Here is a 118371-nt window from a genome sequence, read left to right on the forward strand (position 1 = left end):
TGCTACGTATGCTACGGTTTTGTTAAGTGTCAAACTGTGGGTTCAGAATTTGGCAGTTTTGAATATTTGCAAATTGTTTTAAAAATGTATGTAATTATGAATGCAGAAAAGAATTGTTAGATTTAAATCCACAATACAAAACTATCTGGAAAGCATATGGTTGATTCTGTTCATCTGAATGTAATGTTTTCAACAGTACAGTTTGGACTGTTTATAAGATTGGGGAAACCTGCAGTCAGCTGAGACTGAAGAAGTCACTTGGATGTTTCTCCCATTGAAAACGTTACATTACTACCTGGATGATTGAGCATGCATCAAAATATCTGGAGAGCATCTAACTGCTAATGGTTTGTTTTTCAGTGTGACAATGGTCCCAAACAACTGCCAAAGCCATAGAAACATACCTGAATAGAATAGTGTTTGTTGGGCAGCTTAGATAATGTCACTTCAGAAAAGAATATAGCCCATATGGTTTTCACTGCCCTATGCACAGCCAAGAAAACTGTCCTCATGAACTGGAAAAATAAAAATAATCTTAATTCTAACCAATATAGAAATTATCTATTAGATTACATTAGTCTTGATACAGCCTCTGCCACCACATCAGATCAATTGCTCTGGGCTCCTTTGATCAGCTCCATCACCTAGTGGGGGTGGGGGGTCATAGTTTGGTCCTGCCTTCACTGTTGTGATTGGTGTGGGGGTAGGGACAGGCTTAGGGTGTCGGGGGGTTCCCCGGAGGCATCTTTCTTGGGGGGCTCAACCCGGGGTAGCGGTCATGTCCAATTAGGGGCTCTGTTGGCTCTCAGGTGACGGTTTCCTCGTGGCTGCGTGCAGCGGGGCTAGGGGAGGGTCTGTGCTGACGGATGTGGGTTACTGACCTGGTAGCCTGGCTGCCCCTGGGTGGGTCCGGGATGGGCGTGAGGTTCTGGGGGCGCTCCGTCTCTGGGCTGGGGCCCTGGCCGGGCCTCGGGGGCTTGGGTCCTGGTTGGTGTGTTGCCGGGGTTGTGGGCAGGTGGGTGCATGGGGGCCCAGCCCTGGCGCAGGGTGCCGCCGGTGTGTCGAGCCACCTGAGGGGCTCTTCAACTGGTGAGGGAGGTTGTCACATCTTGCAGGAGCTTTCCTCTCTTCAGGAGCTCTCTCTGCAGGAGGGGGAGATACAGGAGAGGTGGAGGAAGATCTCAGCCTGGGTGTTTATTGTCTTATGTAGTCTGGAAGATGAGTGGATGGTGGGGTGGGTGCAGTTTTCTCTGTGGTGGGATTGGGTGGACTGTCCCGGGCTCTGTGGGGCCGGGAGGCGCTGCTGCACTGGGCCCCGGTCTGGATGGGCCTGGGCCCCCTTTCCCTGGCGGGTCGCGGAGTATGGGAGTGCCTACTGGGGTCAGCGGGGGAGCTGGCCCCAGGGAGGGGTCACTTGCCCCTCCCTTCCTTCCCTCCCCATCTCCATCTGCCTCCCTCTTCCCGCTCCACCAAAACCACCCACACATGCAGGACCTTGGAGTAGGGGTATGTCACCAGGGTGCAGAGGAGGCTACACCCCCCCTCTGTCCCCTTCTGGCTGCCTCTGCCTCAATTTTATCCCACAACTTAGACATTCACATTATTCACACTCTCATTACACATACATATAGGATCTTGGGGGTGGGCACGATACACGGATTCCAAAAGACCATCAGGGTGTACACCCCACCCCTGGCGTCGTTGCCCACCTCTCAATGTTAAATACACGTAGACATTGAGGGCTATCAGGAGGGACTATGCGCTTACCTGCTGCTCTCTGGCAGGTAGCTCCATGCCCTCCTGGGTTTTAAATGCACCTTAGAACACACATGCATCAACACTACAATGAGCGGGTGGAGGGAGGTTTGGAGTCTTCTCTCACCCCCGTTCTCTGCGGCCTGCTGGAGCGGGGGGGCTAGAAGGAGGAGTTGGCCGTCCAACTGCGGTCTGGAGTGTGGGGCCTCCCTGCTGCTGCGGAGTCAGGGCGGTCTGCCTCCCCCCACCGCAGGGAAAAGGGTAACACCACCTGGGTCTGGGTGCAGTTCCCCCCTCCAGGGGCAAGGGTACCTAGACCCGGTTCGTAGAGTAAGCTTGGGGAGTGTGATCGTGTGTACAGCGTCTCTTTATGTCTGTCTCCACGTTGGTTGAGTGTGGAGTAAGTGCATATGAGAGCATGAGGGTGGGAATGGATGTTTGTATCTGTGTGTGCCTGTATGTCTGTGTCTATATGTCAGGTTGGGTGTCAGGCGCCACCTCTCTGGGGACATCTCAGGCCCTCCAAGGTTTGGAGGTCTATCTCCCCCCACCACCACTTCCCCTGCCAGTGGCGGACTCCCTCAGACATCGGTGCGTTGGTGGTTCTTTGTGTCCGGGGATGGGCGTCCAGGTACACACCGGCTCACTCCTTGGCGGCCGCTTATCGGGGCCTGGAGCCTGGGGCTCACTCGGGCCACTTCGGAGGTGGGGTGCCCCCGGCCACTCGGCTTGGGGCTCGGTCACTCAGGCGCAGCTGGCTGCCGGCGGAGCTCACGGGCGCGTAACTGCAACTCCCCCTGGCTTCTGCTCCGCGGCTGCTGAGTGAGCCCTCATCTGGGACTCTCCTCAGATCTTTCTGGGACAGTGGCGCGGCTGCCCCTCTGTTGGTCTTCCTTGGTCTCTTGTGTTCTGGGGGCCTCTGGATGTCTGGAGTTTTGATCTCCTCCATACCTGCTTCATGCCCTGGAGGACGGGGCTGTGGCCCCCCCACACCCTCTAGCAGATCATTACATGAAGGAACCTTTTAAAAAAAAAAAAACAAGCACGTCCATGCTCACAGGTGTACACACGGGTGATCACACCCACAAACTACACCCTTTTTGGCTCCTACCTCAAAGCACACTGTGTTCTGTTGATCTTATGTGCTGCACAATAATGTTTAATATTTAGTATTTACTGTCATATTCCCATATATCATTGTGATGATGTTTATTCTATTACTCTTGTTCTCTTCTGCTTATTTTCTTTTTTCTTTCTCAACAGGTGATCCAGGTGATTGATATATGCATTTTTTATTTCTTTTTTTTTTCCTGCTCATTCTGTTGGTTTTTGTCTTTTGCCCTTCTCCCCCGTCCCTCTTCTCAGCTGTTTCTCTTTCCCTCTTTCTTTCTCCCCTTCTTTCCCCCAGTCAAGTCTGTCCCGTATTCAGCAAGTGAAAATAAAATAAACAATAAAAGGTGAATCAAATGGACCATTACGGCAAGGCTGGGATGGTCAATTTGGTAAAGTAAATCTGTTGGGCATCTTTCTTTGCCTTTAGACAACAATTCTGATGGCAAAAGAGCCAAACGGGACAGGCAAAAAAAAAGAAAAAAAAGAAAAGAAAAACCAATAATAGCCTCCCCATGTGATTTTCCTTTATTTTTTTGGCCTTCTTCTTAATGCATTCTGTTAAGGACTTATTGAACCTATTATTAAACCTATTGCATTAAACCTATGAGACACAAGCAGAGTGAAAAAAGGACTAATTCTGAGAAACAGCAAATGCAATAAAATTCACTAATTCAGAATACATGTAGCCTCTGCTTATGCACGCTATAAAGCAGTGACTCTGAATCTCAAACTTAACCTCACAGCACTGTTAATATCAGTACCATGGTTAATAATAATGGATTGGATTTCTATAGCAGTTTTTAAGGCACCCAAAGCGCTTTACAATGCCACTATTCATTCACTCTCACACACTGGTGGAGGCGAGCTACAGTTGTAGCCACAGCTGCCCTGGGGCAGACTGACAGAAGTGAGGCTGCCATATTGCGCCTCACACCAGTAGGCGGTAGGGTAAAGTGTCTTGCCCAAGAACACAACGACCAGGACACAGAGCCCAGGGATCCAACCGGCGACCTTCCGGTTAAGGATGCGCGTCCCAACCCCCTGAGCCACGGTCGCCCCTGGTTAAAACCAGTTATGAGGTTACTGAGGTCTGGACCTCACAATTAAAGTTTCTGCAGTAAAAACTGCCGTGAGGCGTTGACTTTGATGGAAAATATGACCTTATAGCTCATGAAAATCAGAAATACAATGTCTTAAATTATGAGAATAATTCCTTAAGATCATAAGACCAAAATGTCCAACATCAGAAATGTATATGCATTTATACAGGCAATACTTCGCTTGGGCTTCTTTTTCACAAATTATTTGTGGCAGTTCTGAGGTGTTACTGAACCTCAGGTTAAATTGATAAGGTACCAGCCTTCAGCTCGTCTACATTTATGAGTCAGGTGTTTTTCATCTTCCTTTTAACAATACCCCACAGAGAATCTGTCACGGCTGCACAGCAGTCGTGTGGTGAATTGAGAAAAGGATCCAAGATGCAGGTACCGGCTGGGGTGCGAGTGAAAATTTATTTGCAGAGGTGATAAAGTGACAAAACAGGAAGAGCAGAGCGGGGAGTAAACAAACCTAAACTGGGAAAACTAAAGAACAAAACTTAAACCAGACACTCACGGGAGGAGGAGCGAAATGCACAAAGAGAGATGGCAGAGAGACGCAGAATGAATACCAGGTAACAGAATAATGCAGACTGACATGGAGTTAAACAGACGACGCAACAGAGAGCACAGGAAAACACAGGGCTTAAATACACGGGGAGTAATCAGGGAATGGGCCACAGGAGGGAGACACAGCTGGGAGCAATAAGGCTAACGAGACAGGGGAGAGGTAAAACTGAACACACTGACATGAGACATGAACTTTCAGAATAAAACAGGAAACTAACAGACACAGAGAACCAGACCGGACACTGAACTTGACAGGCAGACTCATGAGCAGACACAATAACACCATGGACAGACAGAGGGAACACAGAGAAGTGGAAGCAGGCAGGCAAAGAACAGAAACCTAACAAATGGCAAAATCACAACAGAATACACACTCTGAATGAACAAAAGCATAAGGAACACAAAACACTGAGTCCTCAGACTCAGGACCATGACAGAATCGAAAGGGTTCAGGTCCTGCTACTTGGCTGGCCATGCACAAGCACAGTAATAACATGGTCAGCAATGGCTGGAAATGTCACACTGGACTTCAAACAGCTTAGATTCAGTGCCTTTTCCTCCAGACTCTAGGATTTCCAAATTTAATCAGCCTGCCCAAATTCTTGAATAGATTTTTCTTGACAATTCTCAAGGCTGCGGTCTTTCCTGTAGCTTTTGTACATTTTCCTACCAACGTTCCATTAATGTGTTTCAATACAGCACTCCACAAACAGCTAGCCTTTTCAGCAATGACCTTCTGTGGCTTACCCCCCGCCCCCACCCCTGCAGAGCGTGTCAGTGAGCATTAAATAATTAACTGAAAGATTCTAATGTTTACCTCTGCCGATCCATAGAAGCCTCACCCACCTTTTGTCCAAACTGTCTGTTTATTAGTAGCAGCCAGTCAGAGTAAGGCCTTAAAGGGGGGAGGAGCTAAAATGGCTCATTGCAGACAAACGTTGAACGGAAAGGCAGCATCAAACCCAAGAGTGCAAGAAGGAAAATGTGGAGTTGAAAATTAGCATCATATGTCCCCTTTAAGTTTGTTTTTATTTATGTTAGTTAATGGCGTAGCAGGAACTCACAAAATGTGTGGGATTGCACGTGTTGCCCACCCACCAGGCTCTAGCAGCAAATCACCACTGGAAGGTGGCAGTGACATTTTATTTAATATTTGGGAGATGCATTTTCCATGTTAATGTAAAATGTATTAATGCAAAATCCACATGTTAAACCCGGTTTTGATGCAGAGTCAAATAGAAATAATAATTTTTTTTTAAAAAGAGCTGCCTCTAACGCAAGGATGTCAAACTCTTTTTGCACAGTGGCCCACATACAGCTCACTTTGATCTTAGGTGGGCTGGACTTAAGATCAAAGGGAAACTCCCCTTTCTCTCGGTGTACGGAGGTTTAACTGCACTTTAATCTCTGAGACATCGCAATATAAGAAAAAGAAGTCAACAGAAGTGCAGTGTCAACTGTATGATAAAGAAATGCTGTTTTAGTTGATAAAATTAATCTGTCTGTGCAACTCTTTGGGCTTCAACTGAAATCAATGTGTAGAGAAAAGGTTCTGGTAGTTCATTTATTGAAGCAAATGATTTATGTAAATATTTATATATTTTATTTATTTATTTGTTTCAATTTGAATACACTGTAAACAATGTCTATTGTTTTTTGTTAATTGTTAATCTATTACTTTATTACTGTTGGTGTGTATAAATGGAAAGTGTTTGTCAGCAGAACAAGCTGTAAAATTTATGAAAATATTGTTAAAAATGTATGCCCTCCTTCACGTTTTCCAAAGATGTCCAGCGGGCATCTTGCCCAGGCTTTTTCTGGCCCCCAGGCCTTTACGTTTGACACCTCTTCTCAAAACTTTTCTTTTTCAACTGAAACACGTCTTTAAAAAACACCTTTGGATGTGCCCCTCGAAACCTGAAAAGGTGCCTCTCAGTTGGAAACACTGTTTATGCAGAACATTTATAGTTAATTAACACATTACATAATTAATTGCAGCATCATGAAAATGCCAGTATATGTATATATGCAGTGTATGCAGGCAGAATGTGAGAACTGATGAAAACCACCATCTTTCCTAATTAACATTTTACTTTACTGTCTGAGAATCCAGAGTATAGAATGTACTTGAAGTAAAAAAAAAAAAAAAAAAAAAATCACAGAATAGAAGCCTGATTATTATTCTCTGTTCTCTCCCCCACACTAAAGACTACAAGAACATTTACTACATTCTCATATGAAGGAACAAGATGTCCTAAACATTCGATTTTTGCACCTGAGCAGCAGAGTATGCGAGTTATGCTCTCTGTTTCCTGCATGATGATATGAATGCATACTCTGTGGCTTAAAAGTGTTAAAGCACCAGTGTTTCACTGAAATTCTTATTACATATAATGACATATAATGATGCAGAGTAGCCATATGGTGTCCGCTGTTGGCCAGTTTCACTGACCTTAACTCCCACAGACATGAAAGCATGGATAGATTTTACACATACACAGCTACTGAGATTTTTGTGCGGAACAGGTGATGTTGCACTCTCTTTTGATGATGTTCTTTTCCAAGGTTTAGGTATGTGAATCTCCCCACTGTTGAACAATGGAGGATAATGTAATATTTTACTGTCAAATATTTTAAAAAAGGAAATAGAAAAATAATGGGCTATGAAATATGTTACATTAATTTTGAGAACAAAATAAGAACATAATCACAAATCTTAAATACCCAAAATAGGAAAACTGAAACATGACAATATGGCCCCTCTACATCCCTACTGGCATTGCAAGAGTGTCTAGGTGCTTGGGCTTAATTGACAATTGTCCACAACTTGAATTGCCTATGGCAACTTAATATGGCCACCATGCCATGCCAGTCATGCTCTCTTGGTTGCAGTTGACACAAAGCCCCTGTTTTCCTCCGGGGTCAGCATCCATTTTATGTTGTGGCTTATGAGTCATAACACAAATTGCAGAAATGATCCAATTATGTATAATAACCCTGGGGGCAAATTTTGGTTTAACCATATCTCTTGAACATCAAGCATAGAGGGGCCCCTGAGCACAAAAAACAAAACAAACAAACAAACAAACAAACAAACAAACTCAACAGTTCTAATTTACTGTTTTAGAAGTTACATCCGATTTGAACATTTACACTTTTTTTTCTTATATTTTTATTTCCGTGTTTCTGATTTCAGTTTCAATTTATTTACTTTAAATGATTAATTACAGTATGCGCGTGCATGCCTGAGAGCAGCGCATAAGTCATTAATTTATCTTCCATCATTTGCTTGCTTGTTTGTGGTACACCTTCATAATTTCCTCTGCACCGTATTGCAGTTAAAACTTCAGATTCATTGAAATTCGTCTCTGATTGGAGTTAAACAGACACGAGACGCAAAATGTCATCAGCAAGTTGGCTCTTAAATACAAAGCACTAATAGGAACACTAAATGATTCTGCGCTTTACAACCCATCCACGCGTTTACCTTATATTTCCCTCTGCGGTTCTGTTTAATCCAAGAGATGCCAGAAAACTGGCATCGCATGCTTCCTGCTCTCACTGCGCTCTGGAGATTGCCTGATACATGTTGATTTACATCAATGTCATGTACCATCTATAAATCGGAAAATTCTATGAAACACTCATCAGTGATTTAAGAGTTTACATGCTCTTACCTCAGCCACCACATGTATCCATATTCGTAAGGGAAAAAGCTGTTGGGGTCAGCGCAGCAGTACTTCAAGTCACTGAACCCGCAGCAGTAGAGTGCCGTGGTGTCACCGTCCGCTTTCGGACACGTGAAGTTCTCCACGAGCACGTTTTCTTCGGTGTAGTAACTCTCGCAGTCCGAACTCATGTCAGACGTAAACTGCGCGCACTCGGAGAGCCAGATGCGCGGTGATTAAAACCCGGTTTCATTCCGTCCATTTCCCACTGCCGCAACTTCTCATCACCGTCAAACAGTGTGATCCAGAAGCTGTACCGCACTCACACTCCCTCTCTATCTCCCCCACCCTGTCGTCATGGTACACAGTACATTCGTATAATCCGATCCCCGATATCTTTAACTAATCTATGTTAATGATCAACTACATTACCTAAATGATACATTTGGAAAGATTTACCTAATTAAGTTGCAGTATGCATTCAGGAAGCAGGCAGCTGTTGACCACATATAAAGACAATTCAAAGCTGAGGGCTCTGCCCTCATGGCACAGGTGACAATCAAGTGCGCCAAGCACGTGCCAGATGCATGTCTCTTGTCATCTTGCGACCATAAGCACAGTGGTGGGCTAGGTGAATTGGAAACAATGCATTAATGTGGCAATCATGACCAATCTCCTTCTTACGGCTTTCCTGGTCTGGAAATGCCGTGTGAAAGCGTTTTACATCAAATTAAATCTATCGTTTAATCATTTTAACATGAAAGTAAAGCACGATAGCGCTACGATACCAAAACTCTTCTGTAAAAGTGCTAAAGAGACCAAGGTCACAGGGGCGCCTCCAGAATTTTGTTTATAGGCGTGCAGATATGGGGGCCCCTACAAATATTATGGTGGTTTAATAAAAATGGAATTTCCAGTTTTATTATGCTGCTGTCAAATATAGGTTACTTGAAAAATGTGGAAAAAAAGAGAAAAATAAAATAATTATCCATCTAGTTTATTTCCTGCTATTAAAATTGATATCATTATAAAAGTCACCTTTAATAATGCAAAATTGTATCGAACATTTAATATTTTAAAACTGAAGTGCTGACTTGTGTGACATGGTGTGTTACCCAGCTGGAAGCAGCCATTATGAGCTGGTAAACTGTGGTCATAATAGGATGCACATGGTTACAACAACACTGAGACTGTGCCCTTCAAACCATGATTAATTGCAATTAAGGGACGTCAAAGTGTGCAGAAAAAAAAAATTCCCCACATCACAATCAGCGGCCTGGATTGTTGACCCCGGGCGGGTCCATGGATTGATGCTGTTGTCTGTGTTGTCAAGCCTACTATCTGCAGCAGTCTTTAAAAGTCCATTTTTATTTAGCCTCTGCCCACTGCAGACTCAGGCTTCTGTTTGTGGCTGACATAGTCTTTTGTTTTTTAAGCCCATGCTTCACAAGACTGGATGGATTTTGCATGTGGAGAACCTTTTCTGTTCAGCACTTATGTAAAGTGGACTTACCTTTCTGTCAGCTCCAACCAGTCTGGGCATATCTCCAATGACCTCTGTCACCTTTTCTTTTCTTGACAATCCACAAAACTGATGATTTTAGGCATAACACACCATACAAAATTGTCACTGTTACGTCATTGCTTCCCAGTGGTCTCTTGTTTTACTATGTGTTATATTTGAACCTGCCTTTTGTCTCACTTTTTTTTGTCTCTTCAAATTTCAGCAGATCTGTATGAGCCATGACTAAAATGTTGGTTCATTCTGTCACACTGATGATCCCTTATAAAAATCTCCATGACTTGAAAAAAAATGGAAGGACTGCAGTCCCACTCTACATCTTGAGTTGATTTAAATGCTGTTACTATCTATCCTCTTCACTTCTTCACTCTGAATGGAGACATGAGAGACAGCAAGTGATTTCTTTCACAGCTACAAGCTTCTTTACCTGGCATTCAGAGGGCACTTGGTGCACTCATCCTAATCATCAAGCCCTCACATTGTTCTGAATTGACATGACAATCTTTTGGCCACTGAAAATTGAGAGCTTTATGCATAGATATGAGTATCCACACATCAGTCCATTTACTCCATTATTTATCTAATTCAGAGTCATGGGAGCCGTAATTGGACTTAAGACAGAAATGCTCTCACATACACATCTATGGTCAATTTAGAAAAATCACAAATTAGCGTAACAAGCATATCTTTGGAGAGTGGGAAGAAGCCGAAGACAGAGCACATGCAGGCACAGGGACAACATGCAAACTCAACACAGCAACGTCCAAGCTAGATTCAAACCCAAGACCTGCTGATGTAAGGCAACTGTCACATCTGCACTGAATAAAAAAGGAAAACCACTCCAATGCTCCAGCTCAGTCACTTTAGTCTGTTTTTCCTCCTCGTCGAGCAGAACAATCCTTTAGAAATCAAGTCAAACGCTTCACCTTTAAATACATTTGACTGATTAAATTAATCATTAATACACATTGTAAAGTTTATTTGTACAATTTCCTGAAGCCTGGTATCAGATCTAGGAAATAATATTTTATAGGTACACTTCTAGATGAGTTACCAGACCATTGGACAGTGTTTTGGAAAAATTATAGGAATAGAACTTTATGTAAGCTTCATATTTTTGTGATCAACATTTTTTGTTTGTTTTTTTAACATTAGTGACCAAATGCTAAATGAACACTCCTGTGATAAACCTTTAATACAGTAAAACTCACATTATCTTGAGGCGTTTGCCTTCAAAATGATTGGAAAGGCACGAACATGGTCAAGAGGTGCATTTATTTGTTTTACCCTCAGACTTTTATACAAGCCAACTGATTTTGGGAGAGGACTCATCCACTCTGCCATTAGAAAGACTGCAGTTTTATGAAACTTCTCCATTGGCTTTATTTTTAAACAGAATTTCTAAATCCATCTTTTGTGTTGAGTCTTTGCTATGAACCCAGCAGTTATTGAAGATCTCTGTAGGGAGAACCTGTTGTATGGGCGACCAACTCAGCTGCACTTATCAATTAATGGGCAGACAGAAGGTTGACAAGAAAAAGTATATAAAACCCACTCAAAGTCTGCCAAACATTATTTCAAGGACTCAAAACACAGACACACACACAAAGAACTATGCGCGTCAAGCACAGCATACTGGCAACATGTGTTATGGGGGCTTTTCTCTGTGGTAGGTACAGACAGATTGTTCAGAATTAAGAGACAAATACTGGAAGAAAACTAACTTTAAAAACATGCTCCAAAACAGCAAGGTTCACTCTTTATCACAACAGAGACAGGTCTCTGTTTCTACTTGTTAAGATGTGCATGGAATTAAATCCAGATATAAAACTAAAAAAGAAGAAGCAGGAGGACAGAAAAAGCACATCTTTTTAAGATTGATATGAAATCTACTATGAGGAGTCCGTAAGGATAAAGACAAACTAAATCCAACTAAGTTCTTAATCATTTAACAAACACAAAAGAGGGCTTAACAAAAAGCTAACAGGAGTGAGGAGAAGAACAGGATGATTTATACATATGAGAGTAATCAGGGAAATAGAGACAGCAGGGTAAGGAGACACAGCTGCATTTAATCAAGACCACTTGTTTGCAAAAGAGTGAGCCCCCTGGTGGGCTGCGAAGTTACTGTAGGTGGGCCACAGTACTAACAGGAATTCAGTTTAAAATGACTCACATGTACGTACAGTGAGATATTTATCTACTATTAATATATGTATTGATTGATATAAAACTTAAACAAAAACTGTTAAAATTTGTGATATTACTCATTACTCCGATTCTAAATTTGCTGCTGTTATATTGAGGTTTGTGTGTAGTAACAGATGGGTCACATAGTGGCCTGGGTAGCATTAGCAATTTATAGCCAACAGCCTGTGTTGTTTATGTTTTTTGAATAAAAAAGGCAAAACATCAGTTTCACTTGTCTTTTAATTAGAGTGAAGATTTAAGACTGGGTGGGCCGCTTGGGACTTTCTGGTTCTTGAGTGGCCCACAGCACTCTTGACTTTGGGGATGGCTGATCTAAACAATGGGACAGGAAGCAAAACACATAAAATTCAAAGAGAAATGATTGATAATACTGATTGCTTCTTTTATATCACATTTCTTCTCTGCTTGAGCACCCAAAGTGATTCATACTAAAAGCCATTTTCACTCATACAAATACTTTCTTCCATTCCCAAGTGCTTTCTATCTAACATTACCACTGTGATGAGAAACTAGGCATTCAGTGCTCGAGGATACTTGAGCAACACCTGTGGTAGGTACAGACTGGAACAGACTGGCATAGAACCACTAACCTTCTGATTAGTGACTCTACCTTCTGAGCCACGGCCACGCTGATACCAAATAAGGAAATGCTGAAACATCAAATTTACATACAGGATAATGCTCAAACTGAACAGAGGGCAAAGAATACTATAGAACTACTGAAAAAATCTGAACCTAACAAAAAGCAAAACTGTGAACAAAGAATTTTGAAGCATTTTGAACAGCTTGCAGGTGTCATATTAGATCACAGCCAACTTATAAAGACATGCAATAGTCTAAACGAGAGGAAATAAAAGTGTGTATTACTCTCAAAGTCATGTGGTAGGAGGAAGGCTCTGACCTTAGTGAGGAGCCTTAGTTGAAAGAAGTTTGTCTTAACTACAGAGCTAATCTGTTTATTAAATTTTAAAGCACGGTCAAAAATCACGATTCCTTACAACTGGATGACAGAAAGAGGCTAAGAGACTGTTTTGATGAGAGTTGTTATACAAATGTGTCTAGCCTACATTACAATAGAAGATCTCTTAAGATTTTTTGGACCTAAATAAAAGGAAAGATCCTGTCAAATTCAAGAGCACTGCATTCCTGAATATATGCTCCTCTGAAGTAACAATCTCAGTGAAACACTCATTAAATGACTTTTAACTCGATCAACTGGTCAAACTTTATGGATTTTTCTATATTTTCTTTTACTGACATAGTGTGATAATTAGCTTTAAGAGTTTTAAATAATGAGTCAGCACATGTACAAGTAATGCCTTTGAGCCAAAATGGGTTTGGTTTTTTTGCTACTCTTGGCACACAGCAGCCCAGTTTCCTAGCGTTTAAGTCTTTTGTTTTCAAGAGGCAGCCAATCAGAAGAAAGCTGAACTAAAAGGAGAGGTGTCATAAAGAAAAATGAGCTGAAGCTACTTGTTTCGAACAGGAGAAGTGTACAGCTTCCCAAAGGTCCATTATAGTACAAACAAGGGCTGCAACTAACTGCAAGAGAACCCCCACAAGACTAAAATATGTAAAGTAAAAAGGAACGGCATGAACTAAACTAACAACAATCAGTCATTATCAAAGACAATGGTTAATAAATAAAAAACAAAAATACATTTTAATTTGAATGATATCAGCACTTGCAGCTTGTGGACAGCTTGTACCTCTCAGAGGGTAAAAGCTACCTCAGCTTCTTGTTCTACACTTGTGAATGACTGCAAAGTTGATTTGAAACATGCCAGACAAGGTAATGAAAGACGGTGAAAGACTAGATCGTCTCAGGGTTCAAAAATAAGCGAAAGAACTTTAAAATCAATTGGCAGCCAACCAAGTAACAAAGGACATCGACTGTGTAAATAGTGCTCTCTAGTCTGTTGTGAACCTGTAAATAAAATTTTGCCGCTGTTCTGCTTTATCTGAGAATTTTACTACATCCAAGCTCTGATGTCTAAAATACGTTTGAAAGGGCATTGATTGGTCTTATGTCACGAGGACCCAGGCGCATAAAGCATTGGATCAAAATATGATGTACTGCCAGTGCTAATGGTAAAGGTTCAGAGAAAAGCCAAGGCTTTTAAGCAATGATGACATTTTCTTTATTTATTTTTGTTGTGCATTTGGCTTTATGTATGTAAACTAGTCAGCTACTCTGACCCTGCCACAGCACTCTGTGCAACAGTCTGCTAGTATTATACCATCATTTTGTTTCAAACTTGGTTTCAGTTTGCATTTTCATGCTTTAGCTCATGGAAAATTATTGTGTCAGAGTAGGCAAACAGCATAATTATAGTCTTTGACATAACATCACGTCCTCAGTCTTCAAATAACCTTTGTGAATAGATGAGACCTCAGTAGCGTATAAAAATATTCAGTTTCCTACACTGTTTAGTTCAAATCAGTAACGCTCACCTCAAAATCCTAAAACTGGTTATCATGCAGGAACGTTTACATAAGTCATGGAAATGTGAATAAAGTACTTAATGAATTAATAACGTTACCATATAGAGAGCAAATCAGTGAGAGGGTCGGATAACATTTTGTGGCAGTATTCATAACACTGATCATCCTGATGGGGGCACCATACCTAAAGGGCAAAATTTTGCATCCATGTGCTGACACAGTCGAAGTGGATAAGCTTGATGGTGTTTGGTGTTTTGATGTTAAAGAAATTCACTGTTATAAAAATAAAAGAAAGAGAATCACCGGTTTTGTTATAACGTAAATGAGGATACATGCTGCAGGCTTAGAGCATGTTTCACTTATTTTCAAGCATTCATAGAGTTCTTTTCCTTGCCTTTCTCTTCATGGCAGTCATTAGATGGGTTTGACTTTGAACTTCGAACTGGTTTATTGTGCGCAGTATCAAGCAATGAGGGACTACAAAACTCAGTGAGGGCTTTCTTTGAGAAAATGTTGCAATATTTACATTTTTCACCTTCAAAGGGGATTTTAATTTATTCTGACCTTCCTTCCACAAAGACTATGTTGTTACATTTAGATTTGATAAATTCTGAATTTTTTTTATTATTCTCCTCATAAAACAGTGTTCAAGACAAACTTTAGTTAATTAAGTTCACCAAATAACATCAGAAAACTCTTCTTTGTGTATTTCTCCCCTCAAAATCATGCTCACTCAACTTAGTTTCCCTTCATAGTATCCCCACGGTTGTTCACACCTGACCACCAGTGGTTTTGCTCTCATCAGTGGGATCATTGTTCATTTTAAAAGTGGACAATGACCTGAACCACTTCAACTATCAGTAGTTATCAGACCCATATACAGTTTCACCCCCCTCCTCATTCTAGCAGGTTCTATGGGCTGTAGTAATTCACTGTAATCAATAATTAGAAAAAGGAGCAGCACAGTGGCTGTGTGAAGGAGTGCAAGCGGAAGTTCACTTGTTCAGTGCTGTGAACAACTAGCAGATTGAGTTTCACAACATGTGCGAGCTATGGGGCGGGGAGACCTTGTTAAATTTCTTTCCCGATTTCAGAAAAACACATGACCGGCAGGACTACCAGAGCACCTTGCAGCGATATGCCATTCCATTTAAAGTTCGTGGGCCCTTCATCAGTGAGTCAAAGCACACCTGCAGGGTCTGTAAGGGCTGTTTGACAGAGAATCAGAGTGATGGAGCACTGCACTAGATTACCTGACATCCACAATCACTGAAATCCAACTGAGATGGCTCAGGATGATTTGTAACAGGATGTGAATGAAAACAACAAGAGGTCAGAAAATGTGGAAGTTCCTTTAGGACGGCTTGATAATGTTCATGTGATGCATTGTATTGTATTGAATGTATTTTGCATTGTACTATGCAAAATACAACACTTAAAGTGTGTGTATGTATGTATATATATATATATATATATATATATATATATATATATATATATATATATATATATATATATATATATATATATATATAAAACACCCAGCACGCCCCTGCGGGCGGTTTATCCTTCAAGCTCGGGTCCTCTACCAGAGGCCTGGGAGCTTGAGGGTCCTGCGCAGTATCTTAGCTGTTCCCAGGACTGCGCTCTTCTGGACAGAGATCTCCGATGTTATTCCCGGGATCTGCTGGAGCCACTCGCCTAGCTTGGGAGTCACCGCACCTAGTGCTCCGATTACCACAGGGACCACCGTTACCTTCACCCTCCACATCCTCTCCAGCTCTTCTCTGAGCCCTTGGTATTTCTCCAGCTTCTCGTGTTCCTTCTTCCTGATATCGCTGTCATTCGGAACCGCTACATCGATCACTACGGCCGTCTTCTTCTGTTTGTCTACCACCACTATGTCCGGTTGGTTAGCCACCACCATTTTGTCCGTCTGTATCTGGAAGTCCCACAGGATCTTAGCTCGGTCATTCTCCACCACCCTTGGGGGCATCTCCCATTTTGACCTCGGGACTTCCAGGTTATACTCGGCACAGATGTTCCTGTACACTATGCCGGCCACTTGGTTATGGCGTTCCATGTATGCCTTGCCTGCTAGCATCTTGCACCCTGCTGTTATGTGCTGGATTGTCTCTGGGGCATCTTTACACAGCCTGCACCTGGGGTCTTGCCTGGTGTGATAGACCCCAGCCTCTATGGATCTTGTGCTCAGAGCTTGTTCTTGTGCTGCCATGATTAGTGCCTCTGTGCTGTCTTTCAGTCCAGCTTTGTCCAGCCACTGGTAGGATTTCTGGATATCAGCCACCTCCTCTATCTGCCGGTGGTACATACCGTGCAGGGGCCTGTCCTTCCATGATGGTTCCTCGTCTCCCTCCTCTTTCTTGGGTTTCTGCTGCCTGAGGTATTCACTGAGCACTCGGTCAGTTGGGGCCATCTTCCCAATGTATTCTTGGATGTTCCTTGTCTCATCCTGGACTGTGGTGCTGACACTCACCAGTCCCCGGCCCCCTTCCTTCCGCTTAGCGTACAGCCTCAGGGTGCTGGACTTGGGGTGAAACCCTCCATGCATGGTCAGGAGCTTTCTTGTCTTTATGTCAGTGGCTTCTATCTCCTCCTTTGGCCAGCCTATTACCCCAGCAGGGTACCTGATCACGGGCAGGGCGTATGTGTTGATGGCCCGGATCTTGTTCTTACCATTCAGCTGACTCCTCAGGACTTGCCTGACCCTCTGCAGGTACTTGGTGGTTGCAGCCTTTCTAGCGGCCTCTTCATGGTTCCCATTTGCCTGCGGGATCCCCAGGTACTTGTAACTGTCCTCTATGTCTGCAATGTTGCCTTCTGGTAGTTCAATCCCCTCAGTTCTGACTACCTTCCCTCTCTTTGTTACCATCCGACTACACTTCTCCAGTCCGAACGACATTCCAATGTCATTGCTGTATAGCCTGGTAGTGTGGATCAGTGAATCGATGTCTCGTTCACTCTTGGCATACAGCTTGATGTCATCCATGTACAGGAGGTGGCTGACAACTGCTCCGTTCCGTAGTCGGTATCCATAGCCAGTCTTGTTAATGATCTCACTGAGGGGGTTCAGGCCTATGCAGAACAGCAGTGGGGACAGAGCATCTCCTTGGTAGATCCCGCACTTGATGGTAACTTGTGCTATGGGCTTGGAGTTGGCCTCTAGTGTTGTACGCCACATCCCCATTGAGTTCCTGATGAAGGCTCTTAGGGTCCCATTGATCTTGTACAATTCTAGGCATTCCAGTATCCAGCTGTGGGGCATTGAGTCATAGGCCTTCTTGTAATCAATCCAGGCAGTGCACAGGTTGGTCAGTCTGGTCTTGCAGTCTCGGCTGATTGTTCTGTCTACCAGTAGCTGGTGTTTTGCGCCTCTGGTATTCTTGCCAATTCCTTTCTGTGTCCCGCTCATGTATTGACCCATGTGCCTGTTCATCTTAGCCGATATGATGCCTGACAGGAGCTTCCATGTAGTACTGAGGCAGGTTATTGGTCGGTAGTTGGAGGGGACCGGTCCCTTCTTGGGGTCCTTGGGGATCAGGACCGTCCGGCCTTCAGTTAGCCATTCCGGGTGTCTCTCGTTAACTAGCAGCTGGTTCATTTGTGCTGCCAGACGCTCGTGGAGTGCAGTCAGCTTCTTCAGCCAGTAGGCGTGAACCATGTCGGGCCCTGGTGCTGTCCAACTCTTCATACTGGAGACCCTTTCTTGGATATCTGCCACTGTGATGGTTACTGGACCCTGTTCAGGGAGGTCGCTATGGTCTGCCCTCAGATCCACTAGCCACTGAGCATTGCCGTTATGGGTTGCATCCTTCTCCCATATGCTCTTCCAGTATTGCTCCGTCTCCAGCCTTGGTGGTGCTGTTCTCTTATTGTTCCCTTGCCACTGAGAGTACACCTTTGCTGGTTCTGTGGAGAACAGCTGGTTTATTCTCCTCAAGCGGCTGGCCAAGGCTGTGAGTCTTTGCTTGGCAGTTTCCAAGGCCTCAGGTATGGACAGCTTGCTGTATTTCTTAGGCACCTTATTCGTCGCACCTTTCTGCAACTCCGTTAGTTGGCTAACCTCCCTCCGTGCTACTTTGATCTTGCCCTCTAGCCTCCTTCTCCATGGAGAGTCAGCTTCTCCACTTGTAGCCAAGCATCTCACTGATCACTGCTGCCGTATTGTAGATCAGCTTGTTAGTGTCGGTAATCGTGGTTGTAGGTATTGCCCGTAGTGCTGCATTAACATCATCTAGCAGACCTTCTGAGGGTACTTCACGTAATCTTGGTAACCGGCTACGGGGGATCCAGGTTTCAAGCTTGGCCATGATCCTATTTTTCAGGTCAGTTCCTCTCGTTTGGAATTATTTTGGTTTTCATGTGACGTATGACCCTGAAGTTCTGCTGAGCCAAATAAGACAGGTCAGGGTGAAGAAGTGACAGCCAAAGAAAAGCTTACCACAAAACGGAGAAGTTATGACAAATCAGACTATAAGGCAAAAAGAAAGTGCAGCTTTATGGTTTCATGGACAAAAGAATTTCTGTGGCTGCAATATGACGAGCTAAATAACCAGGGCTGCACATAAGTGGTCCGCAGGTGCGCATTCGCTGTCAAAATAAAAAACACGCACAAGGGTTAGGGTTAAATTTAAAAACTGTACTTTTGAGTTAAAATATATATTTATAATTTTAATAAATGACAAATTAAAAAGGCATGAACATTTTTTTTGTATCGAAAAAATATCGAACCGTGACACCAAAGTATCGAACCGAACCGAACCGTGAATTTTGTGTATCGTTGCACCCCTAATATATATATATATATATTAGGGGTGCAACGATATTCGTATCGATATTGAACCGTTCGATACAGTGCTTTCGGTTCGGTACGCATATGTATCGAACAATACAACATTTGTAATTTATTTTATCAACTTTCCTTCTGACGATGCTGTCTGTGTGGAGCGCTCAGTGAATCTGCGTTCGACTACTCCGCCTAGGCTGCACTGTCGAGCGCAGATCCACTGAGCGCTCAACACAGACAGCATAGTCAGAAGGAAGAGCGCAGGGCAAGCTAGCAAGACAGAAGTTGCAACATGGACCTCCCCACCCTCATTCAGATCTGGCGTTTGGAATTATTTTGGTTTTCATGTGACGTATGACCCTGAAGGTAAGCGAGTCATGGACTAAAGTAAAACAGTATGTTGGATGTGCCATGCAATGCTCAATTACATGGGTGGGAACTAGTGTGTTAGCGCAGTTAGCTCGTTAACGTGTTGGCCGTCTAGCCCCATGCACGGGGCGATCGGCGGTAGCTCGTTAACGGAGATTTGCCGTGTTGTGGCGTTAAGGTCATTTCAACGAGATTAACCTGAAAGCACTAGTGGGAACACAACGAATATGACTGCACATTTACGCCGACATCATCCTAGTGCAAAGACAAAAACAACAAGCATGCTACTAACTTTAGCCGAGTCATTTAGACAGCTGTTAGCACATGATTCTCCTTATGCTGCTGAGAATATAGCCCAGAAGAAGCGGATAGTATAGCTTTTATTTTGGAAAGAGACATTTCTCTGTAATAAACTCTCTTTTCCAAAGATGAGTGATTCCTCAATCAGATACAGGGCTTGCAATATCGCTAGCCCGACGTCCTGGGGCTAGCGATTTTTTTCAGACGGGCTACTCTGCCCGTCGGGCTATTGTAGGAAGGAAAAATATATGTCAATGCTTTTGCATTCTTTCAGAAATGTAGCTGGGTAATTATGTCATTGGCATCGGTGAGCCACTGTCAATATGTGACATATTGAAATCGCGTTTGAATTTGCGCTTGTTTTTTTGCTTTCACTTTGCAATCTTGCGAACTGTGTATAGAGAGCGACAGCACTGATCTGTGAGTGATGATAATTTGTGCACCAATTCCTCTGACATCGTCTTATTAATCGTTAGCTTACTATGCAAACATGACAAGTGAAATCTCCCGCAGCAAGCTTAAACATGTGAGAGGTTGATCGCGCAGAGAATCGCTGAGCTTATGTGAGTGCGTGTGTAAAAGCAGCAGGATTTATATTTCAGTTCTGCTGAGCCAAATAAGACAGGTCAGGGTGAAGAAGTGACAGCCAAAGAAAAGCTTACCACAAAACGGAAAAGTTATGACAAATGAGACTATAAGGCAAAACGAAAGTGCAGCTTTATGGTTTCATGGACAAAATAATTTCTGTGGCTGCAATATGACGAGCTAAATAACCAGGGCTGCACATAAGTGGTCCGCAGGTGCGCATTTGCTGTCAAAATAAAAAACGCGCACAAGGGTTAGGGTTAAATTTAAAAACTGTACTTTTGAGTTAAAATATATATTTATAATTTTAATAAATGACAAATTAAAAAGGCATGAACATTTTTTTTGTATCGAAAAAATATCGAACCGTGACACCAAAGTATCGAACCGAACCGAACCGTGAATTTTGTGTATCGTTGCACCCCTAAAAAAAAAAAAAAAAAAAATATATATATATATATATATATATATATATATATATATATATATATATATATTCATTTTGGTGTCACGGTTCGATATTTTTTCGATACAAAAAAATGTTCATGCCTTTTTCATTTGTCATTTATTAAAATTGTAAATATATATTTTACAGTTTTTGCTCGTTGCTTGAACACTATAAACCCATGCTTAGACTAAAGTAACACAAGTTGAAGCTTTTGTTACCATACCCCAAACACATGTACCCATACCTTAAACAAAAGTGCTGCTTTGCACTCTGGTTGCAATTATGCAACACACTTACTCCTTTATGCAACACACATGGTCCTGCATACTACACTCTATTTCATACATAAGACACTTCGTTCAAAAATGAAATTTCAGGGTGCCATTTGGAAAACACATGTATCCAAAATACAAAACACATCGGGTAATTGCAACCACTCAAATATACACCTGAAGGCACTTACTTGCAAAACTGAACACCAGTAGCCAACCACAAAAAGCCCTCAGTTTAGCCATTTCAAGAACTTTGCAAGCATGGATGGAGGGAGAGCAAGAGGAAGAGGAGGAGGAGGTCAAAGAGGCCATGCACGGACCCATATTTCTGATGATATAAGAGCAACTTTGGTGGACCATGTCATCAACCACGGCCTGACTATGAGGGAAGCTGGGCAGAGAGTCCACCCACATCTAAGCCGCTTCACAGTGGCATCTGTAATACAGTTTTTGCCCGTTGCCTGAACACATTTTGCAAAACTTTGCTCATTGTGCCAAAACCCTAAACACAAGTAAACATGACACAACACTGGGAAATATACCATTCACATCTGCACCAAATTGAAACTCTACTCTCAAAACCTAAACTCTGCTATCAAAACCTAACATTCCTTTGTCAAAATGTAACTCTGTTGACAAAATGACACATACTTGCATCATATGCAAACACTTACAGAGCAGGAGGAACACACTAGTCTACTTTATATAAAGCACTGCAGTCTTTGATTTCCATTGTTCATTCAGAAGGCACATTTTCAGGAGACACATTTGCAAACAACCAAAAAAGCAAATAGACCTACTCAATATTGTACATTGCAGTACCATGAATTCAGATAAAGCAAAAAAAACAAAAACAAAAAAAAACCCATAATACAGTAATAGAAAAGACACTATACTGTAAACAAAAAATCATGACAATTGTGCATACGTGGGCTCATGGATCCCGCCGTCTGTTGGGGTCTGGCCACAGGACCTCATCAACATCGCAAGCAATGTCTTCTCCCGCTAGGCACCGGGGAAAATATCCTCTTGCATGTCGAAACCATCCATGGATTGCTGTCACCTGAATGTCGCCGCAGGCCTGTTCCATTGCCTGCAGAAGAGGCATGCAGGCATGTAGTTGGCGGTCATATACACGCCATCTCCAAGCCGAAAAAAATTCCTCTATAGGGTTTAAAAATGGTGAGTAAGGGGGCAAGCATACCACTTCAAGTTGATTGTGGTTGGAGAACCAGGCCTGGACCAGAGCAGCCCGATGGAAACTGACATTATCCCATATCACCACAAACCTGGGCTGATCTGGTCTGTTCTGTACAACTATATCATGGAGAGCATCTAGAAATGTGAGTATGTGTTGGCTATTGTATGGACCTAGTATTGCATGATGGTGCAGAAGCCCTCGAAGGCATATGGCGGCACATAATGTGATGTTTCCCCCGCGCTGCCCTGGGACGTGCACAATTGCCCTTTGGCCAATTACATTACGACCCCGTCGTCTTGTTTTGCTCAGGTCGAATCCAGCTTCATCAATGAAAATGTATTCATGAGGCTGTGCAGCTCCATCCATGGCCAAGATTCTCTGAAAAAAAGGGGAACATATCACTGTACTACAGTGCTACACATACAGCACCCTCACCCCATCACACAGGTACCTGTGTAGCTCTCAGAATAGATCCATGTGGTACTGATATGGTACATATTCAGCTGCTACTGGACTTCACCAATACTCTATTGTAAATGTAAGGGACAGTTACACGTACCCGTACATATTCAGCTCGAAGTCCTTTGACCCTGTCACTGTTCCTCTCGAATGGGACTCTGTAGAGCTGCTTCATGGTGATGCTGTGTTTACCCAAGATGCGTCTGATGGTGGTGATGCTCACATGGTCTATGTTGCTGAACACTCGCCTGTCTGCAAGTATTTTCCGTCGTAGCTGGTGGAGACGGATGGCATTGTCTGCCCTCACTAGGTCCACAACAGCAAGTTCCTGCCGTTGTGTGAACAGGCGTTGGCGTCCTCCCCCAGAAGGTCTTCGAGTCATTCTAGAGAAATACAACCACATATTGTCATCGGTTTGCTTATTTTTCTTACAGTACTTCACTGTATATACTGTATCATCCACTGTACAACACTGTACTTCAATATAAGTAATCATGGTATGTTTCACAGAAACTACCACTTTGGCTGCAAAAGGAGCATTAGCACCCTGCAATACCCTGTACACTTGATATGGTAACTGTAGAACAGTACTATGAAAACCATCTGAGTAGAGTAGAAGGCAGTGAGATTAAGACAGACCTGTTTTCTAGTCGGAATTTTCTTACAGTTTTTGCCCGTTGCTTGAACACCATGAACCCATGCCTAGACTAAAGTAACACAAGTTGAAGCTTTTGTTACCATACCTCAAACACATGTACCCCTACCTTAAACAAAAGCGCTGCTTTGCACCCCAGTTCCAATTATGCAACACACCTACTCCTTTATGCAACACACATGGTCCTGCATGCTACACTCCATTTCATACATAAGACACTTCGCTCACAAAATGAAATGTCAGGGTGCCATTCGGAAAACACATGTATCCAAAATACAAAACACATCGGGTAATTGCAACCACTCAAATACACACCTGAAGGCACGTACTTGCAAAACCGAACACCAATTAGCCAACTACAAAAAGCCCTCAGCGTAGCCATTTCAAGAACTTTGCAAGCATGGATGGAGGGAGAGCAAGAGGAAGAGGAAGAGGTAGAGGAGGAGGAGGAAGAGGAGGAGGAGGCCGAAGAGGACATGCACGGACCCATATTTCTGATGAAATAAGAGCAACTTTGGTGGACCATGTCATCAACCATGGCCTGACTATGAGGGAAGCTGGGCAGAGAGTCCACCCACATCCGAGCCGCTTCACAGTGGCATCTGTAATACAAACATTCCGACTAGAAAACAGGTATGTCTTCACCTCCATACCTTCTGCTCTACTCAGATGGTTCCATAGCACTGTTCTACAGTATATCACATTACCATATCAAGTGTACGGGGTGCTAATGCTCCTTTTGCAGCCAAAGTGGCTGATTCCTTATATTGAAGTACAGTGTTGTACAGTGGATGACACAGTACATACAGTAAAGTACTGTAAGAAAAATAAGCAAACCGATGACAATATGTGGTTGTATTTCTCCAGAATGACTCGAAGACCTTCTGGGGGAGGACGCCAACGCCTGTTCACACAACAGCAGGAACTTGCCGTTGTGGACCTAGTGAGGGCAGACAATGCCATCCGTCTCCACCAGCTATGACGGAAAATACTTGCAGACAGGCGAGTGTTCAGCAACATAGACCATGTGAGCATCACCACCATCAGACGCATCTTGGGTAAACACAGCATCACCATGAAGCAGCTCTACAGAGTCCCATTCGAGAGGAACAGTGACAGGGTCAAAGGACTTCGAGCTGAATATGTACGGGTACGTGTAACTGTCCCTTACATTTACAATAGAGTATTGGTGAAGTCCAGTAGCAGCTGAATATGTACCATATCAGTACCACATGGATCTATTCTGAGAGCTACACAGGTACCTGTGTGATGGGGTGAGGGTGCTGTATGTGTAGCACTGTAGTACAGGGATATGTTCCCCTTTTTTTCAGAGAATCTTGACCATGGATGGAGCTGCACAGCCTCATGAATACATTTTCATTGATGAAGCTGGATTCGACCTGAGCAAAACAAGACGACGGGGTCGTAATGTAATTGGCCAAAGGGCAATTGTGCACGTCCCAGGGCAGCGCGGGGGAAACATCACATTATGTGCCGCCATATGCCTTCGAGGGCTTCTGCACCATCATGCAATACTAGGTCCATACAATAGCCAACACATACTCACATTTCTAGATGCTCTCCATGATATAGTTGTACAGAACAGACCAGATCAGCCCAGGTTTGTGGTGATATGGGATCATGTCAGTTTCCATCGGGCTGCTCTGGTCCAGGCCTGGTTCTCCAACCACAATCAATTTGAAGTGGTATGCTTGCCCCCTTACTCACCATTTTTGAACCCTATAGAGGAATTTTTTTCGGCTTGGAGATGGCGAGTATATGACCGCCAACCACATGCCCGCATGCCTCTTCTGCAGGCAATGGAACAGGCCTGCGGCGACATTCAGGTGACAGCAATCCATGGATGGTTTCGACATGCAAGAGGATATTTTCCCCGGTGCCTAGCGGGAGAGGACATTGCTTGCGATGTCGATGAGGTCCTGTGGCCAGACCCCAACAGACGGCGGGATCCATGAGCCCACTTATGCACAATTGTCATGGTTTTTTGTGTTTACAGTATAGTGTTTTTTCTATTGCAGTATTATTTTGTTGTTGTTGTTGTTTTTTGCTTTATCTGAATTCATGGTACTGCAATGTACAATATTGAGTAGGTCTATTTGCGTTTTTGGTTGTTTGAAAATGTGTCTCCTGTAAATGTGCCTTCTGAATAAACAATGGAAATCAAGGACTGCAGTGTTTTATATAAAGAAGACTAGTGTGTTCCCCCTGATCTGTCAGTGTTTGCATATGATGCAAGTATGTGTCATTTTGTCAACAGAGTTACATTTTGACAAAGGAATGTTAGGTTTTGACAGCAGAGTTTAGGTTTTGGGAGTAGAGTTTCAATTTGGCACAGATGTGAATGGTATATTTCCCAGTGTTGTGTCATGTGTACTTGTGTGTACAGTTTTGGCACAGAGAGCGGAGTTTTGCAAAATGTGTTCAAGCAGTGGGCAAAAACTGTAAACATATCAGGTCCCCATAAGGAGAATCATGTGCTAATGGCTGTCTAAATGACTCGGGTAAAGTTTGTAGCATGCGTGCTTGTTGTTTTTGTCGGCTTCCACGTGTCTTTGCACTCGGAGGATGTCAGCGTAAATGTGCAGTCATATTCGTTGTGTTCCCACTAGTGCTGTCAGCGTTAATCTCGTTGAAATGACGTTAACGCCACAACACGGCAAATCTCCGTTAACGAGCTACCGCGGCTCGCCCAGTGCGTGGGGCTGGATGGCCAACACGTTAACGAGCTAACTGCGCTAACGCAGTAGTTCCCACCCATGTAATTGAGCATTGCATGGCACATCCGACATACTGTTTTACTTTTGTCCATGACGCGCTTACCTTCAGGGTCATACGTCACATGAAAACCAAACTAGTTCCAAATGCCAGATCTGAATGAGGGTGGGGGAGGTTCAATTTGCCATGTTGCAAGGAGAGCTTAACTTCTGTCTCCTAGCTTGCCCTGCGCTCAGTGAATGTGCGTTCGACTACTCCGCCTAGGCTGCACTGTCGAGCGCAGATCCACTGAGCGCTCAACACAGACAGCATCGTCAGAAGGAAAGTTGATAAAATAAATTAAAAATTTTGTATTGTTCGATAAATATGCGTACCGAACCGAAAGCACTGTATCGAATGGTTCAATATTGATATGAGTATCGTTGCACCCCTAATATATATATATATATATATATATATATATATATATATATATATATATATATAACAAAATAATGAACATTGGAATGTGCACCTACTTGTATAGTACACTACTGAGGAGTATACTATAGACTATAGTATATATACAAGTCTATACAACAGTTTCACATTTCACTCACTGACTGTTTGTTCTGTATGTTCACTCCACAGACTCTATGTACAAGATGGACATTTTAGCCATTATGAGGTAACTAACTGGTTCATGGACATTACCCTCTTTTTTGAGAGGCCAGAAGTGATCAGATTTGGATGTATGAATGGTAGCAAATGTGGAGATTGACTCACTTTTGGAGTCGGCCTTAAGTGGCTGAATAACCCCAAATTTTTTGGCATTTCATTTTTCAGCACCAGCAGTTGCTGCTTGCTTCACTTGTTATGTTACAACACTTAAAGTGGATTATCATGCTCTGCTACACACTTCACCAATGGATGGGAACAAATACAACTTCTTTTTATCTGTGTTTTATGACGACTAAATAACATCATACTTTATTATTTAAAAAAAAAAGCCACAGTACAGATGTCTTCCTGCTCCTCCTCATCATTCCGACAACATCTTGCTCACAAAGTGACTCACTTCTGGTTTCTTGTGGCTTGAGAAGTTCAAGGAATGACACAGTGACACACGAATGCCCCGCTGCTTATAATTATTTTGGAACTTTTGTCTGAATCACATTTTGTTTGTCTTTTTCTGACTTAGTGTTCTGCTTTTTGTGACCTGGCTGTAGCTGTGGTTCTTGTCACAGTCCTGGCTCAAATACTGTGATTAAGTAGTGGAGAGAACAATAAGTTATAAATAAGACAAAAACTAATTTATTTTCAAAGAGATATAATAAAATACACTGTAGTAATTCAGTTTGAGCTTGTATGGATATGTGGCAGTTTATATAAGGAACAGAAGAAACTGAAAATCTTGTTGCTGAGTGAAAAGGAGACTGCAGGAATACAGGAGTTTTTACAGCTGAGCATGCAGGTGCAAAGGTGTAGTTCATGTAACACTCTGATGAACAGCTGCAGAATAAAGCACAGCAATAGAAAGACATGGACGATAGCTATGGGGTGTTGTATTCTACATTGTAATTCATCTCTGATCCTCCTTTGTCTGCAACTAGAAGCTGTATTTAGCTGTCGTCTTTGAGTATTTCACATGATATTTTATGTGTCACAGTAATTGTTACATAATGTTTAATGTGCTGTAAAAATGTGGAGGAGGAACATATGTGTCATTCCTTTTTGACTGTATGTTAACATTTACATCACAGCTTCTTTCGTTTTAAAAAGCAGGTGCATTGAAACCTGCTGATTATATGACAGTGGCATTCACGAGGACATTGTGTCATTTAGTGGAAAAAATAAATTAATGCACTTGCAGTGGTATCAGATCTGTATGTGCACACACCTTATCTGAGCACACTGTTCTTCAGGCGTATTATCTTCTTTGTTCTCAGTGACCATTATTTGGTGCTTCTAAAGTGCTGTTCGTAATCATCCTGGCAAGCAGAAGGATGATGCACCATTTCTTGACAGATTAGTGTGGAAACTGTTTACAGCTACTGAAAAGCAAAGCCCATGTGTCCAGTGTTGGTCAAGTGACTTGAAAAAAGTAATCAGTAACTAATTACGATTACTCCTCCAAAAAAGTAATCCCATTACTTTACTGATTACTTATTTTTGAAAGTAATTAATTACTTAGTTACTTAGTTACTTTTTAAAAACACGATTTACAACCTGAATAGGTGATAAAGCGATAGATCTTTCAGCCCAATTCTACTTTTTCTACATAATCCATCATACAAAATGTAATCAAATGGAAAAGTCTCTTTTTAAAACTTGTTTTATTAGTTTTAACTTTATGCATCAAGCAAAAATGTAATTATATGCAACATTTTCTGACTTGAAGAAATTTGTTTAACATTTAAACTTATTTTCTGCACATTCCAGCAAAAAATATTTTTTTGTGTGTATTTACAATCACTCTTTCAAATAGATGCAAGTAAAACAGCAGAAAATAAATAACATCAAAGACTAGCGGTCCTGTTGCTCTATTTTCACCTGTAAAGCAGGAGTAGGGTAGGCGGAGGTGTGCTCTGGTGCAGGTGTGCCGCAGCGGTCAGTTGAAGAATCCGCGAGTTTCTCGGTGAGTTTCCCATTATGTGGTAGCGCACTCCCGGTGCTTGCTTGGAAGTTTAGGGGGTTTTTTCGCTTTAAAAAGAAGTTTTATTCCCACGCACAACAGACACTAATGTTTTTGTCACTTTTTATGGAATCAAACTCAAAGTAAGGTCAGTACTTCCAAGCTTTAAACGTTGCACGCTCATACTCTCTCCCGCACTCGATATATTATCCATTGTTGATCTGTACACAGCTGTTGTCACGAACGTCGCACTCGCTTACGTCATTGTCATGAGACATTCTCGCAAAAAAATCACGGTTTTAGTAACACAGTAACGCAGCGTTCCTACGGGAAAGTAACGGTAATCTAATTACCGTTTTTGCAATAGTAAAACTTGTTACCTGAAAAAAGTAATCAGATTACAGTAACGCGTTACTGCCCATCTCTGCATGTGTCTTAAAACTACATTTTTTCTAATGGCAAAAAGGAAGTTCAATTTTATAGTTTAGGTGAAAATGACCCTACTTCACGCTTGATTTAAGACTTTCCAGGTCAGTTCAAGCTCTCAGTCGCTACAGTAGGGCCGAGTTTTACTGGACACAACATGATGTAAATCATAGTCCCATTAGAGTCAGAGAACACAAAAAGCAGAGGACGATTTAGAATGGGGATACTTAGTGATTACCAAGTCACTAGTCTGGTTTCTGAGTCAGATTAACTCAGTAGTCAACACATCCCATTTCAAAACACTAAGGTGGAAACGACAGATGACAAACATGGTGTCAATTATTTGTATACAGTTCATGTTGGATGACAAACAAGAAGAGACAGCTAAAGAGGACGTTTTTGACTTACAGACTCTTAGAAAACAATAGAAGAAAAAGTGGAAAACTGAACTAAGCAACAAAAAAAGGGCTTTTCCCTTTCCCTGCGTACAATAAACCTATCTGTACGCAGCAATAACATTACAGAGGATTTTGAAGCAGGTTCAGGTGTTTTTACTGGTTTGGTTAGTATGAAATGGTAAATGGCCTGTATTTGTATAGCGCTTTACTAGTCCCTAAGGACCCCAAAGCGCTTTACACATTCAGTCATCCACCCATTCAAACACTGGTGATGGCAAGCTACATTGTAGGCACAGCCACCCTGGGGCACACTGACAGAGGCGAGGCTGCCGAACACTGGTGCCACCGGGCCCTCTGACCACCATCAGTAGGCAACAGATGAAGTGTCTTGCCCAAACCAAGGACACAACGACTGAGACTATCCCAGCCGGGGCTCGAACCGGCAACCTTCCGATTACAAGGCGAACTCCCAACTCTTAAGCCACGATGCAATACTGTATATACTAGTTAAAAAAAAAAACAACTCAAATTTTACCTTGTGCAATACATTTTCAGACTTTGCGTTAAATCCATTTCTCAGTACATCATTTTAATCTCTTCGAAAACTTCTATCAGATGCAAGAAGGGAACGGGAGATCGACAGATGGATTGGTGCTGCGACTGCAGTGATGCAGACGCTGTACGGGTCCATTGTGGTGAACAAAGAGCTGAGTGTAAAAGCGATCTATGTCCCTCACCTATGGTCACAAGCTGTGGGTAGTGACCGAAAGTACAAGATCATGGATACAAGTGGCAGAAAAGAACTTCCTCCAAAGGGTGGCTGTCTTCTCCCCCAGAGATAGGGTGAGGAGTTCTGCCATCTGGGAGGGGCTCAGAGTGGAGCCGCTGCTCCTCCACATCAAAAGAAGCCAGTTGAGGTGGTTCGGGCATCTGACAAGGATGCCTCCTGGGCGCCTCCTGGGTGAGGTGTTCTGGGCATGTCCCACCAGGAGGAGACCCTGAGGCAGACCCAGGACACGCTGGAGAGATTATATCTCTCAGCTGGCCTGAGAATGCCTTGGTGTTCCCCAAGACAAGCTGGAGGAGGTGGCCGGGGAGAGGGAGGTCTGGTCTTCTCAGCTTAGGCTGCTGCCCCTGTGACCTGGCCCCAAATAAGTGGAAAAGGATGGATATGTTTTCATTTGATTTAACTCATTGTTCATCTCAGAATTTTTGCTTTCTGTTTACTGCGTTCTCAAGCTAGTGGCTTCATCTACAAAAAGTGTATGCACAACACTCTCATCATTGCTACCTCCATCACAACTCCATCTCTGATCTGTTGTTGGTGATCATCTGACTGAAATGAAGAACTCCAGCCTGTATTTTTGCCATCCTTGCTGCAACACCCCGCCCTGTGACTGTTTCAGATCCAGAGACTTATGCAGTCCATGCACAAAGCTTTCAGAGAGGGCCATACCGTGTATTAAGCATCTTGTATAAACATATGTTATAGTGATGTTGTATAAAATCTCTTTGCAAACTTGGATTTCTCTATTTTTTTTTAAATGGTATTTGTCAAGAGCTTGGGTTCCGGACGTAGTGATGACTATTGAGTGAGCATGTCAGCAAGCCAGTGCCAGACTGAGGAGCTCTCAAGAGAAAAAAAAAGCACTCATCCAACACTTTTATTGAGGGTACGTAATATTTGTCATTGTGAAAGTTGCATTTAATAGCGTGCTGATAAATTATGGTCACATTTGAAAGCAGACGTGGACACCTTCTGATAGACAAGTTGCTACCATATAGGACTGCAGGGTCCTTGTTTGGTTTCAAGAGATGGCCGTGGGTTAAAAGGCTCAGCTCAAGCCTTCAAAACAGAGGTTAACAAATGTCTTAGTGGGCATTTTTATATACAGCCACTGGATACATTAAGCTGTTCATCAAAAAAGTCCCTTTGGCATTCAAGGAGAATCTGAAAGTTATCACTAATTTGAAGAAAATGGAAACAGACTGAGAAGGACTCTTTTAGTCTGCAAGCCTGTGAAATGGTGGGGAGGACAGAGCTGTCCATCATCTGGTGTGCAGATAACAGACGCCTAAATGACAGATGCCTAATGAGCCTCAGCAGAGCACAATGGGAGCCTGGCTTAATAAGAAAAAAATTAAAAAATCATGACTGAGCCCAGTTTGAATCCAAACTGTGTCACTCTGCCCCCGTCATCAAAATCAAAATGCTCATATAATTTTTGATTGGCTAGAAATGGGCATGCAATCAGAACATTTAAGATTAAAATGTCCTTTTACTGTTTATTGATCCTTGTAAAGCCATTCGGGCATCAAGCATAAATAAATTGTGACCTACAGTCAAAATCTGAGAGTGTCTTCCAGTCTCAGATTATTTCATCTGCACAGAGAAGAAGCCTGCCAGAGGGATAAAGCCCTGCACACTCATTGGCTGCAGCTCTGAGGTAAAGGGCAAGTGAAGGTAGCTAAACTACAACTTCAATACCACCCCCATTCTGGTGACATCATGCTGTCCTCACCGCTATGTTACGTAAACACAGAGCACATAACACAGCAATCCTGTCAAAGCAGCCACGTCATATAAATTATTTTACAGACATTTTTACAGCAATAAACGCCAGTGGTTGTGTTGTAATTGGTGCATTTTGGTTGAATTAGAGCTGAGTGAGCAATGCCATTTGGGTTTTTAATGAATGAATGCATGTCAGCTTCTGGGAGGTTGTCTAATCCTGTGTAATCCCTGCCTGATGAAACCAGATAGAGTGGAAATATTGGCAAAAAAGGGGGGATTAGTGACCATGGAGTCTGGCAAAACATGTGATTCCAGCATGAGCACATACTTTACTCACACATATGGAGCTCTTCCCTGGCACACACAGACAACACGCCAAAGCGCTCAAATTCATTCATGAGCCTTCATGTGTTCCACAAATAAGAAAGGAGGGGAAATGAGTCTAGTTATGCATAAACACTGCATCTCTTCTCATCTGCAACATTTTTTTCCCATAAGGTTCTTCATCACGGTGTACCCACGAGGAATGTACAGCAAAATAGGGAGAATTCAGCTGGCAGCTGATTCTGTGTGCCCTGACTACCGCACACATGGCCACGTCATGAGGACAGACTGTGACGGACAAAGCGACCTGAATCACTCAAGCTTTGGGCCAACAAAAAAAATTAAAACTCCTACCGGGGGGAAATAAATAAATTAAAACAAATCTCTGCAGCAGACAGAAGTTTGGGGCTGGAGTTGTGCAAACACACAGCGGGAGTGTGTCTTCAAAGCGAGAGCAAATTCCATTCAAAGCAATTCCATGCTGCCTTTTAGATACATAACCCAGAAACGGCAGCACTGAGGTCATCCTGAGGTGATTTTTAAAAGAAAGATGTCACATTTTGAAAAAAATATACCAAGACAGAGAAGAAGATACGTTGTTACTGCTCTGTTACGATTACTAAATTACATTTAGACTTTAATACTGTCTTTTTAAGGAATTATGTTTATATAGCATGCTTCTTACAGTGCAACTGATTAAGCAAAAAACAACAATTTGGTTAATTTAGTTGTAAAACAATTGAGACAACAATTATACAAAAATAAGCTAAAATGCTTCTTGTTCGATTACTGCCGGCAGCCTGGATTTCCAACAGCTTTGTAAGAATAATGTTACGAGAGTGGAGGACCTGGAGCCTCAGGTAAACCAACACTATATAACTATCTGAAAATCTATTCTAATAGCGGGCAATGTAATGAAGCCGCAATACATGTATTTTTGTTTTGACTGATGTAAGCAGAGAGGCAAACTAAGCCTTTTAGACTATCACATTATTTTAAATGACTGCACATTCAAAATCATTTATCTGTGAACACTGGCTTGATTTAACTTCTTCGTTTCTCAGTACAAGTATAGGTAAGAAAACTAAGTGGGCTCTTAGCTCAGCGAATAGTTCTGTTAAAAAGCTAATTTATCAGATTGTACCCTTTTCTGTATAAAATACACCAAACCTTGACCAAAGCACTGCACCGTAAAAAAAAAATCCTAAAAAAGCAGTAATATTCCAGCAGCCTGGGCGCCAAAATAATACCATAAAATAACAGAAAATAACTTTCTGAAATACGGTTATTTTCAGTAATGACAATACAGTTTGTTGCCCTAATTTTACATGGGATTTTAAATATTAAATTAGGTACATTTTAATGCGATTAAACAATGAAATTACCTATAATCAAGATCAATGAATGCAGCAATATGAATAATAATACTTAAATGTACAGAAATATACATTTAACAGTTGGTTTAAATAATAACGGATTGCATTCATATCGCGCTTTTTGAGACCCTCAAAGCGCTTTACAATTCCCCTCTGGCCATCGCCAGCAGGTGAAGAGTCTTGCCTAAAGACATAATGACCGAGAGTGTCCGAGCCGGGGCTCGACCCGGCAACCTTCTGATTGCAAGGCGAACTGCCAACACTTGAGCCACGATTGCCCTAAATAACAACAATAATAATAATTATTATTTGATGTAAAAAAAGTTTATAAGAATCATTTTATATATTTTTCCAAAGCATTACATTTGAATTTAACAGTTCAATCTTTCAAATAACGGACAAATATTTGTGAAATTATGATACATTTGTGAAAGTATTTTAACAATCTAAATATGCATATGTACAGACAGATGCATTTAAAAAACAAGAAAATTATGTTTTATTACATTTACAGTGATTTTATGTTAATTTACATTTGAAATGTAAAATCAGTCTATTTATGTGAATTTAATGATATTCTAGAAGAACAGTACAAAACTGTAAAATACACAGCACATTTTACAGTGTGTCGTGCTTGTACATTGTATGCATCATCTATCACTGTTCATGGCTGCCTTCTTATGTGTTTAAATTTTAGCTTTTATTATCACAAAGTTATCAGAGTTCTCCTCTTACTAGAAACGGATGGGTGTGTCACCAAAACCAATAAAAAATAAGGCTTACTGCTCTTCGTTACTTTCAAGTAACGAGACTGCTATTTCACACAGCTGCAGCTTTCTGGATCAACACCAGTTAACAGTAAAAATGTTCTTTACTGGACACCAGAACACTTTTAACATTTAACCTTACTGACAAACTGTCACAATACACCTTAGTCAACCACCTTCTATCTCTAAAAGTGCTTTGTTGTTTGAACAGGAAACAAATTATTTTCAAATTAATCACTTGCACTTCTGGACCAGACACCCAGTGGATTAGCTGTTGCCAGTTTCCCTCCCAAGTGACAAAATAATTAACTAACCAGTGGCCAAAACACTTAATCTCTGCACATACAGTAAACTACATGGAATGAGTTATTATTCCTGAGTGATTTTTGTCATATTCCTTAATCCCAACTCTGTGTTAAAGGTCAGGTGTATTGGGCAGGCATATAGCACCCACAGGTAATGGAAATGGGATACTTACCAAATGTGACAAATGTGACCAGTCCCATATCTTTTCCATACAACGTTCATTATTGGCTAAGATTCCTACCTTTACAGGGTCTTTTGTAAGCTGCAGTCCTCTGAGATAAAACATAATTTTATCACATAATTGAAATTACAGAATATTCTTTGAGAACAAAAGAAGTTTCCGCTCTGTCTGGAATCTGGTACAATTTTGTTTGATTCAGCCTGAGCAGACTACAGAAGGTGAACTGCAGTTTTTGATTATAGAAATAGTTGAATACAGCTTTATATTTTAAGAAAAGCTTGGCAAAAATTTAATATGGAAGAATTGTGCATGTGGCTACCCAGCTCCGTTAAACCTCCACAATAGAGAGTAACATCACTTTAGTGGTACCATACCTTTGTAGGGTAAAGTCCAAAATATCAAAAAATAAGCTTAAGCCCCAAAGCTCATTATCCATGGCCTCTTTGAATGCGCTTTGTTCTGTAGAATAAAATGAAAACACAAACAGGATGCTCGGAAATGAGTCATCCCAAATTATGGGACAGAAGTCAATAGCAATTAACCTGTCACCATAATGTTGTATAAATGCATTAATCCCATTTCATTTCCCACTGAATTATGCTTCCTGACTAGTAATTTTATGCAACTGGTGTTTGACCCACATCACTCACATACATCGATGGATTAACTGAAGTCGACTACATACCCAAAGTTATTTATAAATAGCTTCTTGAGTATGTGATAGACAAACAGAAAATCTATATTTTTATACCTATTTATTTAGAGCCAGATCGATATATATCTAGATCTATATGTAAATAGCAGCATGGTGGTGCAGCTCCATATGACGACATGTTTGACAAAAAAGCATATGACAAAACAATGTTGTAAATTTTGAAATTGTATGTTACAAAAATAAAATACACAGATCAGGCATGTTAACAGTTTATGTTTATTCAGACAAAGACCAAATAGGACAAATCCTGATGTTTATCCCAAACTGTGGAATCACACTTACAATAATTAAAAATGAGACAAACGACTCATTCTGTCATCATCAGTGCATCAAAACATTTCTGGAATCTGAAAAGACACTTTATTAATTGAATTTTATTCTAGTTCTCTCAAATCTGTCAGCTTTAACGCTGACAGGAAGGACTTCCTGCTGTCAGGTGTGTCACTACCAATCTTTAATGATCTCTTCCTGTCACTTAAAACTCAGATCGTTAATTGTGGCTGATACGAAGCATTCATAGTTTCCAACTTGTTTCTTGAAACTAATTAGTGCCTTGGCTGTATATGCTATACCTTCATTGCTATTAAAGAAAGATAGAATATTTTTTTTATTATGTCTGTGAAGGTTCTCAGTCATCCAGGTCATCGTAGTCAAAGGAGCTTGATTTTTTTAAATTAATTTCTATAATTTCTATTTCTATACATACAGTTACAGTGGTGATTTTATATATCAAACATGGCAGGATTTTAAATGTGAAGTAAAGTAAGTAAAATAATAATAATAACAACAACAACAACAGGTTTGAGGGTGCTCTTAATGCTTTGTTTCCAACAGTTTTTTCTCATGGCTCTGTGTGATGTAAAGAGACTGGAGATCCTTCAGCCAATTTCAACTTGAAAAGCCAGAGCAAGAGGCATCTGATAAACACCTGTCAAGGTTACTTTTATTCCCCATAACCTTAAAACACACTTAAATACAGAAGAAACACATGCATATAGTTGTGAATATGCAAAACATCAAAGACCTTTATATATTTCTTGACCTTCGTGCTCTCAGAGCAGAACTGGCTAACAAGCTCTTTTACCTTCAGCAAACTGTACTTGGCCTTTTTATGGTACAACAGTTCCACATTGTGTGTTTTTAATCTGCCACCTTGGAAACCTTCAGTCTAGCCTCTGCTACCCTGTACTCAGAAAAACAAAAACACTTCAGTTCTTTTTCCCACTGTAGCGGTGGTACTAAATCTCTAATGTGCTTGTAAATGAGGTTGTATTTGCAACACGAATGCATTCAGTTCCAACAGAGCATAGCAAAACTATTTCTCCTTTTTTGCGGCATGAAATCATGGTGCATTGAACAGACCTTTGTGCCGTGCAAGTGCTAGATCTAGGTGAGCGCCATCCTTTGTGTGCCACCTTTTTAATATGAGCTGACAAAGTAAGTCACATAACCAATGAGAGAAAATGTTCATTCAAAGTGTCATTCAAACCAACATTCGGCAGTAAAACTTTTTATTTTTTAACAAGCCACAGGTGAGCTAAGCTGCAGATTGATTTCCCCCAGCAAGCCTCTGATGAGTCGTTTAAATCCACCTGATTATCATCTCAATGCTGCTTCAGAGGAAATGTATAACTCGTGGAAATGCAGCTGTTAGTAAAATTGACTGAGACATGACCAGTGTCACACATCTGCTTATTGATGGCCTAGAAATGCAGCAGAGAATCAGAAATATTTCTCCTTCTTTTGTTTATGAATCTAAACTTTCTGATTATTTCCAGGTTTACGTAAAAATATGACAGACCTATTTAAATGACAGATATACCATACCATGAAGTACTTCATCTGCAAAGCACGGACACAGTTACATAAACTGCCCTTGGTTTGTCTGCCTGCTAGACCTATTCACCAGTTCTATAGTCATCCTAGTCACTTGTTTTTCTCATTGAATTTTGAATTTGAATGATGACCAGAGAAGCAAACCAACAACACAATAAGCAGCTCTTCAGATTATCACCTTCAGTGAAAGCAGACAGGGCCAAAGTCACAATAGTGTGACTTTTTCAATCAAGTTATCCCTTCAGAGAGGGTTGTATTAAATAGAAATAATCAAAAATATACCCCGATTTTAAAATAGGATAGAAGTGCTCCATGTACTTGCATGAGAAGAGTGAAGATGACAGCCAAGTCGGAAAACTTGAGGAGATAATAGCTGAACATGACCTCTGTATGAACTTGAATTATATGCCTCATTTAACTGTTTCTCAAAATTCATTCTGTGCTTCACCAGAAGTTGCCTGGCATGGCTCGAGAGATAAAAAAGAGGTTAGAAATTAATTTCACTTGAATTGTAATTTAATGAGGGGTATATAGTATATATTCAGAATGTATTATATATGAAAGAATGAGATGTGGATTTTAAACAAAATAGTTTCTCTTTGTTCTTAATCATGTCAAAGTAATTTTTTCTAAGAGAAGGTTAAGTAGCAAATCGCAGCTGTTATCCTGAGGATTAGACTATCACACCTGATCCTGCTCCCAAGGTCATCTTCTTCTTTGTTTCATTTCCTTTTTGCTTTCCTTTTACTTTTGTTTTGACTCACTCACCTCACTTGGTTTTGGTAAAGTCTTCACTTCCTGTCCTTGTGTGTTTCACTCCACTGTGATCGCCTGCTTTGCTTTAGGTATCTCTTCTTGGTACAACACCTTCTTTAGTGTGCACGCTTTGTCTATGTTAACATCTCGCTTCAATTTCTACACTTGCTTGCATCTTTTCTTTACTTCTTGTTTCCTTCCAACAGGCAGGTAATGAAGAAATGTCTTTTTATTTTCTTAAATATCCAAACACATATATAATATATAATATGTCAAACACAAGCAATGGTAGAAAAACAAATTAAGTATACCCTCTTTAGAGCTTAAGGTTTTACTTATCAGGACAAGAAAAAAAAATAAAATGAGGTAAATATAACCTCAGATAAGCTACAAAACATGACTTATCACATGATATAATTATTTATTTAACAAGAACTAAGCTAAAAGCAGTGCGTGAAAAACTAATTACACCCCTTCTGCTCTCAGGAAATTAAGTAACTAGCGACAAGAGCTGATAATCAAATGCACTTGATTAAATGCTCATCGGCATCTAAAGTGTGAAACCTCTATAAAAGCAGATGTTTTGGCAGTTTTCTGAGCTCCAGCATTCAGGTGTGCGTTAAAACAATGCCAAGGAGAAAAGAGATCAGTAGTGATTTTAAGAAGCAAGTGCTGCAGCCCATCAGTCTGTGAAGGCCTATAAGATCATTTCCAAACAATTTAGTCCACGATTCTCCAGTGAGAATGATTATTAATAAGTGGAAAACATTCAAGACAAATATGTCTCAACTCTACAGGCCTCATTTAGCATCTTAGAAGTAACATACAGTTAAGAGGAAACTGAATACGTATGATGTGGTATGTTTGGAAAGGTTGCCAGGAGAAAGCCTATTCTCTCTAAAAAGGAACGTGGCAGCATGGCTAAGAGTGGCAAAGCTGTATCTGAAGAAACCAGAAGACATCAGGACAGATGAGATTGGGTGGCTGTGGCTGAGGTGGTAGAGCAGATCAGCTACTGATCGCAAGGTCGGTGGTTCGATCCTTGGCTTCCCCAGTCTGCATGTCAAGTATCCTTGGGCAAGATACTAACCCAAATTGTCCTCCGATGCGTTCATCGGAGTGTGAATGCAGGTTAGTTTGCACTTGTGTATAGAAGTGGGTGTGAATGGGTGAATGAGGCATGTTGTATAGAGCACTTTGAGTACTCCAGGAGAGTAGAAAAGCGCTATATAAGAATCACTCCATTTACCATATGTCCTACCAGCTGCCAAGTAGGGTGTTGGAGGGCTGATGATTTGGGCAGTCGCTGAGTTGAACCATAAACTCCACTGTTTACAAAAGTATTCTAGAGCCGAATATGAGGCCATCTGTCGGTCTGCTAAAACTAGGCCAAAGCTGGGTCATGAAACAGGACAATAATCCAAAGCACAGCAGAACAGAATGACTGAAGAATCAAGATGTTCCAATGGACCAGTCAGACGTCCAGACCTAAACCTGACTGAGATGCTTAAGACCTTAAGAGAGTGGTATATAAATGGATGCCCACAAACCTCAGGGAACTGAAATAACATTGTTAGATGATATGAGAGATTAGTGTAGTTCATTTACTGACACAAATGGCACAAATGCCCAAATAGTGAAAATTGTTAATTAAAACATCTTCATTGAATTTGTTTAAGGTTGAGGAAGATCTTATTTGGGTATAGTAAAATGGTGACAAGGTTTGGAAGCAAATTGTCCAAAATCCTGTATGAGCATTGTTCTTGGTGATACTGGGTTGCAAACCCCAGGATCATCATGAATTCTGCTTTGCTGATTTAGCCAACATAAAGTTTTCAAAAAGCAGTTCTATGACCACTGTGTGTGAGACATATCCCCCTGTTTTCTCAGAGGGTCCGTAAGGTTACTCTGCTAACCTTTGTCAAATTGTTCATGGACTTTTAATCCAGCTTCAGACCTATTTAATACAGTTGCACTATAACAGGATTGGGAATCTTTAACCCCCTGTGACATGGTTGCCAGCTGTTCCCACCCACTCACAGTGGGTCAGCCCACACAGGGATGCTGATGGGTGGGGCAGGATGGGAGGACATGCCTGGAAAGTGAGAGGATCCTCTTAGCTTAGTGCAGATTGCTGCAGCGTAAAGACAAGAGGAATGCTGAGCCCAAAGGTGCTTTAAAACGTCGCAGAGGAGTGGATATTTTGCATAGTTTTTCTTCATTCATTTTATATTTTTCCTTCATTCTTACACCTGGAGTTTAAAGCTTTGGTTGGGCCATATTTATGGATTGCTGAGAGGACAGACGACAGGTGACTCACAATGGCCATGGCTTTGGATGCAGTGTGGGTGAGGGTGAAGAATGTTTGCAAGCAGAACGGGCTCCTCATCATGTCAGTGATGGCTGTGGTCATTGGATGTCTTTTGGGTTTCTTCCTGAGGACACGGCGTCTCACGGAGCAGGTCAGTGTGTCTCCTCCCCTTGACCCAGTGTGACATCATGCAGAGAGAACCCTGTATGTATACTCAGTACAAAGACATAAGGTTGCTGTTTTCATCAAATTGAGAAAATGATGCTTATATTAGCCATGTAAAGCATTATTATTCATACCAATATTTTCCCAGTTTTATTGAAGTTCAGCCTTTAACCCTAAACTGCATATTGGCTAAGTGATAAAGTGCTTACCCTTGTACTGTTTAATAAAGGCTGTCATCAAAAACTAAAAATCGTCTGAATTTTCAGAAAACAGACCTTATTTCCAGGAAACCTACTGCATTCATAACAATATCAAATAATAACAATTTGAAAGCGATCGCAATAATTCCCACAGGAGAATGAAAAACCCTCTGGTTGTATTTGATAAAATTGTACTACACTCTCTGCAATAATGAGGATTATAATGCATTGCAGGAAGTAGTTGTGTGTATTGCTAGAATGGTGAGGAAACAGGCAATAACAAAGCGAGTAAGACTGGCTAGCCAGGAGTTTAGTGTATAGCGAGATAATAACCTGAAACACTGGATGGAAAGACCAGCAGTCTCCATATTTAAATTCCTAAGTTTATTGGGGAAGAGCTGGAAAAACATTGTGGAAGCAAATCAGTCAGAGGCTTCAGCAAAAGTGTTATTGTAAAATTTTCAAAAGAAATGATGCGTTTGTTTTTCTGCTAAATGAGTGAAAAGTTATATTAGCACACTCTTGATGGTACTCCTGCTTTAATGTGTCTTTGCACTGATTTTACATTTGCTTCTGTCTGGATAGAGTGTAACTGTTTTGGGTAGAGATGTCTCCTAAACACATGCAGGAGCAATAAAGTTCCTTTTTGAAAAGAGCACAGCAAGAAGAATACACTCACCAAATGGATGTGTGATTGTTCCTGTTCAAAGTGGCTGTGCAAGTTGTGGGTCTTAGCTTTCCTAAGAACTGCTCATTCATACAACACGAGTGACTAAAGTAGTTTTTTTCCACCATAAATTAAAGGTAAAAACATGCATGAAACTGAATAAAAACAAGAAAGAAAAGCACTGTGTACTCATCTAGCTACCTTCCTAAGCAGTACTTTGAGATTTAGACCATTAGTGTTGAAATCTTTTGGATGAATGAATAAAAATTGAATTCTACTGAGCTGTGATTGATAAATTTGGGTGGAAACGCCTTGGGAATGCATTCATGTCTCTGGAGTGTGTGCGTGTGGGGGGGGGGGGGGGGGGGGGGAAGCTGCATCTACACTGGAAGTGATCCACTCCTTGCACACTGCTTTGAAGCTGAAAGTTACCTAATTAGTAGGCAATTGTCTATTCTATATTCAGCATACATGTCAGTCACTGGTACATGGTGATGTTATTGGTAGTCATTTCATTACTGCAGCTGACTCAGAGAGGAGAGACACACAAAACACAAAACACAAAACACAAAACGATGCACTTAGCTCTGCATCACTTCTACTGAAGGGGAAACTTTTAGCTGCCACTATAATAAAAGGAATAAGTATAGTAAGCAAAAGCTGTTTACTTGTTCATATATCAAACCATAGTCGTGTGCATTAAAATTTGCTGATTGCCAGTGACTCCCAAAAGCAAATATGAGCCCTCTGAATTTAACATTTAACAAGTAGCCATAAATGGATAAGAAGCTGCAGTCCAAATATTAGGTAGCAGAAGCTAACTCATAACATAGGGCCAGCTAGATGCCTACAAATAAAATACCAGAAATTCACTAACTGAAGTGCAGCCCTCCTGGTCTGTTGGCACAGTTAACTGCACAGCAGATCATATTATTTTCTCAGATATTTTACTCCTTTCAAGGCTCCAAAGCGCTCCAAAATGAACAAGGTCGAGAGATTTAGTTCAGTGGCTCATATCGCCTGAGGTAAAGCATAGCAGACAGAAAGTGATTGGCCTGCAGTCTCCTGTGTCAGCATCCACCTGCTACTCAAAGTACCATACATATGTATGATGTATAGCTTAAAGCCATATCAAAATTTAACCTGGTTATATTAATATTCATCTTCGCTCTCAGGAGCTTAGTGCATTCCAGCACGGTACTCTGGTAGGATGCTACTTGTGCAACTTGTGCTCACTACAGACTGCTGACTATTCTATAGTCATCTGTTAGTGTTGAAGCGATTGGGAGCGATCGCAACTCAGCCAAGAAGTGGCAGGCCACGTAAAATCACAGGGCGACCTTCAAACTTCACGTGACCTTCCGATCAGCTCGAGAAGAGTGCGTAGAGAGCTTCATGGAGTGGGCCAAGCAGTTGCATCTAAACCAAACGTCAGTTGCAGTGGTGCGCTCTCAGAGATGTGCTCTCTGAAATGACGAATCACACTTTTCTGTCTGGCAATCCATTGGATTAGTCTGGATTTGGCAGTTGCCAGGAGAATGGTATTTGTCTGACTGCATTGTGCCAAGTCTAAAGTTTGATGGTGGAGGCATTACAGCATTGGCTTGTTTTTCACGAGCTGCCCTCAGTCACCTTAGTTCCAGTAAAAGAAACTCTTAATGCTTCAGCATAACAAGACATTTTTGGCAATTTCATGCTCCCAACTTTGTGGGACCAGTTTGGGGATGGACCCTTCCTGTTCCAACATGACTGCACACCAGTGCACAAAATAATGTCCATAAAGACATGGATGATTATCCAACATCGGTGTCTGACCTCACAAATGTCATTCTGGAAAAATGGACAAAAATTTCAACGCGCTCCTAAACTTGCTGGAAATCCTTTCCCAGAAGAGTTGAAGCTGTTATAGCTGCAAAGGGTGAGCTGACATCATATTAAACCCCATGGATTAAGAATGTGATGTCACTCAAGTTCATATGCATGTGAAGGCAGATAAGCAAATACTTGGCAAAGGCAATACAGTGTCTCTCGCTTACTCTAAATTTCTAAATAACACCACATACTACATAAACACTGGCCATTTGAACCCCTTTACAGTTGTTTTTCTGGTGATGCTGTGCTGTTACTATATAAGAGAATTTAAACCAAAAGAGAAAACAATAACTTAGTTGCTATATTTATTATATCCCTCGTGCAGAGGAAGTATTTGTGTTCCTGTGTGTGTGTATTCATGTTTGTTGTCATTAATTTATTAAAGCATGTACAGGAAACCTAAGCATTCATTTACAGTAAAGTTGCTTCGGTCAACAAGCAGCTTTAATGGGATCCGTAAACAAAATGCAGCCTTTTTCTTTCCCATCAGCCTTCTGTCTAAAGCTCTGTCAAATTCTCAAATAGACCTAAAAATAGCTTGTGGCTCCTTTACTCTCACAATAGGGGATTACAATCCAATCAAATAAATGCTTTCTCTAATTGTACATCAAATAAAAGTGCCTGTCAGTGGGGCTCATCGCAACCTACACAGAAGACATTTATGTTTCAAGGCAGATTATCTGTTTCTGCTCTGAACCCCCAAACACAGATCCTCTCTGTGTTTGGGGGTTCAGGGCATAAACAGGAAGTACAGCTAATCTTTTTAAGTGTGTTTTTGTGTTTGTCTGTGTGTATGTGAGATAAGACTTAGCTTGTTTCGGGGAGCAGGGGGATTGGACTGTGCAGCAGAAAAATGAAAAAAGAAGAAAAAACAAAAACAAAGATAATATTCAAAGGAATTAAAATCTGAAGAGAAGAGACATCCTAACATTTTTTAGCACAGGAATATATGAAGTACAAGTGTAGGACTGGGTACTGGGTGGGTGACTAGATTACAGTATAATGGAAGTCTGTAGAAGCAGCCCATTAGTTGCAAATTTCACAGTTAGACTGACAAAGAATGTAAAAATAACTCAAGATTTTTTCTGTGATGAGATCGCAACAGACAGATGCACAAATACCTGGTGGAGCTGGTGATTGTCATCGGGAAAATATTTTGCCACAGGGACACACACACTGGAAATATTTCTCAGAGATTTTGATCCATATTGACATGAAAGCAGAGTTGCTGCAGATTGTATATCAAAGCCATGATGTGAATCCCTTGTTTCACCACATCTCAAAGATGCTCTGGTGACTGCAGAGGCCATTTGAATACAGTGCAGTCATGTTCAAGATTCCAGTTTGAGGTGACTGGAGGTTTGTGATATGGTTCATTATTCTGCTGAAAGCAGCTGTGGTCAGAAAGGGCTGGACATGGTCAGCAACAAGGCTCAGTGCACTATTTGTACTAAAGGGCCCAAAATGTGCCAATAAACACACAACATTACATCATAACCAGCCTGAACCACTGATACGAGGCAGGTTGGATTGAGGCTGTCATGTTGTTTATGCCAAAGTGTGACAATCTTACAATCCAAACGTTGCTGCAGAAAATGAGAATCATTAAACCAGGTGACATTTTCTCTAACTTCCTACTACAAACTTTTGTTGAGCCTGTGTGAATTGTGGTCTCAGTTTCCTGTTCTTGTCTGACACCTGGTGTGGTCTTCAGCTGCTGCAGATGCATAGATAGATAGACTTTATCATTCAGACTTCATTCATACACCATTCAGTGCACATCAAAACTACTCAAACTTCTCAAAAATACTGAGACTAGGCCGTCTGCCAGTAACAGCCGTATTCTAAGTCACTTAAATTATCTTATGCTCTAATGCTTTGTCTGAAGTTCATCAGGTCATCTTGGCCATGCCTGCATTCCTAAATGCACTGAGTCACCGTGATCTGATTGGCTGATTAAATATTTGCATTAATGAGCTTTTGAAGAGGTGTACCTAATAAAGTGGCTCTTGTATATTTTTGACTGAAGCACTGATTAGACCTACACTTTTTTTTCAGAGTGACTGAAAGCCCCAAGGTGAAGCAGCTAAACTCGAATAGTCTGTTTTCCATACTTTTCAAATTAATTCAGCTCAGTTTTATTTCTATAGCACGATGTTATAAAAGCAGCTGCCTCAAAGCCTTTTATATTGCAGAGGAAAGACAACATTAGAGAAAACCCCTGTTTCATACTGAAAGAGGAAAACTATTTCTGCATATTTGATGTGAGAATGAATTAGTAAAGACCACAAAGTCAGATTCGGGTTTGCGTTTCTCTGGGTTTTTTGCACTTTTGTCTTTCCTCTTTGCTTCATAAACAGCAAAGAGGCAGATTAGAAATTTGAAGGAATGGCAGCACAAGTCACTAGCTGGAATCAAACTGCAGCTGTGGTGCTGGGCATTTTCACATCTCAAGGTGTCAAGGTATTGTCATTTTGTTCAATGAATCTGGTTGCAGCCAGTGTGGTATGTGTATTTTAAAATGACCTTAATGCAAACAGAAGAAGAATATTTATCAAATAAAAAGTATGACCAGTGTAGTTATGATCTTGCTGTCACTCATTTGGTTGCTTCAAAGATGGTAGCCAAGTCTGAGACTGGTCACGGTCACATGCCATCTTCAAAGTAACTTTGTAACTTGTGATAAAGTGGCAATTAGACAGAGTCAGCCTGCTGTTTATTTGTGTTTGAATGGAGTTAGGCAGGCAATTACATGCACTCCTTTGTCTGATTAAGTGTGATAAATCTGTTGCAAGTCTACTGCAAATCTGTTACCCTCTACATACGGATAAAAAAAACCCCTCACAATAAAGAACATCACATTGTGTTCTGTAGGAAAGACTAATTCTGATTGGTTGCAATATGTTGGTTATCTTTCTGCAAGTGCAACAAATTAAATTATAAATTGTAACTATTTGCAAGCCTTCAAGTCGCCTCCCACTAGACAACCTGTGCAATCACTTTGCAACTGAAAGTGCTGGTCCAGAGGGTGAGGGTAAACAAAAGGAAGAGTGAAGTGTAAATAAGACAAACAGACAGAATGAGAGAGAAACAGGACTAAACAAAGAGCAGAACTAATAGGAGCAGGTGAAACTGATGACAGCAATAAGATTTTTGAATTTTTGAAATAAAACTGGGGAAAAAGTGAAGGAAAAACAAGCAGGGAAGCAGACAGGGAAGCACTGAAGGGAAACTGAGGTATTAGAAATACAAGGAGTCCATTATGGTACAAGCACCATGACATAAGATGTCCTTTGGCGCCAGAGATAACAGTTCTATTAAATAAGAAATAATGTTCAGCAGGTCTGACATGATGACATAAGCTGTGGAAATAATATCATTTCTTGGCAGAAAGCTTTACAAGTTCTGGAACCTATATTTTCAGTTATCCCACCAATAATGCCTCTCTTTGAAGCTTCCAGAACCTACAGCTTTCAAACTCACAGCTCACATTTTGTAAAGTAACTTTTCCAATCCCATATACATATATATATATATATATATACACACTCAACAAAAATATAAACGCAACACCTTTGTTACTGCTCCCATTCCCCATGGGATGGACGTAGAGACCTAAAATTCATTCCAGATACACAATAGAACCATCCCTCCCAAACAGTGGTCACAAATCAGTCCAAATGTGTGGTAGTGGGCACATCTGCTATATTGAGATAATCCATCCCACCTCACAGGTGTGCCACATCAGGATGCTGATCTGACATCATGAGTAGTGCACAGGTGTACCTCAGACTGCCCACAACAAAAGGCCACCCTGGAATGTGCAGTTTTTTGCGCTATTGGGGGTCTGGGGACCCAGAACCGGTCAGTATCTGGTGTGACCACCATTTGCCTCATGCAGTGCAACACATCGTCGTATGGAGTCTATCAGATTGTCAATTGTGGCCTGTGGAATGTTGGTCCACTCCACTTCAATGGCTGTGCGAGGTTGTTGGATATTCGTGGGAACTGGTACACGCTGTCGTATACGCCGGTCAAGCACATCCCGAACATGCTCAATGGGTGACATGTCCGGTGAGTATGCTGGCCATGCAAGAACTGGGACATTCCCAGCTGCCATCTGCCCTGAACAATGTGAACCATGATTCATCTGTGAAGCGCACACCTCTCCAACGTGCCAGACGCCATCGAATGTGAGCATTTTCCCACACAAGTCTGTTACGGCGACGAGCTGGAGTCAGGTCAAGACCCCGATGAGGACGACGGGCATGCAGTTGAGCGTCCCTGAGACGGTTTCTGACAGTTTGTGCAGAAATTGTTTGGTTGTGCAAACCAATTGTTCCAGCAGCTGTCTGGGTGGCTGGTCTCAGACGATCTTGGAGGTGAACCTGCTGGATGTGGAGGTCCTGGGCTGGTGTGGTTACACGAGGTCTGCGGTTGTGAGGCCGGTTGGATGTGCTGCCATATTCTCTGAAACGCCTGTGGAGACGGCTTATGGTTGAGAAATGAACATTCAATGCACGGGCGACAGATCTGGTTGACATTCCTGCTGTCAGCATGCCAATTGCACGCTCCCTCATTGCTTGTGGCATCTGTGGCATTTTGCTGTGAGACAAAACTGCACATTCCAGGGTGGCCTTTTGTTGTGGGCAGTCTGAGGTACACCTGTGCACTACTCATGATGTCAGATCAGCATCCTGATGTGGCACACCTGTGAGGTGGGATGGATTATCTCAATATAGCAGATGTGCCCACTACCACACATTTGGACTGATTTGTGACCACTGTTTGGGAGGGATGGTTATATTGTGTATCTGGAATGAATTTTAGGTCTCTACGTCCATCCCATGGGGAATGGGAGCAGTAACAAAAGTGTTGCATTTATATTTTTGTTGAGTGTATATATATATATATAAAAACACCCAGCACGCCCCTGCGGGCGGTTTATCCTTCAAGCTCGGGTCCTCTACCAGAGGCCTGGGAGCTTGAGGGTCCTGCGCAGTATCTTAGCTGTTCCAAGGACTGCGCTCTTCTGGACAGAGATCTCCGATGTTGTTCCCGGGATCTGCTGGAGCCACTCGCCTAGCTTGGGAGTCACCGCACCTAGTGCTCCGATTACCACGGGGACCACCGTTACCTTCACCCTCCACATCCTCTCGAGCTCTTCTCTGAGCCCTTGGTATTTCTCCAGCTTCTCGTGTTCCTTCTTCCTGATATTGCTGTCATTCGGAACCGCTACATCGATCACTACGGCCGTCTTCTTCTGTTTGTCTACCACCACTATGTCCGGTTGGTTAGCCACCACCATTTTGTCCGTCTGTATCTGGAAGTCCCACAGGATCTTAGCTCGGTCATTCTCCACCACCCTTGGGGGCATCTCCCATTTTGACCTCGGGACTTCCAGGTTATACTCGGCACAGATGTTCCTGTACACTATGCCGGCCACTTGGTTATGGCGTTCCATGTATGCCTTGCCTGCTAGCATCTTGCACCCTGCTGTTATGTGCTGGATTGTCTCTGGGGCATCTTTACACAGCCTGCACCTGGGGTCTTGCCTGGTGTGATAGACCCCAGCCTCTATGGATCTTGTACTCAGAGCTTGTTCTTGTGCTGCCATGATTAGTGCCTCTGTGCTGTCTTTCAGTCCAGCTTTGTCCAGCCACTGGTAGGATTTCTGGATATCAGCCACCTCCTCTATCTGCCGGTGGTACATACCGTGCAGGGGCCTGTCCTTCCATGATGGTTCCTCGTCTCCCTCCTCTTTCTTGGGTTTCTGCTGCCTGAGGTATTCACTGAGCACTCGGTCAGTTGGGGCCATCTTCCCAATGTATTCTTGGATGTTCGTTGTCTCATCCTGGACTGTGGTGCTGACACTCACCAGTCCCCGGCCCCCTTCCTTCCGCTTAGCGTACAGCCTCAGGGTGCTGAAGAAGGGACTGCTCTCACAGCTAGAAGGGACTGCTCTCACAGCTAGAGATTGACGAGGTACAACACAAATGCTACGGCAAGGAGGAGTCAGGACGCCAGGTCAGGGGGGAGATATCATCGCCCCCACCCAAGATTGGGTACATAGCCCCAAGTGCGATAGGAGAAGGACCGTTGAGTGCGAGAGGAACTGACCTGAAAAATAGGATCATGGCCAAGCTTGAAACCTGGATCCCCCGTAGCCGGTTACCAAGATTACGTGAAGTACCCTCAGAAGGTCTGCTAGATGATGTTAATGCAGCACTACGGACAATACCTACAACCACGATTACCGACACTAACAAGCTGATCTACAATACGGCAGCAGTGATCAGTGAGATGCTTGGCTACAAGTTGAACAGCCACAAGGGGCAGTACCCTCCATGGAGAAGGAGGCTAGAGGACAAGATCAAAGTAGCACGGAGGGAGGTTAGCCAACTAACGGAGTTGCAGAAAGGTGCGACAAAGAAGGTGCATAAGAAATACAGCAAGCTGTCCATACCTGAGGCCTTGGAAACTGCCAAGCAAAGACTCACAGCCTTGGCCAGCCGCTTGAGGAGGTACACCAGAGAGATAGAAGGCAGGAGAATAAACCAGCTGTTCTCCACAGAACCAGCAAAGGTGTACTCTCAGTGGCAAGGGAACAATAAGAGAACAGCACCACCAAGGCTGGAGACGGAGCAATACTGGAAGGGCATATGGGAGAAGGACGCAACCCATAACGGCAATGCTCAGTGGCTAGTGGATCTGAGGGCAGACCACAGCGACCTCCCTGAACAGGGTCCAGTAACCATCACAGTGGCAGATATCCAAGAAAGGGTCTCCAGTATGAAGAGTTGGACAGCACCAGGGCCCGACATGGTTCACGCCTACTGGCTAAAGAAGCTGACTGCACTCCACGAGCGTCTGGCAGCACAAATGAACCAGCTGCTAGTTAACGAGAGACACCCAGAATGGCTAACCGAAGGTCGGACGGTCCTGATCCCCAAGGACCCCAAGAAGGGACCGGTCCCCTCCAACTACCGACCAATAACCTGCCTCAGTACTACATGGAAGCTCCTGTCAGGCATCATATCGGCTAAGATGAACAGGCACATGGGTCAATACATGAGCGGGACACAGAAAGGAATTGGCAAGAATACCAGAGGCGCAAAACACCAGCTACTGGTAGACAGAACAGTCAGCCGAGACTGCAAGACCAGACTGACCAACCTGTGCACTGCCTGGATTGATTACAAGAAGGCCTATGACTTAATGCCCCACAGCTGGATACTGGAATGCCTAGAATTGTACAAGATCAATGGGACCCTAAGAGCCTTCATCAGGAACTCAATAGGGATGTGGCGTACAACACTAGAGGCCAACTCCAAGCCCATAGCACAAGTCACCATCAAGTGCGGGATCTACCAAGGAGATGCTCTGTCCCCACTGCTGTTCTGCATAGGCCTGAACCCCCTCAGTGAGATCATTAACAAGGCTGGCTATGGATACCGACTACGGAACGGAGCAGTTGTCAGCCACCTCCTGTACATGGATGACATCAAGCTGTATGCCAAGAGTGAACGAGACATCGATTCACTGATCCACACTACCAGGCTATACAGCAATGACATTGAAATGTCGTTCAGACTGGAGAAGTGTAGTCGGATGGTAACAAAGAGAGGGAAGGTAGTCAGAACTGAGGGGATTGAACTACCAGAAGGCAACATTGCAGACATAGAGGACAGTTACAAGTACCTGGGGATCCCGCAGGCGAATGGGAACCATGAAGAGACCGCTAGAAAAGCTGCAACCACCAAGTACCTGCAGAGGGTCAGGCAAGTCCTGAGGAGTCAGCTGAATGGTAAGAACAAGATCCGGGCCATCAACACGTACGCCCTGCCCGTGATCAGGTACCCTGCTGGGGGTAATAGGCTGGCCAAAGGAGGAGATAGAAGCCACTGACATATATATATATATATATATATATATATGCAACATAGCTGTATTACAAAACATAAACAACATGTTTGGTATATATAACTATAACGAACTTTTCTCAGTGATGCTGTTTATTGTACTCTAATGCTTCATTGTGTCACACTTGGTTGGTGAACCTTGTCAAATTGTACTGCCCAGTTCACTGCACACGCACACACACATGCAGGCATACGCACATTGACCCTTAATGCCTGAGTGCAAGATGAGCAGAGCTGCAACAGACCTTCTCTGCTGGTCGTATGCAAGTGCTAATCCTGCTCTTACACAGCAAACTAAGCTCTCTCTGCTTAACAGAAAAGCGCTTTAGCTATCATAATGCATCCACTTCGCCCTGCAGACCCTCAGTCCACTGTCTGTACACCTCCCCCCTGACACCATCCCTACATTCATCAACTCTGTGCAAAACATGACTTTCATAAGTTGATGGATAGTGTACTGGCATTTTTAGCTTCTTAGCATGCTGGACGCCTCTTGTTCACCACACCTTTGCAGCATTTTCTTTTTTGTGACAACTTAGACAGTTTTTGCTTTTAAAATAATAAGAGACTAACTTTGCACTTTGCACAGCCTGGAAGTATAAATAAGACTGGAACAACATTTACAAGAATCAATCAAGCAAGCAACTGCCAATTTTGTTGCTAAACCAAAATTTAAAAAGAAAAAAAAGTTCGATCTGAAGTAAAAGAAAAAAAAACTGCAGTAACTATGACATTATTACATATCAATGGGTCACCGAACACACATCTGCAAAAACCTTTATTCATGTCAACACCTTTTATGTTTTGTGACAAAATATGAGAAAAAACTCATATATACAGTAACGGACATTTTGATCGTGCACAAACACAGACACACACACACGGTTACACACACAGCCTTACAAGGTGAAAATTAAACCAACAATGCAATTGTGTTTAGTAACAATACAGTTATTCTGAATGGAAAATCCTTGACCTTCATTAATATTTCAAGGAAGCTTGAATTATTTATGAAAATGTGTCTTTCCAAAAACAGTTCTCTAGTTTTGCTCTCTGCTCAGTGTCTTGGGTGTGAGGTGCATCCTCTCTCAGAGTTACAGTTTTATTTTTATTGTTTTGTTTTGTTTTTTAATGAAAAACTGTTGGTATGAGTTGTGGGTAGAGACCAAAAGCATTATGGGGTCAGGAACTTGGTTATTCAGGAGGGCTTGGAGTGGGGCCATTGCTTCTGATCGAAGAGAGCCAGTGGAGTTAATTCAGGCATCTGATGAGCGTGCCTCCTGGACGCCTCTTAGTTGAGGCTAGGCTCAGACACAGGATGCTGGAGAAATTGCATCTCTCCACTGGTTTGGGAATCCCTCAGTCTGTCCTCAGAAGTGCTGGAAGAGGTAAGCATGGAGAGGGAGGTTTTGGCTAAGACCACTGCCTGTGCGATCTACATCCAGATGAGCATTTTAAAATGGATGAATGGACTTCTGCAGCCAGACTGTTTACTGAACATAACTCACAATGCAGGAATGTCAGAAACAAAAAAAGAAAAAGGAAGATTTTTCCTTTTTGGTCCTTGAAGTCAATAAAACTGCAGCAATTTGTGTCACATAGAGTGACGTCAGCAACTTTCCACAGCAGTTGGTCTGCCAGCTAGAAGCTAATGCTGCTTCATACAACTCAAATAAGGGAATTAAATATATATAGTTAACTACTGCTAATCAATTGCTACACACTGTCTGCATGTACTGTATGAACTCCCAGTTTACCTATGAAAACATATAGAAGTAAAGAATAAATCATTGAGTTTTCCATTCTAAAGGTGACATCACAGTGACTTTCTTATGGTAACGGTTTTCTTCTGTTTGTTTGTTTTTTTCTTTTTGTTACTCACCTTTTTATTTATGACACATCTGTAGTCCATATAATTATTGCCTCAAAGTTGGACTAATTTAAAATTTTATTATAAGAATGTCCCTTTAGTTCTTTGAAAAACCTCCAGCTGATCCAAAGTGTTGCAGAGGGAAGGTTAGCATGAAGTACAAAGAGAGATGGAATGTTTAAGAAATCAGATTTTTTCAGTGCTCATCTTAAGGTATTTTTAAAGCCTCTTTAAAGAAACACCCCACTGTGTAGCACTTCTCTCCTCAGTTCCACACACCAAACAGAAACTGTTTAATCTCATACAAAAAGTGCAGGGACCACATTTTTGTGTGCAATCAATGCGGTAAGATACTTTACTGAAAATGACTAGGTTGGTTTAACAAAATGATAAGCAATGACACCATATCAAGATCAAAACAATAAAGAGCAAGCCCACAGTTGCAAATCAGCAGCAGGAGAGTCTATGACCAGTGAATAGTATGAATAGCATAATGAAGTTGCATTTAGAGGTTGGGACACAGCATGATGGATGACTCAGACAGCACAGCAGTGTGGATTTTGCGACATACCTCAGATGCTAAAAGCAGCGATAAAGTATAGAACAACAACAAAAACAAAGTGAACAATATATTGATATTTATCTTTATAAATTCATAAATGCTGTGATATGGGATTCAGCTGCACTTCCACACTATACTCAGATAGCTTGACTCCTGTCCTCTTTCAGCAATAACCCCCCTCAGTGAACTCCCTCTGTTATCCCTGGAAAACAATATTACACTTCCATGCCAGCGCCATTCATTTCTCTTTTTACTAGTTGTATTTTGGACAGTTTAAAATATTTTCAGACCTTTATTCCTCCAAATATTTTTTAAAAGAAACAAATTAATTCCTTTAACAAACAACTATGATGAATTTCAATCTGGCTAATGGTATTTATAGATCATTAAGACTGACTCTCAGAATTATTATTCTCTACTCAAACTCTTATCTAATAATGTTTGCAAAGAGGCGCTTGATCTAAGTTATATTTTTGAGTTCGACTTGTACCCCTGTTCCCCAAATTACTAAAGAAGTGCTGTTTTACTCAAATGAGACATTAATATGGTGTGTGTTTAATTTGGTTGGTTAGATATCAAGTTGTGTTGCTTTTTGAATGCTTTTAATATAAATAACTTTGTATCTTTGGATCTGATCATGATTAGGGAATTAGGTGGTGATAAGTCTGGACCAAGGCTAACTCACAAACACAATCATATTGCCAGGGGATCTAGGGGCTCAGATCACTGCAGCGCTGTACTGGAGCCTGTGTATTCCTGTCAATTTGCCTCCCTGTATAAATAATTCCTGTAAAATGCTCTCCTTGTATCATCCCACCAATTTCTAGTGGGATTAGCTCAGGACACCGACTGTTTTTAAAGCCACCACATCTGTTTGCTTGGGGTCACTGCCCTGTTTTCAGCCTATCTGTGAAAATGTGCACCGCCACAGCTCTTCTAGATTTTTTTGTGAGTGACTAAATGTATAACATCCAACAATCAACACAAAAGACCATGATTGCTATTGGCAAGGAGTCTTCACAACTGAACGCTTGCAACCTTTCATTTTATATGGATACCTCGTAAACAAAGAGCTGCATTTTTACACATTGAAAGAAACAAATTATTGTTTAACTGTTTCTGGTCTCTACCAACTCCTAAAGAAAATATGTGGCTGAATGTTAGGCTGAGAGTAGTGAGAATGAATTAAAAGACTAAAGCTATACAAAAAAATGTAAAAACAAAAAAACATAAAAGTAAAATAGTAAACTGAAGTTTTGCAGGGAAGAAAATTGTCTACGCTGTGATTACAGATATTGTGCCTGTAATAAAAATGTGTAATCACCACACTGAAAAGCATTGCTGATTGAGGAAATCATGTTTGGCTGGTTTACGTAATTTATTGATTACAGAGATTGTTTGTCCACGTCAACAGTCTCTCTCACAAAAGGAGCTCCACAAGGTCCTGCACACACGATTTCAGATAAGTGGAGGATAATGAATGGATGGACAGACAGACAAGTCGATTTTGAACAAATAAATACAAATACAATAAAAATAAGCCCATCTCCACACAGTAGTCTAAATAAGGTAGAGAACAGTAACAGATTTTTCACATGTGACATTTCCAGCAAATTTTGTCAGCTATTGTCACACCCACAAATTGAGTTTTATGCACTTTTTCTAAGCCAACCCCTCTATTTGTACCTGAACTTAATTATTTGTTTAATGGCTACAATATACCATTCACATTTAACTGACCTGGCGGTTGTCATTTGGATAGATGGATGGATGGACTTACATAAACTTAAAGGGCCTTTAATTCATGTTCATATGTGATTAGGTGTCATGTTATTAAAAATTGATATTTATTTGAATTCATGAATTATTATTTATTATTTAGAATAAACATATTTTTATATTATATTATTATTATTTTTCTATTATATCAAATTATTATTTTTAGAAACAGGAGCAAGCAACATAAGACTTCACAGGAACATAACAGAAGCTTTGACAAAGGGAAAAGAGGATTATTATACACAGAGTAAACACTGGGCGAACAAAACAAAGGTGGAAGTATTGACAATCTAACAGACAGAGCTTAAAAGCCAAAAGAAATCCAGATTATACACAGTAAACTCTGTGGTGCTCATGCTCTAATAATACATCCGGTGGTTCTGAATCCAGCACAGCACCTCTAAGGACTCACTTTTTTCAATTACCATTTGTATTTTCTAACTTCAAAATTGAAGCCTCAATCACATTAAAATAAATAAACGATACACCTTGTTCATCTCGTTTTTAGTATGTGAAAACGTTATAACACCTTCATTATTAATAAAGGGCATTAACCAATTAATTTAACACAAGATAAAACCACCCTCTATTTATGATGGGATGAGAAGAGAATAAAGAAAACGTAAAAAACATAAATACTTTTATGTAAGGTCTTGTGTAGCACATATTCAATTGATCTTTATATTCTGGTGCATGAAGTGTAATTATATTTTAAATTGTATGATCCTGGTTCAGAGCTTTGAAACTGCACTGCGCCCGTAGAGACCACTTGGGAGGAAAGAAGCTTTGTCAAGCAACTGATCCACTGCCAGTTTCATTTTGGAGATATGCGCTCTGGCTGCATGGGATGGAAACAGCACAGCTGATAGAGAACAGCTGTCCGCTGTTGCACTGGACAGAGGCCAGTGTTAAGCCTGGTGGACTCACAAACACACAAAACCCCACAGGATCTGCCGACAAACTCCCCAAAACTTGCATATTAGATTTACCTCTCTGTGCTTAGCCATGACTCTCACCTCTTTTTCTGTTGAAATATTCCTTCCACCTACGCCAGTCTCTATTGAGTAATAGAGTCTGTGAGAGGAATGAACAACAAGGTCTACTTTACACACCAGTGATGTTGCTTTGGGAGTTTCTTAAAGTCAATCAGAAGGGATTTCTTTCCATAAAACTGAGTAATAGTCAGTTGAACTCCACTTTCACAGTAGGTGTTGATTTTGTGATTTGTGAAAGATTTTTAAAAAATGCTTTTTTTGAAATATAAGTGTCTTTGATTAGACACTTAAGTTTAAAACTACTCTTTCTATCTTTGAGATAAAACAGTACGACTCATCAGTCGTACTGTTATTGAAAGTATCTGCATGTAATGATGCATGAGATGGTTATGAATAATTTTTTCTCTATTGGTTATATTTTTATTTGTGAAGAAACTTGTGAGCTCATTACTAGTTAAGGTTCAAGGAAAGTTTGGCTCAGCAGACTGATTCTGGCTACAGTGTTGAAAAGAAAACTGGGGTTGCTCTTATTTTCTTCACTAATGAAAAGTAAGATGTCATTTTAGGAGGGCTTTTATATAGAGCAATAAACTATTTTTCCAGGTTAAATGAAGATCTTCTAAATTAATGAGATACCATTTTCTCTCTAACTTTTGGGTTATCTGCTATAAGGTGCACATTAGAGAGTTATACCAGGAAGTCAAGTACTTGTGATTTGAGGCTTTCTTTTTCAGAAGCGCCACAGTATCCAGAGTCATGCACAATGTCGATGTGACACCATTAACAAGATAATCGACCTCTGTGGGAGTAGCAGCTCTGCACTGTGTTGACACAATAAGTGGAGGAAAAATATGCTTAAATGTAATTACTGCGCTTTCAGAAAGACGTCTACAGTAATGAAATGTATTACCCACTATTGAGTAATCCATTATTGTAAATTTAAGTGTTATTAAGAAGTAATCAGACAAAAGAGGGTTTTCAGGGAACACTGCATAAATGTTCAGTTCCTATGTCACATGTCAGAACAAGATCCAGGGTGTGATTGAAGTGGTGGGTGGGTTCTTTTACATTTTGAGCCAATTAAGTTTAATAATAGGTTAAATGTTTCTTTTGATCTTTCTTGTTGCCATCACTGTGCAGCACTATGATGAGTTGGGCATTTTCTGAATTGAATGAATGAATGATATTAAATCTTATAAAAATACAAAACAAACATGATCTTATTGCTTTCCAGTGTATTGTTTTTGTAAGTGCATTCATTGTAATCATTAAGAAACATGTCAGAGAAATCTCCTGTGATGGGTCCATTACAGTACAGGTTTAAAAAAAACAAAAAAAACACCAAAAACCAAGCTAAATTTATATAGGTAGTCCTGTATTCATCTAGAGAACATGCAGAAAGTAAATTTGGTAGAGTTGAGACATGGGGCAACAATGCAGAGCTGAAATGAAAGGCCTGCTTAAGTGAAAATAAAGGGAAAGCACAAGAGACAGAAGACTTACAAAATAAATCTGGAAGCAACAAAACACAGAAGCAAAACTAATACATGACTGAACATGGAGAAACACAAAGGAGGCTACAATCAACAAGGAAATCCAAATTCAAAAAATAGAGGACAACAAAGGTCAAACAAGAAAGCGACTACATGTTTTCTATTGACCGTTTTCTATTGACCAACTGGGGTAATTTCTGAATAAAATGAAATCTGAACATATGCAGTGAAAAGCAGGGAAATGTAAGCTGTTGTAGGTCAAAAGCTGGTATGTCATCCATGTTAATACACTGTCCATATGTGTAAGCCCGCTCTGCTGCAGCTGTTTTTTTCCATCTGATTTAACAAATCTCTGTTTAATGCTTAACAACTTCTCATGTAAACATCAAAGAAATGCAACACCAGTGAAAGGTAACAGTGAGATTTTTCTTTTTCTGGACCACTTTAACATCACATTTTCCATCCATGCGATAAATTGATAGCCTGGTACTCCCACGACAGGCTTTCAATTTATCGCAGGTCATGAACTTACAGTTGTTCCAGTATGTTATAATAAACTGCCAGTTAGGGGGGAAAATCTGTATATACAAATGAAAGCAATAGAAGATCTGAGGCTTTGTGGGATTTACAACCTTGATAAAATACTCATCACCTACCTTGTTCCAACTGGAATTACAAAATCACTGCTTTTGTGACAGCCAGGGACATAATTTCATCTCAAGGCTAAAGTCAACATCAAAGTCAATCGGCCTTGGCAACACAATTGCCTTTTTTTGCTTTTTAAACACTTTTAACAATTTGTTAATTCACCCTGTTAATTTTTTTCCCACTTATTCAGTTAGGAATGAATCTGAATTAAAAAGAAATGACTGTGTGGCACTCCCTCCTCAATGACGGAGAAATTGTTAGCGATTTTCAATAAGGATTGATACTTTGTTTGTAATTCTAAAGTTCAGTATGTAGCCCACTGAATTGAAACAAAAAAGAAGCAGCACTGCAGTAAATGTCCAAAATGTTTGATATGTCAGTGATGGTAGCTCCAGCTAGCTGGGTTTTAAACGCTAGCATCAGAGCTACCAGGGTTATAGTTTGCCTAGTTGTGGCACAGAGCCAGTTTTATGAATAAGAGAGCTAGCTTTCTGCTACAGCTGTTAATATTAATGTACAGAATTTCTTTATGGATACTTTAATATGATTAGGTTATGATTAGTGTTGTTGTTAGGCCCACCCAGTAAAGTATCTGTGCCCCCTTAGCTGAATTCTATTAATAATAAAAGTTGCATTAATTCATATAGTTTGTTAATGAAAACCTTAAATAGCCATATTAGTAAAAAGTCATAGCTGTGCAAGTTTTTCAGTGCTTCAGTAGCAGTCCTGGTAAAAGAAGAAGACAGAGTGGATAGGCCAATAACAGTCAGACTGCTTCTAATGTCTCTTTGAAACCAAAAATACCTCAGTCGTCAGTTTGAGCAACTACTTTTAAAGCATGGAGGTACTGAAAAACTGCGAAACAAGTAGAAATGTGCTGAGGAGATTCTGTGTTCACAATTAGCTGGTGAGTTCATTGATCCACTTTCAGAAAAAATGTTTCTCCTTTTTGTTTCCTGCTTTCCCATATGGAAAAGAAATAGTAAAAACTTATATGTGACTCATGAAAGTGGCCACTTTCTCATTACTTTCATATATTGTTTTAGTAAGTATCCAAAACATACAAGTTTCATTATATAATTTTTCAAGGGATCTTATATCTGTTTTCACGCTTGTATGCTTTTCATACAAGTTTCACACAAGACAGATACAAACTTTATAAGATTTATATATATCTTTTCCATATGGGTTGCCTCTGCAATCTAAGACAGGTATTTTTAGACTGTTTAAAATTGTGGCTACATTATTTTATGGGTGTACTGTGCATGTATGGTTATAATTGTGCATAGCATGACTTGAGCCAAGTGACCACCTGTCGACTTCATATGGTCTGCTGCTAAACCTGGGTTAAAGTCTAAAGAAGGGAGAAAATATTCACATATTCAAATCTTGGTTTTCAGTTACAACTGCTATGAAATGATCGCATTTGTTACGCTCTCCTCTTTTAGCCAATTACTGAACCTAAAGACAATACCTGAAGAACCCTTTTCTCTATACTGACATAAGCTTGTAGATGATGTGGTGGCTCTTAACACTTTCTCCAGCTTCTCTTTCACCAATTCACCTCCATCTTTCCATCATACAAGCTCCCATGTTCTTTCTCTCATTCTTTGTGTTTATTGTCAGCGTGCTTCACCAAGTAGAGTGAATTTCAACCAGCATACACCTGCTCCTTGAGAGGATTCAAAAATAGAACATTTGATCCGTGAGTGCTGGATTTGTTTCCCATCTTTTGAGATTTGAGTCTCTAAATGATGCCCAAGCTTGGGCTCTGAGGCACATACTGTTTTGTTACTTAGTATGTATTGCTACAATTTTACAGAAACAAACCACTTTTAAATACAGGTTGCTACGTGATACTGTGAGCCACCGTTATTCTGCTGCAACCAGCCCTCATCTAAGGGTGTTACATCTATCCTTTAGATGAAATGATCTCTTTTTCTCAAATTCCACACATTGTTACTGTTGTGAAAATCAAAATTTCAAATACCATTTTGCTTGTTAAACTTAGCATAAGGACAAAAAAATGTTGTTTTCTATTTCTGCAAGTCTTGTGATATTTTGTTTCTCAACCTGGCAGAGGTGTGGGAAGGACAGTGATGAATCAAAAGATTTTCTGTACTAGGAAATCTACAATATTTAAGTGTAATTCAGCATCACATTTTTTATAATGGCTTGTGCTGGATGTGCATTTTCTTCCTGTATGATGGTGGATGTTAAGAATGCTGGGAGTGACCAGGAGGGACAGGATTAGAAAGGAGAACATAAGGAGGGAATGCTGAGGCTGAGGTGCTTGGAGACAACATTGGAGACACAAGGCTAGGACAGTTTGGAGAACACGCAGAGGAAGAAGGCTGAAGATGGAGCTGCCAGGCAGCAGTAAAAGAGCATGTAGTGAAGGATGACATTCAGAGAGTTGGTGTGACAGAGTGCAAGAGATAGGGTGAGATGAAGGTGTTTACAATGCAGATTAAACATGTACCCATTTATTAGCAAAGAAGAAAAATAGGAAAATAGTCAGAGTCTCATTTCTGTCCATGAAACTGAATTTTTTTTTATAACAGACATCTAAACTCTTCAAAAGGTAATTCATTATGTGTCACTGTCATGCCCTGCTCCTGTTCATTATTTCTTTTTAAGTAACATAAGGTCCTTTTCAAAAATCTGTGTGATAGACTTCCTAAAATTACCCGTGACCATTATTTCTCTTCTCTTACCCTGACAGGAGGTGAAGTACTTTCAGTTTCCTGGTGAGCTACTAATGAGGATGCTGAAGATGCTGATTCTCCCACTCGTCGTGTCCAGGTACCTGCACGTCAGTACAGCTCTAACACAATGACCCAAATCACTACTTAACTTAGCATATCTAAAGTTTCCAGTAATGTATTCAGTCGGTTATTAAGACATACATACATTTTCATTCTGCTGGTTTGGGATAATTGACATTGGAATCAAGTTTGACAAAATATGTGAATCTAAAATAAAATAAAAATAAAATGATATATGTACTTAATTTTAAGTCCATGTGAATAGAAAAAATAGAAAAATAATGTGATCAGCTGCTTGCCTGTACTGCAAGTACAATAAACTGACAGTATTGTTTGCCTTTGATTCCTAGCTCCATTTGCGCTTGATCCATCGATTGAACAGTTCATCTCTGTTTCTTTGTTAGCTCATCGAGTATCCGGTCGTTAAGTCTCCTTAGCCGTGTCTGGGCCTAAACTCCGCTGCAGGTCCATATATCAAACGATCACTATGGCATTACTGAGAGTTGAAAAACTGTCTAAAGTCTTTCATCTTTAATAAAATGATCAGCGTTCTGCTCTACCAGGTGTAACAATTGAGTTTACCATCCAGGCATCCATGAAAACAGAATTTATGACATTTAACAGAGTTAGAAGTTAGCAGGAAGTTAGCTCACTAGCTTCTATCTAAATACAATATAGCATGCCCTGACTGCGGGGTTTTTGAAACAAATTAAAACGTACAGCTCTGTTATCACTTCCAACATAAATGAAGACAGAAAACTAAACAGCAGTGACGTTTGTAGGGTTACTGAAGTTTGGCTAGCTGGTATATAATGATGTGCTACGTGACCGCTAGCGACACAGCTATGTTAGCATAATATAAACAAGCTAACTTTTTTTCCACTCGATAAAACTTAACGTGAGTGTTCTCGGTGGTCAGGAACAAATGTAATCACATGGCAGGATGCTGTAAAAGGACCAAACTTCAGCCAGGAGAACAACTGAGATAATCCATCCACAATACAAGGTTAGTCATTCATATACTGCTGCATGGGCTGGGCTGTAGTTACATCCTAAGGTTTTAAAAACTGAGCTTAAATAAATGATTAGCGGTAATAAAAGCCGAGGGAGGTCAACAGTGATCACTGACTGTTTTAGGAGCTTTTTGAGATCAAATAGAAGAAAATACATAACATTAAACATGTTAACAACACAAAAGCCATATTAAACGCTACTACTTTAGACCCGGAAGTAGGATTCGTCACGTCATCACTTAACGACCGGATAAACACCAAAGCTCTCACAATGTGTTCTCACACAGTGCCTGCTTATTGCTTCTCTTTATCTTAGCGCCGTAATATTAGCCACTATTAAAATATAAACCAAAGATCAAGGTCAGAAGTCTGGAGGGGTGGTAGTAGCACAGGTTTATAAACCTCACTGCTTTTTTTGTCATGTCCTTTTTAGATTTGTTTTCACCAGCTTGTCACTTTTTGAATGTGGACGCTAAAAGCTGTCTGGTCGGTTTAGAAAGTCATTGTGGTTTGGGTTAAAGCACACTCTTTCACACCAGTAACCTTCATGTTGAAAAATTATGTGTTGGAAGTGGGCCCATCTTACTATCATAACACAGAGATAAGCCTGTGGTTTTGAAAAAAAGTACATTATTTTATCCACTGAGAGTGAAAACTTTGTTTCTCTCCACAGAAAAGCCCTCTTTAGACTCATGTCCATAAAAATTCTCCTTTTTTAAAATGTCAGTGTGCTGCCTGCACATCTTTACAGTTTGTTTCATCTGCTCCATCTTATCTAAACTTATCTCTATTGGAGCTTTGCTCATGAATCTGTTTATATACCAGTAAAATTACTAACAAACATCCCATGTAAGGAAATGCTGTTTATTATTCAACATAAAACTAGCTCACTGAATAAGATTTTGCATGGAAAAAATACATTTTAAAAGCATCCATTTATTTTCTTATTTACTGAGAAATACAAAACGTTTCTTCATTAATCTTGTTTTGAGAATTTGTATGTAGTTTAATCTTTGGTTTTGATGATGGTTCTTTAAAGATTTGTCTCATTGCATTTCTCTTTTGTTTGCTTTCACAGATGAAACTAACATTTTTACTTTGAGGAATTTACTTTGAACATTCAGTATGTAGGATATGTCTAAATGATCACCGTCCTATTCAGTAGCTTTTGGAGCTTCCGTCATTGTTTTAAGGGGAAATGAAACTGGGAAACAAACCACAGCTTCCTGCATTTGAGTCCAGTGTTTTAACTAGCCATCCAACCACCTGATGCTCTTCTCCTATGTGTCCTTTGCTCTTTGCTGTCCGAATACTTTTTTTTTGTGTTGCGTGTTGTTACTAGATCAAAATGTACTCACATGTAACGTGGAAAAAATGTCACAGAAAAATATTAGAATTTTTTTTAATACTACCAGTGGCACCACTGCCAAAGCTTAATTTTTATGTATTTACCAATAATAGCTTTCAAACTTCTGAAGTGCTTTTTATTGTTATTCACTCTTAGAAACGTAACAAAATAATATAAATTAAAAACTAAAATGGTAACATTTATGAAACACAAAATTTGTGCTGCTGCTAAAACTTTGGAGTTTGAATAAATTCATATTCGGAATATAAATACCTTGTGTACTCCTAGTTCAGAAGGAAATATCTGAAAAGTCTGTCTGTTCACAGCATGCAATATGAAAGTATATTAATAGAAAGCTTAGTGGGAGAGAAAAGTGTGGTAGGAAAAGGTGCACAAGCAACAGGGATAACTGCAGCCTTGAGAGGACTGTCATGAAAAGTTATATTTTATTAAGTCCTAAATGAATTCAGATATTTAAAAGAAGACTTTCGAGCACTTTGTGCTTCCATTTGCTGAGAAGATTTATGGAGCAGCTGATTTTCTTTTCCACAGGACTTAGGACCTGTCCACGCCACCAAAACTACTACCAAATTCTTTACTGACGATGTTATTGCTGTGCTTGATTGGCCAAGCTGTGGTTTATTGCCAAGAAGATAATAAAAAAATACCCAACCCAACAAAGTACAGACAAACTGAATGTTGCAATCAAAGCAACCTGGGCTTCAGTAACACCTGAGCAGCGCCACAATCTGATAACCTCTATGCCACACCAGAGTATTATTTTGAATTTACCAATCGGTCCATCCATCCAATTTCTTGCACTTATCCAATTCAGGGTCACAGGGGGAATGGAACCCAGCTACCATAGGGGCAGGGCACACCCTGTCTGTCAAAGGGCTAAAACAGTGACACAGACCACATTCACACTCACAGTCACATCTATGGGCAAATTAGAATCCCCAATTAACGCGACCCCACCAACTGAATGACTGGGCTGTGTTAGGAAGCTGGAGAGTACCCGGAGAGAACCCACACAGACATGCTAACTCCACACAGAAAGTCACAGCCAGATGGTGAATTCAAACCCATGAATGAACCATCGATCATCCAGGACCCTCACAGAACATTTTTGTTCTATGTACATATACTATTTGTGGCAAGAAAGAGCAAGTTATGTTGCATACCATTACAATTTTGATTGGTGGAATATTTAATCAGTGTTAGAAACGAGTATACAAATCCAGGTAACTCAGAGGTGGAAAGGTTAAAATGCATTCAGTCCAAACTTCTTGTTTTTCCTTTCAGTTTGATGTCGGGACTGGCAGCTCTCGATGCAAAATGTTCCAGTCGCCTCGGTCTGATCACAGTATCGTATTACCTGTGGACCACCTTTGTGGCTGTGATCGTGGGGATCATCATGGTCTCCATCATCCACCCAGGAGGTGCAGCCCAAAAAGAGGACTCTGAGGACAGCAGCAAACCCATCATGAGTTCTGCAGATGCACTCCTGGACCTGATCCGGTGAGATTAGAACATTTGTCCAAGTTTTCTGAAGAATTATCTCCAGGCCATGAATTACACACAAATGCGACTTTGACTCATTTGATGGCAGTAGAAACAAAGCACATACTGCTACAGTATGTGCTTTGTATGTGCTGAATTTAGCGTGTGCTGTGTGAGATGGCCAACAAAGGTGCGTTGGCTATCTCATGGATTGGAGATTATATATTGGAATTTCAGGAGCAGGACCAGGCCACCAAACACGCTCATTATGGATGTCATCTGTATATAGGTTCCCCCAGTTCTGCAAGCTGTTCATTCTCGTTTACGTGTCCCACCCTCCCTCCTTGTTCTCAATTTTTTAACTTCTTCACTCCTATGGGGATCTGCCAGGCCTGGGAGCCGTCGTCAGTCCCCTTCCAGGCCTTTCCCAAGCCGCAGCTCAGTTCATGTCCAAGCATTCACCTTTACCTACTAAAACGGTGACGTTGGCCCAGCTAGTGAATTTCTGTTCAGTTTAACCAGTGATTTAAGAATGAGGTTTGTTCTGTGGTCTTTACTTCATTCATGTAAACAAAGAGTCAAACTGAGTCAACACAGGCAGAGAAATCTCAACTTTTAGCATGGATACCAGACTCAAAAATACTGGCAAGATAGTGGAGGATAGGTACTCCAGGTCTTTTCTTTGAATCTTTCTCACAAACATGTAAACACCTGCCAAAATAATCAAAAGTTCCATTGCTGTAGTTCAAACTTCACCGTCTGTCTCGACAGCAGTGTTTTGACATGATGACACACACCCTGAAAACAGGTATATAGATTTTTTTTTTTAATAAAATAGCGTGGCAAGTTTCAAAAGTACGTTATTTCTTGGCGATTACTTTGAGCTAATAATTTAACCCACAATGGGTCGGTTAATGCTCCTCTCAGCTAGCGAAATTGCTTCTTTAATCATCAGAACAGATTTTATAACATAATTGGGAAATGGCTTTTACCGAGATCACCTTTTAACATGATAAACTTGCATTAGGTAACATAATGTGCCGGGGAACGGTGGCTGCTGAAAATGGGGCTCTGTACACCTACATAGATAATCCATTAAGAATCACAAAGTATTTATTTTACTTGTCATTTTTTTACATCATAAATAAAGAAATAGGAAATGTGCTTTTCTTTCAAAACTTGCAGATTTTAAAGTGACCCTAAACTAAGGGTAAGTAGGTGATGGTGTGTTTGTAGAGCAGACACAATCCTGACCGCACCCTAGTTTTTCAGGCTGTTCGGATTTGTAACAAATCCCGAGAGAGGATTAAACATATTGGTTGTCTTAAACTATTCAGTTCCCGTATTCTGGGATGACTTCATTGTTGACTAAAAACCATTTAATCTTCTTTAATAGAAGATGGTACTCAGTTTCTCATAAGCAGTATCTGTAAACAGGACTATTAACTGTCACCTGGCGTGTCTCTGTATCTGTTTGGTTTTCTAATCCAAGCATCTGATTTCAGGCTGTTTATTTGGATGGTGAGTCTGAAGCCAGTAATCAGAGCAGTGACCTTAAAAACTCTGTCAGTAAAAACTAACTAATGGAAGTGTGGCATGTGTTTGAGTTTTTGGAGTTGAAGTCTGCAGTTCCACAGTTTGACATTCAAATACAATACTATAGTCCTTAGTGCTTTTGTGTAAACTATATTGAAATCTATTTTAGACATTTAAAAATACTGTATCGTATTCTGTTTTATTCGAGATATTTCCTTTATGTCAAGTTGTCTGCAGCCAGTAAAATTAATAGAATTAAACAGACAGATAATAATAGAAAAAAATGTCCATATTGCCATGTTATTTTGACATTTTTGACAAAACAAAACTCACATGTACGTAGTCTAACCAATCCAATATTACATTTAGAATAGAATAGAATAGAATAGCCTTTATTGTCATTGTACAGAGTACAACGAAATTGGAGTGCCACTCCCTTGGTGCAAGTTTCAATAATAAATATAAATGTAAAATATAAAAAGTACAAAAAAACAATCGTAAGTACTCAAACAATAGTATGTACAATATATACAGAATAGCAGCATAATATAATGACAGTGACGGTATGGAATAGGTTCAATTGTTTTTGTGCTTATTTACTACGGTGATAGCTCTGGGAAAGAAGCTATCTCTGAATCTGTTTGTCCTGGTTTTATGTGACCTGTACCGTCGGCCTGACGGTAATAGTTCAAACAGTTGGTTGCTGGGGTGAGAGTGGTCCTTGATGATATTGCCAGCTCTGCTGAGGTACCGAGAGTTTGCAGTGACCTCCAGGCTGGGCAGAGAGCAGCCAGTGATCTTCTGGGCTGTGTTGATGACCCTCTGCAGTTCTTTCCTGTCTGCAGCTGAGCACCCTGCATACCATGTTGTTATGCCGTACGTTAGGATGCTCTCTATGGTGGCTCTGTAAAATGTCACCAGCAGCCTCTCCTCCAGGTTGTTCCTCCTGAGCACTCTCAGAAAGTGGAGACGCTGCTGGGCCTTTTTAACCACCGCTGTAGTATTTGCAGTCCAGGAGAGGTCATCAGATATCTGCACGCCCAGAAACCTCATGGAGTGTACCCTCTCCACACAGCTCCCGTGAATGTAAAGTGGGGCCGGGTCTGCTCTGCCCTTCCTGAAGTCCAAGATAAGTTCTTTAGTTTTTGTGGTGTTCAGTTGGAGGTTGTTAACTGAACACCACTCAGTCAGTCTGTTGACCTCATCTCTGTAGTCCGACTCATCCCCCCTTGAGATGAGTCCAACCACTGTGGTGTCATCCGCGAACTTTATGATGGTGTTTGAGAGATGGGTAGGGGAGCAGTCGGATGTGTAGAGCGTAAACAGGAGGGGACTCAAAACACATCCTTGTGGAGACCCGGTGCTGAGTGTGATGGTGCTGGACCGGTGGGGGCCGAGTCTGACAGACTGTGGTCTATTTGTCAGGAAGTCCTTGATCCAGAGGCAGATGGGGGTGGAGAGTCCCAGGTGAGACAGTTTCTGGACCAGGATCTCCGGGATGATATGATTGAATGCTGAGCTGAAGTCCAGAAAGAGCATTCTCACATAGCTTCCTCGGTGCTCCAGGTGACTCAGCGCAGTGTGGAGCGCTATGGTGATAGCGTCCTCGGTGGAACGATTTGTCCTGTAGGCAAATTGGTGGGGGTCCAGAGTGGGAGGCAGACCGGCCCTGATGTGCTGACAGACCAGTCTCTCAAAGCACTTCATCACTACAGGCGTAAGTGTAAGTGTCCTGACAGGACAAGACTCCGCAGTCCACCTGCATCTTAAGGACAAAGGTCACTCTTTCGAGGATGTCAATGTTCACATTTTGGACAGAGAGGACAGATGGTTTGAAAGAGGAGTGAAAGAAGCCATCTATGTCCACTGTGAGCGACCATCTTTGAACAGAGGCGGTGGTTTACGACGCCAACTGTCTGCCATCTATAATCCAGTTTTGAGTTCCCACCCCAGACGCCTTAACGCCCACTCACATCCTGGGCCATCTGACCTCAGGAATTCGCATGATAAGGTGGGGCCAGGTTTCACAAAGAGCTCACCTGAAACTCTGGCTGATTGGGACCCACACCCAGTTTCACACCTTGGCTCAGGCGATTAGAGGATCATCAGGGGGTCCTTTTGTCCCTCTGTGGGGAGACACTCCCACTAGGTTTATATCTGGGACTCTCCACCATTTGACCTTAGAACTGAAGAAGCTTCTCGGATGAGAGGTGAAACGTCTTCAAGCAACTTAAAGAAGTCCAGATGCTTTTCTTTGCAAGCTCCTTTGACATTAATGATGAATCAAATTATTTACTGTAGTTGAATCCAACATAATTTATTTAAGTTGATCCAACGCATGCAAATTACGTTAGTCCCACAAAAATACTTAATGCTGACAGAAAGCCATTTATTAATGTGAGAATCCTTCCCGTGATTATTTTAAGATCATTTTTTGGAGTGTTCAACAAAGTCTAGAGTTTGGATAACTAAAAAATTAATGGATTTATAAAAACTTTTACAGTTGTCACTCCATCCATCCTCTTATCTTTATTAGGTTCGTGGGGGGGCTGGAGGCTATCCCAGATGTTATAGGGCAAAAGGCAGGGTACACCCTGGACAAGTCGCCAAGTCTATCCCAGGGCTAACACAGAGAGACAATCAACCATTTGCACTCACATTCACACTTATCTGTAATTTAAAATCACCAATTAATCTGACCCCACTAACTACCTGTCTTTGGACTGTTGGAGTAAACCAGAGTACCCAGAGTGTCAAGAACTAAGGTTCACATGCAAAGATGGGGCCGAATACGAAATTCGCGGGAACTATGTATAGATTTATTTCTTTAACATAAACGATCAGGAACCACCAAGGAAACAAGAATATAACTCAAGCCGAGGAAATCGGGAACTGAAATGCCCTGGGAAGCTGTGATTGAGACCGTGGGAAGAATCAGAGTTGGGGGAGGGTGTCCGTGGGAAAAATCCTAGGAGCGAGAGTTCTCTCGCACACAGAACAGGCAGGACGACAGGCAGCGAATGTCTTCAACTGCCGGATGGCGACCGGGGCACAAGTGTGTAATATTAACACGGGTCAAAGAATACTTGAATAAACTCAGAGCTTAGGAGAGCCAAGTTACCACCAAGAGTGACTAACAGACTGGCATGGAGGAGCTGTCCGTGCTGGGTGAAATAGTCCTCCTGCAATTGCCTGGGATGGAATACAGGTGCAATGCCGGTGCCTGACCCGAGGGCATGGTCACCCAAACACTCCCCGGATACTGTTCTCACGGACCAGGGGCCCGTTCTTCGTACCTCGCTAAGTAGGTTAGCCGGATTAGATTGTTGACGATTTCGCGTGATCCTGGATCAGTCGGTTCCCCGAAGCTCATCCGGGACTTGCTGTCATAGCAACAGAGCCGTAAGCGTAAACCTGCTCGGGAGCAGGTTTACTTTATGTAAACAGGATTAGATCGCGGCCACGCAGGTATGCCCGCGTCATTCATACGAAAGCAACAGCGATATTCCACCACTGTTTCACCATAAATAAATAACATCAATGTAACTAAAGACAATGCAGCACCTGATCCATTTATTGATTTCACACAGATACATACAGGTCATTTCCTAAAAAAGGGAAATGTACTATTAATATTCTATTACATGTATGTGATTATTACAGATGTAATTCATATTTCAGAGTAGCAATTGTAAATTACTTCGTGTAATCAAGATGAGAGACCACGGCTATAAAAGCGAAGGTGGATTTGGGAAGCCTGTCGCAGCCATGTCCTGTCCGTTTACGCGAGCAACCCATTGCGGAAGGTGCAAGATTGATAAGGAGAGTCCTCAGAATTCAGCGTATATTGCGGGACAGACAGGATCCTTTAGCTCAGCGCGACAGTGTGCTCATAGAGAGATATCGATTTTCCCGTGAGGGTATTATTCACTTAACCAACTTGTTGACGAGGGGGTGCAGGACCACCACCTGTCTTTTTTTCCTCTGCCCTTTTCTTGGTTGCTGTTATAAACAAACAGATTATTCCAGGGTCTCTTTCCAAGAGACTAAAAGCAATATAAGTGATAAATATTACCATTCTGTAGGATATTCTTATATTTCACTTTTACCTGTTCCCATGTTCTAGTGGGTCCTGTCGTGGCTCTAATGTGAAAGAGGATAAAATATAACATATTATAATATAATGTAATATAATATTGGATAATATAGTGTAATATAATAAATCTACCCTACCGCCTACTGGTGTTGGCCAGAGGGGCTGATGGCGCGATATGGCAGCCTGGCTTCTGTCAGTCTGCCCCAGGGCAGCTGTGGCTACAACTGTAGCTGCCTCCACCAGTGTGTGAATGTGAGAGTGACTGAATAGTGGCATTGTAAAGCGCTTTGGGTGCCTTGAAAAGCGCTATATCAATCCACTCCATTATTATTGTTATTATTAAATTACTTACGAGTTTAATTTGTCAGCAACTTCCTGCCAGCCCTCGCTCCTTGCTTTTGCAGCCTTTGCAGTGTTCCCTTGCGTTCTGATTAAACTCTGAAACTCCTGAAATCCCTCACTCAAGAGTTCTTGCTCTGCTGCCGAAAAATACCGAGCCGAGCGCGCTCCGTCGACATTTTCGCCGACCAATCAGAGGGTTGCCGATCAATGTTTCTACTATCGATGCGTAGCCCCTTTTACGACACCCAGTGATGTCACATTACTGCGTCCAGCTGTACTAATCGTCAACAGCAGGTGTGTTCGGGGAACCGGATTAGCGAGCTCACGGTTAGCGCAATGATTTGATCTTGGATGTGTCATTTGATCTTGGATGTAGTAAGCGACGTACGAAGAACGGGCCCCATGACACAGAGAGAACCCACGCAAGCACGGGGAGAACACACAAACACACAGAAACAGTGCTATGCATGATTTTTAACTGTGGGGGGAAACCAGAATACCCAGAGAGAAACCACTGCAAACTAGTCAGAACGTGGATTTGAACCCAGGACCTTCTTACTGTGAAGCAACAGCACTAACCACCATGCCAACAATCTAGGAAATACAGGAAAGCTATGATTTCCTGTATTTGATGCAGACTTTTTTTGTTTTTGTCCTTGACAGGTTAATCCACAATAAATAGCAATAGCATGCACGTGGTGTGTGTGTAGTTGTCTGCCTCTTATAACTCCAGTGATTTTCCTGCAGTTTGAAATCTTGTGCGATCTTGTGAATTTCATGAGTTCAGCAACTAACCACTCTCACTAGATTGTATCATGTCATCTCAACAAGAACAAATTAAGTTGTTGAATTTCATACAGATCCTTCATGATTTAATTACATTCATAGAAACATGAAATTATTGTGTTCAAATTACAAGTTGGACTTTTTAATGTAACAACCACCCAATTTACTTTTTTCGGTATACCAAAAAGAGTAGAGGTGGCTGCTCGACTTGACTGAGATGGATGCCTTCCTGAAACCACGATCCAAAGAGCGTGAGACTGAAACCCGTGCAGTGTCGCGGGATTTAACATTGCTATATTATTGACTTACTTCACTTGAACATGATATGAAGAATTTAATGCATATCATGTAGTTTCTACACTATACTTTAAAGCATGAGGCATTTGTGTTAAATACACGCAAGATGCTTACGTAAATCTAAGAGCTGGCCAATCCCTTTTTTTCAGTGTAACCATCACCCCACCAAGCTGTCAATCAGCACTAAAAGAAAAGTAGGAAAGCTATGATTACAAGGCTTGATACAGAATTTTCTTTATTTTTTTGTCCTTGACAGGTGTGTGTATGCTTTTCAGCCTCTTATAACCCCAGTGGTTTGAAATCTCATATGACCTTGTGAATTTTCACGAGTCAAGGCAAATACCTACTCTTCCTAGTTTGTCATGTCATCTCAACAAGAATAAATAAAGTCACTGAATTTTATGCAGATCCTGCATGAATTAATTACATTTACCATAGAAACATGAAATTATTTTGTTCAAATTAAAGTTAGACTCCTGTAGATGTAACAACTACTCAATTTCATTTTTTTTTGAGTGTATCATTATGTCCTATTCTGAATTTCTAGAAAATACATGGCAGACCATTGGAGTGCATCTCGTTTGAGGTTTCTAACATTAGCAGCCTTCTTTTGAAATTTAAACTCTCCCCTTGATTTTAAAGTGAAGCCTGCGCTATTCATAGTGTATCAGTAATTCAAATGCAATTTCATTTTGTCAAATGTGCAAGTAATTAAAATTCTAAGTAAGGGCTGAGGTAAAGTGATGTTTTTTGGGATTATTATTATTATTATCAGACCTGATCAGACCTGAACATTAAGCGTGGTGTCTGTCTGGCAAAAGCATTGTTTTTCAAGTTACTTTTTGGAAAGCCAACCCCATGCTTGCATGAGAAGAAAGTTTAGCTTGAGCAACCAAAGGCAATTGGAAAGGGTTAAGGTGAGGTTTTGGTCAAGGTTAAAAAAAAACTGATGAAAATGAAACAGGATTATTACTCTAAACAACTTGAAAATGATGTGAGTTCAAGCTTCCCAAGTCGGTGCTTCCAACTTCTGAATTGCACAACTTCACCAACCGCAGGCAAACAATTCAATTTAGTTTGTTTAGATGAGAGCATAAATATCACTGCTTTGTATCAGACAACAGCCAAGGGTTTTTTTTACCCTGAAGTCATAATATGATATTCTTGTTTTTATTACGCACACTGTGTTCCAGCGTAAAAACCCAAGTTCAATTTGTTAATCTAATATTGATTTCAAAAATAGGAATGTAAATGTTTTAGAAAAAATGCTTGTTAGTACATAGTTTAATAAAGTGATAATCTTTAGTTGAGAGAACTTGGGTTTTTCACTTGCCAAGGAAACCGAGCCCACTGCATGTGTAGAAAGGAGACAGAGGAGTGGCTCAGTAATAATAATGAAAGTTGCAGATTTGCCTTTCCTGTTTTGCTCTTCTTTGTTTTATTTTTGTTTTTGTTTTGTATGATGTTTTTTTTTTTACTCATCTGTTGGCCTAAAAACAACCTTGCAGTTCATTCAAAATTATTCATGTTTTGAAAACAAGTGGGGAGTGACGAAAAGATCTCACTATTGCCAAAGCTTCAAATGGAAACATTTTGTCTGAACATGAAACACTGCCGGGTTTGACTAAACAGAGTATGAGTATGAATTTCTCTATATTAAGCATACGTGTAGGTTGAAAAACTACAATAATATACTGCAGTATCACTTTGTGTGAACCTTTTAACAAGAGAACATGCGATTCCTTAATTTTCTTTTTAAAGAGTTTTGAAGCCGATTTTGTAAGTTTTCTTTTTAGTTTGTGAATAGTTATGTTTGTGAATAACACATGCACGATGTGTTTTTTTGTTTTGGTCACAGAACACTGGATCGTCTCTACAGGGTGGGCCATTTATATGGATACACCGTAATAAAATGGGAATGGTTGGTGATATTAAAGTCCTGTTTGTGGCACATTAGTATATGTGAGGGGGCAAAATCCTCAAGATGGGTGGTGACCATGGTGGCCATTTAGAAGTCGGCCATCTTGGATACAACTTTTGTTTTTTCAATAGGAAGAGGGCCATGTGACACATCAAACTTATTGGTAATGTCACAAGAAAAACAATGGTGTGCTTGGTTTCAACGTAACTTTAGTCTTTCATGAGTTATTTACAAGTTTCTGACCACTTATAAAATGTGTTCCATGTGCTGCCCATTGTGTTAGATTGTCAATGCAACCCTCTTCTCCCACTCTTCATACACTGATAGCAACACCGCAGGAGAAATGCCAGCACAGGCATCCAGTATCCGTAGTTTCAGGTGCTGCACATCTCGTATCTTCACACCATAGACAATTGCCTTCAGATGACCCCAAAGATAAAAGTCTAAGGGGGTCAGATCGGGAGACCTTGGGGGCCATTCAACTGGCCCACGGCGACCAATCCACTTTCCAGAAAACTGTTCATCTAGGAATGCTCGGACCTGGCACCCATAATGTGGTGGTGCACCATCTTGCTGGAAGAACTCAGGGAACGTGCCAGCTTCAGTGCATAAAGAGGGAAACACATCAATTTCAAATATCCAGTGGCCTTGATGTTTCCATTGATGAAGAATGGACCCACTATCGTTGTACCCCATATACCACACCAAACCATCACTTTTGTTGTTCCAGCAGTCTTGGAGGGATCCATCCAATGTGGGTTAGTGTCAGACCAATAGCGGTGGTTTTGTTTGTTAACTTCACCATTCACATAAAAGTTTGCCTCATCACTGAACAAAATCTTCTGCGTGAACTGAGGGTCCTGTTCCAATTTTTGTTTTGCCCATTCTGCAAATTCTGTGTGCCGATCTGGGTCATCCTCGATGAGATGCTGCAGTAGCTGGAGTTTGTAAGGGTGCCATTTGTGAGTAGCTAATATCCGCCGAAGGGATGTTCGACTAATGCCGCTCTCCAGTGACATGTGGCGAGCGCTACGCTGTGGGCTCTTGCTGAATGAAGCTAGGACAACCACTGATGTTTCTTCATTAGTGACAGTTTTTTTGCGTCCACATTTTGGCAAATCCAACACTGAACCAGTTTCACGAAACTTAGCAAGCAGTTTGCTAACTGTAGCATGGGAGATGGGTGGTCTTGTAGGGTGTCTTGCATTGAAATCTGCTGCAATGATCCGGTTACTGCGTTCACAGATATCAACACAATTTCGACCTGCTCCTAACGTGTTAACCTCTTCGACATGTCAATGGCTGTGAACAAAGAGAAACTTGTAAATAACTCATGAAAGAATAAAGTTACATTGAAACCAAGCCCACCATTGTTTTTCTTGTGACATTACCAATAAGTTTGATGTGTCACATGGCCCTCTTCCTATTGAAAAAACAAAAGTTGTATCCAAGATGGCCGACTTCTAAATGGCCAACATGGTCACCACCCATCTTCAGGAGTTTGCCTCCTCACATATACTAATGTGCCACAAACAGGACTTTAATATCACCAACCATTCCCATGTTAGTACGGTGTATCCATATAAATGGCCCACCCTGTATATCCGCTCTATATTTGATGAAGTGTGGGATTCCCTCAGGGTGTCCTTCAGAGGGTGCTTCAGGGGTACATTATTGTGGGCTGTGCTGTCCTTGTACAGCTACAGTGAGACCTTGGCTCTAAGCTCAGCCAAGGGGTAGAGGGTGTCAATTCGGTTGTCGCAGGTTCTAACAGATGATGTGGTTCTATTTGCTTTTTTTAGTGGTGACCTCCAGTATTCACTTTGCAGCAGAACGTGAAGCAGCGGGAATGACAATAAACCAATTAATCAAGTCTGAGGCTATGGTTCTCGTTTGGGGTGCCAACTCTGGGGATGAGATACTGCCCCAAGTGATGGAGCTCAAGCATCTCAGGATCTTGTTCACAAGTGTGGGTAGGGTAGTCTGCAATGACAAAGATGCTGAGCTGATTTTTCAAAAAGAAAAGAGCCCTGAGTGTGAAAGTGAAGCTGATGATTTATCATTCAATCTGGTAGAGCACAAATAAATAAGATCACAGATACAATCAGCAGAAATGGGTTTCTTCCAAAGGGTGTTTGGGGTTTCCCTTAACAACAGGTCCTCCACATCAAAAAGAGTTGACTGAGCTGCTTTTGACGATGGCTTGTTGACCTGGAGATGGAGGCGAAGTGTTTTGGATATGTCCTCCTGGGAAAAATCCATGGGGCAAACTCTGGACACGTTGGAGAGAACAGTTCTCTTGACTTGTTTGGGAAAGCCTTTGCACCTTCTTGTAAGGAAGAGGTCATTGGTGAGAGGGATAATCAGCAGAAAATGGACGGATGAAATAATTATGTCTCCTGAGACTCCCTATCTTGGAAAAATTTCATGGTTTTATTTTCTCCATTACAGGCATCTGGCCTTCATTATTGCACAGTTTCAAAACGATGATAATTTTGTCCTTGGAATCAAGGACTAAATCACCCTAAAACATCTTCTCAGTATCTGACTCCATAAGAAAAGAGGAATGGATTAATATAGAAGAGAGTTCCTTTATGCAGATATTTCCAAAATAAGGTCACAGAAGGTCTACTGAGTTTGGTGTCTGTATGTATGCACTGCATTGGTCAGCTCAATTTTTTATTAGCTGGCATTGTGTTCAACCTTTTAGAACGATTCATTAAATGTATGCGCTTGCCTTGCAGCAACATGTTTCCAGCAAATCTGGTCCAGGCCACATTTCAGCAGGTATGACCTCTGATGACACAAACTGCAGTTTCAGATACAAAGGTTTACATTTTGTAGGACTTCTTTTATAAGAACAACTCTTTCTGTTCCTTGGCAACAGTATCGAACAAGCAGCGATTACATAATGAAGCCCAGACCGACAGTGCGTCAGGCCCAGTCAGAGTCCACCACACGGCGGGCACTCGTCTACGGTATTCAGGATGACAACGGAACCGACATCCAGAACTTTGCTCTTGACCTGACTCCGCCCCCTGATGTTCTCATACAGACACGAGAAGGAACAAGTGATGGAATGAACGTCCTTGGAATTGTTATTTTTTCAGCCACCATGGGTAAAAAAAAATGCATTGTTCTTATCTGACATTTCTTGAATACATCTTGCCTGAAATAAAGAAATTTAAATGATTTTATCCATCATTGTTTCAGAGGTTTTTCTTTGTTTTCACAGGTATTATGTTAGGAAGGATGGGGCCAAATGGCAGTGCCTTGGTAAACTTCTGCCAGAGCCTGAATGAAGCTGTCCTTAGGATTGTCGCCATTGTTATATGGTAATTGTAAAGTATTATTTTTTCTACTTGAAAAAGCTATGAATGAAAGAATTTTCTAAGAAACATAACCAGCATCAGCCGTTTAGACAAGAACTCTACGTATTATCATCAGAATCAGGTTGAGACATGGTTAACCTTTCTTTCACTTTTTTTTATTGGATGATTCAAAGTGAGAATGAGTCTGAGTGCAAATAGCAAATTATTATTACCTAATTACAAAGGAATATCCAAGTAAATCATTTTCAGAGAAACTGTTCTATTAAAAAGAATCGTGACGAACCTGAACTGCCTTATAGTCAGGATGTTATTGTTTGGAGGATCTTATTCTGTGATTAGAAAGTGTTTATAGAGCCACAGCATCTTATACAGTTCCAATCAAAAGTTTAAGACCACTTGAAAAAAATGGCAAAAAATCACATTTTGCATGGTTAGAGCTTTAACGTGCAAGTAGAAGAAATGGGAGTGTGACAAGACTTTTTTTTAAGTATGCAATTTATTGAAAACAACACTTAAGTTGAAACAGGCTGATTTACAGCTGATCAAAAGTTTAGGATCCCCCCCCCCCCCAAAAAAAAACAAACAAAAAAAACAAACAAAACAAACCCAAAAAAAAAAAAAAGATATCAAAGTTCCAAACATGAACTCCGTAACGAGTAGTTCCACCGTTATTGTTGATCAAACAACAGAATTAGAATGACAACAACGGATTTTGAACTAAATTACAGTTTTTCTCAAATGTTAAAACACAAAAGCCAATCCTGTAACCCAAATGACCAGTAGTCTAAACACATTTACTAAATGTAGCCACCATATTCCAGTACCATAAACACATGTCACATGAAGACACAATTCACAAAACACAACCCTCTGTACTCATAAATCTAAACACATTTTTCCTTGCCAAAACACATGTTGCAAAACAACTCTGCTCATATTCTCAAATGAAAGCCCATGTGATGCAAAATGCTTGCCACAGTCACCAATCTGTGAACACAGGGAACACACCTGGCGTCAGTCACTACACACAACGACTCAAAATTGAAGACACCTGTTGCTAATGATGTGACCCCACCTATGAAAGCATAGTTTGGTGAAGATGCCAAACAATCACAATGGATGAAGGCATTCGAGCGTGCGGAAGGAGAAGAGCTGCAGGCCAAAGAGGAAGAGGGGTTGAGATCAGAGGAGGAAGAGGTGAAGGCCTAAGAAGAAGAGGAGTTCAGAGTAGAGGAGGAAGACAAGGAGGCCAACAAGAGAGAGGAGAAGGTCCAGGTGGGAGAAGAAGACAACCTCGCACCATCATAACAGATGATATGCGAGCAACAGTAATTGACCATGTCATTGTCCATGGCATGACAATGGCTGAAGCGGGACGAAGAGTACATCCAAACCTGAGTAGGTCCACCGTGGCCACCATTATCAAGGCATTTAGACAACACAACAGGTATAGTACGCTATTGCTTTCTTTGTCACACTACAGTTTTACAGGCCTGTGAAAGTGGTCTGTTACCTTACATGTAGTTTTACATATAAATCAGTCAATTGACAACACATGTTTCTTTCTTTAGAGCTGAAAGAATGCCACATAGAGGTGGGAGGGTTGCCATATTCACAGCGGCACAAGAAACCCTCATTGCAGATATGGTCCGTGAGAACAACTGCATTAGACTCCGAGAGATCAGAGACAAAGTCATTGCAGATAATGTAAACTTTGAGAACATTGATGCTGTCAGCGTGTCCACAATAGACCGAGTTCTCCGGCGCCAACAGATGAGGATGAAACAGGTCTACAGGGTTCCCTTTGAGCGCAACTCTGCGCGACACATAGGACAACGTTACGAGTATGTGCAAGTACGTATACATCCATGTCCACAGTACAGTTAGTGGACATACTGTGTTGCTTAGTGGCCTACATTACTTCTGGACAATACTGTGCTACCTGATTGACCGTTCTGAACACCTGTACGCTTTTCCATGTTCACAGAGGATAATGCAGTTGGACGCGATGGCCAGACCCCATGAGTACCTCTTCCTGGATGAGGCTGGCTTCAACCTCCAGAAACGAAGGCGAAGAGGCCGTAACATCATTGGCCAGAGAGCCATCACTGAGGTTCCTGGCCAACGGGGGGGTAATATTACTCTTTGTGCAGCTATGGGTACGGAGGGGCTAGTCCACCGGCATGCTGTCCTTGGGTCTTACAACACCCAACGTCTCCTCACCTTCCTAGAGGAGCTAAAAGACATCCTCCTGGACCGTCAACAACACCATCCTAGGCTAGCACATCACATGTATGTGATCATTTGGGACAACGTCCGCTTCCACAAGACACACCAAATCAGAGAGTGGTTCACCACCAACAGTGACCACTTTTTAAACGTCTGTCTGCCACCCTACTCCCCTTTCCTGAACCCTATAGAGGAGTTCTTCTCATCATGGAGATGGAAGGTGTATGACAGACAGCCATACACAAGAGAGAACCTCGTACGGGCAATGGAGCTGGCCTGTGCTGACATCCCAGTGGAGGCCTTCCAGGGATGGATTCGCCATTCCAGGGCGTTTTTCCCGCGGTGCCTAGCAAGGGACAATATAGCCTGTGATGTGGATGAGGTGATGTGGCCCAATGCAGCTCGGCGACATGATGCCGCACAGTGACTGTGTGTAATACTGTAAAATGACCGTGTAGACAATAAAAAAGACTTCACACCCTGATCATGTTTCCGAGAGTACTGTTGTGTGCGATAGATTCTGTTTTTGCATTGAGTTGTGTTACAGTAGTGTACGTACATGCAGGATGTTTTTATAGATTTATAGTCTTCATGTGAAACTCACAAATCTAAATGCCTAATCCTCTGCAGGGTTCTATGACGATCCGTTACTGTACAGTTTATGAAAATATGCATTGGCAGTTATGAACCAAAGAACCTTCTCACAAATTGAGCATTGTGTTTTCAATTGTTTTGCTGTAGTGTGTAATGCTATGTATAGTGTTTACAGTTTTGACAGCTTCGAGCTGCTCTCTTGGTGTGGGAGTTTGAGTTTTGCAGTGGGAAGGTGTGGTTGTGTTTATGTAGCTTTAGAGAAGGGTGTTGTGTTTGAACATTGGGGGACCTGGTGGTAACGTTTGTGACATGTGTTTTAGCATTTGAGAAAAACTGTAACAGAATTAGAATGACAAGAATGGAATTTGAATGAAAAGAACTGAATTAGAATGAAATTAACAAAATTAGAATGAGAAAAACAGAATTAGAATGACAAGAACGGAATTTGAATGAAAAGAACTGGATTAGAAGGAAAACAATGGCTTTTGAACGAAAACAACAGAATTAGAATGACAAGAACAGAATTTGAATGAAAACACCGGAATTTGAAAGAAAACAACAACATTTGAATGAAAAGAACTGGAATAGAATGAGAACAACGGAATTTGAATGAAAACAACAGAATTAGAATGAAAACAACAGAATTTGAATGAAAACAACAGAATTTGAATAAAAAGAACTGAACTAGAATGGAAACAACAAAATTTGAATGAAAAAACAGGATTAGAATGAAGAGAATGGAATTTGAATGAAAATAACAGAATTAGAATGACAAAAACAGAATTTCAATGAAAACACCCAAAGTTGAAAGAAATCAACAAAATTTGAATGAAAACAGCAAAACTAGAGTGAAAATAACATAATTAGAATGAAAACAACAGAATTAGAATGAAAACAATGGAATTTGAATGAAAAGAACTGAATTAGAATGAAAACAACAAAATTTGAATGAAAAAACTGGTTTAGAATGAAGAGAACAGAATTTCAATGAGAACAGCAGAATTAGAATAACAAGAACGGAAGTTGAATGAAAGCACTGGAATTTGAAAGAAAACAACAAAATTTGAATGAAAACAACAACATTTGAATGAAAAGAACTGGACTAGAATGAAAAGAACTGATTTTGAACAAAAACAACAGAATTAGAATGACAAGGATAGAATTTGAATGAAAACATGGGGATTAGAATGAAGAATTTGAATGAAAAGAACTGAGTTTGAATGAAAAGAACTGAGTTTGAATGAAAAGAAAAGTTTTAGGATGAAAACAACGGAATTAGAATGAAAAGAAAAGAATTAGAATGACAACAACGGATTTTGAACTAAATTAACAGAATTAGAATAACAAGAACGGAATTTGAATGAAAACAGAAATTTGAATGAAAACAACAGAATTAGAATGAAAAGAACTGAACTAGAATTGAAACAACAACATTTGAATGAAAAAACAGGATTAGAATGAAGAGAATGGAATTTGAATGAAAACACCAGAAGTTGAAAGAAATCAACCAAATTTGAATGAAAACAACAGAACTAGAGTGAAAATAACATAATTTCAATGAAAAAACTCGCACGTAGAAAACATCTCAGGTGGGATCTGCTTGTCATGCAAGTAACGTTGGAAACCATCAGAACCATTAAGGTTACATTTTTTTCTCATCAGAGAATAAAACTTTCTTCCACCTTTCAATGTCCCATGATTGGAGCTCTCTTGCAAAATCCAAACGGTCAGTTCTGTGGCATTCAAGGAGACGAAGCATTTAAAGCCGTTTTTAAAGCCCTTCAGTCTCAGATGCCCTCTGATGGCTATGGGGCTGCAGTCAGAACCAATAATGGCCTTAATTTGGGTCAAGGATCGTCCAGTGTCTTGATGGACAGCCAATTGGATCCTCCGGCTCAGTGCTGGATAAATTTTGGCGGGTCTTCCAGAATCATTTAAAAAATTCGAAATGACTGTCTGTGTGTGAGAAACTCTGCTTATGCTCAACTCTGTTAGTTCAACATCAGAATGTCATGACAGTGTGACTACCTGACAGAAAATGACAATGAATCCAAATTTTTGCATAGATTTGGGCTTGTAAAGGCATGTGGTACTAAACTTTTGATCAGCTGTTAAACAGCTGTTAAACTGTTTCAGTTTAAGCATTCTTTTCAATGAATTGAATACTCAAAAAATGTTTTGTCTCACTCCCATTCCTTCTTGTTGCATGTTAAAGCTCTATGCTATATTTGGAACCTTGTTAAGATCGAACCATGCAAAATATAATTTTTTGCCATTTTTCAAGTGGTCTTATACTTTTGATCGGGACTGTATATGCACATTAATAAATATTAAAAATGTGTCAATCTAATATCTACACATTAAGTAGGATTAATTCCACCATTATAATCTGGTCATTTATCCTAGTATATTATGTTATGTGTATGCAGGTATATTGTAATTTAATAGTTTTTTCAGAGAAAGAAAAAATAAAGGATTTAGTCTTAGACAATCCTGTCACTCTTACTTTTAAAGCTCAATTGCTAAAACTAACTAGCTCCTTCTTGTCTAGATTTCTTGTCTGGTTGTCATTCAGCTGACTGATGGTTGGACAGACTGCACGCATATGTTCACATGCCCCTAATCTAATTATTTTTTTTAAAAGGACATTGGTGTTTCTTAGTGTAAAACTCTGTGTATGGCTTCTTTTCTCCCACCATCTCATAAAATCTAAGACTTATAACTGTCATTTTGACACTTGATTGTCTTCATCTCCTCAGGTATTTTCCATTTGGTATTGTTTTCCTGGTGGCTGGAAAGATCCTGGAAATGAGTGATCCCTCAGCCATGGGGAAGAAGCTCGGTTTCTATGCCATCACTGTGGTGTTTGGTTTGGTGCTGCACGGCTTGTTTATCCTGCCTGCTATGTACTTCTTCATCACCAAAAAGAGTCCCATTGTTTACATACGGGGAATCCTGCAAGCCCTGCTCATTGCACTGGCAACCTCCTCCAGGTAAAGAAACTTATTATAGAGAGAATGAATGCGTTACAAAAGGAAAACATCAGTAACTCATTTTATCATCTCATATGTGAGTCAAAATAAAACATCCCCGAGTCTTAACAACACTTATTCTTTTCTTCCTTTTTACTGGAACCTTTACTGTGAAAAATCTCAAAGGGCTGTTGGCTGATCAGAAAACATCTGGTGTGTGGGAAGAGAGGGAAAAGTAAAAGAGCATTCCACGTGTCTTTAAACAGACTCCACTGATGCTTGTGTATCATGTGTGCATGCTGACAGATCATATTCTATAACAAAAACAGGCTTTAGTTTTAATTTAGATGACCATGTCAGTGTTTTTGCATGTATTTGGCAGACATTGTGTTTGCTGTGGTAGATCTGTGACTGCCTTCATTTGTATCTCGTGTGTAAACGAATGAAAACAAGTTGTAGGTAGGGAAGCTCTAAAGTGAAAAACACAACAGTATACTTTAGAAAATGCACCTCAACAATATGTGATTTGACATAAACTGGTTAAACCTCTCCAAAAGCACTGCTATGGTCTATTAATGTTTTCTATTCTATTTTCTATTCAGTTTTAAACAAATCATTCCTTGTTGCATACGCAGACTGACAAAGACGGAGTTCTTCTGAGGTCTTTGGGGTCAGATTGGCTTCATCACGCATGCATGTGTTTGCTAGACTCAGATTAGTAAAAAGCATCTGCTGCATGCTGTCATGCAAAGCATTATTATTCTTAGTCAGCATGAATGAACAGATTGTGTTTGTTTGCATGCATACCTGAGAGAAATTAGGAGGCTTCATATTTATTTTTTTTATTAGCTGTCCTCTCTGTCTTTTTCTTCGTTTTCCTCAGCTCAGCCACTTTGCCTATAACCTTCAAGTGCCTCTTAGAGAACAACCACATTGACCGTCGCATCATCCGTTTCGTGCTACCCGTGGGTGCAACCATCAATATGGACGGCACCGCTCTCTATGAGGCTGTTGCAGCAATATTCATTGCACAAGTTAATAATTATGAGCTGGACTTCGGTCAGATCATCACCATCAGGTCAGTAAACCTTTTTTAAATGTAATTTTAATTGACTTTATTTATTTTGACAAAGCCATGTAAGTATCATTGAATATTTTTAGTCATTCATATGCTTTACATTAATCACGCTGGAAGTCCTGTTCTGATCAGAGGGCTGCACTAACTCAGAGCAAGCATCACCTTCTGTGTCAAACTTAACCACCTTTCATGTCAAGGATCATCTCTGGTGATTAGACCTCGGTGTCAGGCTTAATGACCGAACAGCAGGTTTCAATTGAAGGGCTTGCAGTGTCCAAAACAGAAGGTATTTATCTTGCAGTGCACCACGAATTTGTTCAGGAGGTGGTGAGGAGATTTAGTGTACCATCCTGCGTTTTCTGAGGAAAAACATTCGCTACAAACCACCTGAACTGTGATACGTAAAATCGTGTTTTACGTATCACACAACACACTGAAGATGCAGGAGTGGGGTTTTTTGCCACATCAACACAATGCTCATCACCACAACACCCTGTTCATCAGATTTGTCTCTCAGGGACTTATTTTCCTTTCACAAAATAAAATTCAAGTTGAAGAGTTTCAATTTTAGACAGTTGTCAGCAGCTGAAATCTGTTTATAATGCTGCTTTATGTTTTTGTGTTGAAGCTGAAAAAATGTTTGAAAGCCCATCCCAGTGATTCACTGTTGCAGCAGAGAGCTGCTCAAGCACAGCAATGGATGCACGTAAAAGAATGGCTCATCATGCTGATCATCACAGAGACTCAAGCTCGAGAAAGAATACGCTGATGAATGTATTATTGTGCCTGCTGGTGTGAATGACAGCCAGACCTCAGGCTTCGCCGAAGTGAGAGGCTGCAACTTCTGAAGGGACTTTTTAAATAGATTGTTCCAGCGTAATTCATCAACCACATCAAACTATGGGCTAAAAACTAAGCTCAGTAGCCACACATGTAGTTTTAATTGTCTGTCATATCAGACTACTATGTGTAAAATGATGCTCACAGTGAACATTGCTGTTGGATAGTTGGTTTTGGAGCTTTATAAGGGAAATGTAGACTTCTACCAACAAATCTATTGAAGCATACTGATGCCTTCAAGATTAAAACAAAAAAAGAAGAAGTAGATAAAATAAGTTTCCCTTTAACCACTACTTATAAACACTATTTCTGTGTGGGAAACAACATCTACTGGTGCTGAACATGCAGAGGAGCTTGCTGGAAGACAGATGTGGAAAAATAAATCACAGAAAACAAACAAGGGCTTATAACAGACGGAAATAAATAAAAATAACAAATAAATGGCTTGCTGGCATTCCTTGAGATAATAAATATAATAAATGAGATGAAGTAAACCAACACTCTAATACATTTTCTCAGTCAAGTGTCTCATTTCCCTGTGGACTCTGCTGGTGATAAGAAACAAGTACTACAGAGAACTACAGGCTCCCATGGTCTGGTTGACAAAATGCTGATGGAGGATACTGTCTTTCTGAGATTCTTTAGAAAAAGCAAAGAAAAGTAGAACTTTTCTCAAATTCAGTATTAGTGTAAGAGGCTGGCCCTGCAGATGCTTTCTTCCTGTTTAAGGAATCTTTGAGCTTCTCTCATTCCTCTAATTTCTACACTTCTAAAACATATGGAGGACAGAGGAGAGAAGAGGCTTCTGTAGGAACTATAACCAAGGATGCACAGATGTATCTTTTGCTGAAGTGTCTTTACCTTCAACTCTTTCACATTGTGTAATGTTGTGAAAATAATTAAAAGTGGCTGTAAAGAAAAAAATAAAAAATGCCATGGGCACTGTTACCCCTGTGTACACCTATATATGGGCTATAATAAAATTATTTATGACGCAGGTGTATAATACATCATGTTTAATTGGTTTTCATTGCTTTAAAATGAGGCTCCAAATGCCTGTTTCCTTGACTCCTCGCTCCTTGTGTTGTCTCATTGCCTCCTCTGCTCAGATCTGTGGTAGAAGGAACTAACATGTGAAAACTGAAAACTTTGTAAATCTCTGCATGAGAACCAGTTTTTCCATAAAATTAGAAAAATTGACAAGCGGAGGACAAAGGAAGGCTGTCATTAGCCAGAGTACGCTTTTATAGATGTAGTATAAACATGACAGCTTATCACTTATCACTGAAGAGCCACGTGGCCTCAATAAACCAGTATATTCCCGTGATATCATGGTTGAGTTTCTGACCCTAACTCCCATTTCATCATTTCACCCCAGACTGTGGTGTAGTGAGTTGTGGGATCATCTCTTCGTCAAACTCTGGAGCTGCACCAGATATCCGATGTGCCAACATTTTACACCAGATAAGAGGCTTCCCAATTAGACAGTTGCCTTAGAGACATTATTAACATTATTGTGTACTTTTGGGGCCAGGCTCACCTTGAGATATAATCCACAAAACAAATTAGGCAAGAAGAGTCTTTAATTTACTTTAAAGTATTTGCATTCAGCACAAAAATGAACTAAACACAACAAATCCTGATGAACAAAAATAGATGGAAAAATGAATTAGAACCACCACATATGGGGGGGAAAACAATCAGTAAAAGTATGTGAGAATATCAGGACTATATTTGAAGTTAAAATTCCACAACAGTTGATGTCATGGACCAATACCTCTGTCACAGAAACATCTTCTTTCAGCTGCTCCCTTCAGGGGTCTCCACAGTGGATGATCTGACTCCGTCTCACCCTTTGTCTAGCTTCCTCTTCTCTAACACTAACCCTCTGGGTTACTCAGGGAGTCTGGTTGGCATAAATGCAAATTGAAAGCATTCTTTGTCACTTTAGGGGTTTATTTGGACAAAGAAGCAGTTTTTAAAGTAGAGCTGTTCTGCTTTGCCATATTTTCTGTCACACGTGTACTGTTTCAGCAGAAGAAGTCGTCCACTTTATATTTGTCATCAGCTTTTTTACTTTAATTAACTTCACCTCCCATCTCTCCAACAGCATCACTGCTACTGCAGCCAGCATAGGTGCAGCAGGAATACCACAAGCTGGGCTGGTCACCATGGTGATAGTGCTAACATCTGTTGGTCTGCCAACTGACGACATCACTCTCATCATTGCAGTAGACTGGGCATTGTAAGTTGCATATCACTTCTAAAATGTATTAAAGATCCAAACCGACAACAGCTCTACTGACTCGATTTCTATCGGTCCAAATAAAAAGTGTCTTAAATGTCTTCTTCTTTTACAGAGACAGATTTCGCACCATGGTCAATGTAATGGGGGATGCTTTGGCCACAGGCATCATGGCACACATCTGCAGAAAAGACTTCATGAAAGAGGGAGATGGGGTGAGTTTTAATGACAATATGTTTCAAAGGACTTGGGTAATTGGGGTGATTGAGCCCATAGTTTGCTTCTTGGGGCTGAAAACGTTATTAGTTCTGTTTCACGCATTTTTAGAGATTTGGCTAAGTAGTAGGCATTTAGAAGAAACTGAAGATTTAAGTGTGTATTTACTATAATTTTAGGTTTAGCCCCTCCCTACTTTCATCAAATCATTTGCAATCCTTTAGACAGCAATTACAACCCCAGTTCCAAAACGTTGACATGGTGTATAAAATGCAAATAAGACAGAATGAAATGATTCACAAGATTCCCATAAACCTTTAAGCTGAGAAAAGTGAGCAGCACTAAAAAGAAACAGCTGGAGGAACATTTTGCATCTAATTGGGTTAACTGGCAACTGATCAGTGCCATTGGGTATAAAGAGAGAATCTTAGAGAGTTTCTCAGAAGTAAAGAAGGGCAGAGGCTCCCTAATCTGCAAAATAATGCATGTAGAAATGTGAGAATATCTCATCATCTGCAGCACATAATAAAAATCTAATATTCAAAGTCAGAATATTCAGAATCTGGGGACAGGTCTGAAAATGAGTAGTGGATGACTATGATTTTCAGGACCTGGGGCAGCACTTCATTAAAAACAGACATGATTAATACTACATAGGCTTAGGAACACTTCCAGAAATCACTCTCTAAACACAATTCAACATGCCATTCACAAATGTAGGTTAAAGCTGTATCATGCAAAGATGAAGGCGCATGTGAACATGATCAGAATAGCCAATTCTGATGGTGCCTTTCCAGATGTGAAAGCATCTGGAAAGGCACCATCAATGCTGAAAGGTATGTAAAGGTCTTAGAGCAATATATCCTCCCGTCCAGACACTCCATGCCTTTCACCAGTTGAAAGCATGTGGAATTCAGTAAAAGGACTGGATGTTAGAGTCCCTGATATTGCATTGCTTTATATGGAGAGAATCTTGAGGGGTGGCTGTTATGAGGAAAGGCAGCCCAGAAACTTTACCAGCAGCACACATCGTTGTGTGCCTCAACATTTTTATTTTTTTCATTGGGGTTGTAATTGAACAGTACAAAACTGCAGTGACTAATAATGAAATCTGATTTGTTAGTTGTTGTTGATGTTAGTTGACTGACTGATGCTCTGTGCAGGACGCGCCCCGCCTCTCATCCTATCACAGCTTCAGTCACCCTGAGTTTGACAAGTGGTTTAGAAAACTGATACAATAATTCAAAAATACTTCTATTGAAGGTAATTGGGGTTTAAATGGCTTCCAAATCTTTTGTGCACGTTTTACACAACATACAAAGATTTTGGAGACTGAGCTAAAAAAAAAAAAATTGCACACAATTGATGAACATTTAAATAATGGGAAAAAAATAATCTAATAATTTCATTATTTATTTTTGCCATTGGAAAAATGTATTTGTTAAAAACTAAAATGTATTACAACCACAAGAAGTGGCACTTCAATAGCCTTGGATCATTTTTCCTTTTCAACCTTTGGTTTCCTTAACAAAGAGAACCTTCTGAGCACTCCAGATTTTTTCAAGTAGTCCCATATATTATCCAATCTACAGGTACCTTTGATCTGTGAGACCAAAACAGCAATGAGCACCCCTCCTGTGATGAACTGCCACACCAACAATGGCAACTGCCGACCCCCTCCTTTAGGGGTCAAACACCAGTTCATCCCTCCTGAAGTGGCTCAACTCATACAACTGGAGGAGGGCGTTCGGCCGCTTTCAGACAGGAAGAAACCTCCAATTCCTCCGAGACATCTGAAGAAGAGCAAAGAACACTGCACTATAGATATGAATGGCCTTGAGACCAATGTATAGCCTCCTCTTGCAGTTTGAATGGTTCTCTGTAAGTTATGCTGAAAGGAGCGCAGCAGCAAAGGACACCCGTGCAGGCAGAAGGACAATACAGATGAGCTCATCTAGCTCCACAAAAACCTTTTAAAGCAAAGCAGTTGCAAAAGACTCCACAATAGCGCATTTACAGTGGAATTTATGGCAACACAAGGACAATGATACGATTTCTATTATAAAATTTGTCCTTGGTCCTGTACCTGCTATTACTTGCATTGATTCAATAATTTTTATTTGATATATACATTTTTTATGACTTTTTGTTTTTGTTTTGTTTTTTGACAATGTATTTTTTTGTACTGCTGTACTGCAAGCAGCCAGCTGTTTGCATTATAAAAGATGAGACAGGATGTCTGCTTGGAGCTAAATGATCAGGAGGCAAAGTGAAATGCACACATTTTTTAAGTTTGCCTTAACAAAGCTGGTGGTGCTAGGCTGATGGTTATTATGGGACAAGAGGAAGTTGAGTGAACTGAATTTGTACCCACCCCTGTAGTGATGTTATAACTTTGATATGTGTTTAAAACAGAGATTAGAACTGTTTTATGTGTTTGAACAGCCTCAGGATCATTTGATTTAATTAAGCTTTCTGGCATATTAGCAGCCTGAAAACATCCACTAGTAATTTAATTAAATGTTTGTCAGTTGACTTGATATCAAACAGAAATTGGCACATTTCAATAAAACATTAAGTTACTAACCAGCTCTTCCATTTCTGCTGTGTTAGTTGGTTATTTTTTTCTCATTTATGTAGTGAGCCAATAAAGCACTGGGGGAGCTTCCTCCTGTCAATACCCAACCTAAATTATTTCACCCAATCCCAACTCCAGTAGAAGAAGGGAATGGAAAACTACATGCCTTGTTCCATCTGGAAACGCATCTAAAAGTTGAGCTATTTAAAGGAGTTCAATAGTCAGATTTGGGTAACTTATGCTACAATTAAATTAATCCGACTATAACACACATGTAAAAAAATGTTTTTGTAAAGTGGCCTATATAAGTGTATCACTCACACTGGTTAGCAGCGTTGGGAAGGTTACTTTTAAAATGTATTCCACTACAGATTACAGAATACATTCCCCCAAATGTATTCTGTAACGTATTCCGTTACGTTACTTAATGACAGTAACGTATTCTAAATACTTTGGATTACTTAATATATTATCATGCTTTTTACAACTACGTGAATGTACTATTGCTGTGTGATTTATTACTATTACCGAAGGTCCGCGACTCCGAACTGTAGTAAAGGGACCTCTGACTAATACGGCGGGTTCATGTCGGGCTCTCTCTCACCCAGGAGGCACACAGTCGCAGAGAGAGAGCGCGCTGCCGCCTGGAACAACAGAACATAGCTGTCAAACAAACCCAAACAACCCGTGACAATATGAAACAGGAAAGTACCGCAGTGTAATCCATTTATTTCAACAAAGTAACTGTATTCTAAATACCACCTTTTTAAATGGTAACTGTAACGGAATACAATTACTCATATTTTGTATTTTAAATACGTAATGGCGGTACATGTATTCCGTTACTCCCCAACACTGCTGGTTAGTGACACACCCCACCACCACAGCTGTCTATTCCTCGACTACTGGAGGTTACTGGCTGTTACTGGGTGACAGCCAGTAGGGAGCAAACACTTGCTAATTCACCACAGGGAGATGAAACTTGAATAAGTGAAAGAAATCAGTCAGAGACATCTTTGAATGGAAATTAAGATCGTAATATGTTGCACGGGCCTGGATATTCACGCCATTTTCCTTCACTAAAATATCTATATAACAACTGCAAAGACAGTCTAAGTTGCAACTAACTAGCAACAAACACCCTGACCGACTGTTCATGTCATTTTACTCTAGTTAATAATAAGCTACTTTCATAAACCTCTTAGAACAGCACCATCTCCTTCTTCTTTTTTTTATTTATTGACATATCGTCTTACATTGAAACTGCTGGAAAATTGTGAACTATAGTTTCTTTCCACTGGCTTTGTCAGCAAACATATCACATATGTGCATGCGTAATACTTGACACAGGCACCATGATTTTACCAAATGCTTTGTGGACTGCTTGGTACCGTTTGAGATGGTGATATAACTGAAGATTTGACAAACTCACTCAAAGGGTATCTCAAACCTAACACAACCTAACGCCCATTTTACTCTATATGGGAACGCAAATTTAAAATAAAGAATACTTGCATTCATTTGGAACGTTTTTACTTGGGTCATAAATCAATGTCTATACAGTCATACTTCTTTCAGCAACTCAGAGGCATGGCCGCCTGCAGGCTATTGGAAAGAATCTAGATTTAATGCACATTTGCAGAAAAAGCATAGAGCACATGCTATTTATGAATTACCATTGCAGTTTTGCCGCTCCAGAAAGAGAATTTCCATCATGATCCAAAATTATAATTATTAAGAACATTTTCTTACTGTACATTTCAATTTTGTCATATAAAGGCAGAAATGTACTCTTCCAAATAGTATGTTTTCATCTGTTTTGTCATTCCATTAATAATTTTTCTCAGCTCTTTACACAGTAAATACCAGAGAATTCAGAGCATACAGACTGAGATGTGTTTTTCTCTGGCTAGTGTCCTGCCTTTTTTTATAATACTGAACAGATCTGCTATAGCTCCACACAGAGCAGTGACACTGCCATGTGTGGGAGAAGCTGCAGAAACAGCGAACAGATTTCAGCCTTTTCAAATAATTTATTCTTGTGTTTTTGACTGTCTATGTATGACAATATTGCATTCATATCAATAAAGTGAGATTTTATGCTGAAATATGTATCCTGTTAGAAAACATGAATGAACTAAAGGGTCAGTAAAATCAGCACTGGTTGAAGCTCCGGTTTTGTTGATAGAATTAAAATATTTCATTCGCAAGCAAATGTTATTAATCATAGTGGAAAATAATATGTATATTTACCTTCACTGCAGGTAAATCACTGCTTTTCAAGATTATTGCTATTATTAAACCAACTCGCTGGTAAAACATTACGATTTATCCAAACTGTTTAGTAATAGCAGAAAAAATCGTTATAATTTTTATCTTAAATTATCTGATCTGAAATTTCCCACTTGTGGGACTAATAAAAGTATCTTATCTTATCTTATCTTATCTTATCTTATCTTATCTTACCACTCATTATGATTTTAGTTAACTTATTTTTTGTTAAACAGCATGAAGGTAAGATGTCTATTACAAGTGACGTATATTGATAATTGATGGCAGCAAATATGTTCTGAGTGGACAGAATCAATTACCAGTCTCCTGTTCACTTTATGTTTCTGACATTATACTAAAATTTGGCTGTAATTCATCTAAAGGACGCTCTTAAGATAGTCCTTAATATGAAGGAGTGAATAAACCTTAACACGTAAAACAAGAAAATATTTTTTGCAGATAAAATATCAGTTTTATGTCTTTTTTTTTCTTACAGGAAAGACTTACTAGTCTACTAGTAGAGTCATTGCTAATGGGTACAAATTTGTCTTTTAAGGACTTATTGGACTCTGACAGAACTTCTGTCTTTCACCTCCTTTTTAGCACCCCATTTCTAAAAGATACACTAGAAAAACCAGAGTATAATTAAATCATAAAAAACAGTAAAGATTTATGTCTGGTGTTTTTGGACTAATAATAACAATAACAACAATAATAAAAATCTCCCATTTTTTAAGCCTGCCTACAGTTCTGCACATCTGCAAGTTGCTTTGCAACCCTCGTCCACTCCACCTACTCTTTTCAAGTTGTGTATGATCGATGTCACCAGAGATGGGCAGTAACGCGTTACTTGTAACGTGTCACTGTAATCTGATTACTTTTTTCAAGTAACGAGTAAAGTAAGGGATTACTATTGCAAAAACGGTAATTAGATTACCGTTACTTTGTCATAGGAACACTGCGTTACTAAAACCGTGATTTTTTTTGCAAGAATGTCTCATGACAGTGACGTAAGCGAGTGCGTCGTTCATGACAACAGCTGTGTGCAGATCAACAATGGATCATATATCGAGTGTAGGAGAGAGTATGAGCGTGCAGCGTTTAAAGCGTGGAAGTACTGACCTTACTTTGAGTTTGATTTCATAAAAAGTGACAAAAACATTAGTGTCCGTTGTGCGTGGGAAGAAAACTTCTTTTTACACCGAACCCCCCCCCCCAAACAAGCTCCGAGTGCGCAACGATGTAATGGGAAATTCACAGAGAAACTCGTGGATTCTTCAACTGACCGCTGCGGCACACCTGCACCAGAGCACACCTCCGCCTACGTCACTCCTGCTATACAGGTGAAAATAGAGCAACAGGACCGCTGAGTCTTTGACTTTATTTATTTTCTGCTGTGTTTTACTTGCATCTATTTGAAAGAGTGAGTGTAAAAACAAAAAATATTTTATTTCATGTGCTGGAATGTGCAGAAAATAGGTTTAAATGTTAAACTAATTTAGCTAACGTAGCGTTTCCTGTAAGCCTCTTGTCCATTAACATTTAGTGGTTCACTTTGGAGTTTCTAACAGGTGGCTATATCGTGTCCAGATGATTCAGAGGAGGAAGCTTTCTTGCAGAAAACTGATTTTGCAAATGTTTTATGAGGAAGCAAAATAAAATGCAACACATTCAACACATTTTCGGTTGTAAAATGGAATGTAAACTTTTGATTGTTTACCAGAAGACTCCACAGGGGGCTTTTGTGTTCTCTCCCAGATTGGTAAACTCTGACAGAAACAAAAGGAAGCAATTACAGAATGCAAATCTAGTGAACGACTCAAACGCTGATGAATAAATATATTTGATATTATGGTGATGAAATGCAGCTTTAAAGCTTTCCCATTGTTGCTATTCATTCTTTCTCTACCATTTTAAAAATAAACGCTTGAGATTTTTTAAATGTTTTAGATCTTCTGTGTTATTCCTAAAACTTCAATTACTTATGTAAAAACTAAGCTCTACGTTCAGAATAATGACATTAAATTGCAGCCTTTTTTGAGAATACTTGTAGCCAGGTTTGATTCAACAGTTTCTGTGGCTTTGTTGGTTTCATTGGAAATCGTATACTTATATTGGCACTTTTGTTTCAAATGTTTTCACAGTATTGTAAGTAAAATCACTCTTTTTTTAATGCAATGAGCCAAGGCAGGCGACTTTGAAGGAAAAGAGGCTGAGAAAGCAGAGAAAGACACACACAGTGGGAGCAGAATTTTTCACTCTGCTTACATTCTTTGTATCGATTCAGAAACATTTACATGGGAAGGTTCACATTAGATTTTGCCAATAAATCTTTGAGGGTAATGCACAGAAACAATAAAATGATCAAAGACAAAAATAATTAAAGGTCAGATATAAAGATATGCATTAATAACCAGCCCAAAAAAATGGAAACATCAGTAACCCCATCCGGTTTCCTGCACCAGAAATATGTGACGCTGCCACGATACAAAAATGAACCTGGGAAATAATATTCACAGGTACATTCCCCATTTAAAAACTCTTTCTGTCTTTGATGCAATGCAGTCCAATTATAGTTCGATCAACCCAGGTCTAGTCTTGCTCCTCTTCGATCTCCTCTTTTTGAATGGGGAGGTCAGGGTTTCCTGCACCGGTGTCCAGCACCTGCAAGTTGGACAGGTATTTGAAGGAACTCTCATCTACGGCGTCCACAGACAGGGGGTTAAACCTTAAATTAAAAAAACAAGAAGAACAAAAACAAAACCAGATAGTTAATTGAAGTAGTCTTTTAATTACAAATTTTAAAGGCTCAAAGCAAAAAAAACAAAACAATGATCAACAGTCACATCTATAAAAATCTGTACAGCTGAGCATTGAGCAGAAGAATGTATGCTGCGTATGCTACCCATTCTCTTATTTTAACACCGTCAAGCTCACAGGTGTCCACTGACTTTTATCTAAAACCATGTCTAATGCATATGGAATTTATTGCATTGATCACTGAAAATATTTGCATATGTTGTTCATAAAGTTTAAAAGTTAATTCACTAATAAATATACACAAAGGTCGCCCTTCCACTTCAACAACAGACACAAGCATTCCAGCAGCTTTAAATCGACTTGCGCGAAAGACTCCCAGCTGCAAAGGGATTTGGGTGGAAATAAAAAAAAAATTCTTTTAAAGAGACAAAAAAGTCAAATGTGCCAGCAGCTGACACTAAAAACACGATGAGCCTGGAAGGGTTTAGGACTTGTAAACACTGGCTGTAAAGCAGCCAGCTTGAGGTTATATTTGAAATGAAATCGAACAAAAGCCATGAAAGAGCATGTCGGGAACCTCTTTCTTCTTGACTGACTGCTGTTTCAGCTGCAGGGCTCATGGGTATTAGCCTGCACTCTGTGGAATAAACCAAAGAGGAAAAATTTGCTGAATGCACACAAGTTAGCGGAGATGGGGAGATTAGATACCCCGCTGCAGTACTCTGCAAAATGAAACTGAGTCAGAATTTTCAACACATAGCAAATTTTACTGATTAGTAACAGACTAGAGAACAACATTGTTTCTGAAAATGGTTTATTTTTGTGAAGTAAAACCTATTCAGTTAGCATACATATTTTTTTTAAATGATGAAAAGGGAAAAATCTAACAATGCAAATTAGCTTTAAAGTGTTGGATCAAAATTTAGTCTCATAAACACACTGCAGCTGGAGCCAAAAATCTCACATTCCAGATTTCCTCTGGTCTTTTCAGCGACTCAACCATGAAGAACTGATTTCACATAGTCTGCTCATTTCTGGTTGAGATGTGTCTGTAGCATGACCTCTGTAAAGCATTAATGTGGCCTCTAATCTCAGGAGCTTTTAAGTGCTGATTTTTAAGGCTGGCGACTCTAATAACACTTTCCTTTCATTTGATGTTTTTATGACTAATGTTGAAGAAACTATAAAAGTTCAGAGTTTCAGAGAAAATTCAGAAATACCAGATCCAGATATGGAGGGTGTTTTGACTGCACTGTCTTTAAACAGTAGAATAAATTAAAATATGTTATACGGGGTGTATATGAGGTGATCCAATCTATTGTAATTTCCTTGCATGTTCTTTAGGAAACTGCCTATGCAGTAATTATGAACAATAATGCTGCGTCTGAAACTGAACATCTGGTATGAAATCAGTGTCAGATGTACACACTACACACCTTTTGTATGATGTTCCTCTAAAGAACAGCTGGTAATTAATTTGACACTTGATAATTCAGGCTTTTATTTCAAACTTAATAATATTTTTTCTGAAAAAGATTTAATGATGATGAAGATATTTTTGTTCTAGGATCAGTGTACATTTTTTTTAGAAAGGTTATTTAACAGGGGGAAAAAACAAACATTACTGTGCATAAAAAAATGAGTGCAAAATAGTGTTGATATATTGCATTTTGGGTTAGGGTTTTTTTTGTTTGTTTGTTTGTTTGTTTGTTTGTTTTTTGCAAAATGGCTCAATAAAGCCCAGATAATGTTTTGGTCAAAGAGGATTTTAAAAAACTCAAGACAAAGACATCACATTCATGTTGTAGCCACACAAGGATCAAAGCTTTTCATGTATTGTGGATTGTTACAGCTGCCCTTTGTCTTGCCAAGAACTCAGTTTCATTTAGCTGTTAAGCACAGCTCATAATCTTATCAAATGTTTCCATTTTTGGACTTTATCTATTGTTATCTTTATTTTCATTGACATACAAATTTGAGATGTGCGCAAACAGATGATTATACTCTGCTGTCCTCTCTAGCCTGCATAGAAATATTAGTCAGTAAATGATTCATATTATATCAAAACTTGAGAAATGTTGGCTCTTGATGATAAGATGTTAAAGAGGCTTGGCAGACGGCAGAACCTGTCTCTTTGCAGCAGGAGGTTGCAAACAAGTTGCACAGTAAGACAAATGACAGCCATGTAAAGAAACATCGGTCTGTGGTAATATTTTCTAGGACAGGAGTGTCAAACCTGCCAGAAAGTCTAATCCATACCACTGCAAAATCTAAAAACTGCAGCCTGTCATCAATTACTCCATGTTTTATATCTCCATTATTATAAAATATTTTTACTGGTTCAGCCGACTTGAGGTCAAAGTGGGCTGCGTGTGGCACATGAACTAAAAAGAGTTTGACACCTCTGTCCTAGAAAATGGGCAGATGTATGTAGGCTGTTAGAGTGAAGTGCCACTCGACTGGATCAATCTGTAACCACATCCTACACAAGTGCAGACACGTTAACCTGCAAGCAACCTGCAATTCCCCAAACCAATCAGACGCTGTGTGAGTGTGCTGTCGACACAGCAGTATTTAAGATATGAACTGGTTATCGATGAATGTGATTAACACTTTCAACTGACTGGAATTTTTGCACAAACAATGTTTGACACGATGTTCAGTTTTCTCACTGCTGCTGTTTAGTAATTTTATTTTTTCATGTTTTTCTTCATGTTTTCATTTTCTTTATTTTTTATAGTTCTGTTTTGTTTTGTCTTTTACTATAAGTTGGCTGTGCATATTAAAGGCTTTTTTTTTCTTGTCCTGTCCAGCAGTTTAACGTCGGAATTGTTGTCTGAAGGCCAAAAAATGCCCAGCAAATTTACTTTCACAGGTGTAGCATTACGATATTCACTATAATGGTCCACCTGGTCGTCATATTTTACTAGAACTTTTTTTTTTTTTTTGGATTATTACAACCATAACAGACAAGACTGGGGGACAGAAACAAAAAAAGAAAGAAAATAAAGAAATGTAACAGAAAGAGAAGGAGAGAAAAATAAAGGGGAAGAAGAGGGATGAAGAGAGAAAGGAACCTGCCAGGTGCCCGACAGAGGCAGGGAGCCTCTGGCGGCAAAACAGCACACACCTAAACATTCAAACCCCGGACACCGAAGACCACCAATGGCGGCAGGTGGGGGCACCAGCCACTGGCATGGATTGTGGCGTCAGGAAATAGGCCCCACACCTGGTCCCCCAGGCCTGGCATGTTCTAAGAGAGAGGGAGAGTCTAAGACCTGACTTGACACATAAACAAACAGTCATACACAGGTCTTGATGCATGCTCAATCATCCAGGTAAGTAAATCTCCAAAAGTTTATTCTGTTCATCTGGACGTAACGTTTTCAGTGGGAGAAATGTTTCATCACTCATCCAAGTGGCTTCCCCAATCTTATAAACAGTACATTTGCATAATGACTGAAACTAGCACCAATCACTGGCCCACCCAACCCCACTGCAGAGGAAAGACTACACCCAACCCCAACCCAACATTCAGTCAACTCCCAGACTACATAAAACAATAGACACCCAGGTTGAGCCCATCCTCCACCTCTGGTAGATCCCCCCTCCTGCAGAGTGATCTCCTCAAAAGTATAGAGCACCTGCAAAACATGGTAAAAACCTCCCTGCCAGCTAAAGGGGCCTCCAGTTCCACCAATGCACCGAATCCTCCTGGGCCAGGGACAGGCCCCAATGCACGCACCAACCCAACTTCCACTAGATGATGGAGCCAATCAAAGGAGCTCAGAGAGATTGGCCTGATGCAGTGGCAGAGGCTGTCTCAAGACTGATATGATCCGACAAATGGTCTCTATATTGGTTTTAAGGTCTCTAAGATTATTTTCATTTGTCGAGTTCATAAGGACAGTCTTCTTAGTGATGGATAAGGTGCCGAGGTGTTCATCTCCATAGTAACATCATCTAGGCTGCCCAAAAAGCAAACTAAAGGGGAGGCTCGAATGTTACATTTTATACACTTTGATAAGTCTTCACATATCCGGCACCAAAACCTCTGAACTGGTGGACAGAACCAAAGAGTGTTGATGTAATTGTCAGGTGTATTGCCTTGACGGTGTGACCATGGTGCACTCTATGTAGTATTTTGTATTTTATTAATTGTAGATTGGGGTTTCTAATCATTTTAGAGGTTTTTAAACATGTCTGATACCAGAAGTTGTGGTCAAAGCTGGCTGATAGATCCGCCCCCCATTTCACAATAGGAAGGGATAATGACTCATCTGTTTTCAACAGTGTTTTGTATATTTTAGATAAGAATTGTAATTGATTTAATTAGGTGAAAATTCCTTTATCAATATAGACTATAATTTGTTGGTCTAAAAATCTACTCTTGTTAATCCCATATTGTAATACTAATATGTCAAATGAAATTAAATTTATTCATTGAAATATATATTCCAAGAACTCAATTCCTTTACCTGCAATCTTTGAAGTCTAGCATATAATTTTTTTGTAAGATGTCAGAGTTGTTCCAGATAGGTTAAGATTATATATTAATATATATATTCATATTATATTAATGCTTAATCTTAATATGTATGCTTTTAAAGCATACAAGTCATTTGAGCTAATGAATATTAGGCCCGAAATCTCTACATTATTACATAGTGCCTATTCTATGTCTAGCCGCGGCTCATTTGGAGGCTATGTTTTAACAATCTTGAGATGTATTGTAGCGTGTTGGCTAAGAAGTAGTTGTGAAAGTTAGGCAGATGTAGTCCTCCTCTTGGTCCTATGTAGAGCCAAGTCTAAAACCGCGGCCTTGCCCCAACTTTTTAACCAATCATGTTAACATTCTGTTTTTATGACAAATAATAAAAAGTGTTTACTGCCTGGATTTGGTGCTCTTTTGTTCGTTCGGTTTGCTGAATGGAGGAAGAGACGCGGCATCATTATTAATCTAAACCTTCAAAAGCTTATTAAATAGAGGAAAACAAATACTTTGAGTTTGGATGAACCCAACAGTTTCAAAAACCAAAGTTGCAAATAAAAAGTTCCACTTAACTCTATAAATGCTTTTTCTGTATCTAGAGACAATTATGTAGTTTGTTTTTACTGCAAGAACAGTCTATTAAATTAAGTAAGCTACATGTATTTATTAATGAATGCCTCCCTGTTATTAAACAAGTTTGGTCAGGAAGTGTTATGAGGGGTGCTATCTTCTCTAATCTTTTTCAGAGGGCTTTGTAGATTATTTTAAGGTCAATATTAAAAAGGGATATTGGATGAAAGCTGATGGGAAATACAGTGTCTTTGCCTGGTTTCAGGCTTGACTGGCTGATGATTTTGGAATGGTTATGTTATCAAGAAACTGATCAACTTCATCTTCCGATGGGTTTACCTCTGGTGAATATAAAGTTTTTTTTAAAGTCCCTGAATGTGTTGTTTATTCTTTCAGGATCATAAACTGTATTCCCAGTTAAGTCTTTCACTGGAAATACAGGGAATATTTTGTTTCTTGTTAAAATTTTTGCAGTGGAAGTCTTTGCAGTAGAAATATTCTTTTTTTTTTTTTTAATCCAAATTTGATTTAATTCTAGTTTTGCTTTACGTATTTTGCTCAACATTTCCTGTTCCAGCGAGGACACACAGGCTTCTCCTAAGGATTTAATGTTTTTCTCTAATTCATGAATACGTTTGTTTTCTCTTTTCATCCCTGACTCCAAGAAAGCAGATGCTGATGTTCCAGGCAGGCCATTATTGTGTAAATATGAAGCCCACTCGTTTTTAAAATATTTAATAAAATCTTCATCTTTAAGTAATGATGAATTAAATCTCCAGTTTGTGGCAGAATGAACTTGATGAAATAATTCAGACGAGAGTAAGAGTGATGGACATGTGAGAAGAAAGTATATTCCCGACATGCAGGTGTTTTAAGTTCATCTGCAGCTGTGGCAGATCTATGAGTCTCTTGTAGTAAGACAACGTTTTTTTTTTAAGCTGGTTAAATATCTTCTACTTTAAAGTCGTTCTTCTATTGCACGAGTATCCTACCCCCAGTGAAGATCAATGCATTTGGAAAACAGATTTGTGCTTGAAGGCCTATGCTTGAACATGTAATGCAATAAAACAGCTTTTGCAAACAAGTGTTTAAGAGTTTAATTCATCCTGGTGGTCCCTGTGCAGAGAACAGGTGACATCAGCAGTAACGGGGCCATTTCAATGGTTTAAGAGTGTGGAAGAGGCTTGTTAGCAAAACTGAGTATAAAGCAGATCTAGTACTTCTAGATGCTTCTGCTTCTTCTGTTCAGTTTTTATTGTTTAGAGCTGAAGTTTAATTACATCAGTATGACTCACTTTTTATTATTTTTTGATCTCTAATTTACAGGTTTGAGCAGCTGGAAGTAAATGCATATTTTAATCCATAAAGAAAATTGTTTATCCACAGAAGCTGTTGTTATTCATGTTGATCTTAAAGTATTTACTGGCTAAATTGGGTAAAAGGGTTTAAAGTTGTCTATTTGGGGTTAAAGAAATAAATAAATCAGGGCATGAAAATATACAGCTAAAGACTAAATATATTTACTTTACTTGTGAGTCCCTTACCGGAGGAAGATGCCTTTGATGTTGGGAGTGCCTTCAAAAGCTAAACCATGAATACTGGAGATGCGGTTGTTTTGCAGGTATATGTATTCCAGAGACTCGGGTAGGTCAGCGGGGATGTGTGTCATTAGGTTACCAGACAGGTCCAGCGTCTAAAAATTAAAGATGCATAATTAATAACAAACCTCCTGGAAAATTTAGTCTGTATCAAACCATTAGCCCTACTTATCTGGAATGAATGATTCTGGGAATGAATGATTCATTCCCAGAATCATTACTTTCAAATTTTGCATTGCAGGTTTCTGCCATTGCTGGCAGTGTTATTGTGCTGCCTTATATTTTGGCGAAGACTACAGCAAGCATATTGTCTTGTAAAAATTGTGATGGAAAAATTGTTATACAACAATCTATTTAGGATCATTGAATGGTTTTTGCCAGCTGCAGCAATTCCTTAGATTTTTGACTGGGGTTATATCCCAGTAAATATTTCCATTTTTGTCAACGTCAAGTTTTAAATAGAAAGTTCCCATTGATAATGTTACTGTAAATGTAAACGTAAACAATATGACCAGTCTTGACTTTTAATTTTATAACATCTAAATCCCTAATGTCCAACCAATAGCCACTTTGCTTGGTATAAAAAAATTCTATGTTTGCCCTTTTCTGCACCATACCAAACTGTCATTTAGTGAAAGATCAGGGAGGAACCTAGTACTAAACCTTTATAAAGTTCCTAAATATTCAGATTCATGCAGTATACAAACATCATTGCCAAGCTTTTTTTTTTTCAGTGACTATCCCACTTGTGTCGCTTCCACTCACTGTGAGCGCAGTGAGCTCCATCCAGGCTCCCTGGTAGACTGAGTTCAGTTTCAGCTGGTTATTACTCAGGATCAGCTTTCGTAACTTCTCCATCTTTGTCAGCGTACCATCTGGTATAGAGTTGATCAGGTTGTTCTTGATTTCGAGCACGTGCAGACTGCGAGGAAGGCCCCTGGGCATTGAGGTAAGGCTGTTCCCCGACAGGTCCAGGGTTTCCAGCAGACGTAGCTTCCTAAAAGCCTCACGTTGCATCTTGGGGCTGGTAAGCTTATTGTAGCTGAGGTTGAGTTCTATCAGCGTGTACAACAAGGTTAAGTCGTTGCGGCCAATTTCAGAAATAGAGTTATGGAGCAGCATTAAGGTCTTTGCTCGCCGAGGCAAGCCTCTGGGAACACGCTCCAGCAAATTGTTGTGCATGTGAAGAGTGTGCAGCTTTTTCAAGCCCTAGTGAAAAGCAAATTTAAGATTTCAAATGGGTGATCCACTGTTGCATAATGTTCATTGCCATGCTGTTGTACAAATTACTCCTTCCAACTTGTCCTTACAATTTAAATTGGATCATTTATATCATCCATATTTACCTGGAAGGCAGCTGGGTGGATAGAACGGGAACGAAGTTTGTTATTGTGGAGGAGCAGGTATTCAAGATTTCGGGCTGACGTTAGAGCATCTCCAGGGATACTGCGGATGTCGTTCTTCTCCAAGTGTAGCAGCACAAGACTGCGAGGGAGACCCTTTGGGACAACGCTGAGGTTGTTATTTGACAAATCCAAACACTCAAGGCTGCTGAGTTGGCTAGAAGCAAAGAAAAGGAAGGATATGATGTTGTCTTTGTAGAGAATTTGCCCTTGAAAGGATAGTTTTGATATTTACACAGCTGGCAATGGCAAGATGTTGAAATCTGTTTATTGATAAACTTCATGAGTGAAGATTTTTGTCCACCTGAAAGTCTCATTGTCCATGCCCTCATTGCTGAGAAGGTTGTTCTGAAGATATAATTCTCTGAGATTGGGCAAGCTGTCAAAAGCTCCTGCTGGGATTTTCTCCAGCTTGTTTCTCTGTAACAAAAGAATATTAACATTGTTAATGTAAGGTGGAATCACAAAGTTCAGCAACTGCACCCACAAAAAGAAGAAATCATAGCTGGGTTAAATTTGGCCAACCTCCCTTGATAGGTAGAGCCTTTTGGTTACCTGCACCACTTCAAGTGTTGCTTTTGATGCAATTTTCTGAAAGTAGTGTTCTGTCTATCTGCACTGCAGATGTACTGAGACTGGATCTGCTTAAAGATGAGAGCAAACATCAAGTTCTTTTTTCAAAATGACCTGATTTTATAGTCAAGGATTGTCTGGAATGGAAAGCTGGAGACCAAGGAGAAGTTCTTAATCAAAACGTCCAGTGTCAAAGTTCAAAAGAGGCACACCAGGAGCGCTTGTTTTTTTGTGACATTTACTAAGTTTTTCACTATGATATCCTCTCCCTGGGACGGTCAACACAGAATTGTACTGTGACATTGTGTGGGATGTAGTATAGGCAACATTGTAAACTGGAAAACAGTTTGTTGAAAACAGACATGCGCAACACAATTTTTGCTCACCTCCTGCTCTTTTTGCCTGAATTTGACTCCTGCTACTTCAAGTTAAAGGGTCGCTGGTTGAAACATGGGAAAAAATGTCTGTAGCCAGGTACACACAAAAATACACATGAATATATATACTACCTGTCAAAAGTTTTATAACACCCCAATTACCAGTTTTTTATTGGAAATGACGCAGTTTAATGTCTCATTGCACTCTGAAATGAAAGAAAAGTACAAATAAGAAATTGGAGTTAAAAAAAAACTTATGCAATCAATTTATAGACAAAAATGTATTCTAAACTTTTGACCCTTCAAAGTAGCCACCTTTGGCAGATATAACAGCTGAACACACCCGTGGCCTTCTTTCTACAACAGAAATCAAATATTCTTCAGAAAGTTCTTCCCATATCTGTTGCCAACGTTCCCATAAATGTGTGGCACTTGTAGACTGCTTTGCTTTCACACTTCTGTCCAGTTCATGCCAGACCAGCTCGATGGGGTTTAATACCAGAGATTGTGCTGGCCACTTCATATTTTCAAGCTTACCATCTTCTTCTTTTTACCTCAGGCATGGCTTGGACTTGTTTTGGGTCATTATCTTGCTGCAGGATGAACCCCTGACCAACTAGGCACATACCAGTAGGTACTGCATGGCGCTGCAGAATGCAGTGGTAGATTTTGGGTCGGGGAGCTTCACACTCTATACAAGTCTTCCAGTCCTCAGTAGTCCAATGGTGCCGTTTCATGGTCCAGGCAAGTCTCTTTGTCTTATTCTGTGATCTTAGCAATGGCTTTCTTTCGGCAACGTGTCCTGTCAAACTCACAGCACAAAGTCTTCTCTTCACAGCTGAAGCTGAGGCTTGCTTACTATGACCACTATTAAGCTGTGCTTGAAGCTGTTGCACAGTGAGCCCCCTATCACGCAAGCTGTTAACTCTCCGAAACTTGACGTCTGCTTCAGGTGTGGCTCTGGGTCTGCCAGACCTCTTCCTGTCAGAGTTTGCCCCAGGTTCTGAGTGCCTTTTCATGGTGAAGATGGCGGCGCGCACAGACGCAGCGGCCCGGAGCTCCTACACTTTTGCACTTTGTTGGTACTGTGTATTATTTCACACAGTCTGGGGTTACTTCAATACAACAGAGATGATCTACTCTCTTCCCCCTCCTGCCCCCCCCCCCCCCCCCTCTTTCTTAAATAGATAACTATCATATCTGATATCATATCTCACAGTACAATAATATTGAATGGGTTGCATTGTTGTATTTCTGTCATGTTTCTCAGGTCTTTGTCTGAATTTCTACGAACATTATTGCTAAGGATTGTCTTATTGCATTGGAGTCACACTGGGTTAAATATGTACACTTGGGTTTTAAGGGGTATTTATTATTTTCTTCTTCTTTTTTTGGGTTGTATGGAAGCCCCAAACGCAATTTCATTGTTCTTGACAATGACAATAAATAAATACTACTATACTACTACTGAAGGAAACTGTACTTACTGACACCTTAACTTTCTTTGCAATTTCTCTGTAGGAAAGACCTACACGTCTGTCTTCCATTGTTAATTGCCTTTTTTATTACCATTTTAGTAGCAACACACACACTACTGTCTGCAGTACAATACTGTTCAACTGATGCTCACAAGGGTATGGTACCACAGTGTTTTCCAACACTGGGGTTCTAAGTGATCAAGAAAAGTTGGAACATTTGTAGGAATTACTAGGCTTGGTCAACCTCCATTGCTGCAGAACAGCTTTAAATTGTTAACCCATTTTGTGTTCCCTGAAAAAGGCTTTTTTGTACAGTTCTGAAATGTACATTAATTTTCCGTTTTAGGTAACCTTACCTTTTTTTATAACCCCTGGCATTTCACCACTTACCTTTGTACCATTTCAAGATATTAATTGGACTTGAATAACTTGAACTGCAATAAATAACTGAAAAAATTGGGGTGTACTAAAACTTTTGACCAGTAGTGTATGTGCACATACCATAGATATGTAAAGCACTTGAAATGTTGCAGTGATGCCCAAGGTGACTACCTACAGGCCAAATTTAATTCTGCATTTTTATGTACAAAGCTTTAGTTTAGGATTACATCTATACATTTATGAATTATGAATTAAACAAACATCTTAAACCCACTACTGTCCAAGTATAATGCGATGTTAAACCTTCAGATGAAGACGGTAAAGAGTCGGAGGCAGGTTCTTGGGAACAACCCTCAAGAAGTTGCTAGACATGGTTAGGATCTCCAGGTTGTCAGAAGCATTGAACATATGTTCAGGGAGACCTGCATCAGTCAGCTTGTTGTTATGGAGATACACAGACCTGGGGACCACGACCATGAGACATGTGTTAACTGAGTAACTAAAGGAATCTGGGGTAAATTTACACAAACATGCACATCTCTTACCTCAGTTTTGGCTTATGACCAAATGTATATGGAAAGATCCTTGTAAGCTGATTAGCAGCGAAATCAGCACTGACCAAAGAGGGGGGCAGGACCTTTGGTGCTAAGGTGAGCTGCAAGCACAAAAAACCATGACAGGATATGATGTTGAGCATTTTTAATTAAACTATCAAGCGATATTCACAAACCCCTGACCACGATAAGGTGGCAATTCATGGAGGGGCTACCCCAAATTAATATGACACAATTATTAGTGTGCTAACAAGAAAACACACTTAAGATAATGATCACAGATCTCACTAAATATTTTACTATGCTTTGAAGATTAAACGATCATTTCTATTTATTTTATGCTTTTAACATCTTTCCCGGTCATGTTGTTCTATGGAGCTATTGCACTTGAAATGACAAGCCCTGCAAAATTATATCCATACAGTATATATTGGGACAACTACAGCAACGGGAAATCTCTAAAAAATAGAGATATGGCATATCTGAAAATGTTCATGTGCATAGTGTTTGGTCCTATGGGTTGTTCTGTAAGGCTCTGTAATTCTATTTTTTGATACAAGGACTTATTGAATACTTATTTGTTTTGACACAGGCATGCTGTCATCCCAAATATGTGTGGCATAAAAGCCATGTTTTCCTCATTTTTGTCATCCCCTGCTAAAAACTAACACTACAGTGTACACAATAACAGGAAATTGAAAAATGAGAGAAGCATCACTGAGATTAGATGTTCATTTATGGATTAAAGTAGCATCGGTGTCTTTAAAGATTAGCGAGAATTTAAAAATCCTCTATTCTTTTCGGATCCTATGTTGTGAGGGCACAAATAAATCCATCCTTTTTCTCTTGTTCCCTGTGACTGAAAGGTCAGTAACATTTTAGCTCCAAACAGATGGCACAGCCATACTGGAAGAGATCACAAGCATAAGCTTGTACACACTATATGAGCAGCAACTATACAACCTCCCTCTGTTAGCTGACACTGTCAGTCAAGCAGAACATAGCTGAGAGAAATATCTAAACTCCCGCTGTATGACTCACCTTGTTATTTGCCAAGTATAAATAAGCCAGTTGTTCGAGCATCTCAAACCCTTCATCTTCAAGGCCTGTTGAAAAGAAACAAGGATTTTTGACACATTGTTCTTGACTTACACCCTTTAACAGAATAAAACATATTTACCAGACCTGTATCACTTATCAGTTTTGGCACTGGTCCCAAAATTGACCAGAGGATTGTAGATTTTAGAAGAAATGGTATTAGTTGCAGGTTTATCGATCATAAGATTGTGGCTTATGTCCTGTTTGGACCTTTGTGCTTTGCAGTTTTGGGGGGGTTTGTACACTCATTGTTTACTTTCACATTCACCCACTTGTTAGGCACTACAAACCAGTTCATTAGGGTTTGGAAAAGACTGTGGTCTTTCTTTTTGATAAATTATCATTTTAGAGAGACTCCCTAATTACATGACATCAGCAACTTTGACAAAATGGTGCTATTTTTGCCTTGGGAATCAAGAATATCCTGTTTTGTTTCAAATTGATGTATGTTTATGAAAGCTGGAGGTGTATGCACAATTAAAATCCTTTGAACTTGCTGAATTTTCTACCAGTTTGTAAGCAGTTTGGGATTTCTGCTTGAATTTTGTGTTTTTCCACAGGCCACCGTGACAGACTATTAATTAAGTAGGAAAAGGTTCAGGCACCCAAGAGGATGGTTAATCATTTTAAGTAAGTAAATGAATATTTTCTGATAGTTAGTTTGAAAATGTGTTAAAATATTTTGATCAAAACAAACACTTTTGTTAGACAGATACCACATGGTAACCCGGATCTTTTCCATTGTGGCACTTTGATCTTACATTTACCAAAAAGGGTTCCATTACGGCAACATTTTTTATTCAACATTAGCAATAAAAACAGAAGCCAGCTGCTAGCACAGCTGGCTAGGGACAGAAAAACCATTTAAGCTGTCTGTTCATCTTAACAGCAGCATGATCCAGAATAATATTAACCAATATTTATGGAGTTAGACCAATGAGACCATCACAGGAGAATACAGAGGCTGAGCCAGTAGGAGCAAACAGTGGGCAGGTGTGACGTTTGTTTTTTTTGTCTCTGTTGGCAGTGCAAAGTAAAAACTGAGCAGACAGCAGCAGGAAGGTTGCTAGAGTATTAAAGTTACACTGTGACAGAACAAAAACCCTAACGTTAGCTAACTGTAGCTACTTGACATAGTCAAACAGCATTTTGTTAGCAGTGTCTGAATAACAGTAAGGACCACATCTCCATCCAGCTGATCTAAGTGAAATTGGTAAGTTTACAATTAATTGCCCCTTGGGGATAAATAAAGTCTCTCTGATTGTGATTTTGATTCTGACATCTTTAATATTCTGCAGCTGTAAGCATCTAATCAGTTATTTATCTGGCATGCTAAATGTAGAAGTGCTCTTTTTCCTATAATTGTTTGTTCAAGTGTTCAACAACTGAAGATGCAGGATTTGTGTTATCTCTTTATCACTTGTAAGATAAGGAGCAGTTCCTCTCCAGCTTTCTCCAGCGTAATTTTCGGTCTTTCTCTTTTTTTTCTGAGGATAATATGGCAGATATCTATAAATTACATGGCTTGCTGCGTGGTACAGCTGCCACGTACAGCCAGTACAAGAAGTTTGTGCTTCATGTTTGGTAAGTAAAGTTACTGTATTTTATTAGTTGCTTACTTAGCAATAAGTAGCAAATGTGTGTCCAATACACCTGAACAGTTTATTAATTCAGCTTGCTAGCATTAGCCGATAACTTAGCACACCATCTTACTGTGCACCAGAACCTTGACATGACAGTCTAAAACCAGCTTTATGGTCCCTATAAGACAGTAAGCTTTTCCAACTTTGCAAAACTTGTTCTAGATCAAGGCTAAGACTTTTCGATCAAAGGAAAACTGATTCTTATGTTCCCATTAATTGTTCTTTATTTCATGAATGTGCCTCTCAGCCGCGAGGACCAGTTATTAGAGGAAATGAACAAAACAACTGCATTTCCTCTGCTGCATTCAGGTTTATTTTGAAGGTATTTTGGTACCATAAATAGTTAGTCAAATTATAGATACTTAAACCAAGGCCAGACTAACTACTAATCAAAAATTGCAGACAGGCAAAAGCTCTAATTTCTACAAAATGGGTCAACACAGATCGACATCTGAGAATGAAAAACACAAAAAACAAAAGGAATTCGACAGGGCCTCAGAAAACAACCTCAAAAACATGTCTTGTAAGCTGTTCCCACTTTGAACAGCAGGTTCCTGCTGAGTGTTTAGATTGTGTGACAGTGTTTACCATCTGAGGTGAGCCAGTTATTCTGAAGATTAAGAGTCTCAAGCTGATGCAGATGGGAAATATGCTCGACCGTTATCTCCTCGATCTTGTTGTTCTAGCATCAGAAAACACAACACAGATTGTAAATGCAGGACTCCAAACTTTGGTTTTGTGTTGGTATTTATGGGAGTACATGAAAGACCTGTAGAGAGAGCTGGCGGGTTTTTTCCGACAGCTTAGCAGGGAACTCGATGAGGTTGACTCCGGGGCAGTCCACTACCCTCTCTGCTGTACAGCTGCAATCCTGCGGACAGATTTCCGGCTCAGATTTTGTCACCTCTGTTGCAGTTTCTGTTTCCTCTGTTGGCTCTTCCTCCTCCTCTTCCTCTGGTTCAACAGAGGCCTGGCACTGCACCAACACCCAGGCCAAGAGCAGCACACTCAGGGCGTGCAGGATGGAATGCTTGAGAAAGGCCATCTCTCCTGTTGCACAAGAACATGGATAGTAAAGTTATAAACATCAGGTCAGCGAGTATTTTTTTCCTGGAAACAGGACCTCACACGCTACAGTCTTTGGCTATTAAAACAGTCAAACATGGTTACAATAAAAATACTGTCTTAATTCAGCTAGATGTGCCATGCCATGTATTTTGTTCTTTATTGTTCTTTGTTCACTTTAGTTTACTAGATTTCCCCTCGTGCTTGTACCCCCTTTGTCCCCCTCCACGTATCTGTGAGTCCCCACGCCTCGTTCCTCCTCCTTGTGTTTTATTTCATGTTTTCCCCAGCCTGTTATGTCTCTGCTCTCCCCGTGTTCTCTCCTCCCCTCCTGTCTGCACCTCTGTGTACTTCCTGTTTTACTTTGACAGTCTCCTGTCAGTATGAACCTAAACTGGGAGATTCAAAAGGAACTGCCTCATGAGGAAACACACGGACGGGCACACAGTCATGAGGGAGACGGGGACATAAATACACAGAGGATTAACGAGAGACATGGGAACACACGGGGAACACAGCTGACACAGATAATCATAACGAGACAGGGCCTTTAACTTCTGTCAGCAATAAAGCTGTATTTTCTATTTCCATTTTCAATTTAATTGGATAGAATTTATTTATATAATTTATATTTAAAAAAAACATTTACTTATATAATGACAAAAATTAAAATAAATACTAAAGTTGAAGTTGAGCAGCCCTTGTAACAGTTGGGAGGAAAAACTTTCCTTTCCACGTGTGACCCAGTTGTAATCGCAGTTCATTGACCAGTCAGGTTTGAGCAGAAATTGGTTGCATGCAGGTAAACAGTCTGTGTGGAGAGCAAAAAGAGGAGTCCAACTGCCAAAATATGATGTCAAAAACCACTGGCTGTTGTCTGAAAACAGTTTAAATATATCTGCATTCATAAACACCATGCACCACCATGATCATCATCTTGATCTGAGAAACTGGCCTGCTCACATGCACTCCATGAATCGACTTTGAGTTTTTAGGGTGACGTAATCAGATTCTTGACACCACTACAAAGAAGCAGTTGTTATATTGTGAGGAAAGAAAACAACAGGCCAGCAACTCTATAAATCCATACCTGCAAATTTACCATCCAGTCCAGGAGAGAAACAACTTGTGAATTCATAGATTCAAACTTGTTTTTTCAAGTAGCAGATTGTTTTGTGGTCTATTCCAGGTCACTAAATAAACTACACTGTGAGAGTTAAATCTCTGCCATCATCACACATTCTCTGGTTTTGTTTTGACTGCATCATTTCAAAGCTTTGGAAAAAGATATCAACAGCTGAAGAGAAAAGAAATTGCTTTCTTACTGTATGTTTCCTGTATTGAACACCTCTTGACATTTCTTCCTGGTGAGAGACAACTGGCAACCTGACTGATCCTAAGTGAATGACTAAAAGATAAGAAAAAGAGCCCTGCTTCAAGAAGGTGTGATGACTATATATGATACATAAGCTGAAAGGGGACTGTAGATTTTAACACCAAAATACAATTAAAAGTAAGAAGTACGTTCAGTGTGTAAAACAGCTGTATAATTGCGCAGCTGTTTGCAGCCTCTGTTGCAGCACACAGGGGCTGCTGAAATGCATAAAAAGAATACTGGGAATCTGTGTGCACAGTTTGTTAAAGCAAGCAGAAAAGCATCTCTGCAGAGCAGAACATGGCTGTTTCTCAATCAGTGGGATTTCCACCACCAGTGTGGTTGGCTTATGTTGGCTTAACCCTAACACAAACACATGTAATGGTTGTGGAAAGCCATCTCATATTCTGCAGAGACTTCTACTTAAGTTTAGTAGAAAACTCTGGTTCGTAACCTTTTTAGCTCGGGTAGGATTTTAACGAATGTCTATCTTTAAGTCAGCTATTTTCTAATTAGACGTGCTGACTAGTAAACAGAACCAGCTGGGAAGTCAGAAACAGTTTGGAGAGGGCAGTCATTTTGAAAACAATACTCACTGCACGAACTATCTTTCTATTGTATTACCTAAATCAGTGGTGTCGAACTCCAGGCCTCGAGGGCCGGTGTCCTGCAAGTTTTAGATCTCACCCTGGGTCAACACACCTGAATCAAATGATTAGTTCATTACCAGGCCTCTGGAGAACTTCAAGACATGTTGAGGAGGTCATTTAGCCATTTAAATCAGCTGTGTTGGATCAAGGACACATCTAAAACCTGCAGGACACCGGCCCTCGAGGCCTGGAGTTCAACATTTGTGATCTAAATCAAGCCTGTAGCTGTGACTTCACTGGCCAACAGGCTCTCACAGGACACTAATTAGTACAGCTACAAACATGAAGTTTACAGCAAGGTTTAGTTATTATTGTGATCTGGAAAAATTTGCAAAATTCCTTCTGCCTCGTAGGTTTGATCCAGAATAATATATCTTCATAATTAAGGAATGCGTTGTTTTTAAAAAGTTGTGGAGATACTTGTGTTTTACAGAGGATGAATCCCAATGACTTTGTGTTCTTCAAACCTTTGCACTGATTACCATGAAATTTGGTTAAGAAGTCCACGTTCCCCTCTGGATGACCAACAATAACTGTCGCTCATCAAAAGCTTCAGACTGGGTTTAGAGCAAAAATGTGGGACAAAAACTCTACTTTACAAACCAGAGATATGGAATTTGTATAGTGTGTGCATTTGTCAAGCAGCGAGTCATTCTACAATGTGCCTGTGAAGCACATTGTAGAATGACTTTTGATCAGTTATTTAAGAATGATAAATGTTATTCTTTTTAAGAACAAGTTCTCAAAGAGTAAAATTGCGGCTCTGTGCTTTATGCTAAGATATAGGGAAATTAAAAGAGACGTTTTTTTCCTCTTTTTTCTGTGAAGTTAATCTGGTTGAATGCTTTTCAGGTCTGACCTGAAGTAAACAATTCAATTAGCCACCTGGAATGGTCATTGTGTTAGCTTGCTTTAGAGATTTCCATCCAGGACAACTTGCAATCTGACCTAATTTTCCTTAGTTTATTAGATTCTTTCCTCGGCCATGGTGCCAGCAGCTAAATAGTAAAAATTTCCAAGCGTGTCTGCACTTGTCAGATCATCTCTCTTCCAAAGTTGGAAATATGTTCTGGAAAATTACTTGGGCTAATTAAGAAGCAAGGTCAGTCTGTGGTGAATTGTGTAAGAGATTCTTCAATCAATCCCAAATCATTGTGCAATGCCGACGTATTCTAAGTTTATCTGTCGTTTTTCACACATGTACAAGACATTGGTGCACATAATGTGATTCATCACTGTTGCTTTCAAATGCTGGCCTCAATTCATCAATTTGCACATTGTATTTCTGTCATGGTCCCTGGTCTGGTTCCAGGGGTTTTGAGTTGCTTTGGCGTTTTGGGATCCTTGTTTATTATAATTTTAATTTCAGCTTAATTTCATTATGATTCTAAAACCTTGTTTTTAGTTCTAGTTACTGTTTTCTAATTATTGAGTTCTGAGTTATGTCTGCACTTGATTATAGTTATATTATTTATTTGTTTGATGATTCAAAACAAAAAAAAGAATACTTCAAGATCCATTTTGAAGACTCTTGATTGTATGTATCACGTGAGGTCACATACTATTTTAATATTAGCTATACTGCTCACACTGACCTTACAAAAACTGGATTTAAATACTTTGTTTCTTATAAATGAAACAAGATACAACGCTAACACTATGAAACTGCGCCCTCTGATGTCATTTAAAAAGTTATATGTATTTATCTGCAAGCACTCTTTAGTCCTTGTATTATGTGTCTCACCTGAAAGCAAGATCATTTCAATAATATTAGTAATAATAACAATAATAATAATAATAATGACAATTTAGCTTTTTTTGTTAAACTTCCTCCTTCTGTCTTGTCTTTATGTGTTCAGCTCTGATGTTTTTCATCCATGTTTCAGCATCTCTGATTTTTAATTATGATTGTCGTTCCTTTCCTGTTTTCTTCTGTTTAACTATTTTAATCTTGTTTTGGGGTTTAGTTCTGCCTGTTGATTGTCTTGATTATGTTGAGCTCTGTCTTGCTCCTAACCTGTCTCCACTTCCCTACTCTGCACTGCGTGTGGTAATAGTCCCATCTTCCCTTTGTCCTTTGACAGTGCATCTGCTTATCTAGCATATTCCCTGTTTGGTCTGAATTCATCAGTAAGCCTTTGGATTTCTGCTTTATGGTCATTGTGGACTTTGTTATTTCTGTCTTTGTGTGACTTTCTCCTCGTGTCATCCTCTGAAAACATACTGGGGTTTTCAACTCTGCACTTTTTAGCTAAAAGATCTGCATAGGAAAGCAGGGTTTTTAGCATGACTGGTCTCCCCTGACATTACCTGTCTGTGATATTTTATCTGACAGAAATCTATGGCTAAAATCAGGTTCCTGGCTAAAAATGTGTACTATATTTGAGTTAATGAAAGATCAATTAACACAACTAATTGACAATGCAAAGTTATGCTGGTGATTTTCCTTTGTTTCTGGGTAAAAACAAATTTTCATACACATTTCTTTCTATACAAGCATATTATTATTGTTGTTATACCTGGCAAAGTATAACCACTTCATTTGAAACATATAAGACAGATAATCAGACTGCACTGACTGAACCTGTAGTGTCCAGATGTGGGTCTTACATCATCCCAATGTTTTTAACTGCATACTACTGTTGTTTTTTCATGCATATAAACAAGATTTATAACTTCATTACAAAGGTTGGTATTTTCAAGATGAAGGAATGTACAAAGAAAAAATCTACACATCAATAAGAAGCTGATTTTATTACAGCAACATGATGTTCAGCTTTGGGTTTAACAGCTGAACATTCAAAACATATCATGCTATGGTACGAAGAGTAAAATGCACTTATAATAAACGTTTACATGAGATGTGCCACTTTGTCAGTTTTGTTGATCATTTTTGTAAACAGTCAGATGGTGAATCAGTATGAATTATGGGATGGCATTATTGTTAAATGTGTTCTCTGCAGAAGGAGTCAATAATGTATGCAATGAAGAGAGGAGAGGAGAAAAACTCTGCACTCTAAAAAGAACAGGGTAAAATGGTTTAGGTTTGCAAAGCTACATCTGAGCAAACCACAAGACTTCTAGAACAATGTCCTTTGGACAAATGAGACCATAGTGGACATGTTTAGTCATAATGCACAGTGCCACATTTGGCAACCACCAAACACAACAAATCTGCACAAACACATACCAACTATCAGGCACAGTAATGGAGGGGTGAAGATTTAGACTTGTTTTATACCCGCGGGGCCTAGGCATCTTGTGGTCATTGAGTCATCAATGAACTCCTCTGCATGCCGAAGTAATTTAAAGAGTCAATTCTAGATAAGCTTGTGCAAGCACAATGAGCCTGAGCACAGCAAATCTACAACATGGCTAAAAAAGAGAAGAATTGAGGTGTTGCAGTGACCCAGAAGTCCTGACCTCAACCTGACTAACATGTTATGGTGGGACCTTAACTCTACATAAATGAACTGAAGCAACATCGTAAAGAAGAGAGTGCCAGAATTGGATGATGTGAGAGACTGATAAAGTCATACAGAAAACTATTACTTCGAGTGACTGGTAAACTTTCTAAGCAAAACTGACTATTAGACCACACCTCTGGATTTAGGCATTGGAGTCTTGAGACAACATTTCCATCAACAGGCCAAACTGAGCTATATAACTTAACTAAAAGTTAAGCTAGAGTGGGAGTACATTATACATGCTTCCTTTCCAGTGGCCAACAGGGACTGACTTCTGTAATTTAGAAAAACATTCAGTTTTACAGAGGTCTATCAGAAAGTAGCCCACATGCTCACCTGTAACCTCAGTAAACACTTTTTATCTCTAAATTCATAGCTTCAAGTCTTATTGAGTACAATGTCAAGTTAATGTTGTAAATTACAATCGCCATGAAAGACCAAAAAGACACTAAGCACAGCAGTTAGATAATCCCCATGTGCCATGATGTTTTATGTCAAAAGGCTAAGATGGCAACAATAAACACAGTCAACTTGAGGCTTCATAATGGAACTGTCCTAACACATGGCTTTGTCCATCTTTTATATACAGTCTATACTTTAATCCAAACTTATTGTGTTGAATGATTATTCAAAAACCAAACAACCCTTTCAGATAAAAATATATTTTTGACATTTAGATACAAGTAGGCTGTTAAATACTGCAAGAAACAAAAAAGAAAGGAATCATTTAACAGTGCATCACAATCCATTATATTTTTAAAGCAATTTCATGGCTAGCATTAATATAAAATGCATCCTTCCACAACCCTTTCAATCCACTAACACTGAATCCTGACGCACCATTCTGTCTAAAACAAATGAAACTGTGTTATGTACGCACCAGGTCAACAAGAAAAGAGAGACAACTCTGTGTCTGAAACTTCAATCTTCACCAACTGCACGGTCTAGTTGGGAAAAGAACATTTATCACCCATGACAGCTTGATCTTGTTTCATTTCAAATAGTTTTTCAGAAGAACCCCGAAAAATGCAACAAAAAAAACCTCAAACAAAAAACAAAAAACGGTATAGGTCAGCACTGCTTACATGACACTTGTGCTTTGATAAAGCCAGGGAAAATTATCCTTCTAATCATCTCCTCTAATGCTGGCAGAGATACTCCACTCAAGGCAACTCTCAAGGTACAGGTATAAAAGTCATTTATCAGAGGAGCTCTTTCTGCTCGTCACTCCACAGTATCTATCAGAGGAACAGCAGCGCACACACGCAGAAAACTCACAGTACAGCATGCACACACCCACAGCAAAATGCACTTTGTACGATGTCGACAACAGCCAGAATCAAAACATCAGAGCATCCAGGGGTTAAAGAGGAGTTTAAAGCAATCGAGAAGTTGACAACACTATGGTACCTTATTATTTAGAGACTTGAAGTGAGAACAGCCTTTAGATACTATGCATTTAAAATGTAATTATCTTGTTTTCATGCTGTTTAGCTCGTTCTCAGCAGAGGAGAGGCTGTAAAGTAGTTTGACTGTGCAGATTGTCTAAAATGCAGATACCAGAATGGTCATGCATGGATGAATGACACTCAAAGCTCAGTCTAAGCTCATATAAATGCAACAGCCACCCATAAAACATGCGGCAGTAAAGTCTACAAAGTAAAATGATGGTCTCCTGCTTTACTTTACCCCTTCCGAACAATGTTAGCTGAAACGCACTGAAGTCTGACTTCCAGTTCAAACACAGGCTGTCCCATAGTAGGCTTGGAGTCACACAGCCACTCCAGATACCCTCCAGATGTGAGAGCGAAGTGGGAGTGGGAGAGGGAAAGTTAAGGGAAAGACAGCCAGGCGAGAGTGAAAAAGGAAAGGAGTGAGTAAGAGAGACAGCTCTGACCTGACAGGGAGCCAAAAACACAAATTCTTTCCTTTTTTCTCATATTTTTTCCCCATGTTTCCCTCGTTTTCTCCTCACAGCATGCCATTTCAGTTTAAATGTAATAACTTTGTG

The 118371-nt window shown here is 40.2% G+C and overlaps 4 protein-coding genes and 2 long non-coding RNA genes across 6 annotated transcripts in view; 3 read left to right on the forward strand and 3 right to left on the reverse strand.

The window, feature by feature from the left end:
* LOC308394088 (protein shisa-like-2A) overlaps positions 1-8699 on the reverse strand; it is a 16657-nt gene extending 7958 nt beyond the window's left edge. The window contains exon 1 of the mRNA XM_080878260.1: positions 8213-8699. Coding sequence (XP_080734386.1) covers positions 8213-8394 — 182 coding nt within the window. The 5' untranslated portion in view covers positions 8395-8699. The remainder of the gene's footprint in view (positions 1-8212) is intronic.
* A 31895-nt stretch (positions 8700-40594) lies between these two features.
* On the forward strand, positions 40595-91053 carry slc1a7b (solute carrier family 1 member 7b). Its single transcript, XM_080877612.1, has 11 exons — positions 40595-40889; positions 61637-61716; positions 65346-65561; positions 77266-77308; positions 77409-77640; positions 77757-77856; positions 83436-83669; positions 84532-84726; positions 87677-87811; positions 87927-88026; positions 89620-91053. The coding sequence occupies exons 1-11, from the start codon at positions 40749-40751 to the stop codon at positions 89878-89880; spliced, it is 1737 nt and encodes a 578-aa protein (XP_080733738.1). The 5' UTR covers positions 40595-40748; the 3' UTR covers positions 89881-91053.
* Positions 49747-50840, forward strand: LOC308393658. The gene is made up of 3 exons (XR_013971020.1): positions 49747-50079; positions 50187-50467; positions 50752-50840. It is a non-coding gene; the product is annotated as an uncharacterized lncRNA (long non-coding RNA).
* On the forward strand, positions 78647-80509 carry LOC308394473 (uncharacterized protein; the record flags this gene model as incomplete). The annotated part of the gene is made up of 3 exons (XM_080878831.1): positions 78647-79300; positions 79425-79707; positions 79841-80509. Exons 1-3 carry the CDS (start codon positions 78969-78971, stop codon positions 80507-80509), a joined length of 1284 nt encoding a protein of 427 aa, XP_080734957.1. The 5' UTR covers positions 78647-78968.
* Positions 89747-94119, reverse strand: LOC308393659. Its single transcript, XR_013971021.1, has 3 exons — positions 93999-94119; positions 91134-91249; positions 89747-89820 (listed from the first exon to the last, which is right to left on the reverse strand). It is a non-coding gene; the product is annotated as an uncharacterized lncRNA (long non-coding RNA).
* Positions 94120-95173: 1054 nt separating this feature from the next.
* podn (podocan) lies at positions 95174-112850 on the reverse strand. The gene is made up of 11 exons (XM_080878281.1): positions 112840-112850; positions 110573-110853; positions 110392-110485; positions 108104-108168; positions 107054-107163; positions 106812-106968; positions 104004-104119; positions 103643-103856; positions 103062-103505; positions 102243-102391; positions 95174-95604 (listed from the first exon to the last, which is right to left on the reverse strand). The coding sequence occupies exons 2-11, from the start codon at positions 110846-110848 to the stop codon at positions 95469-95471; spliced, it is 1761 nt and encodes a 586-aa protein (XP_080734407.1). The 5' UTR covers positions 110849-110853; positions 112840-112850; the 3' UTR covers positions 95174-95468.
* Between the last annotated feature and the right edge of the window lie 5521 nt (positions 112851-118371).

The sequence above is a fragment of the Rhamphochromis sp. 'chilingali' genome (genome assembly GCF_963969265.1).
Source record: "Rhamphochromis sp. 'chilingali' genome assembly, chromosome: 3".
NCBI classification, from domain to species: domain Eukaryota; kingdom Metazoa; phylum Chordata; class Actinopteri; order Cichliformes; family Cichlidae; genus Rhamphochromis; species Rhamphochromis sp. 'chilingali'.

What these genes read in the sequence shown, in the direction of transcription:
- podn (XM_080878281.1), bottom strand. Translation starts at nt 110,848, where the DNA reads ATGGCCTTTCTCAAGCATTCCATCCTGCACGCCCTGAGTGTGCTGCTC. An exon ending in TATACTTGGCAAATAACAAG is followed by an intron (nt 107,164 to 108,103) that starts GTGAGTCATACA and finishes TTGTGCTTGCAG; the next exon opens with CTCACCTTAGCACCAAAGGT. An exon ending in TCCACCCAGCTGCCTTCCAG is followed by an intron (nt 103,506 to 103,642) that starts GTAAATATGGAT and finishes GCTTTTCACTAG; the next exon opens with GGCTTGAAAAAGCTGCACAC.
- slc1a7b (XM_080877612.1), top strand. Translation starts at nt 40,749, where the DNA reads ATGGCCATGGCTTTGGATGCAGTGTGGGTGAGGGTGAAGAATGTTTGC. An exon ending in CACGGCGTCTCACGGAGCAG is followed by an intron (nt 40,890 to 61,636) that starts GTCAGTGTGTCT and finishes TTACCCTGACAG; the next exon opens with GAGGTGAAGTACTTTCAGTT. An exon ending in GCACTGGCAACCTCCTCCAG is followed by an intron (nt 83,670 to 84,531) that starts GTAAAGAAACTT and finishes CGTTTTCCTCAG; the next exon opens with CTCAGCCACTTTGCCTATAA.